This window comes from Drosophila elegans, unplaced genomic scaffold (assembly GCF_018152505.1).
Source record: "Drosophila elegans isolate 14027-0461.03 unplaced genomic scaffold, ASM1815250v1 contig_512, whole genome shotgun sequence".
Lineage (NCBI taxonomy): Eukaryota > Metazoa > Arthropoda > Insecta > Diptera > Drosophilidae > Drosophila > Drosophila elegans.
This window is the reverse complement of record NW_024545895.1, coordinates 530715-674893: the sequence shown is the minus strand read 5'-3', so window position 1 is coordinate 674893 and position 144179 is coordinate 530715. Positions and strand designations below refer to the sequence as shown.

At 39.8% G+C, this 144179-nt stretch overlaps 3 protein-coding genes across 4 annotated transcripts; 2 read left to right on the top strand and 1 right to left on the bottom strand.

Moving 5' to 3' along the window:
• Nucleotides 1-38032: 38032 nt before the first annotated feature.
• On the bottom strand, nucleotides 38033-137850 carry LOC108138474 (eIF-2-alpha kinase activator GCN1). Of its 2 annotated transcripts, none has more exons than XM_041709785.1 (4): nucleotides 137755-137850; nucleotides 137587-137689; nucleotides 85973-86937; nucleotides 38033-44941 (listed from the first exon to the last, which is right to left on the bottom strand). In XM_041709785.1, exons 1-4 carry the CDS (start codon nucleotides 137767-137769, stop codon nucleotides 38129-38131), a joined length of 7896 nt encoding a protein of 2631 aa, XP_041565719.1. In that variant the 5' UTR covers nucleotides 137770-137850; the 3' UTR covers nucleotides 38033-38128. The 2 variants fall into 2 exon arrangements, with proteins under 2 accessions (XP_041565719.1, XP_041565720.1); XM_041709786.1 differs by lacking the exon at nucleotides 38033-44941 and adding an exon at nucleotides 50212-50295.
• LOC121467682 (piggyBac transposable element-derived protein 3-like) lies at nucleotides 59839-64254 on the top strand. Its single transcript, XM_041709787.1, has 3 exons — nucleotides 59839-60984; nucleotides 61062-61884; nucleotides 61950-64254. Exons 2-3 carry the CDS (start codon nucleotides 61569-61571, stop codon nucleotides 62885-62887), a joined length of 1254 nt encoding a protein of 417 aa, XP_041565721.1. The 5' UTR covers nucleotides 59839-60984; nucleotides 61062-61568; the 3' UTR covers nucleotides 62888-64254.
• On the top strand, nucleotides 91809-94504 carry LOC108150403. The gene is made up of 2 exons (XM_017278561.2): nucleotides 91809-93944; nucleotides 94002-94504. The coding sequence occupies exons 1-2, from the start codon at nucleotides 93623-93625 to the stop codon at nucleotides 94139-94141; spliced, it is 462 nt and encodes a 153-aa protein (XP_017134050.1). The 5' UTR covers nucleotides 91809-93622; the 3' UTR covers nucleotides 94142-94504.
• Nucleotides 137851-144179: the final 6329 nt, after the last annotated feature.

The window sequence follows — 144179 nt, the reverse complement described above, 5'->3', positions numbered from 1 at the left end:
AACAGTCAGAGAGAGGTATAAATTGGATATAACTATACCAACAATTTTAAATACCCCTCTGACATTAGATCCAAGTGAAAAACTTGAATCAAATAACCCTGAACCAACTGAGTCAGACACACAAGAAAGCTCAGACTCTGAGGTAGAGGAAGAAAATAAGGTAGAAGAAACCGATCTACACGATCTAACAATCCCTGCGGTATTAACAATACCAAAAATACTGAAAATTCAGACCTGGGAATAATAGAATCCAAGCCTACCATAATGGCAGACGAAACCATTGCCCAGCGGGGCATACATAAAAGATATATCAAGCGCCATAGCCCGAATTCAATGGCCAAAAATTGAATCTACGAAGATTCATAACAGTGGCCAAGTTGGTTGACTTAAGAAAAGGACCATTTGAACACTTGGCTATCGAAGTAATTACGTCAAAAATAGTGGGCTCAACCTTATACAAGGTGCAAAATGAAAACACTATTACGGCAATAATTGCGAAGCTGGAAGCCGTCGGTGAAACATCCGATGTAGTAATGGCTAAAATGACTAAAGCAACGCAGAAAGGAAGAACTTCTGAAAAATTTACCACTGAAATAGACAATTTACGAAAGCTACCATCAACACAACGGTTAAAAACTGTGAGCATGGCAATTCTAGAAGCTGGTAACTTCACCACAATGAATGATGCAATCACAAAGTATATACAAAGTAGTACGGAAATGACGGACAACGCGAATTTCATATTATACGTACGTGGAGGACAAGCCTATCGAGGTACTATTCGTGGTAGAGGAGGCCGTGGTAACTACAACGGTCACTACCAATACCAAAACAATGGATATAAGCGATACAACGGTTATAATCAAAGTTATGATAACTGGACCAACAACTATAATAATAGCGATCCAGAAAATTACAGAGGTAACAACCGTGGCGGACCCAATAACGGTAACTACAACAATAATAACAATGCAAACAGAAATAATAATAATAATAATAATAATAATAATAATAATAATAAGAAATCCAAAACGGAGTATTCATTGGAAACTCCATTGCAGATTCAAAAAATACATTTGTCTGAATATTAAATAGTACAAATAAAAACGAAATTATCAATATAAAGGAACTAAATATTGAACCATTAGATGACTACGAAATAGTAAAAACCAAACGAAAATGACAACAATACAGATACTTTAAAGAAATTTAATAAAAATTTCCCTTCACAATTTAAATCAATACTTAATGAATTATGCACAAAATACATGGACATGATGAACCAGTTTATATTAAAAACTACAGAATTCATCACAGTTAAAAAGAAGAAGTAGATAAACAAATCGATAAATTAATCAAAGGTAAAATCATAGAACCTTCAGTTTCAGAATATAACAGTCCATTATTAATTGTACCCAAAAAGTCTCTACCCAATTCAACCGATAATAGATGGCGTTTAGTAATTGACTACCGCCAAATCAATAAGAAAATCTTTTTCAATAAAATTCCATTACCAAGAAAAGACGGCATTCTCGATCAACTAGGCAGAGCAAAATACTTTTCATGTTTAGATTTAATGTCAGGATTTCATCAAATAGAACTCGAAGAAAACTCTCGGAATATAACGTCATTTTCAACGAGCAATGGCTCCTATCGTTTCACGCGATTACCTTATGGCTTAAAAACAGCATCAAATTCTTTCCAAAGAATGATGACAATTGCATTTTCAGGTATCGAACCTTCAAAGGCTATGGATGACCTAATTGTCATCGGCTGTTCAGAAAATCATATGATTAAAAACCTCAAACGTTTTTGATTTATGCAGGAACCACAACCTTAAATTGTACCCAGAAAAGTGCACATTTTTCTGACACGAAGTGACCTTCCTTGAGCAAAAGTGTCCTGTCAACGGTATTCTACCAGACAACAAGAAATATGAGGTCATACACCGAGAAAAAAACCTTTCTCAACAGTCTCAATTTCAGTATTTCCGTGCTCAATGGTGAGCCAAGAACGGATTTACTGAAATCAAGAAGACATTTTCTTAGATCTTAAATCGTTCTCAAAATCAAAAATGATTTACTCTTGAAATCTTGGACTCAAGAACCTATTCGTTCTAAGAACCAAGAAGACGTTCAGTAAAAATGCCAAGCCCCAAAAATTAAAAAAAAAATTTTTTTGTTTTTATGTTTATCTTTCATTTGTTTTTCTATACATTTATATTCGAAATTATAAATCTAAATATATTGTAATCTTATATTTTTATACCCTTGCAGAGGGTATTATAATTTCAGGCAGAAGTTTGCAACGCAGTGAAGGAGACGTTTCCGACCCTATAAAGTATATATATTCTAGATCAGCATCACTAGTAGAGTCGATCTAGCCATGTCCGTCTGTCCGTCCGTCTGTCCGTCCGTCTGTCCGCCTGTCCGTCTGTCCGTCCGTTTATATGCAAACTAGTCTCTCAGTTTTAAAGCTATCTGCATGAAACTTTCCCAAAAGTTGTCTTTCTATTGCAGGTAGTATATAAGTCGGAACGAGCCGGATCGGACGACTATAGCATATAGCTCCCATAGGAACAATCGGAAAAATAATTGAAAAAAAATTTTAACTTTGCTGTTTTTTAATTTTTTGTTTAGTTCTTCGACATATAGCAATGGTTAAATATTTCAGAATTATGCTTTAAATTTCATCAAAATCGGACGACTATAGCATATAGCTCCCATAGGAATAATCGGAAAAATAATTGAAAAAAATTATAACTTTGCTGTTTTTTAATTTTTTGTTTTGTTCTTTGACATAAAGCAATGGTTAAATATTTCAGAATTATGGTTAAAATTTCATCCAAATCGGACGACTATAGCATATAGCTCCCATAGGAACAATCGGAAAAATAATTGAAAAAAAATTATAACTTTGCTGTTTTTTAATTTTTTGTCTAGTTCTTCTACATATAGCAATGGTTAAATATTTCAGAATTATGATTAAAATTTCATCAAAATCGGACGACTATAGCATATAGCTCCCATAGGAACAATCGGAACAATAATTGAAAAAAATTATAACTTTGCTGTTTTTTAATTTTTTTTTAGTTCTTCGACATATAGCAATGGTTAAATATTTCAGAATTATGGTTTAAATTTCATCAAAATCGGACGACTATATCATATAGCTCCCATACAAATAATAAAAATATATAAAAGAACAATCAAATAATTAAGCTGCAAATCGTCATAGCTTCAATGTTTTTAAACATATACGCAAGTAAATCATAATTTTAATGTTTTCAAAAATGTTTAATTCTTGCAATAGCTGCAAGGGTATATGAACTTCGGCTTGCCGAAGTTTGCTTTCTTTCTTGTTTTATCATTATTTAAGACATAAGTATGAAGAGGAGGTGAGAAAAAATTGAAGAGCTCGTCCAACAAATTTGGAAAGCTGCTTACTTGAAGGTTGATGTTATTGTTTTTCATTTCCTCAATAATAAGATTAATGAGAATGCTTCTTTGCTTTTCAGTCAGTATTTTACATGCTAGAAGTTCTTTTCCAGCAGCCGTTCGACTTAAAATTAAATTCAAGCTCTATGAAAAATTTGTAATATAATTAATATTAGACTCAGGTTATTATACTGAATAAATACATAATTATTACAACTTAAAGACTCATACCTTGTTAAGAATGTATTTGAATTTAGGCGCATTAAACGGCAACGGAGACAAAAGTGCTGGCGGTGCCTTTTGTGGCGATGTCTTTGGAGACGATGGTTGCGAAGATATTCCTTGAGTAAACTAAAAAATTAAAGAAAGAAAGTTACCAAGAAATTTGGAAAGAGAGATAATAATGTCTTACCTTAGTTTTCCTCCAAGCGAACAGTTTTTCACGGAAGAGTACTCTAATTCCGATTGGCGGAATTGCCTCCTTAATTTCCTCCGTCATCAGTTGAAATTTACACCGGCTAGAAAAACAAAATTAAACAGTGTAACAATTTTATACTCAAATTTCGAAACTAACTTGTCTTAAAAAAAGATTGTTAAAAAAATTTGAAGCGTGGCTCTGCTACTGCAAGTCTCGCTGCTGCAGTCCATTTATGTATTCGTTTTTTGTTTCCTTTCGATTCTTATTCTTTTACGTCTTGCAAATGCTCGCATACTTTCTCGTTTGTATGTATGGACTGCAGCAGCGTGAATTGCAGTAAATTGATATTTTAAAACTCGTGGTAAGTCATTCGTTTTATTAAACCACGTGTTAAATAGTGAATTTAAACATTCGAAACACGTTTATTTTGTTCACAAATAAATTAATACAATCACACTTGCTTAAATTAAATGAAAATTATTTTATAAAATATTTTATCTACATATATGTAAATAATAATAGTTATATACTTAGTTTTCCTTTAATAAAATATTAAATCAAAATATTATTAATTACTTACCGTGCAAGTATCGCTGGGCCTCCAACAAATCAAACGAGACCAATAAGTCGAACAACCGGTCATCTATTGTCTCCGTCTCCATGCTTCCACTTTTCAACACTCAATCAATCAAAGACAAAACTACCCCGTTCCGCGGACGATAATTTTGAAGGGAAATGACGAGGCCCGAAGTATACTTCGGTAACTTTCCGAACAATTTGAGAGAGAACTTTTCTCCCAATTTTTGTATTTAAGGCATTCTGCACTTATTATAGAAGATTCATTAAAAATTTTTCCGATTTTTCACGAAACATAACGCGATTATGCAAAAAGAATGTTAAATTCGAGTGGACAGATCAATGTCAAAAAGAATTCGAGTACCTAAAAATACAACTGATGAAATCAACTTTAATAAAGTGCATCACGTACATTCACAAAAGGAGAAAGTAATAAAAACAAGACAGAACAAGAATTAGCAGCTATACATTGGGCAATTAAACACTTTAGACCATATATATACGGAAAACACTTCACAGTTAAAACAGACCACAGACCACTAATATATCTATTTTCAATGACTAACAAAAGTTCAAAATTAACCAGAATGAAACTTGACTTAAAGGAATACGATTTTACGGTTGAATATCTTAAGGGAAAGGACAATCACATTGCAGACGCATTATCTCGAATAACCATAACGGACTTTAAAAATATTCAAACGAATAATAAAATTCTGAAAGTCACTACCAGAAACAAAAGTAAACAGAAAAATTCATGCGCAGGAACAGAACAAGAAAGAATAGATTTGCCTTGGCAAACTCTAAATGAAGCTTCTCAGCCCAACGTATACGAAGTCATTGTAAATGATGAGGTACGAAAAGTAGTGACCTTACGATTAACAAATTCACTTTGCTTACTAAAGCATGGGAAGAAAGTTATAGCAAGAATTTTTTTTTTTTTTTTACTTATGCATTTTATTTATTGAATCTTCTCTGAATTGAGACTAACAATAAGTATATAAAATCTTAAATTAAAAAGCTATATCTGACAGTCAAGTTGACTGACGCGGGATGTAAGGGCTCTAATAACTATTGCTGAGCTGGAAGGTCATTTCGTTGCAATCGGGTCCGGTTGGAAACCCTGGCTAGGCCCCTGGCGAGCTGGTTTGGATGAGAAGTTAGCTTGGTGTGGTAGGACGCCTTTGGTTTTGAAATTTCATCTTTTACGGGTAGAATGCCCAGATCTCTGTGGTTGTTGTCGTTCCGAACATACCAAGGTGCCCCAGTGATAGTTCTCAGGATTTTTGATTGTGCTCGCTGGATAATGTCGATGTTACTGCTGCTCGCGTTTCCCCACATTTGGGAGCCGTAAGTCCAGACTGGCTTAAGCGTTGAATTGTAGAGCAGAACCTTGAAGTCAAGGCAGAGGGGGGAGCGAGCGTTTATGAGCCAATGGAGGTTATTGGATTTTAGTTTTAGATGAATTTTCTTAGCTTTGATATGTCTCCGCCATGTAAGTCTTCTGTCAAGGTGGACGCCAAGGTACGTTACATCGTCAGCTTGTGGAAGTGGCGTGTTATTCAGAGTTAGCGGGGGACATGTTTGTCTGTTAAGAGTAAACGTTATGTGTTTACACTTTTGCGCATTTATTTTTATACGCCAGTCTGATAACCACCTCTCCACTACAACGAGATGATCAGCTAGTTGTGCTGTTGCCTGAATTGGGCATTTGGACCGACTTAAGATCGCGGTATCGTCTGCGAATGTAGAAGTAGTTAGCCGCTCGTTCGTGGGAATATCTGCGGTGTAAAGGAGAAATAGAGTTGGACCAAGGGCGCTACCTTGAGGAACTCCAGCCTCTATCGTGTAATCGTCGGATATTGTAGTGTTGCATCTCACGGCGAAGGCTCTGTTGTAAAGGTACGATTCAAGTATCCTGTGAGTGTTTTCCGGTAGTAACGTTCTGATTTTATGCATAAGGCCATCGAGCCAGACTCGGTCGAAGGCCTGCGCAACGTCAAGGAATACCGCACTGCAGTATTCCCGAGACTCGAATGCTGTTCGTATTTCTGTTGTTAATCTGTTAACTTGCTCTATTGTTCCATGGCTTTCTCGAAAGCCAAATTGATGCGCCGGAATAATGTTGTGCTCTTCCAGATATGGGATTATGCGTGTCAAAAGGCATTTTTCGAACAGTTTTGACAGACACGAGAGTAAACTTATCGGTCTATATGAGGCAGGTATTGTGTGATCTTTTCCTGGCTTTGGGATCATTATGATTACCGACTTTTTCCATTTTTTTGGGAAGTAGCCAAGTCGTGTAATCCCGTTAAATAGTTTACAAATTACCTCAACTGCACAGTTTGGGAGTTCAATTAGCATCTTAGGAGTTATTAGATCACCACCTGGGACCTTCTTTGTTTTTAATCGCTCGCTGATGACTTTTTCAACTTCGTTTGTTTGGAACAGAATAGGCGCCGTCTCAGTTCCACCTCGAATTGGCGGCGACGGTAGTGTGAATGAATTATTTGCAGGGTTTGGCTGAAAAACATTTCGAAGGTGTAAAGCAAATGTACAGGCTCTGTCTTTGTCGCTTCTGGCCCAGCTGCCTGAAGAGTCTCTTACGGGAATTACTGTTTCGGCCGGCGCATTTAGATTTGTTGGGCCCTCCACAGGGGATGCTTGGTGCTGGTGGGTGAAAGTTTCTCAATGTACTTGCGTTGTGCTTTTTCTTCTTCGTGCCTTAGAGCCCTGGTAAGTCTGCGACCAGCTTCCTTAAGACTATGTTTTGAGGATGGCGATCTGCTGGTTTGCCAAGCACGCCTCAAACGTCTTTTCTCCAAAACAAGCTGTTCGATTTCAAGGTTAGTTTTGTGTTGGTGTGTGTGCCCATCCCTCCCTTGCGGTGTAGAGACTTTGGCTGCTGCGACGAGTACAGACTCCAGTGCATTGGCATAGCAGTCGATGTCCTCCTTGAAGTTGAGCTGTGGAGTTAGTTCGATGTGGGAACTTACGTACTTTTTGAACTTCAGCCAGTTGGTTCGATGCGACGTCAGCCTGCAAGGGTGCTCGATTAATTCCGGGCTTTGAAGAAGAGTTATTAGCACTGGTGAGTGGTCCGATGATAGATCTGTTCTGGCGTGCCGTTGTCGCTCTTTGCATCCGACTTTTCATCTCCTTGTAGACTGGACAGCCTCTGTAGTTTGCTGTGTGGTTTCCTTGGCAGTTTACACACTTTCTAGTGAGAGAGTCTCCCTTGTTGGCAGGGCAGGGTTCGGAGCCGTGGCAGTTACCACAAGCTACACAAACTGACCTGAGGGTGCAGTAAGCCCTGGTGTGTCCGTATTCCTGGCAGTTTGTACATTGCACTGGCCCGTTCCGTTTGTGCGGCTCTTCAACTGTGATCCTACGGTGCAGAAGGTACTGCAACTTGTAGATCGGGTGCACTGCGTTTTTTTTCAAAGTTCTGCTGTCTGGCTCCAGCTCGACCTTGAAAAGGGGTTGCGGCTTCTTGTTTTTGTTCATAATGTTTATAACATTTTTGGCGCAAAAACCGTTTTCTTTAAAGCCTCTATAATTTCAGAGGGGGTCACATCGGGTTCTATTCCCTTGAGGACAACTTGTAAGCCCTTGCAACTTTTCAGCTGGTACGTGTAGTAATTCTTTTTGGCATTGTTAAGGTACCTCGACACTACTCGGAAATCATCTTCGGTTTTGGTTTGAAGTTTGGTTTCGCTTATGTTCCCTTTCATAAGCGGAATAACATGAAAGTTATCCTTCCCGACAAGCTCAACTATTTTATTTACTAGGACGTTAGAGATCTTCTCCCGAATAAAGATAGGTGGGGGCTTTAGTTTCTTTGGGGCTAATTCTTCGTACTCTGTTTCAGGCTCCGCCAGAATGGAAAATCTATTTTCATTTAATGGCCCGAGATTTTCAGTGCCTTTGTTGGTACGGTTTATTTTGGGCATATTGCCGTCAGATTTTTTTGGGGGGGTTAGCTTGCGCTTGGAAATATTAATAATCCATGCCTGTCTGCGTGGCCGAACCCGCTTGCGGAATTGTAATTTTTCCTACCGTAGCTTTGTTTTTGCCGTTTGACCCGATTTTTGCACTTGGTTGTGTTGTTGCTTTAACCGCTGCAGAAGAAGAGAGTGGAGTCGTTATTGCATTGTTGGCGACAGAGACCGTTGTAGTTGACGTAGTAGTTGCTGTTGTTGTTGCACTAGGTGGCAGAAGCTCGGTTGGAGTTTTGCATTGCTCACACCATGTTGTTTGTGCGGTGAAAAGCAGGGCGGGAGAGCAAGAACTAGCTCTCTGGTTTTCGGCGGTCAGTAAACTTGCACTTTCTTGCACTTTCGGTTCTAGAGTATTACTCGTGAACGAGAAATAAGCATTGTTTCGGGCCAAAGAGAGACGACGTTTGTCTTGCTCACTCTGAATTTTTTCACGGGCTTCGTCTTGCTGTTTTTGGCGTTGAGTGCGCTGATCCACGTTCTTACTCATTTATTGACAGAGCGTAATATTAATTAATTAATTAACTAAAACTTTAGTTTACGATATGCGATTTAGCATCGCGAATCGCAAAACCACGCGTTTATAAATTTTTCCGAACGTTTACAACTCAGTGACTTATTGTTTTTCCGGAGCGTTAAGAAAACACGTCTACACGCGACCGAATGCAATGATGCAAGAATTGACGTTAATCAATGGAATCTTTCAAAATAATGGGCAATAAAATATTACAATCTCTAAGAGTAGCTCTACTCAAGCCGGTGACCCTATAATCATAATAAAGAGAAAGAAGCAATACTGTTTACATTCCATGACAATCCAATACAAGGAGGTCATACAGGCATAGCTAGAACATTAACAAAAATAAAAAGTTATTATTATAGAAAAAACATGACCAGAGATATATCAAAGTATATAAGAAAATTCCTCAAATGCCAAAAATCAAAAACAACGAAACACACAAAGACCTCATTGACTATCGCTGAAACGCCACAAATGGCTTTCGACATACGATCGGTCCACTACCCAAATCTGAACAAGGAAATGAATATACAGTAACTCTAATCTGCGATTTAACAAAATATCTTGTACCAATACCAATACCGAGTACAAGTGCAAGTACAGTAGCAAAAGCTATATTTGAAGATTTTGTTTTGAAGTACGGTCCAATGAAAACGTTCATTACGGACATGGGAACAGAATATAAAAATTCAATAATAGAAGAATTATGCAAAAATATGAATATGAAAAACATAACTTCTACCGCACATCATCATCAGACTGTAGGTACCGTGGAGCAAAGCCACAGAACATTTAATGAGTTCATCCGATCATACATCTCAGTTGACAAAACAGATTGGGACGTGTGGCTCAAATACTTCCTATATTGTTTTCATACAACCCCACATGACTTTTGCCCATATGAGTTAGTTTTTGGTAAAACTTCAAATTTACCTACACATTTTAATAGTATAGACAAGATAAAACTCATATATAATATAAAGGACTATGTTAAAGAACCTAAGTTTAGACTAGAACAAGCATTTAAGAGAGCAAGATTAATGCTAGAAGCTCATAAGCAAAAACAAAAAATTATCTATGACAAAAATACTTTAGATTTTGATTTAAAAATAGGAAATCAGGATTTATTGAAAAATGAAACAGGGCATATGCTAGACTTTAAATATACTGGACCCTATAAGGTTGAAAGCATCGAAGAAAATTATAACGTAGTAATTTCAAAGAATAAAAATAAAAACCAAACAGTTCAAAGGGATAGGTTAAAGAATTTTCACTCATAGTTTTCAACTAAATAATAAGCAATGGTCTGATCAACCAAATAAGTTCTTATAATATATAAAAAACAAAACCAATTCCATTTCTTTCAGATACCATTTAAAAAAAATAGAAATAATAATATATATATATATATTTATATAGTAATTCAAAAAAGAAATCAAATAAATAAAAACCAACAACAAATACTAAATAATTAAAACATTTTTAAATTTTCCAAAATGCTATATTTTAAACAATTAAACATAATTACTAGAAAATAACTTCATTTTATTATGTTATTTTTCAAAAGGAGGGAGATGTAGTATGCACACATATTGAATACCCACTGTACCAAGAGTACTTAAAGGTTACACACAGTAACACTTTGTTGCAGCGATAAGGTCCTCTGCTTCGGCGGAAATCACATTTAGATTTGGATTCATGTTTCCTCTGTGTTACTTTTGGATTGCCTTCTTCCTTGTCTGCTTACTGCGAGAAAATCTATCGCATGTTTTCTACGGTGCCGGTTAGCTCGATGCCAAGTTTGGCAGCCACTGTACTCGTCCTTCTTGATGTTCTTTATCAACTCCTTTCCCACTTTAATTCTTGCCCTTTTCTGCCCTTTTCTGTATGCGAACTCGAAATCCTATTGCTTTAGTTCCAGTGCGATTTTCCGGACAGACTTTCGATGCCGTTTAGCTTCTTAGTGCCATGTGGTCCGTTGTCACCTTGAAATGGTTGCCCTTCAGGTAAGGTGAATGTCGTATATTTTCTGCTACCAGTAGGCGTCCCTCATATTTAAGCTACTTATGTTCTTTGCATCTAGTAGGTGGTCCAATGAGTATTTGATTATTGGCATAGGATATGCGTCCTTCCTCGCTTAATGGTTGCCTTGATCTTGCAGCATCCTATGATAGCAGTTGCCAGCTGCGTCTCCTCGGCCTTCAGGTCGCCCATTAGGTTCAGGGGGCAGCTCCTTGAGATCCCTGCTCGCCCCGAGGGGGCTGGAACTGTTTGGTGTTTGCCGCCATCCGGCAGCATTCCCGCAGATCCAACGGAATATTAGATAATATTATCGAAATTCCATGGTCCAGTGATTTCACCCTCCGCATTTGTGACAAGCCGGTCGCTAATGCCGCTCGGCCGCGGTTGTGTTGCATGCCGCCTTCATCTACATTCCCTTCGTCCTGGCAACTCCTGTATAACGCGCTTTGCTCCGCTCTGGGTGTGAGGTAACCCTGTGCCCTCGACCTCTTTTCTCTGCTGGTTCAGTTCTTCGAATTCCGCCAGTGATATAATTGTGTCCAAGTTTCTGCATTCAAATGGACGAATGAACATACGTAGTGCTTGCGTGCTGTTTTCTTGCCAATACCAGCTCCTGTGTCCTTCCTAGCGCCCGTATCATGGTTTGCATTTATACCATGTAGTTCTTAAATGACTCGTCTCATTTTGGTCCTCTTTCCCTGACATGGTCTGCCAATTTGTCTATGTAACCTCTGGGTAGGAAGAATTTTTGAAAATCACAAATGAAATCACCCCAACCTCTTCACTGCATGTTGTTGGCAATAAACCATTTTAAAGCCCTGCCGTGTAGCAGTACGGCATTGTCCTGGGGAGGTGATTGATATTTAGACCATACGTTATGGCCGACCACTACACCTGCTCCAGGAATTCTAAAGGCTTGTCGTCGCCGTCGTGGTCGCCGTCGTCTACACATCCTGGATGCTGTTGAAATCCATGCTCGCAATAAGGTTCTCTGCTTCGGCGGAAATCACTTTCAGATTTGGTTTCATTTTGCCTGTGTATATGGCTTCCAGTTCAGCCCTAACTTTTGGATTGCCTTCTTCCTTCTCTGCTAACTGCGAAAAAATATTCCGCCTGATTTCTAAGGTGCCGGTTAGCTCGATGCCTAGTTTGGCTAGTGTCCTGCCACGCGATCCTCTTTGTGAGATCGTTGGGATAAATGCGGTCATGGCTTAACGCCTGACTTACGCTTGGTTCGATGCCGGGCTTTACGCTTGGTTAACACCTGGTTCAAGGCCTGGTTAGACGTCGGGCTCAACAGCTGTTTTAACACCTGGATTCCTTACGTGCCCTTTCCAACAAGGATTCTTGGTGTCTTTACGCGTCCTGATATAGCCTGCCCCGGTCCCGTTATCCTTTGCTCTTTGTGAGCGGGTCCAAGGTCCATAATCGTATCGCTCATGATCGGTGCGTCCTCTTTGTGGCGGGTTGAAAGTCCACTTATTAACCGTTCGATCTTTGTGCCACCTTCGCTGTTTCTAAGCGCATCGGCTTTACTGCTTCTTGTGGGGAGTCTTATAACCCCTCACATCTCCCCCTTCCTTTGGAGATTCAACAAAGCCTGGTTCCTCGCTGTCCTTCTTTCATCTTTTTGAATTATATCGGCTTCCACCTTCCGATGTCTCCGCACACTCCGCAGTGTGGCCATCTTTCACGATCGTCTGGCAACCCCCTCGCAGACATTTGTCGATCGTGGTATGTGGTGGTCGCCATTAGGGAGACCGATATCGATATGAGCTGCACCCCTATTGATAACTCCCACCTCGGTTCCTCTGATGTTCATCGCGGATTTCCCATCCCTCTCTTTCCACGAAATGTCGGTGGTACCATGAGATTATAACGTGTTATTCGATATTGCTACGTCTTATCCTCTTCTTCCATTGCCTATCTCCGTTTTTCCACCTTTTTTCCTATGATGGCGTCGATATCCCAAAACATGGACGTGCGGTAAAATTTTTCAGCTTTTCAGACTTTCCTTTGCTGACCTTGCTCTCTTTTCAGATGACATGATGCATGCCTCTGGCGTCTGGACAGAGGTGTTTCCTACGCTTTTCCTACGTTATTTCCTACGCTACGCCATCTTGTTACGAAGTTGAACGATTCACCGTATCTTCTTCCCCCTTTCTTTACGGTACGGTGCAACGTCTGGAGATGGCGACGAGCTTTAAACTTGAATTCGTTTTGTGTTTATCTTATTTTCTTTTTGTGTTGCGCGCTATCAACATCAATTTATTAGTGCCCGGCTCACCAGAAACAAAACCTGAATTTAGAGTGGGCGTTTTTGCGAACCTCCGCTGGATTCAGTTGCCTTTTGGGTTTTTTTTACTACGGTGCATCCTTCGGGTAGTGGCAGGCACTCGTCGTACTCCTGTCGTACATGGCGTTCCACAGAATCGGGCTCAGGACTGAGCCTTGAGGTACTCCACCTGTCACCTGGTACTCATAATCTCCGACGTGAGAGGAGTATGTGAGCACTCTGTCCTTGAAGTAGTCCGCTACGAGGTCGGTAAGGTAGTCAGAGATTGCCATGAAACGAAGCGCTCGCAGGACAAGGTTCCAGTTGGCAGATCGCGTCAATGGTACTTCTTTTCTTCCAGAAACCAAACTGGTGGTCCGAGAAAGCTCCGAGTTCGTCGAGCTCCTTTTCGAGGTGGGTGCATATTATGCGCTCAAATATCTTACCCATCGTATTTAGCTTACGAAGGGGTCTGTATGAGGATGCGTCATCGTTCACCTTGCCCGGTTTTGGGATGAGCACTAATCTCTGCCGCTTCCATCCTGTGGGAAAGGTTCGTTGGATGAGACACTTGTTATACATTTCCGTGAATATACCCGGGTAAGCTGCCACTATTGTGTGCAGCGCAGCATTGGGAATACCATCGGGACCAAGGGCTTTTACAGCCTTGGTTTTTCTGCCAGTACTTCGGCTTCGCTAGTGAATACGGTATCGCCTTATCCGGTAGCTTGCCAGGTAAGGGGCGGCTGTGTGGGGAACAAAGTAGCCACTATGTTGCCAAGCTGCAAGTGGTCAGTAGGGGTCGGCTGCCTGTTGAGCTTACCCATGACCATCCTGTATTGAAGTAGAACCTTCCAGATCTCACATTTAAACATAAAGTTCTTTGAAATATTTATTTAATTCTTTATTTGCCGAAGCAGCAATGGTGCCGCACCAACGTTTAAATGTCTCTGGCCCTTACAATATTCTTTTAATTCTAAGTAAGGCTATGTCTCGTCGCTGCGCTGCCCACAGACGGCGGCAGAGTGACGGCTATGTATATGCTTAAGTATATGAGCTATGCTCTCTTAAGCGGGAGCGGGAGGTATATGCACATGAGGTCCGTTCGTGTTGCAATTATGCCTACGCTAGCACTTTCGGTGTGTAGTCCAAGGCATAGCGATCGATTCATATTTCGGACACTTGGGTTTATGACCGGGGCATGTTTGATTATGTAAACACTGCAACAAAGTGTTACTGTGTGTAACCTTTAAGTACTCTTGGTACAGTGGGTATTCAATATGTGTGCATACTACATCTCCCTCCTTTTGAAAAATAACGTAATAAAATGAAGTTATTTTCTAGTAATTATGTTTAATTGTTTAAAATATAGCATTTTGGAAAATTTAAAAATGTTTTAATTATTTAGTATTTGTTGTTGGTTTTTATTTATTTGATTTTTTTTTTGAATTACTACATAAATATATATATATATAGTATGCACACATATTGAATACCCACTGTACCAAGAGTACTTAAAGGTTACACACAGTAACACTTTGTTGCAGTGTTTACATAATCAAACATGCCCCGGTCATAAACCCAAGTGTCCGAAATATGAACCGATCGCTATGCCTTGGACTACACACCGAAAGTGCTAGCGTAGGCATAATTGCAACACGAACGGACCTCATGTGCATATACCTCCCGCTCCCGCTTAAGAGAGCATAGCTCATATACTTAAGCATATACATAGCCGTCACTCTGCCGCCGTCTGTGGGCAGCGCAGCGACGAGACATAGCCTTACTTAGAATTAAAAGAATATTGTAAGGGCCAGAGACATTTAAACGTTGGTGCGGCACCATTGCTGCTTCGGCAAATAAAGAATTAAATAAATATTTCAAAGAACTTTATGTTTAAATGTGAGATCTGGAAGGTTCTACTTCAATACAGGATGGTCATGGGTAAGCTCAACAGGCAGCCGACCCCTACTGACCACTTGCAGCTTGGCAACATAGTGGCTACTTTGTTCCCCACACAGCCGCCCCTTACCTGGCAAGCTACCGGATAAGGCGATACCGTATTCACTAGCGAAGCCGAAGTACTGGCAGAAAAACCAAGGCTGTAAAAGCCCTTGGTCCCGATGGTATTCCCAATGCTGCGCTGCACACAATAGTGGCAGCTTACCCGGGTATATTCACGGAAATGTATAACAAGTGTCTCATCCAACGAACCTTTCCCACAGGATGGAAGCGGCAGAGATTAGTGCTCATCCCAAAACCGGGCAAGGTGAACGATGACGCATCCTCATACAGACCCCTTCGTAAGCTAAATACGATGGGTAAGATATTTGAGCGCATAATATGCACCCACCTCGAAAAGGAGCTCGACGAACTCGGAGCTTTCTCGGACCACCAGTTTGGTTTCTGGAAGAAAAGAAGTACCATTGACGCGATCTGCCAACTGGAACCTTGTCCTGCGAGCGCTTCGTTTCATGGCAATCTCTGACTACCTTACCGACCTCGTAGCGGACTACTTCAAGGACAGAGTGCTCACATACTCCTCTCACGTCGGAGATTATGAGTACCAGGTGACAGGTGGAGTACCTCAAGGCTCAGTCCTGAGCCCGATTCTGTGGAACGCCATGTACGACAGGAGTACGACGAGTGCCTGCCACTACCCGAAGGATGCACCGTAGTAAAAAAACCCAAAAGGCAACTGAATCCAGCGGAGGTTCGCAAAAACGCCCACTCTAAATTCAGGTTTTGTTTCTGGTGAGCCGGGCACTAATAAATTGATGTTGATAGCGCGCAACACAAAAAGAAAATAAGATAAACACAAAACGAATTCAAGTTTAAAGCTCGTCGCCATCTCCAGACGTTGCACCGTACCGTAAAGAAAGGGGGAAGAAGATACGGTGAATCGTTCAACTTCGTAACAAGATGGCGTAGCGTAGGAAATAACGTAGGAAAAGCGTAGGAAACACCTCTGTCCAGACGCCAGAGGCATGCATCATGTCATCTGAAAAGAGAGCAAGGTCAGCAAAGGAAAGTCTGAAAAGCTGAAAAATTTTACCGCACGTCCATGTTTTGGGATATCGACGCCATCATAGGAAAAAAAGGTGGAAAAACGGAGATAGGCAATGGAAGAAGAGGATAAGACGTAGCAATATCGAATAACACGTTATAATCTCATGGTACCACCGCCATTTCGTGGAAAGAGAGGGATGGGAAATCCGCGATGAACATCAGAGGAACCGAGGTGGGAGTTATCAATAGGGGTGCAGCTCATATCGATATCGGTCTCCCTAATGGCGACCACCACATACCACGATCGACAAATGTCTGCGAGGGGGTTGCCAGACGATCGTGAAAGATGGCCACACTGCGGAGTGTGCGGAGACATCGGAAGGTGGAAGCCGATATAATTCAAAAAGATGAAAGAAGGACAGCGAGGAACCAGGCTTTGTTGAATCTCCAAAGGAAGGGGGAGATGTGAGGGGTTATAAGACTCCCCACAAGAAGCAGTAAAGCCGATGCGCTTAGAAACAGCGAAGGTGGCACAAAGATCGAACGGTTAATAAGTGGACTTTCAACCCGCCACAAAGAGGACGCACCGATCATGAGCGATACGATTATGGACCTTGGACCCGCTCACAAAGAGCAAAGGATAACGGGACCGGGGTAGGCTATATCAGGACGCGTAAAGACACCAAGAATCCTTGTTGGAAAGGGCACGTAAGGAATCCAGGTGTTAAAACAGCTGTTGAGCCCGACGTGTAACCAGGCCTTGAACCAGGTGTTAACCAAGCGTAAAGCCCGGCATCGAACCAAGCGTAAGTCAGGCGTTAAGCCATGACCGCATTTATCCCAACGATCTCACAAAGAGGATCGGGTGGCAGGACACTAGCCAAACTAGGCATCGAGCTAACCGGCACCTTAGAAATCAGGCGGAATATTTTTTCGCAGTTAGCAGAGAAGGAAGAAGGCAATCCAAAAGTTAGGGCTGAACTGGAAGCCATATACACAGGCAAAATGAAACCAAATCTGAAAGTGATTTCCGCCGAAGCAGAGAACCTTATTGCGAGCATGGATTTCAACAGCATCCAGGATGTGTAGACGACGGCGACCACGACGGCGACGACAAGCCTTTAGAATTCCTGGAGCAGGTGTAGTGGTCGGCCATAACGTATGGTCTAAATATCAATCACCTCCCCAGGACAATGCCGTACTGCTACACGGCAGGGCTTTAAAATGGTTTATTGCCAACAACATGCAGTGAAGAGGTTGGGGTGATTTCATTTGTGATTTTCAAAAATTCTTCCTACCCAGAGGTTACATAGACAAATTGGCAGACCATGTCAGGGAAAGAGGACCAAAATGAGACGAGTCATTTAAGAACTACATGGTATAAATGCAAACCATGATACGGGCGCTAGGAAGGACACAGGAGCTGGTATTGGCAAGAAAACAGCACGCAAGCACTACGTATGTTCATTCGTCCATTTGAATGCAGAAACTTGGACACAATTATATCACTGGCGGAATTCGAAGAACTGAACCAGCAGAGAAAAGAGGTCGAGGGCACAGGGTTACCTCACACCCAGAGCGGAGCAAAGCGCGTTATACAGGAGTTGCCAGGACGAAGGGAATGTAGATGAAGGCGGCATGCAACACAACCGCGGCCGAGCGGCATTAGCGACCGGCTTGTCACAAATGCGGAGGGTGAAATCACTGGACCATGGAATTTCGATAATATTATCTAATATTCCGTTGGATCTGCGGGAATGCTGCCGGATGGCGGCAAACACCAAACAGTTCCAGCCCCCTCGGGGCGAGCAGGGATCTCAAGGAGCTGCCCCCTGAACCTAATGGGCGACCTGAAGGCCGAGGAGACGCAGCTGGCAACTGCTATCATAGGATGCTGCAAGATCAAGGCAACCATTAAGCGAGGAAGGACGCATATCCTATGCCAATAATCAAATACTCATTGGACCACCTACTAGATGCAAAGAACATAAGTAGCTTAAATATGAGGGACGCCTACTGGTAGCAGAAAATATACGACATTCACCTTACCTGAAGGGCAACCATTTCAAGGTGACAACGGACCACATGGCACTAAGAAGCTAAACGGCATCGAAAGTCTGTCCGGAAAATCGCACTGGAACTAAAGCAATAGGATTTCGAGTTCGCATACAGAAAAGGGCAGAAAAGGGCAAGAATTAAAGTGGGAAAGGAGTTGATAAAGAACATCAAGAAGGACGAGTACAGTGGCTGCCAAACTTGGCATCGAGCTAACCGGCACCGTAGAAAACATGCGATAGATTTTCTCGCAGTAAGCAGACAAGGAAGAAGGCAATCCAAAAGTAACACAGAGGAAACATGAATCCAAATCTAAATGTGATTTCCGCCGAAGCAGAGGACCTTATCGCGAGCATGGATTTCAACAGCATCCAGGAAGTGTAGAGAAAAGGGGAGAGCACCAACCAACCCGACAGACAAATGTTGCAAAGCAAGTCCGCGAATGTAGTTTCCGACACGATGGCGACGACGAGCCTTTCGAATTCCTGGAGCAGGTGTAATGGTTGGCCCTGACGTGTATTCTAAATATCAATCACATCCCCAGGGCAATGCCGGACTGCTACACGGCAGGGCTTTAAAATGGTTTATTGTCAACAACAGGCAGTGAAGAGGTTGGGGTGGCTTCATTTGTGATTTTCAAATCCTACCCTGAGGTTACAGGCAAATTGGCAGACCAGTTCAGGGAAAGAAAACCAAAAAGCGACAAGCCGTTTAAGAATTACATGGTAGAGAGCAAACCAGCCGCTAAGAAGGACACAGGAGCTGGTGATGGCAAGAAAACAGCACGCAAGCACTACGTATGTTCATTCGTCCATATGAATGCAGGAACTGGGACTCAATTTTATCACTGGTGGAGTTCGAAGAACTGCACCAGCAGAGAAAAGAGTTCGAGGTCACAGGGTTAGCCGACACCCAGAGCGGAGCAAAGCGCGTTATGCAGGAGTTGCCAAGAAAACGGGAATGTCGATGAAAGCGGCATGCAACACAACCGCGGCCGAGCGGCATTAGCGACCGGTTCAATGAAAAATCCCGCACAGGTTTGTTACAAATGCGGAGGGCGAAATCACTGGGCCATGGAATGTCGATAATGTTATCTAATATTCCCTTGCATCTGCGGGAAATTAGGAACCAGCACAGTGGAATGGTGCCGGATAGCGGGAAACGCACATCGGTCCCAGCCTCCTCGGCGCGAGCAGGAATCGCAAGGAGCTGCTCCCTGGACCTAATGGGCGATCTGAAGACAGCCATTCAGCGAGGAGAACACTGAAGGGTTTCTGAAAACCGAGTTGGAAAAGGTACAGGGCACTTTGAACGTAGCATTGCATAGTTTCAAAATAAATACTGACCTGCCTATCAAGCAGCGGTATTACCCATGCCGTCTAAAATCCCGAATAGTCGTCATGGTGAAGAAAAAAACGGGTAAATGGAGGCTGTGGGTGGACTTCAGACAGACAAATGCAAGGTCCGTGAAGGGCGCATATCCTATTCAAATGAAAAAATACACATTGGACTAACTACGAGATGCGAAGTACATTAGCAGGTTGAATTTGAGGGACGCGTACTGGCAGCAGAAAATATAGTGTCTATTCCAATGGATAGTGATGCCGTTTGGGCTTCACTTGGCATCGGCAACATTTCAGACGGCTTTAGGAGTCGAATGAGGAGCGCCATCAAGCAATCGAGGCTGTGGAAGCTAAGACCTTACCTGGACCACATGGACCAAGTGGCTAAACAGCATCGAAAGTCCGTCCGGAAGAATCACAATGTCAGCTGAACATTGTGGCAGACACACTTTCAAGGCAGCCATTACCAGAAACATGCAGGAGGTTGGAAGAAGGTAGTGAACTACGAGGAACCGCAGAAACAGAGTGCAAACAGGCAACAGGCAGCCGTAAAACAATCGCGAGACTAGTGGCAAGGTACCACTGACCAGGTATGCACCAAATTGCGAGAGCTGTCTGAAATACAAGCTGAGCCAGTTGCAAGTAACAGGGAAAATGCCCATACAGATTCCGGATGAACCCTGGGCTACAATTTGTGAAGAAACACGGCAATGCGAAGTTGTTGGTGTTAGTAGACCGGTTTTCCAAATGGACCGAGTTAGCACCGATGCGAAGGGCAAGGACAGAAACACTGCAAAGCGATTCGATAGAGAAAAATCGCAAGGTATGAGGAGCCGAAATTGCCTACAGACAACGGGGTGCAATTTACATGCAGATCCTTCAGGAAGTAGTAGAGGAGTAGTGTGTCCGACACCAGTTCACGGCCCCATATACGCCACAAGAGAACCCGACAGAGATGGCGAACAGAACAGATCATTGATGGCCCAGTTCGAAGGTAGATAGCATATAGCAGTGAACACAAGTTTGTCAGAGTCCAAGTATACCACGACTACCGAAAGCAAACGATCGGAACAGAACGAGAAACGCTGTCGTCCGCAGACAACCCCGAAAAATTGAAAGAATTATTCGAGGTGGTTTAAAGGAATTTGGAAAGAAAAATAATAAGGTAAGCACAAAACGAATTCAAGCTTAAAGCTCGTCGCCATCTCCAGACGTTGCACCGTACCGTAGAGAAAGGGGGAAAACGATACGGTGCATCGTTCAACTACGTAACAAGATGGCGGTTCAACACGATCGCGGCACGACGTCAGACAACGACGGAAGGAGGAGGACATAGGAAAACCGAGGACAAACAGGACAATACTCGGAGGTGAAAAAGGACGGGCACCAGCGGCAACCGGTGGCGAAAAGAAGGCGCAGGGACATCGAACCAGCCGTTAAACTGCTGGCGTCTCCGTTGGTGAAGGGCAGGCAGTCGATACCGGGAGGCGAGTAAAGGCTTTGGGCAAAGAAACACCACTGTCCAGACCCAGTAGCCAGGGGCAACAGGTCCGGACTACCAGGGGCATGCATCATGTCATTTGAAAAGAGAGCAAGGTCACGATTCAGACACCAGCAAACAGTCAACGACGAGGAGCGACGCCGCTGAAAGAGCGACGACGCAGAGGACGACAACAAGTACCAGCAGTAGCGAAAGCGTCTTGTGTTATCTCTTGGTCGAAGGCAATCACCCAATAAAAATTTGATGAATCGATCCCACAACGTTTCTGAGCTAGCTGCACGCTTACGTAGCGAGCGAGATACATAAGTAAACAGGTCGTTACATCTGGCTCCTATGAGTGATTGTCCTGACCAACAGAACAAAAGATCCAGGAAGGAGAATTTAGCCGAGGTGAGCAAGGTTCTTGGAATAGAAATCGAGGGCTCAGTAGAGGATGAGTACGGGGAGCTGGAGGAGCAAAGAGTGATGTTCGAACTTGAGAACAATTACCAAAAACAGAGGATGTAGAGCGATCCAGTGCCAAGGCCAAGGGCAGAGCAGGGTGCGGTGTTTAGTCGGTGCCAGGAGGACACGGACGCGCCGCAGAAGCATACGCCGCAAGGGCATGGACCGCTGTGGATATGTACTGAATCCAGCCGACGCTTGCCACAGATAAGGGGTCGCTGACCATTGGACGAAAGAGTGCTGAAATCGGCGATTCACGTTCTGCTGGCGATGCGGAAAAATAGACGTCAGAACGGTGCAGTGCTGTTGGGGAAACGAGCAACGATCTCAGCCTCCGAGAGGCGGCCAGGGATCGTAAGGTGCTGCCTCTCGAAGATAATGGGCGACCTAAGGGCGGAAGAAATGCAACTGTTCGCCACAGTGCTCATAGGCGACCCAAATATTAAGGCCACTGTGAACACCGGAGCCACAGCAAGCTTCATCAGCGAAGAGCTGGCGGGCAGGCTGCAAGCGACAGGAAAAGTTGAACCCACAAAGAGGCAAGTACGGATGGCGGAAGGTAGATGCGGAAACATATATTCGCAGCTAGAGATTAAAATCGGATTTGGACCAAGAACAGTGTCAATGGAGCTGCTGATCCAACTAAGATTAATCGACGCACTGGTGCTAGGATGGAGCTTCCTCCCAAAATCGGAGCCTAGATGAAATGCGCAGGTCACAGCGTTGTGATACCAGCGATGTGGACCAGTTTTTAAAGACCGAGTTGGAAAATCTGCAAGGCACGTCAAGTGTGGCAGTACACAGGATCACCATGAAGGACCATCAGCCTTTGACCGGCTACTATCGGTACTATCCGCAAAATCAAAAAAGGCAGGACGAGATCAACGCCAAATTAGACGAGCTACTCGAAAAAGTCTGAATCGAGCCGTCAAGGAGTCCGTACATCTCACCAATAGTCATGGTGAGGAAGAAGACCGGGAAATGAAGGCTATGTGTAGATTTCAAGCAAATGAACGCAAAGTCCGTGAAGGATGCATACCCAATGCCGATGATCAGCTATGGACCAACTTCGAGAAGCTAAGTACATTAGCAGCCTCGACCTAAAAGACGGTTAATTGAAGAAAAAGTTGGAGGCACTCAGCAGGCAGTACACCGTATTTACAGTGCCAGAGAAAGGGCTGTTCCAATGGAAAGTTATCAGGGCAAGATCAAGGCATTGGGACGGATCCGGAGCAGGTATCGTCGATAGCGTTGCGAAAACCACCGACAACTGTCAAGGAGGTGCGGCAATATTTGGGAGTGGCGTCGTGGTGCAAGCGTTTTGTGCCTGACTTCACTATGCTGCATCCGCTGAACGCCCTTCTCCGAAAGAGTGTCAAATGGGGATGGACCGACGATCACCAGCAGGCCTTTTGAAGCTGTCAAGGCGAGATTGGTTGCCGACCCAATTTTGGCATGTCGGATTTCACATAGCCGTTTGTGCTGCAGACCGATGCCAGCAATTATGGGCTTGGTGCCATTCTCACTCAAAATTCCGACCAGGGCAAACTATCTCCTTTTTCAGCCGGACCTTGAATGGGTCGGAGAAGAATTTCCCGACCACTGAAAATTAACATTTAGCAATTGTGTGGGGAATAAGAAATTTAAAGCATCACCTGAAGGGATACCACTTCAAAGTGATAACAGATCACATGGCCCTGAAGTGTTTGAATTGCTTCCAGAGCCCGACCGTAAGAATCGGAACAGAATTAGTGCCGATTCGTAGGGCTACTACAGACACGCTGGAAAAGGATCAACTCGAGGTACTGCGAGATTTGGGAGTGCGGCCAAACGCCCAGTTCACCGGACAAGACCAGCGGACGTGGGATGAGAAGTGGCAAGAATTGCAGCTGACCATAAACACGTGTGTGGCAGAATCCACAGGGTACTCCCCGGCCTTCGTCACGCAGGGTAGAAAAGCACAGGAAGGGAAACTCAGAACCCGTCGGAGAACGCGAAAAAACTAAACGAAATTTTCGAGCTGGTCATCGGAACATGGAGAAGGCACCCTTGAAGACCGCAGATCGGAGTCACGGTCTGGGCCAAAGAGCACCATCGTTCCAAGGCAGCGGAAGGATACGCGGCGAAACTGGCCCCGTTTAAGATAATTCATTTCGACTCTCCGCTAATTTGCAACCTGCGGCACAAAAACTCGGCAAGGAGAGAAAAACGCACATAAGCCAGCCAAAACCCCAAAGTAAGGAGGGTCAGCCACAACAAGTCCGTCGTATCGGAGGAGAACTGTACCCAACCGAAGAAAGGGGGAAGACGATAAGCGGTATCGAAATTAACGGTTGGCACACACACACAGACATACACACTCAGGAGCGCGATCCACAAAGCGTCTGACCCATAATGGGCGGCTAAGTGGGCTGCGGACAACAAAGCCTCGAAGATCAGGAAGACCCCACCTCCCCAGCTTGCTACACCACAAATAAGTTTTCCGAGCGAACTTAGCGCCAACGGCCAGTTCGACGCGTAAACTGACACCCCAAAGAGAACCCGAGACGAAATCAGCCTTTGTTGAAACAACACAGCAGAAGGAGCAAAAAAAAGCTAAGGGAACCTCCGAAACATAGACGAGATCGGGTAAATGAGAAGATGCCAGCCCAGCGGACGATCAACGCGTCTATCAAGGAGATGATGGCCCGCAAGAAGAAGCTACAGCAGCTTGTCTGCAGGCAGATAACCGAATGCCCCAGCAGCAGAACGCTCTGTCGCTGCCACCTTGAGCCAACAGTAGAAGGCCACCCGAAACAAGAGAAGGAGTCTCAGACGACCTCTGCAAAGAATGATAATGGCGGTTATCCCAAACTGCCTGAGCCAACAGTGGCGACCAAGAAAAATCCAGTATCCATTTAATGGGAAACGGCTGGAAAACGGCGAGTCACCGAAACCCAGTAGACCGCTACCATCGGATTCCAAAAGGGACTGGACGGAGACTAAGAGTCGAAGAAAGAAACCATAGGAGTAAATGTGAAAACGGGCACTACGAAACGCAATCCTGATAAAGTGATCAGAAAAGGCGACTTACTCTGAAGTGCTGAAGAATATCAAGACCGCACCCAGGGAATGAAGGACAAGGTACATGGCATTAGGAAGACAGCAAAGGGGAACTTTTGCTAGCCATTCAAATCAATGGGTCCTCCGATCCGGCAAATCAATGGGTCCAAGAAACCATGAGGGCAGCGCTCTCAGGTCAAGCGGAGGTCAGGGCGATGCAAGACACCATTGCGATCGATATAACGGACATCGACGAGTCGACAACAGGCGATTAAGCCCTGGATGAGGACATCCAAGTAGAGGCTTAACCAACGATGAAAAGCGCAATGCGAATAAAGCAAGCCGCGGTGATAAACCCAGCCTCGCGAGCACTTTCTCAAAATTGGGAAAATACGCTTCGGATGGGTAGTCTGTAGAATCAGACGAAAAATGGAAGTAAGAATGCTTCAAGTGCATGGAGTAAGGACACACCGCCAAGCAAGCGGAAGTGCTTCCAGGTGCTGTGTGACGCAGCAGACGTCCAACCCTTTGGTGCCGCTTATAAGTGCTCGAAACAGCACGGGACAGCTTTAGGGCCCGACTGAGTACCGAACTCAGCGCTTAAGCATGGGGTATGGACACACCGCCAAACAAGCGGAAGTGCTTCCAGGTGCTGTGTGACGCAGCAGGCGCTTCAAACTCAGCGCTAAAGCTCATAATTGCCACACATCCGATGTCTTCGCGCAGATGTACAACTGTCGCATCACAGACCGAGTGGTATCGAAGGCCTGGAAACTCCGAAAACTGGTTCTCATTCCAAAACCAGGAAAGGACCCCAGTGACCCATCGGCTTACAGCCCACTTTGCATGCTAGACTCAATAGATCTTTGAGAGGATAGTTTGCAATCGGGTGGAAAGCGAACTGACGGCTAAACGAAGGATTTCTGAACTGCAGTACGGATTCAGGAAGAAACGCTGCACCGTAGATGCAATCAGCACGGTGGTAAGACTCGCCTCTGATCTCAAGTACGAGATGGTCAGGAGGGGAGAGGCACTATTACCTGGTGTGCGTCAAAAATGCGATCAACCCGGCCAACTGGAGTAGTAGCCTGGAGTTCCTTACAATATTCCTGGATATCACAATATTCTACGCAAGTACTTATCTGATCTACGAGACTGAAGAAAACAATGCCGACACAGAGTGACTGGAGGGGTCCCCCAAGGCTCAGTCCTCGGTACGACGCTGTGGAACGCGAGGTAAGACGACATCCTGAGGCTCCCACTTCGTGAGGGCTGGGCGACATTGCCCTGGTAACGGTGAGGAAAGAGATCGATGAGCTAAAAGCTTCCTGCAACGCCGCTGTAAGCAAGGTTTGTCAATGGCTACGACATAACGGGCTCCAACTGGCAGAGCTCAATACGGAGGCAGTTCTGATGAGCAAGAAGAAAAAGTAGAGCAGGCTAGTATCACAGTTGGATCCACAGAATTAACATCTGGGAGGTCCAAAAAATATCTCAACATCATGCTCGATGATGATTAATGGTTCACATTAAAAGCCCACCTTTAATAAGTCGGAGAAAGAGCTGAAAAGCCACAGATCCATCAGCAAAATATAGTATAGTTAGTGCGATATCGTCAGCGATACTTTACGGATCGAGCAAATGGGCAAAAGCCATGAAGTTCCCGTCATAGAGCAGAGAGTGTAGACGCAGATATAGGCGATTCGCCCTCAGAGTCTCCAGCTGCACAGTTGCAGAGGTTGCGTTCAGTCGACTCAGTCCCACGGAAACAGCGACACATAACCATCGAGAGCTGGCAACAAAGATGGGGTAACACCAGCACGGGCCACTGGGCTCGGCGTCTTATGCCAAGCATCAAAGCATGAACTCGCAGGAAGCATTGCCACGAATAAAAAAAAAACACTCAGGAGGGCGAGAGCGGGACAAGGAGGGTTTTAAAAGCCGTATTCACCGATACCGTCTAACGCACACATGCACAGGTTTCGTAGGAGGCGGAGGGGGAGTCCCGTTACCGGTAAACGTCACCGCGGATAACGAAACCGAGTATGCGCGGAAACCGAGGATTCGTCATCGACGAAGCTGCATGGATCAGGTCTTTTCAAAAAAAGATCGTAGTCATGAGGACACGCGGCAGTAACAACGAGCAGGTGTAACGCGAGGTGAGGGAGGAGCGCGCCAAAGAACAGGAAACCAACGCAGTCGCTGAAGCAGCAACAGACACTGCAGCAGCAGCAACCGCCGCAGCAGCAGGAGCAGCGACAGCAACAGCAGTCGCAGTCGCCGTAGGCATCGCTTCCACCAAAAAAAAGGTCGTCATCCGCAGCAGCCTATCGCGTAGAGCGCATGGGCGGATCGCGAGGCTGCCGCAGCCGCGGGGCGATGGGGTCACTTGCTGTTGCAAGGGTCTCCCGGGGCACGCGGTTCAGGGTCAGCAGCCCGAGACATGGCTAGGGCATCATGGGCATAGTGTAGCTGAAAAGAGAAAGAGGCGTTTGACAAGGAAAAGTCTCAAAAACCTGTCTGGGCGGAATATTCAAAGTTCACGCAGGGAACTGTCTGGGGAACGATAAAAAGTCTTTCAGGGAACCGTCTGGGGAACGAGATGCAGTTTAGGGAAAATTTCGGGGAAGTGAACTCAGCCCCAAATAATAGAGCGAGAATAAAAGCGAGTGAGTGTACGCGAGATCAAGATTTCAAAGTCGAGACGCCGAACGACTATAAGTCTACAACGCTGAGGCTACAACGCTGAGATCCAACGGGTGCTAGGTCTTAAGTAGTCGAGCTGGGCGAAAGGCAGAACCTAGTTCTGCCTGCTAGGCGAAACACCTTGCCGACACAATCCAGACCGATCTAAGGGAGTCTGCCATAAAGGTGGCTGGGCGAAGAGGCAGAACCTAGTTCTACCTATTAGGCGAAACACCTTGCCGATCCCGACAGTGAGGTTCGCAGTCAACGACGAGGAGCGACGCCACCGAAGGAGCGACGACACAAAGGACGACAACAAGTAGCAGCAGTATCCGAAGCACCGCGAGGTTATATGTAAGGAGACAAATAAAACCTTTACGATCCCAACACAACCCTTGCGTTGCCTCTAGGTCTAAATCAATCAACCCATATATATTTGGTGGAACTATCCCACAACCTCTCTGAGCTAGCCGCACGTTTACGTAGGGAGCGAGATACTTAAGAAATCAGGTCGTTTCAATATAAAAGATCAAACAAACCTTAGACGAGCAAATTCAAAAAATCTATACTAAGTATTCTTTCCATGGAGCTGCAAATGCACTTAACAATCTACTTAACCGTTGTTGTTGGTTTTAGCGACCTAGTCTTTTTTGTATACATAAATCGAAGTTAAAAACTCGAGGTCATAGTTGGTTATAAATCTTTATAACACAACTTTTAAAAACTTTCATCACACGAGTACCCCCTAGGCAGTGAACCCCGGGGCCCAGATAGGGCTAGCGCTAGTTTCTTCTGCGCGTCACCGCAGCTATCTACCTAACCCAGACAACGTAGTTGGAAAATGTACTGAACAGTTTACTTGTACCACGGATTTTAGAATAGGGTACCCAAAATATAAACCAAGGGGAGGGAAAAACCTCCTTGGTGTAGCCAAAACCTCTCAGAACTCAGGTCCAGCTGCAGAACCCACTTTAATAAGGCAAAGCCAGGATATGAACATGCGAAATGGGAACAATACAAACTCATATAAGAAGGCAATGGCATGGCCATGGCATCTTCTGCTCGAATATAGGGGAAGCACCTGAGGCCGCCAGGCTTAGGAAAATACTCCCCAAAACATCTCCATCCGGGATATCTACAAAAGACAGACGGCTCGAGGACTGACTCAAGCGAAAAGACCTAGCCATACTCCTATACACCCACTTCCCGGGAACTCTACGGGTGGAACGTCTGGTCTAATAACCTGCGCTGAACAAGCAGATAACCACAGCAAACCTAAGCATAAGCGATGCCCTTCGCAGTAACCCAAACGATGCCTTCCTAGACTGGACTTAGCCGGCATGGAACGGACCAAAATAGCGGTGGTGCGCTTGAGAGACACTTGACAATGGAAACCACAAAACATTTGGTCATACCAGAATTCTCCAGCAACAAAAATCAGTCCAAACCAGAACGGATCTATGCAAACAAATAGAATATGATCACACCACCTCATCCCTTTCCTTCCGGATATGGAGAATATTGGTATGCCTGTAAGCTTAGTATAAAAATCCAATACAAAAGACTAGCGAATCTAGCCTGGCACACTGCAGAGAGTAGAATAATAATATGGGTACTTACAGGACGTTGGCTAGTAAGTACAAATGCCAGCAGACTGGGCACACCCCAAAATGATTTCTACAGACGCTGCAGAGACGAGGAGGAAGAGGAAAAGGTGAAACACCTGTTCCGTTACTGTCCGGCTCTATGCAGACTAGGATTGATTCACCTGGACTATCCCTTCATGATAAATCTCTTAGAACTTTCTAGTACAAACCTTACAAGAATATTATGGTTCATGATGGCAACCGAATGGGAGCTATGCCAAATCGGCTGCAACAGAGCAGCACGTCTGGCAGCTGCCCTAACCTTACCTACGCCTAACATTCCTTCGCTGTTACCACACTTTTTTATTTCAGAGTCTTCTTTATTGGCACAGCAACACAGCATGTGGTCACAAGGCATCACTGGTCCGTTATTCTTTCAAATCGAATATGGAGCCGCCGTTACCGTCATTGGTGACCGCTATAGCGGTATGTAAGATGATTTTTTCTTCCCCCGAATGGAAGATGAAAACATCGTTGAAATATGGTTGCAGCAGTCATGTTAAACTTGAACCACTTCGCAATACGTTCGAGAAACATATAAGCTGCCGAAAAGGCGATTTCGATTGGCCGTCTCGCACCTTCGATTTGATCCCGTTGGACAATTTTTTGTGGAGTGCCGTCAAGGACAATGGCTCCGCCAACCATCCAAAGACGATTAAAAACCGAAAGCGCGAGATTGAAGTCGCCACTGAAAAAATTGGGTCGATGGGATGACCTGCTGCAAGGCCTGCCGGTGCACAAATACACAATGTTTTTCTGCAGTTAAAATAAAAATATTTGAAAAATAACCAACCGGTTTTTTAAACCATTTTAAGATGCAACTTTTTTGAACTAATGGACCAGTATATTTGTTAAAAAAAAACTTCACCATTTCATGCAGCGATTATTATTTTGTCGCGTGTAGACGTGTATTCTTAACGCTCCGGAAAAACAATCAGTCACTCAGTCGAAAACGTTCGAGAAAATTTATAAAACTAAAGTTTGAATTAATTAATTAATTAATATTTACGCACTAACAATAAACAAGTGAGTAAGAACGTGGATCACCGCACTCGACGCCAAAAACAACAAGACGAAGCCCGTGAAAAAACTCAGAGAGAGCAAGACAAACGTAGTCTCTATTTGGCCCGTAACAATGCTAATTTCTCTCGAGTAATACTTTAGAACCGAAAGTGCAAGAAAATGCAAGTTTACTGACCGCCGAAAACCAGAGTGCTAGTTCTTGCTCTCCCGCTCTACTTTTCACCGCTCAAACGCCATGGAGTGAGCAATGCAAAACTCCAACCGAGCTTCTGCCACCTAGTGCAACAACAACAGCAACTACTACGTCAACTTCAACGGTCTCTGTCGCCAACAATGCAAAACCGACTCCACTCTATTATTCTGCAGCGTGTAAATCTACAACACAACCAAGTGCAAAAATCGGGTCAAACGACAAAAGCAAAGCTACGGTAGGAGAAATGACAATTCAGCAAGCGGGTTCGGCCATGCAGACAGGCATGGTCGCTAAATTAATATTTCCAAACGCAAGCTAACACCCCCAAAAATCCGACGGCAATATGCCGTTAAATGAAAATAGATTTTCCATTCTGGCGGAGCCTGCAAAAGAGTCTAAAGACTTAACCCCGAAGAAACTTAAGCCCCCACCAATCTTTATTCGGGAGAAGATGTCCAACGTCCTAGTCTCCAAAATAGTTGAGCTTGTCGGAAAAGATAACTTTCATGTTATTCCGCTTATGAAAGGGAATATAAGCGAAACCAAACTTCAAACCAAAACCGAAAATGATTTCCGAGCAGTGTCGAAGTACTTAAACGATGTCAAAAAGAATTACTACACGTACCAGCTGAAAAGTTGCAAGGCTTACAAGTTGTGCTTAAGGGAATAGAACCCGATGTGACCCCCCTCTGAAAATATAAAGGCTTTAAAAGAAAACGGTTTTTGCGCAAAATATGTTATAAATATTATAAGCCACTGCTCTAAGATCAGGCACAGATCACATAGAGCCGAAAATTGATAACATACAGCAGGCCATGGGACAGCCACAAAGTTACACGGAAACTATGATGATAACATTGCAACAAAATATGATGGAATTGATGTCCTTCATGAAAACCACCATGCAAACTTTAATGCAAAACCAAAATATCTTGTTACAAACGCTTGCAGCTCAGCAGTCCAAATAAATTATGCCCAGCATTCGAATACCTCTGTGTAACGCCAACGGTGTTTCACGGCATAAACTTTAAATAAGTCAATTTCTGATCGAAAACCACATCGACGTTATGTTGCTGGCAGAAAAGCAATATAACTTTCAAATACGGGGATACACGTTCTACGGCACCGATCATCCAGATGGTAAAGCACATGGCGGAACCGGCATCCTAATAAGAGACCGCATCAAACACCACTTTCACCAACGTTTTGCAAAAAATTATCTGCAAGCTACATCGATAAAATTACAATTGGGACACTGCAACCTTTCCATTGCCGCTGTCTACGGCCCACCCCTCATTATAGTCTCCGAAGACCAATTCATGGACTTCTACAATTCACTTTGAGAGCGATGACTAGCAGCAGGTGATTACAACGCCAATCACACACACTGGGGATCCCGCCTTGTGACCCCAAAGGAAGGCAAATATATAATGCACTCATCAAAACATGCAAAAAACGTTTCACCAGGCAGTCCTACATTCTGGCCTACAAATCCTAAAAAAACTACCTGATTTAATTGATTTTGCTGTGGCAAAAAATATTTCTCGCAATCTAATATCTGCAAAATCGCTTTTGGATCTGTTATCGGACCACTCACCAGTGCTAATAACTTTTCTTTAAACCCTGGAATTGATTGAACACCCTTGCAGGCCGACGTCGCATCGAACTAACTGGCTGAAGTTGAAAAAGTACGTAAGTTCCCACATCGAACTAACTCTACAGCTCAACTCCAAGGAGGACATCGACTGCTATGCCAATGCACTGGCGTCTCTACACCGCAAGGGAGGGATGGGCACACACACCAACACAAAACTAACCTTGAAATCGAACAGCTTGTTTTGGAGAAAAGACGTTTGAGGCGTGCTTGGCAAACCAGCAGATCGCCATCCTCAAAACATAGTCTTAAGGAAGCTGGTCGCAGACTTACCAGGGCTCTAAGGCACGAAGAAGAAAAAGCACAACGCCAGTACATTGAGAAACTTTCACCCACCAGCATCCGTTGTGAGGGCCCACCCAAATCTAAGTGCGCCGGCCGAAACAGTAACTCCCATAAGAGACTCTTCAGGCAGCTGGGCCAGAAGCGACAAAGACAGAGCTTGTACATTTGCTTTACACCTTCGAAATTTTTTCGGCCAAATCCTACAAATAATTCATTCACACTACGGTCGCCGTCAATTCGAATTGGAACTGAGACGGCGCCAATTCTGTTTCAACCAAACGAAGTTTCAAAAGTCATCAGCGAGCAATTAAAAAAAAAAGCCCCAGGCGGTGATCTAATAACTCCTAAGATGCTAATTGATCTCCCAAACTGTGCAGTTAAGGTAATTTGTAAACTCTTTAACGGGATTACACGACTTGGCTACTTCCCAAAAAAATGGAAAAAGTCGGTAATCATAATGATCCCAAAGCCAGGAAAAGATCACACAATACCAGCTTCATACCGACCGATAAGTTTACTCTCGTGTCTGTCAAAACTGCTCGAAAAATTCCTTTTGACGCGCATAATCCCATATCTGAAAGAACACAACGTTATTCCGGCACATCAATTTGGCTTTCGAGAAAGCCATGGAACAATAAAGCAAGTCAACAGATTAACAACAGAATTACGAACTGCATTCGAGTTTCGGGAATACTGCAGTGCGGTATTCCTTGACGTTGTGCAGGCTTTCGACAGAGTCTGGCTCGATAACCTTATGCATAAAATAAGAATGTTACTACCGGAAAACACTCACAGGATACTTGAATCGTATCTTTACAACAGAGCCTTCGCCGTGAGATGCAACACTACAATTTCCGACGATTACACGACAGAGGCTAGAGTTTCTCAAGGTAGCACCCTTGGTCCAACTCTATTTCTCCTTTACAACGCAGATATTCCCACGAACGAGCGGCTAACTACTTCTACATTCGCAGACGATACCGCGATCTTAAGTCGGTCCAAATGCCCAATTCAGGCAACAGCACTACTAGCTGATCATCTCGTGGTAGTGGAGAGGTGGTTATCAGACTGGCGTATAAAAATAAGTGCGCAAAAGTGTAAACACATAACGTTTTCTTTAACAGACAAACGTGTCCCCCGCTAACTCGGAATAACACGCCACTTCTACAAGCTGACGATGTAACGAACCTTGGCGTCCATCTAGACAGGAGACTTACATGGCGAAGACATATCGAAGCTAAGAAAATTCATCTAAAACTAAAATTTAATAGCCTCCATTGGCTTAAAACGCTCGCTCCCCTCTCTGCCTGGACTTCAAGGTCCACCTCTACAATTCAACGCTTAAGCCAGTCTGGACTTACGGCTCCCAATTGTGGGGAAACGCGAGCAGCAGTAACATCGATATTATCCAGCGAGCACAATCAAAAATCCTGTGAACTGTAACTGGGGCACCTTGGTATGTTCGGAACGACAACATAAAGGGTCCTACCACACCAAACTAACTTCTCATCCAAACCAGCTCGCCAGGGGCCTAGCCAGGGTTTCCAGCCGGACCCGATTACAACGAAATGACCTTCCAGCTAACCAATAGTTTATAGAGCCCTTACATCTCGCGTCAGTCATATTGACTGTCAGATATAGATTTTAATTTAAGATTTTATATACTTATTGTTAGTCTCAATTTAGAGAAGATTCAATAAAAACAATGCATATGTATACATTCAGAACTGCTGGACTGTGCACAAACGTTAGAACAATTTCTTTAAAGGTAGAGCCCATTATATCAGATAATCTAATGCACTCTCCTAGGCGTCAGGATCAACACAGTTAAATTTGATTTCTGGTAAAACCCCTGATTCCCTAACTAAATCAACTAAATTTCGAGCAGCCACATGTATTTTATCATAGCTTGTGCTAGCTAAGCACTCTAGAAATAAACCAAATAGTGTAGGAAGAATTTCTGGCAGAGTCCTCAGGGTATTTGTCACTACTAAAGAATGATTTTTTAAGAGCTTTCCTACTTTAAAAAGACAAAAAACACATAAAAATCACAAAAAATAATGAAACCTTTGTTTGAATCGATAGTATGGTCAATATATATAATAATATATAATATATAATTTAATGTATAAAAATAATTTCATTTAAATGTTGGCCGCGACATCGAACTGAATGCTCCATCCGCTTAGTCCAATTTTGGCGTACACTTTCCAACATTTCTGCCGGTACCTCGCTCATGAAAGCTTCAACGTAGGCTTCCAATGCTTGTGCATGTATGTATTTTGATGTATTTTGAAAGGCTTCAACAGAGACCCAATTGCTGTGAACGGCGCCGAATATATAATTCACGGTCTTCTTGGACACTGGCCGCTACAGCTGCGGTGTTTTCTTCATTTCGCACATTACATGAACGTATTGATGGCTTAATGTCCAATAAGGTAAATTAGGTGCGAAATTTCATCACAACACCCCGAATAGACGACAGATTAACTTTCTTAACCAAGCACTCATTTTGATACTAAAATTCAATAATTTGCAACCTTTGTTCGTTTGATAAACGAGTCATGGTTAAAGTATAAGCCTATCTGAAAACATTAACCAGGGTTACAAGACAAAAAACTAGCGTTAACTGTAAAAACAAGGGCTGCCAAAAAGAAAGTTGCTAAAAAATCACCCTTTACTTTCCAGACATGCAGTGCAGCTTGAAAGACCATCAACGATAAGTCCCTTCGTCTCGTCGAAAGTTCCGTTTTACAGCCGTCTAACAGCCCCAAATTTTCAAAAAGTTTGTGTTTGTCGAGCTCTTGCAGACTTATCCAACCCAATTACTCAGTATGACAATGTTAAAGATTGATCTATTGGCAGTAAAATTTTGTAAAATGCACCAAGATCGGTTAGCCACAACTCGAGATATAAAATAAAACTTGAAAAGACAGCTGACAAAAACTTTAAAAAAAATGTCCCAATGAAAAAATTTTTAGTGGCATACACGTAATCCAGAAGTCGTACTCTACCAGAAATTTGTTTTTTGGCTTGGGGGTTTTTGGCTGTAAACTAGTGTTCGCATAAAGGGCATAATTAGACTTGCACAGAGGAACACACAAAGGCCGAAAAGAACGAACTTTCCTGAATGGTAGATTCCACTTTAGGGAACTAACGAGAAAGTAGGAGTTAACATAAGCATTAAATATTTTGAGCAAGAACAGAACACCATGACAACTTTTACGATTGATCAGGGAGGGCAAATCGGGCTAACGTAATCCATCTCTATGGTAACTGACGGCCCAGTTTAAACCTCTTAGACCTAATAACAAATACTGCGTTTAAACAGACTCTAAGATATTTTGGAACGTAACAGTCCTTAAACCAAAATGTTGTATTGAGCATAGTTAGGACATAAATTATTGAGTTTATACCAAGTTTCAAAGTGATCAAGATCAATTTGAAGTAGATGTTAGAATAAGGAAATGATAAGAGCACAAACAGTTTATCATCATCTGCAAACATTACGACAATAGCGGACTTAATAACTTATGGTAGATCTATTATTTAAAAAATCGATATCTGTTCTTTCGATATCTAAGCTGTCTAGTAAACCACGGAGAGCTACAAGTAGAAGCCTTAGAAAAAAGAACACATTTGTCAAATAAAGTGTAGAGGAAATAATAAAGTATATAGCTCCAGCAACAGGAATATCAATTAGATAATACTAATATAATATAGATTAAAAATGAAATATCTTCGAATAATTGGTTCCTCTTAAAAAACAATTTAAGCTGTGGCGTTATTGAAGGTTTCAAAGAGTGCAAAAGGCAATTTAAAGAAAGCTGTAGGATAGGATTGTAATAATCTTCAGGAAGAAATAAAGGAGGAGTCTAAAGGTTGACAATCATGATTGTAAGTCCAGTTGATCTATTCATTGCTATCGAGTCATAACATTAATACCAGGAGACATTTGGTTAGTTAAAGACACCAAGGGAAATCATTTGATCGTTATCTGTAGCCAATGATTATTTATAACGCATAGCAGAATATTATATTCAGACTCTGCAGGTAAATATGAGCAAGTAACCAGTATGCTGCTCTTGGGAAGTACAAGTTTGACCGAAATAAATACAATATTCAAGGTGTCAGGAGTATTAACAAGCTCATAAATAAAATTTGATTTAACCGCAATTGAAACGCCATTACTACAACGTGACGGACGATCAACTGTGTAAATAAAATAATTATTAGACAAAATTTCACTATCATTTACTGCTGAGAACGCAATAACATCAACATCAAAAGTAGCACTAGCTTGAAATAGATTTATAGATTTTGAAAGCAGCCAAGTTGTAAGCTGCCTGTCGGTATCATTGATCCTGCATTTTCCCTCACATCGGCCCGAACAGTTTCAGCAACACATTGATCCACATCACAAAACTCTCCGGCAAGGAGGACGAAAAGGAACTGCATTGGAATCAAGCAAATTTTCATCTGCGGCGAAGGGGGAAGAAGCTCCATTTGTTTCCATCGGTGAACTGCATAAGGGCAGCAGCGTCTGAAACATCTAAATTGTTATTGGGTAAAGGGCAACTAATTATTTTTGGATTTGAAATGATACTTAACACTTTTATGTTTTGAAGTGGGAACCGGCAGAATAAGATTGGGTGTGAAGTTCACGAAATCCAGATGATATGGCTTGGAACTCTAAATAGGTTTGCCGCATAAACGATTTCATATCAACTTCATTGTGGGTGCAGCTCGGACACGTCTTGTTTAGGTCAACCCGTTGTTTTAACTTGTCAACAATTTGGCCACTAGTGCGGCAAAGCTAGACGGAGCAAGGATGCACTAAATAATCACAAATCCAACAAAAAACCAAAGGATAATTTTGTTGTTGAATGCGCAGGAAACAGCACAACATAAACTCATCACGGATAAGTTTATTTGATTATAATGAAAAACAGAACAAAAAAAAATTAAGACAATAATAAAAAACCAGTGTAGCACCTAATTTATTAACATCCTATATTAAGGCGATAAAACCGAAAGTACCAACAGAAACAAATATGAAGAGACCAAGGGCTCGTTTTCAACGTATACGTACGTCTAAAAACCATAGAATAATAGCTGTATGATAATGTTCGGTACCAAAATTATCTGCAGTCATCTTTCCAGATACTCCAGATATACGATATAATAAGTCTCCTAGTAATTGAACTGAACTTTACCAATCCTTTCTCAAGTTCTGAAAGTAAAAGCGCTAAAGCAGTTTCTGCATATAAATTAACAATTCGCTGAGCTGCCTTCAGGGCTGTTCGCGGTTTTATAATTTGCCCTATATATGGTTTAAATTCTTCTGTAAGTGCTCCAAGCATGTATATAAACATCATAATGTATCTCCGGCATAAGTTTATGCGTTTTTCGACACCAAGTCGTCCAGCTACCTCGGAGAGTCGTTTTGCTGCTCAGCTGCGATCAACACTGCTAGACTCGGAATTTAAAGTTTCTGTTAGCCATGGGAATCAATTTTCAAATGCACTTTTACCCATACACTTTACTATTAAACCAAGTGATCAAACTGATACAGCTCGCACTTAAAGACTGGATTTAATAGAATGACGGGTGCATATTTTTCAAATGTTTCGTTTTTTTAAAAAGTCTTAATACGGTTTATTTGTGGAAGAAACTTATTCAAGGCCACCCTGTACTTAGTAGGCACGGTGTTAAATTTTTTGATCCGATTGTAAAAGGCGTTTTGAACCATTGGCATAATAAACACTGGTGGAAAAGCATCAATAAAATAAAAAAAATTTTTTAAGAAGCTTAGCAGACAAGTAGAAGTACTACAACTTTTCTTTACTAAGAATAGACTATTTACTTACCCGATCCATATATAACTTTAAACGGATAATAATAAATTTATTTAAAAAAATTCTTTAATTACAAAACATATTAAATACAGCAACATGTTTATAAAGCATATTATTTTCAATATAGTTTTTAAAAAGTAGCGATTATGTTTGCAATGTGTCATCTAATTCTTCTTCCTTTATAATGGGCTGGGGTACTGAACGTTTTAAAACTTTTGTTACTACGTCGTTTAAAGAGTCCCTAGCTCCATATTCCAAAAGGTCTGAAATTTTGGAAAAAGTCGAGTCGTCAGATCTTAGCTTTAAAATGGATATCAATGCTAGCTCTGAATTTGATTTCACATATCCATTTTTTTCCTTAGTGCCATTTACTAACATGGGGACCAAATATTTAAAAACATCAAGATTATTTTGATCAATTGTCAAACTTTTGGATAGGTGGGTGCAACTTTTTGCGACTAACTGTTTAACATCATTGCTAGAATGATTCATAGCTCTAGCAAGTGCACTAAGAACATTTAATGGAAGTTTATCACTATTGACAAGATAGTGCTCCAAAAGATAAGTGGCAGCTCTTATTGCATTGCAGGCAACTGGCACTTTTTCTGATAAAATATTGACCAACACGTAAGCTGTAATTTTTTCATTCAAATTTGATGTCAGCACTTCATTGGGACATTCTTTTAAGGCAACGAATAAAACAATTGTGTGTCCATGCTTTACTATTAGATCATCTGTATTATCCGAAAGTATTAAATTATTAAAAAGGTCATCAACTTGTCCAGGTGATATGTACTTTACCATGGCCCCCAGGCAACCGCCAACGGCATTGCGAGTTACATCTTCTTGATGGCTCAGCATACTCAAAAGAGTGATATAAATTTGTTTTTTTATGGGTTCAGACATTTTATCTCCAGATCGACTCAGTATGCTACGAAGAGCATGGAGCATCGTTTCTCTAACTGAAGAATCATCCGAATTTTTTATTCCATTATGAATTTCATTAAATAATGGATCTGCTCTAGAGTGAATTGCTACTAACTCAGAAAGAGCTCTACCGGCTTTCATCCTTACGTTTCTGTTTTGATCATGCAACGCTTTAAGAAACGTGGTCTGAAGTTGTGGTAAGAACTGTTTCAAAAGAACACCAACTTTATGAAGTAAAATTGACAATGTTTCTAGTACAGCAGCTTTAACCGCTGCATTAAATCGGTCTCCTAGTATTCGAATTAACGGACCAGTTATATGTACTACGGAAGGCTGTAACGATTGTGCGTTAGTTAGAAAAATAGCTTCCCCGAGACCTTGAGCTGCATTTTCTTTTTCCTCTGGTAATCCGTTTAAAATAGCTTCTCTAAAAACGGGTAATAGTGGAGATATTCCTTTCGGCAAACAAAATCCAGGAAGCTCCGGACCTTTTAGTTCGCTTGCTGCAAACTTAACTGCTTGACGAACATCAGAGACATGCGAGATTTGCTGGGCGGCATTCAGGCCTTTAATTACAGCATTGAGAGCTTCCCATGATTTCTGTAAAATATCTTTATCATTATCAACCAATAATTTAAGTAAGCATCTTAACAGCTGGGGAATGTATTGCGAGTAATTTCCCGGGGAATGAATACAAAATGCAGATAGCAAACTGGCTGAGGACTTTCGTGTGCATAGATTAGAAGAATTTGCTGAAATTAGCAGTGTATCCATTACTGTTCTAATTCCAGTTTCATCTGTTACTGACAATATAACAGTTTGGCAATAATCAATCTCTTGAAGTTCATGCGGAGATCCATAGGCTCCTGATAGAGCCTCTAATAATGCAGATAATATTTTCGGCAAATATTTGGTCAATGCTTCACCAGCCACAGATACAAGAATAGATAATGCTTTTGTATTAACAGGTGGAGATGTTAATTGGGGCACAAGATATGGCAACACTACTCTTGATTTTATAGACATTACCTGTCTAAGTCCATCCAAAGTATTCTCAGCAATAGAGGGGTCAGGATCTGAGAGACCCTCTAGCATAAACGGAAGAATATCATCTAACGCCCGAGCGCCTACTGTGCTATGTAAAGATTCAAATGTCTTTGCTGCTGCTTCTCGAACTTCAGGTAAGGGATCGCACAAAGCCTTCCGGACTGTAGGAATGAGGCTGTGCACAAACGTAAGAACCATTTCTTTTGATGTAGAGCCCATTATTTCAGATAGTCCTATGCAGACTCCTTGACGTTGATCAGGTTGATCAGAGTTTAGTCCATTTTCAAGGATAGGAATGATTTCTGGTAAAACTCGTTCTCCTAGTTTTCTTACCAAATCCCCTAAAGTTCGGGCAGCCACTTGTCTTTTATCATAGCTTGTGCTAGCCAAGCATCCTAGAAGTAAACCAAACAGTGTCGGCAGAATTTCTCGCAGAGTCCTCGGAGTATTTGTCACAACAACTTTCCAGACATGCAATGCAGCTTGTCGGACCATCAACGATACGTCACTTCTTCCCATGTAAAGTCCAGATAATACTCTATTTCTTCGTTCATCGCCCAAAAAGCGAATTATTGCTGTATGTGAATGTTCGGTACCAAAATTATCATCTTCACTAGCTGTTTCTGTTGTCATCTTTCCAGATACTCCTGATATACGATATAATAAGTCTCCTAGTAATTGAACTGAACTATACCTTATTCGCCAATTATCATCAAAAAGTCCTTTTTCAAGTTCTGGAAGTAAAAGCGCTACAGCAGTTTCTGCATATAAATTAACAATTCGCTGACCTGCCTTCAGAGCTGTATCACGGACATATTCGCTTTCATCTGCCAAAGCTTTTAAGATCGGATTTATAATTTGCCCTATATATGGTGTAAATTCTTCTGGAAATACCCCAGGCATGTATATAAACATCATAATGTATCCATCTTTCACGTGTGGAGCAATATCTACTCTTTCTGCAGTCAAAATTATTTCGGGCATAAGTTTATGCATTTTTTCAACACCAAGTCCTCCAACTACCTCAGAGAGTCCTTGTGCTGCTCCACTGCGGTCAACACTGCTAGACTCGGAAGTTAAGGTTTCCATTAGCCATGGTAATAAATTTTCAAATGAACTTTCACCCATACCCTTCACCATTGCACCAAGTGCTCGAGCTGATACAGCTCGCACTTCAGGGACTGGGTCTAATAAGGATGATTTTAATCCAGGAATTATACTTGGTAAATACGGTGCTAAATCTTTCTGGTCCGTTAGTGAATACATATTTCCTATTATTTGTGCAGCCATTTTTCTTGTTTCTGTAGATCGGTCCATAAAGGCACGTTGAACCACTGGCATAATTAACGCTAATGAGGGAGCATCAATAAAATGAACAAATTTTGTTTTTAGTAAGCTTTGCAGACAAGTTGATGTATTATTGGAGGGATCTTCCAATGCATCCAAAAGTACGGGAACAATAGCTTGAATTTCAGGATTTTTAATAACGGACCCTATTACTTTAAGAGCTTCCGCACCAGATTCTTGTACTTTAGTGTGAGAATCTCCCAAGACTTCAATTAGTTTTGGAACTATACTAGGAAGACAGGATGAAAGTTGTTTTGGTGCACAAAACGCCATTGCACCCAATAATTCTACTGATGCCGTTTTCGTTCTCCAGGAATCTTCGTCAAGAGCTTCCAAAAGAGACGGAAGTACTAGTTTTACTCCATGAGCGGAAAGTTTTCCCATAACTACTTTTGCTGTGTCATCGGCTGCTTGTCTTACATATTGGGAAGGATCACCAAAGCATTGTAACAAATGCGGCAATACATGAACTATATACGGTTCAAATAAACGACCAAGTGTTGTACATAGCACTTCAAAAGCAAACAATGCTCCCTCTCTGGATCTATAATTTTTTTTTTCTTGAATATAAACTGTAAGTTTTGACATTATGTCCAATTGTTTTAAGGATAAAATACCAAGACCTTTAACTATGCCAGCGATACCATAAGCAGCTCCACGTCTCTCGCCATATTTATCAGATTTTGCTAGCGAATGTAAAAGTTTTTTTATCATAGCAGGGGCTTCATCTTTTACGGATGGCATAAGATAAGGTAAACAGTTCGACACCGCTTCCTGGACTTGTTGGGACGGAGTCGACAATGCTGTTAATAGCCTTTTAACAATTGGATCAATTCGCTTGTCATCCTTTTCCAAATGTCTTGCTAAGGAACCCATCAGAATGACAACAGCCTGGCGAATATTGTCGTAACTTTGCGATTTTGGTGCTTTATCAAGAAAGTCTTCAAACACAGGTAACAAATTTACTATTGTTTGATTACCATGTAAGTCGACTATCTTTAATGCTGCTGCTAACATTTCTTTGTGTACAATATCTTCTCGATCACCAAGTCCTTGTGATACCATAAAATTCATAATAATATTAATATCTTCAATAGATAGTAAGGGAGCGATAGTGGAAAATGCAATAGCAACACCTCTTCGTGGTTTCCATTGATCGGTAGCGGGCTCAACTTCACGGTCGAATTGATCAAGTACTGGGGGTATTAGTGACAATTTTTCATTGTAAATAGAAAACAATTTCCTTATTACGCATTTTATTAAAGTTTTATTATCAGCTATTAGTGGCATTAGGGATTCTGAAGCAGATTTTTGAATACATAGTTCGGGATGTGTGATATCATCAATTATATCGTCAAATTCGGGTAACGGCAAGTTAGCCTTTTTCCAAAAAAGCTTGGCCAGTTCTCTATTTTCGCCTTCTGTATCATATTTTGCTATCCAAAGTCGGTTTAGAATAAGTCTTTTAACATTATTATCAGTTTCAGTTAGATCTAGAATTCCATCTGCCATTATATTTAATGATTGTAAAGCAACTTTTCTTACAGTGTCAGTATTGCATTGCAAAGCTTGTAAATGTAGATCTATAATCTGGTTATCTGGGTTGGCACTGAAAACTACACCATTTGAAGATTTTGCAACTTCTAAAATGGCTGCTGAAGCTGGAACTGCCAGATTGTTGTTGTTTTTATAAAGATAAAACAAAATGTCAAACATACCAAATCTAGGCATAAATTTTGGCTTGCAATTTATCGCAGCAGTTGTATGCATAGATATAATTTGAATGCCTTTTAACATGAGTTCAACATTCGAATCTTTATTTATCAATAATAATGCTCGTTTAAGAAACTCAAAAGCAAAAGAAAATGATGGCGAATCAAGTAAGTTCGATTTAACAATTTTGTCAAGATCAAATATGATATTGTCAATAGCTTTGTTTATATCTAAAATATCATATTCTTCCTTTAAAATGCATGAGGGGTTTTGAAGCTTAATTGTCGCTACTGCAATTTCGCGACCAAGTTTTGGATGAAAAGTAAAACACAGATTATGTAAAAATAAGTAAAGATTGGTAAGAACCTCTGCACTTAAAGGGCTTTTGGAAGCTTTTAAAATGTCGTCTAATATAGTGTAAAAATATTGTGCAATTTCTTCTCCATTCCCAGAACACGATGCTTTTAGTAAGGAAATTTTACTTATTAGTTTTTCATAAAGCTGATGAATCCGCAACTTTACCCGCATTTCTTTTTCCATTTGATTTTTAATTTGTTCCTCCTGTTTTTGTGTATACTTTATAGTTTTTAATTTTCCTTCTTTTTCTCTTTTTTCATCGATTTCACGTCGAAGTTGAATCTCTTCCAATTGTTCCTTGTAGCTGTAAACTTTATTTTCTCTTTTGACACGAACTGTTTCATACTGTGAGTCTATATGAGGTATTACACTTTTATCATACAATTCCCCTTCTGGAGTCAAAAATGTCAAATACTCCTCGTTGGAAGCATAATAATTCGAAGATTTAGAAAGATAACTTTTTAGGTGAATCACAACTAATGAGACCATTGGATGGGGACATATTCGAACCAGTGCTGATATGGTATTTTCGTATTGCGCAGTAGCTTTAAAATTATCGATGTATTCGGTAACTATCTCATTTTTTTTAGTTAGTATAAAATGTTCAGGATCCAAATTAAACTGTTTCTGGATGGTTATTTCCCATAAATATGCCTCATTTAATACAATTGCTGGATGATGTGATATAAGTAATAAGTCCATAGCAACATCCAGAGAATGGTCATATGAAATATTTTTTAAACTGGTCAAGGCTACTACTGCGTCTACATACGCTTGTGTCGGAGTTCCAAATTGATCAACACAAGTATCTCCATCATTTTGAAAGCTTACTATATTAATACGTTTACCAAATTCGCGTAAAGCTAATTGTACGAATTCTATTCCTTTCGAAGCACTTATTATTTTATTGACCTCACCAGTAGTATATTTTCGAACTTTCTCTGAACTGCAACATAAGTTATAAACTAACGTTTGAACTATAGGTTCAAGCTCTCCTTTAATTTTGTCAGGATATGTATTTAGCAATATTTTTATCATTAACGATATATTGCATAATGTCTCGGTCGGAGCAATTGCCGTATACTTTTCATTAAAAAAATATTTTTTTTTCATATCAAAAACTGTCGCCCAAAAGAAGTTATAGTTTTCCGATGGCTTTTCTAAAGTAAGCATTATACAGGCAATACAGGTTGCTTCAGAAAAATTACATAATTGCGAAGAGTTTTGCAATGCTTTAGAATAAAAAGAAATAAGATCTGGTATTATAGCACAATGATTACTAATCTCAGTATTTTGTATTGATAAAAGAAGCCATTCAAGATAGCTTTGCCGAATTATTTGATTCGTGTTTTTCAGTCGGATACCAGTTTTAAATATATTAATAATAACACTTGGTAGCTCATTTCTAAATTTTTGAGTCCACAAGGAAAACATTTCCAAGGTGCAACATATTACTTTTTCCTGCGTCTCACACTCCAGTGCTTTCCAAAATAAGGTAACAGCTTCATTTAAAATGTTGGGCAAATGGTCTTGATTTATGTTGTTAAAGCTTAAAAAGCCAGCTCCCTGGAAAAAAAGGAAAATTATCAATTATTATTATAAATTACATTTAAGCTATGTGCACTAGGAAGATTCTGTGTTTTTGTAAGGTAGTAACTAATATAATACCAAAAGCAACCACTTTTTGATTGCTTTTGGGCGGGCGATGGCGGCTAGTTCAGAAAACTACTTTTGAATTCATGCTCAAAAGTTTTAAAGGCGAAAAAAAAAATGTGTTAATTTTTTTGCGGCGACATATATATGTTTAAACCCTTGCAGAGGGTATTATAATTTCAGTCAGAAGTTTGCAACGCAGTGAAGGAGACATCTCCGACCCTATGAAGTAGATATATTCTTGATCACCATCACTAGGAGAGTCGATCTAGCCATGTCCGTCTGTCCGTCCGTTTCTACGCAAACTAGTCTCTCAGTTTTAAAGCTATCTGAATGAAACTTTTCCCTTGTCTTGTCTTTTTATTGCAGGTAGTATATAAGTTGGAACGAGCCGGATCGGCCGACTATAGCATATAGCTCCCATAGGAACAATCATAAAAATAATTTTAAAAAAATTATAACTTTGGTGTTTATTAATTTTTTTTTATTTCTTCGAGATATAGATAGATATATAAAAAAAATAAAAACGCTTTTGAACTCACGCTCTCTCTCTCTCTCTCTCTCTCTCTCTTAAAAGTTCCTTAAACTGCTCGCTTACAAATACAAATTTAATAAAATATGAATAACAATTTTCTGTGTTTCTGCAAGAAATGCAGTCTGATCAGTTAAACATGACATGTAGGTACCAAAAGCAACCACTTTTTGATTGCTTTTGGGCGGGCGGTGGCGGCTAGTTCAGACAAATACTTTTGTTTTCATGCTCAAAAGTTTTAAAGGTGAAAAAAAGAGTGAAATAATATTTTTGCGGCGACATCTATATGTTTTTTTTAATTAAATACACATTATTATACAACACTTAATATTCTCAACATATTGTTGATTAAAAAAAAAATATTGAAACCCTTTTGAACTCTCTCTCTCTCTTTCTTAAAAGTTCCTTAAACTGCTCGCTTACAAATACAAATTTAATAAAATATGAATAAACAATTTTCTGTGTTTCTGCAAGAAATGCAGTCTGATGGTCAGAGCTGATCAGTTAAACATGACATGCAGGTACCAAAAGCAACCACTTTTTTAAAGCTTTTGGTCGGGCGATGGCGGCTAGTTCAGACAAATACTTTTGATTTCATGCTCAAAATTTTTAAAGGCGAAAAAAAATGTGTAATAATTTTTTTGCGGCGACATCTATATGTTTTTTTTTTATTTTTAATTAAATACACATTATTATACAACTTTTAATATTCTCAACATATTGTGGATTAAAAAAAAATTAATAAAAAAAAAAATTAAAACCCTTTTTTACTCACGCTCTCTCTCTCTCTCACTCTCTCTCTTAAAAGTTCCTTAAACTGCTCGCTTACAAATACAAATGTAATAAAATATGAATAAACAATTCTCTGTGTTTCTGCAAGAAATGCAGTCTGATGGTCAGAGCTGATCAGTTAAACATGACATTTAGGTACCAAAAGCAACCACTTTTTTAAAGCTTTTGGTCGGGCGATGGCGGCTAGTTCAGACAAATACTTTTGATTTCATGCTCAAAATTTTTAAAGGCGAAAAAAAATGTGTAATAATTTTTTTGCCGCGACATCTATATGTTTTTTTTATTTTTAATTAAATACACATTATTATACAACTTTTAATATTCTCAACATATTGTGGATTAAAAAAAAATAAATAAAAAAAAAAATTAAAACCCTTTTGTACTCACGCTCTCTCTCTCTCTCACTCTCTCTCTTAAAAGTTCCTTAAACTGCTCGCTTACAAATACAAATGTAATAAAATATGAATAAACAATTTTCTGTGTTTCTGCAAGAAATGCAGTCTGATGGTCAGAGCTGATCAGTTAAACATGACATGTAGGTACCAAAAGCAACCACTTTTTTAAAGCTTTTGGTCGGGCGATGGCGGCTAGTTCAGACAAATACTTTTGATTTTATGCTCAAAAGTTTTAAAGCGAAAAAAAAATTTGTGATAATTTTTCTGCGGCGACATCTATGTTTTTTTTTTTTTTAAATTAAATACACATATTATACAACTTTTAATATTCTCAACATATTTTTGATTCAAAAAAAAAAATACAAAAAAAAATTAAAACGCTTTTGAACTCACGCTCTCTCTCTCTCTTAAAAGTTCCTTAAACTGCTCGCTAACAAATACAAATTTAATAAAATATGAATAACAATTTTCTGTGTTTCTGCAAGAAATGCAGTCTGATGGTCAGAGCTGACCAGTTAAACATGACATGTTGGCTATCTGAAAATTTAGTGCACACTGAGTTTTACATTTCGAACAAGTGATGACCTATCGTAGAAGCCCAATCTGCGATTCTGATTTGACGTTTGTTTCGAGGTTGCGAACGAAATGTACATGCACCAAGATAAAGGCGGCCTTTTAGAGCTTGTTAGCCACAAGCTATTAACGGAGTCAACAAAGCGCAATAAGGCGCCAGAGGGTAGGCCCGCAGTCATCAGCACGCGAGCAGCAGAACGCTTCTGAGGATCAGCAGATTTGGGACCCGAACAATGCGTAGCGGATGGTGTGCAGCCAGGGACTTCCCAAATTTATTATTTGTCCGCTGTGGCTTCACAATCCGTGAACGCACAAAACCCAAGTAACTTAACTTTACCGCAGGCTGGTTCTGCAAAGACTTAGTCTGCAGATCCGAAATCACTTCCACTCAAGAAACAAATATTTGTTTCCCGGCTATCCCCTGCTCAGACATCTTCTTATGTGCTGTCATATATACAAAAAAGAACTAAAACCGATCATGTTTAGGTAAAAGTGAAAAAATTTAACTTTCCTTACGCTAGGGACAATTCCCAATCGAGCTTTATGCTGTGACGACTTTTAGCCGCAACACATGCCAAAAGAGTTCAAGGCTGAACCAAAAAGAAAAGGCCCGTTATGGTCAGTAGTCCGACTAGTGTGCCAACTTCTTCTTCAGCTCCCTTTGCTTCCTCTTCAAAAAACTAACATCCCGCCTCCTTCTTTCTTATCAAAAGGAGCTTACTTATTAAGTGGTATTATGATAGGTTTTTATTTTTATCCCATGTTAATACTCTATGTTTACAGAAACCTAATTAAAACCTAATATTTAGCTCCGGAGTTTTTCCGGGTAAGTACACAATTTATAGGCTTGATCGTCATACAGATGAGGAGGAGGCGTCTCGATTGCTGTTGACTCAAACCTCACGTCTGAATAACTACCTTTTAATGAAATGAATGACATTGAATTTCTAGTTAAAAGAATTATCGTTAACTGATAGTTTTATATGTATTGCTTGTTCATACATTCCGCCAGCATCTGAGTTCCCGTCCATTTTAAAAGAACCGTCAATAGTTTCAGGTGAATTTTATTCACCGAATGCGACTTGGTCCACAGATGAAAAACTAATATCTTACTTCTTTTGGCGCAGCAAAACTTACGCAACCTGAAAATCCTTATCAAACAACTTTAGAGCTGACTGTTGATGCAGGATCGGAGCTTAAGGAAAAATCTGAGAAGTCTGTTAAACGAAGCTAGACTAATTTTGACCGCCTAAATACCTGTATATCAGGCTTTAATTTGTCTAAACTTTCTTTATGCTTTAACATGGGTGAGGCTGTTAATATCTTTTGTAGTGCCTTAAAATCCTTCTTTCTGTGTGCCTCCAATAAGCCTCCACTCCATGGTTTAATAATAAATTATTTCGCCTAGAAAAAATGAAGTCCAGACTTTATAATAAATTTGTAGTTTTTCGAAAAAAAAATTACCTTTTCTAGATACATAAGTGATCGGTCTAATTTTACCGTGCTAACGTTCAATTTTATATATTTAATTGTAGTATCAAATTTTCAAAAGATCCAAAACAGTTTTATAATTTTGTTAACACTAAGCGCAGCCGCTTACCCAGCATTGCTATTATTTCCAAATCTGGAGCAAACTCTGAACAGGCTATTGCCGATCTTTTTGCGCAGTTTTTTCAAACTATTTTTCTTGGAGTCTAAGTGAAAGCTCTCTTCTTCTAGATCTGCAAAGGGTGAAGCCAGTCTACTTACCGGGTCCTGACGGTGTTCCTAGCTATGTGATAGAGACAGAGACCATATGCAGACCACTTAAAAAATTGATTACCCTATCCTTAGAAAGTATTGTCTATTTGGAAGGAATCATTTGCTCTTTCCCTTCATAAAAAGGAAAATAAATCAAATACTAGCAATTATAGAGGTATCCCAAAGGTCTATTTCCATGGATTTCGAGTTATCCTTTTTAATAGCTCTTTCAGTAAGCTGATCCAACCAAGGCTGATCCAAGGGCACCACACTTCTTTTTACATTACATATTAAAGATCTCCCTTTATCTTGACAAAATCGTCCTTATGTACGCAGGTAAGTTATAATGAACTTCTTGACCGAAAACGTACATTTTCTGACCATATTTAGTCCATGGTGAATAAACCCAGGGCTTGGATTTATAAAAATTTTATGATCCGTATGTCACAAAGACCTTATTTATTTCATTAGTTCGTCCAATCCTGGAGTATTGGTCACCACGTTGGAGTCCCGAATATGGTGTGCATAGAGACCAAACAGAATCTGTGCAAAAAACTTTTTAATACTTGCTCTACGGGGTCTTAAATGAGATGAAAACCTTACCTTACCATATTACTCTAGTTGACTTCTCCTAATAAAAAATTCCAACTTCAGAACGATGCTTGGTGTTACTTTTATTTCCGCCCACATTTTTCAGTGCCTAATCGTACTACTAGGAACTATATTCCTCATATTTTGAAACATTGTAGATCGAACTCTGACATACATGAGCCATTTAGAGTACTATGTAATGTCTTCAATATAATTTTTGCTACTGACAACCAATTTTGTAAGCATTCAGCTTATCTTACTTAAAACGTAATTAGTATTTTTAATTGGTTTTTTAGCTTGGTATAAATTTTGAATTAATTAGCCCATTCTTTTACTATCCCTTTTTCCCTTAGGGAAGAGGGCGCCGAGCGTAGCAAGCTTTGCTTGGTGACATAAGGCCACTTGTTTGTACTGATCATAGCGCATCAACGTGCGAAATAGCGCCCAGGCGTAGCTGACGTTCGGAGATGAGACAGTTCTTATCATAACTACGTGTTTTAAAGTTTCTTTTAGTTTCTATACGTCCAGATATAACACTTGCACAGAAAAGCAGCAAAACACTTTTTTAATTTATTTTAATGATTGTTCCATAGATGGTATATGATAAACTCGGCCGATCCCACTCCTTTCCGCTTATATACTACCTGCAAAAGAAAGATGACTTTTGAGAAACTCGGCTTTAGCGTTCTCATTATAAAACCATACAGGCCTGTTATAGTTTTTACTCGGAAATGAATTTAATAACATTTTCATTTTTCCTTTAAACATACAAAAATTTTATATTAATTGTTAGGCGGCTCGAGGTCAGGATGTTAAAAAAAACAAAATTATTTTAATTTTGGTTATTTGTCAATATATTTCGGATGCTCTTCGGCAACCGTCTTCAGGACAACTATAAAATAATTACAACGATTTTAATATTTTTAACAAACAGAAAACAATTTACATTTGACATACATTTAATTTACACGTCTGCGTCCGGTGACGTGGAGTTGTTAACTAATTTTTCTTTCCCTAGTAAGTGTCTACATAAATAAGCGCAATTGTCAGTGTCCGTTTTGTAGTTCATCCGTATGTCTGTAGGTGTTTTTATGATATGTAGCATTTCTATGGTGAATTGTTTGACATAGTGTTGTTATTTGTTGTTTTTTGCGCGTTCGTATGGTGTCTAGCTTTGAAGTCCGATTTATGTTGTGCTAGTCTAGTTTTTAGTTTCGATTTTGTTGTTCCTATATATATCATGTTGCATATTTCGTTGTTGTTGCCGTTGCACGGTATTTTATATATCACGTCTTTTTTGTCAATTTCATTTATCTTTGATTTTGTTCTGTTGTATATAGATTTTAATGTGTGGTCCGGTTTATGTGCGATACTTATGTTTTCTTTATCGTAGCATTCCGATTTCGCTACACGTTCGGATAATGCCGGGACTTATGTAATTGACATCTATTTTTTGTGTTTATTGTTGTTAACGCTATTTTGTTTTGTTGTTTTGTATTCCGATAATAATGTTTTTATTATGTGTTTTGGGAAATCATTGTCTGTCAACATTGATTTTATCTCCTGAGGCGTCTCTTCGTCGTAATTCGTGTCTGAAATTTTGAGCATTCTATGTATACAGCTTTTAGCTGTATTTATTATCATTTGTTTTGGGTGTTTGCAGTTAAAATTGATGATTCATCCGGACGCAATGTCCAGGAGAGTTTCCATTACAATATCTGCAATGACCGGCGAGGCTGGCGATCACATAGGCATTCCTTTTAATTATGTGTAAAAATTGTTTTCAAATTTGAAATATCTGATTTCTTGAATACAACATTTTATTATGTCCATAAATATTGTTTGAGCGGTATTTTACTGTGTTTTTGTATTATTGTCCATCTGTTTTTAATTATATCCAGGGGTAGATCTGTCGGTATACTTGGAAATAATGAAATTACGTCAAATGAAATTAATCTTTCATCGTCGCCAATATATGTGTTGTTGATTTTTTCTTTGAATTCTTCTGAATTTTTTATGTTATATTTGGAGTCTATTGTTATGTTTTTTAATATGTCAATTATGTATTTGCATAGTGTATAGGGTGGTGATCCGATGGAGGAGCAGATTGGTCGTAGAGGGGTTCCTTTATGAGTTTTGGGTAGTCCATATATTCGTGGTGGTAAAGCTGTGGTGGTTGTCAACTTATTTCTTTCGATCCTTGAGATAAGTTCCATTTTTATTAGTTTGTCCACTATTTCGTTAATTTTTCTTTGTAGTCTAGAGGTGGGGTATTTCCTTAATGCCCTGTATGTGTTCATATCCTTTAATATGTCCTTCATTTTTTGGTTGTAGTCAATTTTGTTCATAGCTACCGTCTTGTTAACTTTGTCTGAGGTCAATATTAAAATATCGTAATTTTCTTTAAGAAATCTCCTTGTTTGTCCCACTGTGTCTAGTATTGCACGGTCGAATGCTTTTTCTTTGTTTGATGTTTTGTGGTCTTTGATAAGCAAAGAGAATTGTGTTCGCGCCTCTTCTTGTTTCTCTTTGTCAATAATAGTTTTGAGGATTTCCTCTCCGTCCGCAATGTATTTTAAGAGAGGGAATTTTTTCTTCTCTATTGGGAGAGCGAACTTTGGACCCTTCGCCAAAAGTGATTTTATTGCTGGCGGGAATTCGGTGTCCGTTTTGTTTACAAACCAATCAGCTGTTTTTTTTTTTGTCTGTTAGAACTTTGCTCCGTTCCATCTGCAGTCTTTCTAGTTTCCATATTTGTCTCATCTTGGTTGTTTTTGTTAGTTTTTTTGCAATGTTTTGCTCGCTCTCCCTAAATGATGTGAAGTCGTTCGGGTCTAATTGTTTTTGTAACATCGTTCTCTTATCCTCTCTCTTTTTGATTAGTCTTGTAGTAATGTGTAGTAATGTGTGTGTTTGTCCAGTAATTTGTTTATGTCAAAATGTATGTCCTTATCGTCAGTAAACAATTTGTGGCTCCTAGTGCTGTCTTTTATGAATTTGGGTATTATTTTTGTCTTCCTACATTTTAAAAGAAATAATGTTCGTATTTAACTTAGTTAATTTAGTTGACGTCAGTTGAAATTGTTAATCGTTGGTCTTGCTTTGTAGTAGTTACGTTTAATTTCCGCATATCCCATTTTGAAGTGTTATGCTATCGGCGTGCCTTCCGTTATTTTATCTAGTTGGTTTTGGTGACCTTTCCAAAGTATATTAATTGTTAGCCGGCTCGAGGTCAGGATGTTGAAAAAGAGAAACAAGAAGAGGCGCGAACACAATTCTCTTTGGTTATCAAAGACCACAAAACATCAAACAAAGAAAGTGCATTCAACCGTGCAATACTAGACACAGTGGGACAAACAAGGAGATTTCTTAAAGAAAATTACGATATTTTAATATTGACCTCAGACAAAGTTAACAAGACGGTAGCTATGAACAAAGATGACTACAACCAAAAAATGAAGGACATATTAAAGGATATGAACACATACAGGTCATTAAGACAAGACCCCACCTCTAGACTACAAACAAAAAATAAAAAAAATAACGAAATAGTGAACAAACTAATAAAAATGGAACTTATCTCAAGGATCGAAAGAAATAAGTTGACAACCACCACAGCTTTACCACCACGAATATATGGACTACCCAAAATTCATAAAGAAGGAACCCCTCTTCGACCAATCTGCTCCTCCATCGGATCACCATCCTACAACAATAATACAAAAACACAGTAAAATACCGCAAACAATATTTATGGACATAATAAAATTTTCTATTCAAGAAAACAGAGATTTCAAATTTGAAAACAATTTTTACACACAATTAAAAGGAATGCCTATGGGATCGCCAGCCTCGCTGGTCATTGCAGATATTGTAATGGAAACTCTCCTGGACAACACGTTAGAAAAACTAAGACGACCTCCAATATTACTGACAAAATACGTAGATGACCTGTTCGCAATCATTCAAGTGGATGACATTAAAACTTCACTGACCATGCTCAACTCTTTCGCCAATAATATAAAATTTACAATGGAACTGGAAGAAAACGATTAATTAGCGTATTTGGACTCAGAAATAATTAAAAACCGATTAGTCTTAAAATGGTACAAGAAACCAATTGCATCCTACGAATCATCAATTTTAACTCCAAACACCCAAAACAAATTATAACATATACAGCTAGAAGCTGTATACATAGAATGCTCAAAATTTCAGACACAGATTACCACGAAGAGACGACTCAGGAGATAAAATCAATGTTAACAGACAATGATTTCCCAAAACATATAATAAAAACATTATTATCGGAACACAAAACAAAATAGCGTTAAAACAATAAAAACAAAAATATATGTCAATTACATATGTCCCGGCATTATCCGAACGTGTAGCGAAATCGGAATGCTACGGCAAAGAAAACATAAGTATCGCACATAAACCGGACCACACATTAAAATCTATATACAACAGAACAAAATCAAAGATAAATGAAATTGACAAAAAAGACGTGATATATAAAATACCGTGCAACGGCAACAACAACGAAATATGCAACATGATATATATAGGAACAACAAAATCGAAACTAAAAACTAGACTAGCACAACATAAATCGGACTTCAAAGCTAGACACCATACGAACGCGCAAAAAACAACAAATAACAACACTATGCCAAACAATTCACCATAAAAATGCTACATATCATAAAAACACATACAGACATACGGATGAACTACAAAACGGACACTGACAATTGCGCTCATTTATATAGACACTTACTAGGGAAAGAATAATTAGTTAACAACTCCACGTCACCGGACGCAGACGTGTAAATTAAATGTATGTCAAATGTAAATGGTTTTCTTTTTGTTAAAAATATTAAAATCGTTGTAATTATTTTATAGTTGTCCTGAAGACGGTTGCCGAAGAGCATCCGAAATATATTGACAAATAACCAAAATTAAAATAATTTTCTGTTTTTTTTTTTAACATCCTGACCTCGAGCCGGCTAACAATTAATATACTTTGGAGAGGTCGCCAAAACCAACTAGATAAATAAATTTCGCTTCTTTTGATTCCTTTTATTTTCAAACAAAATTAGGTGACTGTCACCTATCCCCTATTAACAAGGCGTTTGGTTTGCCAGAGTTTTGCTGCCTCGGGCTGATAAAATTTTGGCACGCTGATGTCCTTCAGGTAATGGAATTAATGGTATATTATTTTAAAGGATAATATACAACTAGAAGGCCCAAAAAAAACATAAACATAAAAAAACAAAAAGGAAACAAACTTCGGCAAGCCGAAGTTCATATACCCTGCAGCTATTGGAAAAACTAAATATTCTTGAAAACATTAAAATTATGATTTACTTGCGTATATGCTTAAAAACATTGAAGCTATGATGATTTGCAGCTTAAATATTCGATAGTTTCTGTGGCAGCAACGTTTTAATAACATTAAAAGCGAAATTCTAAACTATCAAGTCTAAAAGAATTAAAAAACAAAATTACAAAATAGAAGTTACATTTAAAAACAAATTTTTATATATTTTAACTATTTCTATGGGAGCTATAAATTAAACCATAATTCTGAAATATTTTACTATTACTATATAGCGAAGAACTAAAAAAAAATGTAAACACACCAAAGTTATAATTTTTTTTGTATTTTTTTCCGATTTTTCCTATGGAAGCTGTATGATATAGTCGTCCGATTTCGATGAAATTTAAACCGTAATTCTGAAATATTTACTATATGTCGAAGAAATTAAAATAAAATTAAAAAACAGGAAAGTTCTAATATTTTTTGTATTTTTTTTCGATTGTTACTATGGGAGCTATATGCTATAGTGGTCCGATCCGGCTCGTTCCGACTTATATACTACCTGCAATAGAAAGACAACATTTGGGAAAGTTTCATGCAGATAGCTTTAAAACTGAGAGACGGACATGGCTAGATCGACTCTGCAAGTGATGCTGATCAAGAATATATATACTTTATAGGGTCGGAAATGTCTCCTTCACTGCGTTGCAGTTCTGACTGAAATTATAAAACCCTCTGCAAGGGTATAAAAATGTATTCAATCAAACTGATTGCACGAGGTAAACAAATTTAAGTAAATACCGTTATATTCAAAATGCATTATTTTAATTTTTTGATTCGGAGCACTCCATTAAACGTTTACCCACTTTGAAGTGTAAGTTTGATTTAAAGATGTCTAACTAAGAGCATCTATTGCCCGAAAATGAAGCTGAATGTACGCTTTGTATTCTATTAGAAACCCGGCTTACCATGAAAAGGTTGTGACACAAAATTTGCTTACTACGTGAATCTTTTACTAAAAATAAGACACGGAGGTATATCACAGAATCAGGTAAAAACCTTGGAAAATATCACTGATATTTTAAAAACAATTTTAGATCCAAAGAAGACCTTAATCGCTTATTTGACGGAGGAAATTTTTCAAGTAATACAAGACGCCTTCTCGAAGTATTTCGCAGACTCTTAATTTTTTAAGATGCTTGACTTTTCTACACAATCTCAGTGACCCTGACGAATCTTTTTTTAATAGAGCTTAAATCTATAAATTTAGTTAGTACCCATTAATAGGGCTATTTGGTTGATGAGTCATTTTGTGTTCTAGTTTTGCAGAGAGCGCGTGCTAGCTGGTTTGTGAAGCCAGTAATGATGATGCCTTAAGTGGAAGTTTTGAGCGACTTGAGATAGCTGTATGATCGGCGAACGGGGATGTCATCAGTCGCTGGGTCGTGGGTATATCCGCCGTATGTATGAGGTAAAGACTGGGTCGTAGGACGCATCCTTGTGGTACGACTTCTGCGATTTCAACCTCTTTAGTTAAGCAACTTTTGTGTCGTACCACCAAGAAGACTCGGTTTAAAAGCACCTTGTGAACATTTTGAGGAAGTAGGAGTTTAATTTTATAGATAAGACCTTCCAGCCCTACTCTGTCAGAAGCCTGAGAGACGTCCTTCCTGTGTTTTCAAAGGCAGTTCGAATTTCCGAGGTGATTCTATTGACTTGTTCAATGGTACGATGCTTATCTCTAAATCCAAGTTTTTCCAAGAGCTTGGACAGGCATGAAAGGAGACTTATCGGTCTGTATGACGAGGGAAGAGTTTTATCTTTTATCTTTTCCTGGCTTTGGAATCATAAATTTTTACCACGGTTGCGGATTTCGTTATGGCATTAAAAAAGTTTTCCGATGTAATCTATGATGACCTTAGAGATATGTGGTGTGTTCGCCTTGGCTCAGTGCAGGTTTTTTGAACGTGCCTGCAGCTCCATTTAGTTTAAAAACGTAAAAATGCTTTGTGAAAACGTTTGCATTTTCTGGATTGTTGTTAGCACAAGAGCCAACTTGGTCTCGCAACGGTGTTTCGGCTGGAATTAGTGGGCTTATATTAGGGTGAGCTTTCCAGAGCGGAAATCTTGTGTTCGTAGGTGAGCATTTTTGAGTAAAGGTTTCTTGGGCCTGCCTTTCTTCTTGCATCAGTATTTTAGAAAACTTGCGGATGGCAGCTACTAGTTTTTCGTGTGCAGATGGGGATTGGAACCGTACCTGGATACCGAAGAGCGTTAGCGAATGACACTACGGATGTTGGGTGAACGGAGTTTTTCTTGATTTGCTTCGTTTCTTGACTAAGGTCAATACTTAACATAGGCTGCGGAACTTTATTGCTGTTAATTATGTTTATGGCTTTTACCGACAATAGAAACGTTAAGTTCAATTCCTTTTATTACCACTTGCAGCCCTTTACTGCTTTTTAGCTGGTACGTATAAAAGCTTTTAGTTTTGTCTTGTAACGCTTTGATTAGTAGTAATTTAGAATTGCGAGTTTTGTTTCTTTAAGGTTGCTTTTGGTCAGTGACATTACGTAAAAGTATTTTTTGTTTACCAGCTCATTGCTTATTGTTTCACGTAAGTAAATGAGAAGCGGTTTGGCCTTGGGGACTTGTTTGGACTCTACTTCATCATCGTCGTCTTTGTCCAGCAGTGAGAACTTATTTTCGTAAAGAGGGTTTTTGATCTTGGCCAATTTGCGGGCTAAGCTTACGCTTTACATTTACCTATCCATACCAGTTTGTAGCATAGGGTGGTTTGATGCATTTTCGATTTATAATGACGGTACCAAGCATTTGTAGGTCGGCTACAATCTGAAACCGACGCTCTTGCCGAGCTTGTTGTTGTAGTTGTTGTTGTGAGGGCAACAGTGTAACAGTGCTGGTTAATGATGACCCAACTGACGTATTTATGCTTACTTGCCTTGTTTTGGCGATATTTTGCAGAGTATTTGGCGACTAAGAGTGCCAAGGAATGTTTTGCAAGCTAAGGGGTGCCGGAGATACCCATTTGTCGTACTCTTCGGTGCTTTTCGGAGAGTAGAAAGAGAAATATGCGTTTCGTCGATCGGTTGGAAGCCTACGTTCAGCTTCTGAGACTTCTGGGTTCGGCGCATCCAATTTGGTGCACTTTACGATTGTTTTTTCGGGAATGACGAGGCGCACGGGTGCCGCTTGTATTTTATTGCATGTTGGCACTTCCAATTGATTTTTCCACGTTGACTTTTTGGTCAATTTTAATATATATATAAGACATAACAAAGCAAAAGTGCTAATGAGAGAGTGAGTCTTTTTGCGTTACTAATTATTTGTGATTATTTTTTATTTTGACTGGCCTTTTTGCTAATTTTGGCGGAGCGAATAAAGCACACGACCGCTCTGCTCGACTGCATAATGACCAAATTGACAATATAATAAGGACTCATCACAGGTGAGTAGAGGAAATGTGTCAGCGTTTGAAATAGGAAATCTTTGTACCCCAATTTCTCAAGTAACCAGGGGTTGCCAAATTTGTCTTACCAACAGAAGCACCCTTTCATTTTTCCCAAAACCCCGAACGGACATAATTGGTCATACTTCAAATACAATTGATAATAGCTACAATTTGACAATTATAGACACTTATAACCGATGGACAATTGGACTCTGTACTCGCCACCAAAACTTTCAAATTTTTCTTCAGTCAATTCCGGATACCAAATAAATATAGTTTTTGATCAGAGAGCCAAGTTCTCTAGTGCTGTCTTTATAGACTATTTGTCACAGTGCAACATAGAATTACATGTTACATATATTCTACATACAATCGAGTTGTAACTCGACGTTTGAATGTTTAAACTCCACCCTGACAGAGATTTACAGAAAAGTATTGAGTAAAAGGAAAGAACTACGACTAGCCCTAGACCACGACGAGTTACTTTCTGAAGATTTTATAATATATAGTAAGAATATACATTCAAGCACAAATCTAACAATTTTCTAGCTTTTTAGTGGCCGAACCCAACTATTTGAAAAAATAATTTGGTTTCATAGCGAATATGACTAATAATCAAATTGAACGAATTTCAAACTACACTTTTCCCTACTATCAAAAAGGTTATGGAACATACGACTATAATACGAACAGAGCTACTGAACAAACATCAATAACTTTATATATCAGAATAATATCGACATACTTTACAACCATTTGAAAAACATAACTCAAAGCCTCTTATTTGCAAAATTAAAAACAATTCCAAAATATACACGTAATGACAACGAAATTAAAATAAACAAAATTTTCTTACAGAGCAAAAAATTTGAATTAAATTAGAACACGAATTTTATCATTAGAATCTAGCACAACAAATAAAACACTCATGTTCAAAATTAAAATTCCGATTTTATCACAAAACCAATACAATATATACCGTCTCACACCTTTGCCGTTAAATGAACACCATTGAGATAAATCTCCCATACATCCGTAACTTGACACTTTGTAGCCTATTAACCTCCAGGGACTTACACCTTGGAAATTTGGATAATGGTTTAGCAGTCACTAACATGGAGGAAGGTACCACATCAACCTATTTATAATATATATACTAGTCGCATTGTCTATTTCAATTACAACCGTCGCCTGGATCTCCACAAGAAGGAAGATAATTTTTTCACCTACTTTTGCAGATCCTGTTGTCACTCCCACCATACCGAGCTAGCGTAAACAACTTGGCCCAGGTTTCCGGTCCAATATGCTGAACAAGGGGGTTTCGCCACAAAGCATTATATGAACACCACTTCAAAGCCTTCTTATGAATCTTAAAGAAAAATAAAAATCATTCTTTGAACGACACTCAAAGCAGTCACATTTTTTTCGGAACTAAAACTATAATTTAATAGCTCACATCAGCCAATTTCGGACCATAGACAAAACTTTTAGAGCTAGACCTTGGGGATAAGAAGCCCTCTCAGCTCTAGCGTCAAGTGACGACGAGTGAGCCTCAGCGTAATCTGGAAGTTTTGCGCTCAGTCTCTATCAAAGAGCAAACTGCACTCGCCAACGATCTCCTTGAGGATAAAACCAGCTCTTTCGTAATGGCTACTGGACATTCCGGTCGCGGCAAGTTTCGAAGGACAGCGTGGTCGAGTTAAAGTCCGAAACTACTGCGATTAAAACTTCTATGGATATTCTTTAAAGTAACTTGCGGTTCAGCAATTCCAGCAAAGCCGGTCATCAAAGCAAGGTGCAAGCATCCAGTTTTACGTTTCTACCACGCCAAGTTCGGCAATATTACCCAAAAGTGCTCGCAGCCCTGTTCGTTGGTTCAGCTACAGGGAAATTAAAAGAGCTGTCTTCCGTACAGGACGATGACAGCAAAATCCAGAATGCTCTGCCCTCCAAGTAATTCGACTGCATATTTACGACCATTGCATCAAATTTCTCATTGATTCCGGATCAGTCATGTCACTCATAACGCTTTCGCTATTAAAAAAAGGCAACGCTGTACAGACACACATTAACGCAATGTCGCTAACTCATCAGTGATTGATACCAATGGCACTCTGAGTCTAACGTTTGGCCGCAATCTACAGCGCAAATTCAACTGGCTTTTCGTCGTTAATGACGTTTAATCAGAAATCATTGCAGTTCCGTCAAATTAAACAGCCAATATTCCGAGCTGCTTAGTCGTTTTATCGAAACCTCTTTAACCCATTCGACCCCGAAGTTGCCTGTGAGCAATTTCAAAAGTTTAACGGCTATCGGTAGTCGGTGCTTTTGTTTTTGTCTGCTTATTCTTCGAGATAACGGTGCTTTGATGTGTATACTTAGAATGTAAGCAAAAAAATTCTAGTTTGCGCATCATTTGACGAAATTATTTGGAATGTGCTGGACGTGCCTCGCGTAAAAAGTGATTGTTGTATTGTGAGGTATATTGAAAAGAAAGTGATTTACTTTTTAATTACGCATTAAAAGTTGAAGAATGTGAGTGAAATTTGTTAATAAATGAATTCTTTAATGCATGTTGTAGTTCAATCTAATTGATTTCTATTAAAAAACAGCTGAGGAATTTTCAAAGTAATAAAGTTGCTTGTGAGCAACCTTGGGCCATTGCACCACCAAAATATGAGACCAAAAGAAAAAGGTTTATCAAATGATGATATTGAGAGAATTGTCAACTTCGATTGGGATGTCTCCAGTGACGAAGAAAGTGGTGATGAAATGGAAGACATCTCTGGAATGTTGGAGAATAATTTAAAAAGTATATTGGAAAGGGGAGAATCAATAGAATTTGAGCATATTGAAAATTTGATTGATGAAAAAAGCATTCAAGAAAATAGTGTTGTGGCTGATAATTGCTTTGAAAAAGTTGATCCCAAAACACTTAAGTGGAGAAATAGGCCATTTCAAGCTCCAGGGTGTATTTGGGAAGAAGATAGTAATCGCCAAATCGATGAAGTGAAGACCCCTGTAGAGTATTTCTGCAGCTTTTTTGACAATAATGTTATTGATTTAATTACAAATCAAACTAATTTGTATGGGTTGCAAGAGCACGGCATAGAGCTGCAATGTACTGGAGATCAAATAAAAGGTATATCGGAATTTTATTGTACTTGGGTGTCATAAAAGTACCTCAATTTAAAATGGCTTGGTCAAAAGAATACAAGCTTTCTGCTATATCGGATGCAATGCCACGAGGAAAGTTTGAAAAAATCAAACAATGTTTACATTTCAACGATAATACAAAACAACTAAAAAAAGGTGATTTGAACTATGATAAACTGTACAAAATACGCCCTTTACTTGACATTCTCAAAAAAAGTTTTGGTAAACTACCCCAAGAAGAACATCAAAGCGTTGATGAGCAAATCATTGCGTACAAAGGTATTCAGATTTAAATTTTATTAAAATTTAATTTTAATTTTAATTCAATTTTAATTTTTTGTCAGGCCAATCGTCTTATAAGCAATACAACCCAGCTAAGCCTCACAAATGGGGTTTAAAAATGTTTACGCGCGCTGGAACATCTGGATTAGTTTATGACTTCACACTGTATGTTGGCGAAGGCACTTGCCCAAACTTTGGATTGGGAATATCTTCAGATGTGGTATTATACTTATCAAAAGGTCTTCCCAAAGGCAAACCTTTCAAGCTGTATTTTGACAATTGGTTTACGTCAGTTAGTCTCTTGGTTGCATTGAAGGAAAATGGCATATTTGCAACCGGAACTATCCGCAAAAACCGCATAAGCAGCTGTAGACTTCTTTCAGATGCAGAATTGAAAAAACGTGGAAGAGGATCATTTGATACAAAATATGAAGTAAACAATAATCTGATATGCGTCAAATGGTTTGATAATAAGTCGGTTCAACTACTATCTTCGTATGAAGACCATCAGCCAGTTGGAATGTGCAAACGATGGAGTCCTAAAGAAAAAGTTTACATTGATGTTGTAAGGCCTGCTATCGTAGGCTCTTATAACAAGGGTATGGGAGGAGTAGACTTAGCGGACATGCTTATGGAGCTATATAAAATAAACCACCGTTCAAGAAAGTGGTACATTAGAATTTTTTATTGGTGCTTGGGAACATCAATGACAAATGCATGGCTGCTGTATAGAAAAAATTTTCATTTTCTAAACCCAAATCAAAAGTATATACCGCTCATCAAATTTCAAATGGAAGTTGCTCATGAGCTGCTACAATGTACTTACTCTACTTCATTTGAAAAAAAGAGGGGTCGGCCATCAAATATGCAAAGAGAAAACTCAATAATATCTTTGGGTTCTCCAACTAGCAGTGTGTCTTCCAATCAATCCAAAAAATCAGCCAAATCCTACAAATTCTATGCGTTACGATTGCATGGAACATTGGGTGGTATTTACTGAAAAAGGGCGTTGCAGACTGTGTAAGACAGGAACCCCAATGTCAAAATGTATTAAATGTAAAGTACACCTATGCTGTAACAACAATAAAAACTGTTTTATGTCTTACCATACTTAAAAATTGAAAATAAACAAAAATAACCATCAACTAAAAATGTATTCTTTAATATACACTATGGCCCAACGTTGCCCACAAGCAACATCCGGTAGCGCCCAAACTAGTGGGGGTGGGGAGTTCAAACTTTACTCAAATACTGCTTGGCCCAATACAAACAGAATACAAAAAAAAAAATATTTTTTTTTCGACAGGGAAAAAGTTGGGGTCGAAAGGGTTAAACATGCGTCAATAATGACGTAGCGCATTTTATCGAGACAATTGACCCCGTTTTCGATAAGCCAAGACGGGGACTTCGACGATTTAACAAGGAGTATTTCGTCCTTCAAGTAGCCAATGGGCGAACCCGATTCACAACGAGTGTCGTACTAATAGTGATTATCGCAAACTTAATGCTTACACCATTGGAGTCGCCCTGGCGCAGCAGGATGGCGATGTCTGGCTACCAGTAAGTTTCTTCTCTCGGAAACAGCCCTCAACAAAGCGAGGGCACAACACATACGATCTCAAACTACCGGCCATATTTTCCGGCATTATAGCTTCTAAACACATTTTGGAGGGACGTTCTTCTTTTGTTATAAAAACTGATCATAACCCATTGCAATAACCTTTAAATCAAAAATCCGCCAAAGCATATCCGCGTCAATTGGATTTCATTTCTCAGTTTTTTACGGAAATCGGTTACCACCCGTGGAGAACAATGCAGTCGCAGAAGCACTGTCACTCATAAATGCATAAATGCATAAAAGCATGCCGACTAACGTCATCGCCTAAGCGATATTTGACGCACAGCAAGCTGACAAGGAAATTGCCGAACTGTCTGACCAATTGACCAACTTGATACATTGAGTGATATTCCATATCTTTACTCCTCTTTCAAACATGTCTGCGGAAACGGTTGCGAAGGCGTTGTACATCCACTGGACTTACAAGCAATGCAGTTGAAAAACCTTTGGAGCAACCCCATACTGGACCACACCAAGTAGTTCACCGCGTGGATGAGAAAGTCTACATTATAAACATGGATGGTCCCGAGAAAGCTTTACCAGTTGATCTGTTTTCTCGACTGTGTGGATTTCAGCCAGTCACCAGAACAGAAAGCTTTGCAACCGCCTTTGTCACAATTTCCCGAAACAATGCTTTAGCAGTTTTTTTTTACCTCGCCAGTCGACGAAGTCACTGGAGGGGGCATAGATGTGGCGACCAGGGCTCAGACCTATTTCGCAACGCGAAGCAATCAGCTGTTTTTATAGGAACCCTGGCAAAATGGTAATTGATATTGATAACTCTCTCTTCTACTGGCTTCGCAGCTGAGCTAAATTTGTAATCCTAAATTAAACACGTCATAAAGTGAATTTAAAATATTCCACATTGCATTGCATCATTGCATTCGGTCGCGTGTAGACGTGTTTTCTTAACGCTCCGGAAAAACAATAAGTCACTGAGTTGTAAACGTTCGGAAAAATTTATAAACGCGTGGTTTTGCGATTCGCGATGCTAATTCGCATATCGTAAACTAAAGTTTTAATAATTAATTAATTAATATTACGCTCTATCAATAAATGAGTAAGAACGTGGATCAGCGCACTCAACGCCAAAAACAGCAAGACGAAGCCCGTGAAAAAATTCAGAGTGAGCAAGACAAACGTCGTCTCTCTTTGGCCCGAAACAATGCTTATTTCTCGTTCACGAGTAATACTGTAGAACCGAAAGTGCAAGAAAGTGCAAGTTTACTGACCGCCGAAAACCAGAGAGCTAGTTCTTGCTCTCCCGCCCTGCTTTTCACCGCACAAACAACATGGTGTGAGCTGCGAAAACTCCAACCGAGCTTCTGCCACCTAGTGCAACAACAACAGCAACTACTACGTCAACTACAACGGTCTCTGTCGCCAACAATGCAATAACGACTCCACTCTCTTCTTCTGCAGCGGTTAAAGCAACAACACAACCAAGTGCAAAAATCGAGTCAAACGGCAAAAAAAAAGCTACGGTAGGAAAAATTACAATTCCGCAAGCGGGTTCGGCCAAGCACAGACATGCATGGATCGCTATATTAATATTTCCAAGCGCAAGCTAACCCCCCCAAACAAATCTGACGGCAATATGCCCAAAATAAACCGTACCAACAAAGGCACTGAAAATCTCGGGCCATTAAATGAAAATAGATTTTCCATTCTGGCGGAGCCTGAAACAGAGTACGAAGAATTAGCCCCAAAGAAACTAAAGCCCCCACCTATCTTTATTCGGGAGAAGATCTCTAACGTTCTAGTAAATAAAATAGTTGAGCTTGTCGGGAAGGATAACTTTCATGTTATTCCGCTTATGAAAGGGAACATAAGCGAAACCAAACTTCAAACCAAAACCGAAGATGATTTCCGAGTAGTGTCGAGGTACCTAAACAATGCCAAAAAGAATTACTACACGTACCAGCTGAAAAGTTGCAAGGGCTTACAAGTTGTCCTCAAGGGAATAGAACCCGATGTGACCGCCAAAAATGTTATAAACATTATGAACAAAAACAAGAAGCCGCAACCCCTTTTCAAGGTCGAGCTGGAGCCAGACAGCAGAACTTTGAAAAAAAAGGCAGTGCACCCGATCTACAAGTTGCAGTACCTTCTGCACCGTAGGATCACAGTTGAAGAGCCGCACAAACGGAACGGGCCAGTGCAATGTACAAACTGCCAGGAATACGGACACACCAGGGCTTACTGCACCCTCAGGTCAGTTTGTGTAGCTTGTGGTAACTGCCACGGCTCCGAACCCTGCCCTGCCAACAAGGGAGACTCTCTCACTAGAAAGTGTGTAAACTGCCAAGGAAACCACACAGCAAACTACAGAGGCTGTCCAGTCTACAAGGAGATGAAAAGTCGGATGCAAAGAGCGACAACGGCACGCCAGAACATTTACATGAAATCACAAACGACACCCGAAGTTTTCTTCGCAAAAGCAGCCAGGTCATCATTTGGCCCTTCAATTACCACCAACAGCATTTCCTACGCCAGTGCTCTAAGATCAGGCACAGCTCACATAGAGCCGAAAACTGATAACATACAGCAGGGCATGGGACAGCCACAAAGTAACATGGAAACTATGATGATAACTTTGCAACAAACTCTAATGCAAAACCAAAATATCTTGTTACAAATGCTTGCAGCTCAGCAGTCCAAATAAATTATGCCTAGCCTCCGAATAACTCTGTGGAACGCCAATGGTGTTTCACGGTATATACCTGAAATAACTAAATTTCTGAACGAAAATCACATCGACGTTATGTTGCTGGCAGAAACGCATCTCACCAGCAAATATAACTTTCAAATACGAGGATACACGTTCTACGGCACCGATCATCCAGATGGTAAAGCACATGGCGGAGCCGGCATCTTAATAAGAGACCGTATCAAACACCACTTTTACCAACGGTTTGCAAAAAATTATCTGCAAGCTACATCGATAAAATTACAGTTGGGCACCAGCAACCTTGCCATTGCCGCTGTCTACTGCCCACCCCGCTTTACAGTCTCAGAAGACCAATTCATGGACTTCTACAATTCACTTGGAGAGCGATTCATAGCAGCAGGTGATTACAACGCCAAGCACACACACTGGGGATCCCGCCTTGTTACCCCCAAAGGAAGGCAACTATATAATGCACTCATCAAAACATGCAACAAACTGGACTACGTTTCACCAGGCAGTCCTACATACTGGCCAACAGATCCTAGAAAACTACCTGATTTAATTGATTTTGCTGTGAAAAAAAATATTTCCCGCAATCTAATATCTGCAAAATCGCTTTTGGATCTATCATCGGACCACTCACCAGTGCTCAACTTCAAGGAGGACATCGACTGCTATGCCAATGCACTGGAGTCTGTACTCGTCGCAGCAGCCAAAGTCTCTACACCGCAAGGGAGGGATGGGCACACACACCAACACAAAACTAACCTTGAAATCGAACAGCTTGTTTTGGAGAAAAGACGTTTGAGGCGTGCTTGGCAAACCAGCAGATCGCCATCCTCAAAACATAGTCTTAAGGAAGCTGGTCGCAGACTTACCAGGGCTCTAAGGCACGAAGAAGAAAAAGCACAACGCAAGTACATTGAGAAACTTTCACACACCAGCACCAAGCATCCCCTGTGGAGGGCCCACCCAAATCTAAATGCGCCGGCCGAAACAGTAATTCCCGTAAGAGACTCTTCAGGCAGCTGGGCCAGAAGCGACAAAGACGGAGCCTGTACATTTGCTTTACACCTTCGAAATGTTTTTCAGCCAAACCCTGCAAATAATTCATTCACACTACCGTCGCCGCCAATTCGAGGTGGAACTGAGACGGCGCCTATTCTGTTCCAAACAAACGAAGTTGCAAAAGTCATCAGCGAGCGATTAAAAACAAAAAAGGCCCCAGGTGGTGATCTAATAACTCCTAAGATGCTAATTGAACTCCCAAACTGTGCAGTTAAGGTAATTTGTAAACTATTTAACGGGATTACACGACTTGGCTACTTCCCAAAAAAATGGAAAAAGTCGGTAATCATAATGATCCCAAAGCCAGGAAAAGATCACACAATACCTGCCTCATATAGACCGATAAGTTTACTCTCGTGTCTGTCAAAACTGTTCGAAAAATGCCTTTTGACACGCATAATCCCATATCTGGAAGAGCACAACATTATTCCGGCGCATCAATTTGGCTTTCGAGAAAGCCATGGAACAATAGAGCAAGTTAACAGATTTGAACAGCATTCAAGTCTCGGGAATACTGCAGTGCGGTATTCCTTGACGTTGCGCAGGCTTTCGACCGAGTCTGGCTCGATGGCCTCATGCATAAAATCAGAACGTTACTACCGGAAAACACTCACAGGATACTTGAATCGTACCTTTACAACAGAGCCTTCGCCGTGAGATGCAACACTACAATATCCGATGATTACACGATAGAGGCTGGAGTTCCTCAAGGTAGCGCCCTTGGTCCAACTCTATTTCTCCTTTACACCGCAGATATTCCCACGAACGAGCGGCTAACTACTTCTACATTCGCAGACGATACCGCGATCTTAAGTCGGTCCAAATGCCCAATTCAGGCAACAGCACAACTAGCTGATCATCTCGTTGTAGTGGAGAGGTGGTTATCAGACTGGCGTATAAAAATAAATGCGCAAAAGTGTAAACACATAACGTTTACTCTTAACAGACAAACGTGTCCCCCGCTAACTCTGAATAACACGCCACTTCCACAAGCTGGCGATTTAACGTACCTTGGCGTCCACCTTGACAGAAGACTTACATGGCGGAGACATATCGAAGCTAAGAAAATTCATCTAAAACTAAAATCCAATAACCTCCATTGGCTCATAAACGCTCGCTCCCCCCTCTGCCTGGACTTCAAGGTTCTGCTCTACAATTCCACGCTTAAGCCAGTCTGGACTTACGGCTCCCAATTGTGGGGAAACGCGAGCAGCAGTAACATCGACATTATCCAGCGAGCACAATCAAAAATCCTGAGAACTATCACTGGGGCACCTTGGTATGTTCGGAACGACAACATCCACAGAGATCTGGGCATTCTACCACACCAAGCTAACTTCTCATCCAAACCAGCTCGGCGGACCCGATTGCAACGAAATGACCTTCCAGCTCAGCAATAGTTATTAGAGCCCTTACATCCCGCGTCAGTCAACTTGACTGTCAGATATAGCTTTTTAATTTAAGATTTTATATACTTATTGTTAGTCTCAATTCAGAGAAGATTCAATAAATAAAATGCATAAGTAAAAAAAAAAAAAAAAAAAAAATTATTCCACATGTCACTTATTTTATTACAAACTGAAAAAATAATAGTCAATAAAGGCCTATCCCTTTCCAACAGTTTTTCAATTGACAACGTCATTCCACAAGGCTTCCCAAACTAAGTTATCCTTTCATACAATGCCCTTACTAACATTATCGCGCTCACAAGGCAACTTAAATTTTTAGTAAACTAACGAAATTCTCTTTTAGGATATATAAAAATTTCCCATTAACATAGCCGCCTTGCTTGCCAGTCAAAAATTACCTTAATAAAATATACAAAATGTAATTAATAATTAAAGCTACATTTAACTTCTCAATTACAAAAATTCAACACCACACCAACTACCTTCAAACCTACCTTCCTTAAAGAACAACCTTCCTTGTCATAAATTGCTGTACACCTCAAGCTGTAGCGTTACAGATAAAAAGATCACAATTAAAACTTTACTATTCCTCAGTTCTCTCGAGTGAATTAATAATTTAAAAGGCCAATCTTAAAAATTATGGATGATATGGCAAGTGACAGTTGTTGACGCTATGTCGGCCGAGCGCACCAAGCAAACTTTAATCGGCGTTTTCTCAAAACCAATTTTTTCATCTATCTTTTTTTTAAAAGCATAAAAAACTACTGTCGGTACTCTTCGGACATGAAAATTAATCAAAAACCAAAATATTTTTTTCAAGCCTATTTTTCCTGGATAATGTTAAAATTTTTCAAAAATCGTAGAATACCGACTATCAAAAACTCTCTTGAGTGGAATAACGTTTGATTTTATGATTTCAGATGAAAATTGCAGTCAGGATCTCCTACGCCTACCGTTATATGACAATCAATTTTCCATTTTTTATAATTTTATGTTTTCATTTTCTTCAAACAGTGCCCTATTTATATATGACGTTAATTTTATGTGCACTGTTTTCATTTAAAAAAAAATCGAAAAAGCACTCGGCCTCTACGGGTACTTCCCCCCTCTGCAAGCCCCAGGAAAACACGTAATTTGCATGTCTCTACTATCCTGCCTTAAATCCCAGACTTACTTTAACAACTACTGCTACTACCAGTAATAACCATTTCCAAAACACAAAACTTATTATTATGGATTCCTATCCACATCGGCATAAAGGGCAACACAAGCGCATATAAAACAGCAAAAGAAACACATATATACACACAAAATAACAACGCTAACGACATTTCTCATTATCGAAAAAATAATATAAAATCAAAACAATCAGACCTATACAACGACACTACTTCTTGGTTTAAAAAAATCAATACAAATTTTCATCCAAACCTTATTGGAACATTAAACACAACAAAAAAACTGAGATAAACCGACACATGGACAAATCGAACCCCCCAGATCACTAGACTTTAAGGTGTTGCTTTACAATATCACTTTTAGACCAATATGGATATTAGGATCCCAGCTTTGGTGAGCAAAAAATCTCTGAGCCTATATCGAATGTTCGATATAAAAACGTCCTCGGGGACGTTGCACTCAAATTATTTTGCAAGAGGTTTAACTCGGGTTTTCAGCTGAAGCCGTCTACTACGACATAAACTTCCAGCCAGCAACAACTATAAAGGCCTTTTAAGCCTGTTTCAGTTTAAATAAGTTTCATTTGAATAATAATAATTTTTATTCTAAGATTTGATTAAATTAATGTTAGTCTCCGTAAAGAGAAGATCCAATAAACCAAAGCATACACCAAAACTGAAACCATGTTTCAGAGTGAAATAAGATAAACAGATACAACTATTTATCCAACAAAACAATTTAATGTCTGCCATACCACACAAGCGGAAAACCACCGATCAATGCACAAACTGTTGAAAATTCGGTTACAACAAGACCTATTGGACCATGCGCTTAGTATGCGTTACATTTGAAGACACTCAAAAGAGTTATGCAAAGCCAACAAGGACGATGCAACTACCCCAGCGTTAGTTCTTCAGTACCATCCAATAAGAGCACCCAGACACCCAAACGCAGAAACGCCATTATACAATACACAATGCCGTTCGCTAACGCTTTTCGCTATCCAGGTATGGTTCCAATCTCAACAACAGGGCCAGTACCAGAATCAAACATCAAATCAACAAATCCAAGAAGAAACACTTCAAATACTTCAAAAATGGCAAAGAATATTGATCGCCTTTCTGCAAAAAAACCTCATGAACTTCATGACATTCCTGCAGACAACAAAGTCGGAGCTAATAAAGAATAAAAATAACCTGATCCAAATACTTACCAACCAGAATGATAAACAATGTCCTCTCTAAGTATTGGCTTCTGTAATCGAATTTCCCAGCACAAGCTAAGAACCGCATCAAACAAGCAAGCCCATGGTAAGAACGGCAATAAAAACGTATAAAATTTTTCTTCCAGCGTATGAAACAACATACCTGCAGCCTAAATACAAACGATCACATAAAGAAAGCAGTACGAAAAACTTTAAGACGACATTATTAGTTTCAAGACTTATCAGACTCCATCTCTACTGCATTGCATAGAAGTTTTTGGAAGCTGCTATTTATTTATTTATTTATTTATTCGCCAATGGATAAATCCTTATCTGGCTATCAGCTAACTTAACTTAAAACTAAGTATTATTTAAAAAATATTCCCTAAGTATTTGCCTAAGCACATTCTTCTTGGATCCCAAAAGCAATCGAATACTTAGTGGCAAAGATTTAAAAAGTCTTAAAGTTCTTAAGATTGACTCATTCCGCGCATAGTTAGTCCTCGCAGCACTTTTAAAAAATGGGATGACGGTACGGAGACTCCTGGCAGGGATATTGAACTTAATTGAGCTTAATATGAATGGTCTATCTATATTACCAATTATAACATCATTGATAAAGAGCAAGCTCGCTATCGAACGCCGATCTACTAGACTGCAGATATGCCACATTGGCTAGAATAAGCTGGCAAAGGTTCCGAAAAGTTTAACGGCTGAAGTGCAAATTTTAGGTACTTTTTCTGCAGCCTCTCAATTCTATTGATATGAACAACACTTGACGGGTTCCAAATAAAGGAAGCATATTCCACTCTTAAACGCACAGAAGCTGAGAACACGGTCAGCTGTGAGTATGGGTCCTTAAAAAGTATAGTGTTTCTTTTGACAAATCCGAACATTGCATATGCCTTCGGCAGAACATGGTTTATATGGTTAATAACCAAAAATTACTGTCGAAGAGGACCCCAAGATCATAATCTCAGTAAGTGCAGAGAGTGAATGGTTATTGATAACATATGTAGAAAGAATATTTAAGATACATTTACACAACAACATAACATTTATTTAGGTTGAGAGGAAAATTGTTCTGAATACACCATAAACTGATTTTGTTCAAGTCCGATTGTAGCAAATAACTGTCATTTAAGGAATTCACTGGTATGTATATTTTAAGGTCATCCGCATAAAGAAGATACTTGGCAGATTCAATGCAGAAACAAATATCATTAATGAAAATAATGAAAAGCAAAGGACCAAGAGATTCGAGGTAGTAGAACGACCAGGCATGAACCCGTGCTGATTAGGGTCAATATAAGTACGTATCAGGAAGGATAATTTTATAACTACAATTCTATCGAATAGCTTTCCAATATTGCTTATTTTAGCAACAGGCCTGTAATTAGAAACCTCAGACTTGCTTCCGCCTTTATGAACCAGTAAAATTTTGGCAATTTTCCATCTAGAAATAAATTTACCCTGAAGTAGCGAAGACGAGAAGATCATCTTAAGAGGTTGAAGAAGACTGTGATAAAATTTTTTAAGAAAAAATGAAGAATCTCCATATATGTCAGGCTTAATGGAGTCGTCAAATTGCTAGATAGCTTCAGAACTGTCCTCATCATTTTTTTCAAGGGAACCAATATTAAAAATTTCTGAAATGTTATTTAGAATTTGCTCGTCATTCCAGTCACAAGCAGGCTCAAAATTGGCCGAAAAAAAGGAAGCAAATAAGTTTGCAATATTTGTCCCAGAATTAGCGGTAGTGTTGTTATATGACACAGTTGACGGTATGGAAGAATAAGATTTCTTTGAATTAATAAAACGCCAGAACACATTTGGATTTGACTTTAAGCTATTTTCAATGTCGGATATAAATTGATTATATAGAAATTTATTAAGAAAATTAAATTTCCGCTTATGCTGTCTATATCTATCACGATCCAATGATTTACCAGATCTAATCAACCGTTTGTAAAACTTATTTCTTAGATTTTTATATTTCTGGAGACCTTTTGCATACCAAGGAAGCCTATAGGAACCCCGTACCTTGGTTGAACAAGTGCTGTCAAGATTATTTTTTAATGCGACAAGAAAGTTAGTGTAGTTGGTCTCAATACAAGCATTTGATAGCAAGGAAACGCAATCCATAGACGTGAGGCAATCACTTACGGCAACCAAGGCATGGTCAATGGCATGATCAAAATTATACATAGGAATAAAGTTAACAACTGGTAAGAAATTATAAAATTCAATATTAAAGTATAAGGGCTTATGATGAGCATCACAACTAGAAATACTAAATTCAGCAAGGCTTACCGAGGAATGAACAATAGAATTGATGAATATTAAATATAGTAGCCTATGCAAATCATTAAAACAATCATCGATAACAATAATTTCATGTGGCTGGTGTACAGGCACCATAGCATGGAATTGCGGATCGCATGACCATACAACAGATCCCAAATTAAAATCTCCTGTCACAACGAGACCAACAGAGTTATCTTTAATGTTATTCATATGCGCCTGATAAAGCGTAAAGTCACTTCCAGGGGGAATATAAGAAGCAACTAGTCTTTCCAGACAATCCAGATACCTCAACAGCCAACCGGTCCAGAAGGGAGTCCTCGTTTGAGAGTACAGCTGCGCAGCAGGAGAAGGTACGGCGGACAGCCACGATGACGCCTCCACCTCTCTCGCACTTCAATCTGCTGAGGTCTCTATCCTTGCGATAGACATGGAATAAATTAGTATCGAAGAACTCATTGGAGTTGAAGTTGGGGTTGAGCCAGGTTTCAACCAATATTATTATATCATAATCACTGTTGGAAGTGCTCATTAAGACAGTCTGAGTTTTAGTTCTCATTCCAGATATGTTTTGAAAATAAATTTTAAGGCAATTAGTTCCAATTCGTTTGACTGATGAATTCTCTGAAACTGTCGCCATGGTTAACGAAAGTCATGAAATGGTATTGTAAAATCCACATGCGGCCTTTGCCTTGCAAGTCTAAAAAAGCCATTCAGAGCCGTACGCAATATTCCAGTCCGGATACGTATTGGCAGTGGAAGATTATCATTACGTAGGTTATATATGCAATCCATTCGCACAGTCGTAGAAGACTAAATTGCAGATACTTCCAGAGTCGGTGAGTGCCCTTGGGAGCGCAGGGAGGTGAAGGGAGCGCAACTCGGAAGAGAGCGCTGTATAGAAGCGGACTCTTTTCAAGCAAGGAGATGCATAATGAAAAGGGCAAAGTCATCCGATTTTGTTGTTGTTGCAAATATAGGTGCGAAGAGAGTGATAATTCAACGCAATCGCTCAACCTTCCACGAGTAAAGCAAAGCAGCGAGGCTTCGAAGAGAGCGCCGTATTGTTGTTGATGCGAAAACAGCTGCGGCTGCGCGCCTTGATTCGAAAGCACGATATAGAGGGCGAGCGGCCTAAGCACCAGCTTATGCATTTGTTGTTGGTCATGAAGTTGAGAACTGCAGTTATAAATGATGCACGAAAGTGAACCAATAATGACGTCAGAGCCAGTGACGTCGATTACTGAGGGTTTTTTGATGGAAGCTTGGCAGGGGTAGATGTACGCAATGGTTCTCCACCCAATGTATCCATCACGGTAGATTCCAAGTGCTCTCTCCCTGTGGATGAATCGGCTCACCTTAACAGATTGTGGCCAGAAATCACCGCTGAAGACAGTCTGATAATACTGCTGCGGGACTCCAAGCTTAAAGTTAATGAACCTTCAGTGTGCTAAGATCTACCTCTCTTTTTTTAATATGAATAGCTTGATATGCTGTCAGAATTTACTTTTAACTTGTCAGAAACAAACTTGCACAGCGCCTCTGACTTTGTGTTTACAGCGAATTTGCCAATATGCAAAAATCTTTTGCTGGACAATACTGCAAGTTGATCACAAACGAGAGCCGAACTAATAATATGCTTCTTGTTGTAACGATTCTTTTTATTTTTCTTGGAGACAACCGTAAAGCCCTCTGTGGGAGGGTTATGGTCTGACACAACGGGATTGGTATGATGGGAAGTAGATAAAGCCGGAGGTTTATTCGCAACGTTTTCCTTCTTCCGCTTGTTGGTGTAAACATTAGCCGGGGCATCCACAGATTTGCGATTTGAAACTTTGTATTTAAGTGCAAGTATAGGCTTTTAAATTCACGAAGTTCTTCAATGATTTCGTCTGTTTTTGAGTGTGAATCATTGCTCACTACGCAGCTATCACAATGTCATAACAGATTCGGCATAATGGTTAGCAATTCTATTGCCTCTTCAGGCAAATTAACATAAGAACTGTGGAAGGTGCGATGACAAAGCGATGAACATCGAACCGCCACAAAACAGCGAAGTGCGTAACGTAACGTAAGTGCGAAAACAGCGCATGCGTAACGGCAACATTGCACTCAGAGCACGTAAATGGGGTCATAACGAAATGAAAAAACGCGTCTGCTCGCAACGAAGGCTGATCAGAGACCTGTTATGCTGATAGTTTTGTAAAAATGAGTGTAGCATTCAATAAAATTACACGACATATCTTTAAGGTGAGACCCCGTAACCATATATCTGAAAAAGCAAAACATTAAACAAAAAAATAAGAATAGTTGGGATCTAAAATGTAATCGATCGAATAACTTTGACAACGCTGCAAAAATTATCCGCACAGGGGAACCGTCGTACCTATTTTCTGACCAAGTTATATTCTGTTCTGCGAATTACTGGAATCAACTCCCGCACTTCATAAAATCAATTAATAGCTCAAAAAAATAAAATTTAGATGAATGTTAAATATTTAAAATATTTTAAGCAAATTTTAATTTAGAATAATAATATTGTAATTTCTTGTCTTAACATAACGTGACTAGAATGCTAGGATGCATAATTAATAAATAATATTGGATATATAAATAAGTTCGTGACTTTTTTTTTACGAAAGTTGAAGCTTTATTTTGAAAAGTTGGTTACACTTTTACGCTTCAAAGTATTGTCAATCGATAGCCACTTCATTTCGACAACTTTCTGGCAAATCACGGATTCCGCGTCGAAAAATTCTCAGTTCTTTTTCTAATATCCATTAATCCATACATTCTTTGACTTCATCATAGTTGGATAAGTGCTGGTCTTCCAGGCTATGATCCATCGATCGGAACAGATGGTAATCGGAAAAAACTATGTATGGGCTATACATCGGGTGTGGTAGAAATTATTATCGAGGGTTTTCCAAGTACCTTTTAACGACCCGACCGACATGTGATCAAAAAAACAACGTTCAAGACGTCGCACAATGTGGGAGTTATACAATTTAGCTCTACAAAAGTACATCATTCCACTTTCACCAATTTTTTTCCAAATTTTTTTTAATAATTGATTAAATGTATATAATTATTATGCAAATTTATTTTTTTGTCGTTGCACAGGATATAAAATATAAAATCAAAAGAAGTTACTAAGTGAAATCTGTTTACAACAGAGAAATTTAATTTTATTCAAGTACCGATATTCTGTTCAAAATTAAATAATTTTTTTTTGTTTCTTTTGTTCATAATTTCATTAAGGTATGATAAACAAAATAAGAGTTTTATTTGAGCGCTACTTTAAGCACAATCCTTATTTAAGCAACACATTTTTTTGTTTGTTTTTTTTCAATTGACTTGTGTGTTTAAGGGGTTACGCCACCTTGGAAGCCAGGCATCGATGACCAAATTACATTTTTTTTTTGCAATCATTTGACGTTTTAATGTTCATGCATTGAACTTCCTTAGTTATTTTTTTCAGGACCTTCCATCGATAAATATAGTTGAGATGGAATTGCGAATATTGCATCCATTCGACTGCAAAAATCAAGTTTTTGTATTTAAAAAAAGGTACTGGCTATGATCTATCGTAGGGATTTGCTATTATATGGACTTGTTACAAAATTACAATTATATGAAAGAAAAATCGTTATTTTACCAATGCAATTATAATAATTGTTATAAAAAACAGAAAGTTTGTATTGGAAAAATCCTACGATAGATCCAAGGTGGTCGTATTGTGAGTATTTGCATATAAGAATCTTAGGAATCGGTTGAAATGTGTAGGAGATTTGTGGTGTACGTTTCTAAAACTCGTGTTTTAAGAAAAACGCGTTTACTGCTTTTTACCATTAATCCGCAATTCCGGGCACATAAACCTGATATTATATCCCAAGATGGAATACCCTTTAAAGGAGAAATAATTTATATTCTTAAAATAAAGAATTCCGGGCCCATAAACCTGATATTCAAAGGTGGAATACCCTTTAAAGGAGAAAAAATGTATATTGAGTTTGAGCTCGAAACTTTTACATTCCGTTGAAATATAGTGCGAATTTTTGCAGCACCGATACCTTTTTTCGCAATGTCTTCCGAATAATAGAAAAAAGTTTTTATGATATTATACAAATACGAAAACAAAATGGAATCAATTTTATTGTTATGGAGAACGCTTTAAAAAAATATTAAATCTGGTTGAATGGTTATTTGAATTTACCATACACGGTATTGCAAAAAATATCTTCTTCATCTCATATGCTGAAATCGCTCCAAAACAAGAAAGGTACAAAATCTTATTGATTCTACCAGCACCGAAGAAATTGCAGTTGCAAACCAAGTTAGCATATTTAAGGAAGGTAAACGCAACTCTGCTGGAATTGTTAAGGAATTTCCAAGATATAAATTTTACTGAATTATTTTTACCTACTGATAAAGCGATGTATGAATCAAGATGCTTATTTATATATATATATTTATAATATGACACAATAACTCAAAGGATTAATAAAATCATTAAAAATCGTTTACCTTCCTATGATAAACCAAAAGAGAACGCTTTCGTCGAGTGTCCGACCATTAGATACCCGTTACTCAGCTTCAATCTCCAAAATAAGTATTTTCCCTGCAAAACAATCGATGTTTAGGTGGCGCCATCTGTCGAAATGCATAGCCAACACTTGAAGCTAAGAGCGTGCAGCACAACTACTACAACGCTAACAGTTCTGTCATTCTCTCTCTCTTTCTCATCTGCTAGCAGACGTAGAACAGAGGGGCGGTATAACTTCTAAAATAATAGCTCGATTTTACAAAAAATGTTGTGTCTACCGATAGATATGACCGAAACGCACACACAGAACCAACCCTTACGTTTTAACATGTCTCAGAGGGACAGTTCATACTTTCACGATTTGTGGGCGTAAAAGTGGACGTAACTCCATATTGAAATAAACCTGCTTAGTAACTACTAGAATCTGCTTTCCAAGTCCCAAATCTCTAGCTTTTATAGTTTCCGAGATCTCCACGTTCAAACAGACGGACATGGCTAGTTTGACTCGGCTATTGACCCTGAGCAAGAATGTATATACTTTATATGGTCGGAAACGCTTCCTTCTACCAGTTACATACTTTTCAACGAATACAATAATGGATACCTGAGTTTGACTTCTCTCACCCTCTAAGTAGTAAGTTGTTGGCTAGTTTTAACCGCTTCTTTGAGCCAGGTGATCTATGAGCTTGCCACTCTCTCCTGCGGAGCAGATCTTTAATAAATCTAGAAGCACTACTGCTGTTGAAAGGTTTTCTAGGTGGTATTATTGAAGTAATACCATAATAAACACTAATGCTTCTACTGAGCTGTCGATGTCTTCAGCCAATCTGTTTTACTAGAAGTTAGAAAGTGTGGGCGTTCTGAAAGCTTTGGTCATAAAGGTGAAGTAAGATTGTAGAGTGATCCGATGATAGATCGGACTCTCAGCCTTATTTTTAAGATCTGTTGGCCAGTTTGTAGGCTTGCCCGGAGAGATAAAGTCAAACTTGTTTCGTGGTGTTATTATAGCGTTGTACAGTTGTCTTCCTTTGGGGTTGGTGAGTCGTGATCCACAGCAGCTATAAAGCGGTCACCCAGCAAAATATTTTACAAATTCTGCTTCGGAAACGGAAACAATATACGGCGGCTATGTTTAAGTGTCTTTGTGTATTGATGTTGCTTGTATTTAAGTTGTTGCAAATGATAGCAGTTGGTAATGTCTAATGCGATTCTTGATCAGAATGCCAGTACCTTCATGTCCTTTACCAACGGGATAATTTGTCGCACACAATGTATATCCATTAAAATGAAAATAATTTTTGTTCGTTGAGTCTCTGATATAAGCATTCCGTCAATGTCATATTGATCTAAGAGCTAGTTTTAGTGCTGCGAAATGCCATTTGCATTTCAGAAAGATAATATTAGTAAAATCATCTTAACAGATTTTTTTTTAATTAAGAGCTCAAAAAGGAGATTTTGTGTACGCATAAGATCCTATAGCGTTTTTTGCATTGCTACCATTATGTTTGTTATAGTTACCAACATTGGTTCTAGCCCATTCGTCAATTTAATAATTTCAGGACCCTGTTTCGATGTCTGTTGCTGCGTTATTCCTGCAGTGGCTTGGGAAGGTGTCGGCCTAGCCCCTGAGGCATATGACCCGTTCTTATAGCTTAGCGCCTGAGCGAAATAAACTCCCGGTTGATGGTATTACTGTATGTTTTGTCGGCTGACTGGTTTACGAGCTACAGGTTTTTTTTGGGTTAGTCGTGATTTTATCTCTTTATAGACAGGGCAACCTCTGTAGGTGGCAGTGTGGTTTCCCCCACAGTTGCTAAATTTTTTGGCAGAATGGTCCACCTTATTTACAGAGCATGCCTTAGTTGGATGTGCATCACCACAGGCTACGCAGACGGCGGGCAGGGTCCACTTCGTTCTCGTATGCTTATATTCCTGACAATTTCTTAATGGTGATTCTGCGGTGCAGTAGGTATTGAAGTTTATAAATTGGTTGAACTTCATTATTTTTAAGTGCATATTTTCAGGTTGCAATTTGGGGAATTTTATTTATATTTTTTTATATTCATGGCCATTTTGACGTCAAAGCCCTTTTCTTTAGGTGCCGCTTTTATCTCATCAATCGGAACTGTCGATTCGGTTCCTTTAATTACCACTTGCAGTCCTTTGCTACTTTTCAGTTGGTAGGTGTAGTAATTTTTTTTGGTTTTATTTATATTGCCCCTTTTAATGGATGTGAGGTAAAATTTGTTTACGCCATTTTGATAAGAAAACCAGTTCTGCACAATTTGTCTGGCGAAAATATAGGGGTTGCGTCATCATCATTGTTTTGGTCACTAAGAATCGAGAACATATTTTTTGTCAGCTTATTACTTGGAGTTCTTATTTCAGTAGTTTTGTTTACTTTCGATGCACATAGCGATCGATTTGAAATAACACTCCGTTTGAATTTTTGCCACCTTTTGTTTATCCGCTTGCAGTTTGCAGATTTTGGTGCTGATAACTAATCCGCGTCATTTTTTAAACTTTGTTTTTAGAGCTTGCGTTCTTATACGTCACCTCTTTTTTTTTTTACTATATCCTTTAAATAGTTTTTTATTGAAAAATTTGAAAATTATCATGGGCACGAGCACACATACTCATGCCTACCCTAAGCGTCTTTTCGCGAGTTAAATTTCGGATATTTTCACTATATTTTAAATCGCACGGCGGACCGAAACACAATACGTCCGTTGTTTTTTTGGAAATTAATTTGTAATTAAAAGTACAACATCTCATAGATGTCCTGTGAAAATTTCGTGACGATCGGACTAAAACTCTCTGAGATACTGATTATCTCTTAATCGTGCTCAAGGAAGGTATGTGGTATGTTAAATCTTTAGATGCGTTTTTCTCAAAACTAAATCGGAGTGTAACGTAACTCAAGAGGTAATGGTCCGGATCTAAATGAAATTTTGCACACATCTTTAGTACATTAAATACTTGCGGATGAAGAAGTTTTTTTTTTAATTTTTGTTATATTTTTACAGACAATTAAAACAGCTGGAAAATTAAAAGTCGCATATTTTTCGTTCATCCGGAAAATAAACTTACATATTAAAAAAAATCAATTTTTTTAAATATCACTGTGAGTCTAGGCTTTACGCACCGTAAGCCGCTCCGTTTTATACCTTTGTAGAGGGTATTATAATTATATATCCCAAGGTGGAATACCCTTTAAAGGAGATATAATGTATGTTCTTAAAATAAAGAATTCCGGGCCCATAAACCTGATATTCAAAGGTGGAATACCCTTTAAAGGAGACAAAATTTATATTGAGTTTGAGCTCGAAACTTTTACATTCCGTTGAAATATAGTGTGAATTTTTGCAGCACCGATACCTTTTTTTCGCAATGTCTTCCGAATAATAGAAAAAAGTTTTAATGATATTTTACAAATACGAAAACAAAATGGAATCAATTTTATTGTTATGGAGAACGCTTTAAAAAAAAATTAAATCTGGTTGAATGGTTATTTGAATTTACCATACACGGTATTGCAAAAAATGTCTTCTTCATCTCATCTGCTGAAATCGTTCCAAAACAGGAAAGGTACAAAATCTTATTGATTCTACCAGCCGCAAAGAAATTGCAGTTGCAAACCAAGTTAGCATATTTAAGGAAGGTAAACGCAACTCTGCTGGAATTGTTAAGGAATTTCCAAGATATAAATTTTACTGAATTATTTTTACCTACTGATAAAGCGATGTATGAATCAAGATGCTTATTTATATATATATATATTTATAATATGACACAATAACTCAAAGGATTAATAAAATCATTAAAAATCGTTTACCTTCCTATGATAAACCAAAAGAGAACGCTTTCGTCGAGTGTCCGACCATTAGATATCCGTTACTCAGCTTCAATCTCCAAAATAAGTATTTTCCCTGCAAAACAATCGATGTTTAGGTGGCGCCATCTGTCGAAATGCATAGCCAACACTTGAAGCTAAGAGCGTGCAGCACAACTACTACAACGCTAACAGTTCTGTCATTCTCTCTCTCTTTCTCATCTGCTAGCAGACGTAGAACAGAGGGGCGGTATAACTTCTAAAATAATAGCTCGATTTTACAAAAAATGTTGTGTCTACCGATAGATATGACCGAAACGCACACACAGAACCTACCCTTACGTTTTAATATGTCTCAGAGGGACAGTTCATACTTTCACGATTTGTGGGCGTAAAAGTGGACGTAACTCCATATTGAAATAAACCTGCTTAGTAACTACTAGAATCTGCTTTCCAAGTCCCAAATCTCTAGCTTTTATAGTTTCCGAGATCTCCACGTTCAAACAGACGGACATGGCTAGTTTGACTCGGCTATTGACCCTGAGCAAGAATGTATATACTTTATATGGTCGGAAACGCTTCCTTCTACCAGTTACATACTTTTCAACGAATACAATAATGGATACCTGAGTTTGACTTCTCTCACCCTCTAAGTAGTAAGTTGTTGGCTAGTTTTAACCGCTTCTTTGAGCCAGGTGATCTATGAGCTTGCCACTCTCTCCTGCGGAGCAGATCTTTAATAAATCTAGAAGCACTACTGCTGTTGAAAGGTTTTCTAGGTGGTATTATTGAAGTAATACCATAATAAACACTAATGCTTCTACTGAGCTGTCGATGTCTTCAGCCAATCTGTTTTACTAGAAGTTAGAAAGTGTGGGCGTTCTGAAAGCTTTGGTCATAAAGGTGAAGTAAGATTGTAGAGTGATCCGATGATAGATCGGACTCTCAGCCTTATTTTTAAGATCTGTTGGCCAGTTTGTAGGCTTGCCCGGAGAGATAAAGTCAAACTTGTTTCGTGGTGTTATTATAGCGTTGTACAGTTGTCTTCCTTTGGGGTTGGTGAGTCGTGATCCACAGCAGCTATAAAGCGGTCACCCAGCAAAATATTTTACAAATTCTGCTTCGGAAACGGAAACAATATACGGCGGCTATGTTTAAGTGTCTTTGTGTATTGATGTTGCTTGTATTTAAGTTGTTGCAAATGATAGCAGTTGGTAATGTCTAATGCGATTCTTGATCAGAATGCCAGTACCTTCATGTCCTTTACCAACGGGATAATTTGTCGCACACAATGTATATCCATTAAAATGAAAATAATTTTTGTTCGTTGAGTCTCTGATATAAGCATTCCGTCAATGTCATATTGATCTAAGAGCTAGTTTTAGTGCTGCGAAATGCCATTTGCATTTCAGAAAGATAATATTAGTAAAATCATCTTAACAGATTTTTTTTTAATTAAGAGCTCAAAAAGGAGATTTTGTGTACGCATAAGATCCTATAGCGTTTTTTGCATTGCTACCATTATGTTTGTTATAGTTACCAACATTGGTTCTAGCCCATTCGTCAATTTAATAATTTCAGGACCCTGTTTCGATGTCTGTTGCTGCGTTATTCCTGCAGTGGCTTGGGAAGGTGTCGGCCTAGCCCCTGAGGCATATGACCCGTTCTTATAGCTTAGCGCCTGAGCGAAATAAACTCCCGGTTGATGGTATTACTGTATGTTTTGTCGGCTGACTGGTTTACGAGCTACAGGTTTTTTTTTGGGTTAGTCGTGATTTTATCTCTTTATAGACAGGGCAACCTCTGTAGGTGGCAGTGTGGTTTCCCCCACAGTTGCTAAATTTTTTGGCAGAATGGTCCACCTTATTTACAGAGCATGCCTTAGTTGGATGTGCATCACCACAGGCTACGCAGACGGCGGGCAGGGTCCACTTCGTTCTCGTATGCTTATATTCCTGACAATTTCTAAATGGTGATTCTGCGGTGCAGTAGGTATTGAAGTTTATAAATTGGTTGAACTTCATTATTTTTAAGTGCATATTTTCAGGTTGCAATTTGGGGAATTTTATTTATATTTTTTTATATTCATGGCCATTTTGACGTCAAAGCCCTTTTCTTTAGGTGCCGCTTTTATCTCATCAATCGGAACTGTCGATTCGATTCCTTTAATTACCACTTGCAGTCCTTTGCTACTTTTCAGTTGGTAGGTGTAGTAATTTTTTTTGGTTTTATTTATATTGCCCCTTTTAATGGATGTGAGGTAAAATTTGTTTACGCCATTTTGATAAGTAAACCAGTTCTGCACAATTTGTCTGGCGAAAATATAGGGGTTGCGTCATCATCGTTGTTTTGGTCACTAAGAATCGAGAACATATTTTTTGTCAGCTTATTACTTGGAGTTGTTATTTCAGTAGTTTTGTTTACTTTCGATGCACATAGCGATCGATTTGAAATAACACTCCGTTTGAATTTTTGCCACCTTTTGTTTATCCGCTTGCAGTTTGCAGATTTTGGTGCTGATAACTAATCCGCGTCATTTTTTAAACTTTGTTTTTAGAGCTTGCGTTCTTATACGTCACCTCTTTTTTTTTTACTATATCCTTTAAATAGTTTTTTATTGAAAAATTTGAAAATTATCATGGGCACGAGCACACATACTCACGCCTACCCTAAGCGTCTTTTCGCGAGTTAAATTTCGGATATTTTCACTATATTTTAAATCGCACGGCGGACCGAAACACAATACGTCCGTTGTTTTTTTGGAAATTAATTTGTAATTAAAAGTACAACATCTCATAGATGTCCTGTGAAAATTTCGTGACGATCGGACTAAAACTCTCTGAGATACTGATTATCTCTTAATCGTGCTCAAGGAAGGTATGTGGTATGTTAAATCTTTAGATGCGTTTTTCTCAAAACTAAATCGGAGTGTAACGAAACTCAAGAGGTAATGGTCCGGATCTAAATGAAATTTTGCACACATCTTAAGTACATTAAATACTTGCGGATGAAGAAGTTTTTTTTTTAATTTTTGTTATATTTTTACAGACAATTAAAACAGCTGGAAAATTAAAAGTCGCATATTTTTCGTTCATCCGGAAAATAAACTTACATATTAAAAAAAATCAATTTTTTTAAATATCACTGTGAGTCTAGGCTTTACGCACCGTAAGCCGCTCCGTTTTATACCTTTGTAGAGGGTATTATAATTTCAGTCAGAAGTTTGCAACGCAGTAAAAGAGAAACTTTCGACCTTATATAGTATTTATATTCTTGTCTGTCCTTCTGTCCGTCGAACTGTCCGTCCGTTTCCACACAAACTAATCCCTAAGTTTTAAAGCTACCTGCAAGAAACAAGTTTTCAAAAGTTGTCTTTTCATTACTGGTCGTTCGAGCGCTCCGGCTCGTTCTTTGTCGTGCAAATGGAAACTTCCTCTTTTGAACCGGCAAACCATTTTTAACACGTTTGCATTTGTACCATAAACTTCAGCTTAAATACGGAGAGTTTTGGCAGCCTTTTTCTTCGTATTGCAGTAGCGAAGTAAAACCAAACCAAAGCAGACATTTTTGAACCGCAATAAAAAGTAGCGACACCTGTAACAGAAACCGAACGAACTTATTTGTTCACCCAATTCTAATATTAATATTGTGAAATCGCAAATACCTGAAATGAATAGTTTCCAGCATTTTTAGTTTTTCAGATCACGTGCATACTGACGGACATATCTAAATCGACAATTTAATGTCACGGCAAGCAATAAATTGCGGCGACATTATTAAGCTGGGTACATTTTATATGTATATAAATCTTTGGATATTTACCACAAAAAATCCAAAATTTTTGATATTAACTGTGCTCTTAAAATTAAAAGAATCCGCATTTTTAATCTTTTGACTAATTTACGGACTAACAGACAAACGAACTTGTATACTCTATAAGTTACGGGTATGCAATGATCCAATTTGGTTTCGATTTATCAATGAAATTAATTTCCAAGTCTATTTTCAAAAAAATGTTATGGTCAACTGGATCCCAATCATATTATGACAGCTAAATAATATCACTGAAATCTTATAAAATTACCATATTTCTAGTCATATGCAATTATAACGAAACTATGCTAAAAAGTACAATTTAAGGATGGATTCGTGTAAACGGATCGTCTTTAAAACTTGATGTGTGTAAAGATATAAAAAGTTTTGAAAGTACAAATGTTAGAAACATATTTTTTTAAAACTATATGTGTAGATTACCTGTAAAATATTGAGCCTATATTCAATTACGTTTATTTTGCCATCGGATCCATTTAGCACAGAAAAAATATGGGACAGTAAATCTTTAACGATAACCCAATCAGAACATTTAGTGGATATTAGCTTTAAAGATTCTAGTGACTCTCTTCGTGCGATGTCCCCTTTGCTGTACAAATTTTTTATAAGAACTTTTCCAATTTTTTGAGCATAGCGACTACAATCAAAATTCAACATATTAAAAGTTAGCCCAATACTTTCAAGTGTATTTTCCGGGCTTCGTAATATTGCCCTCTGTAAAGCTGGGTATATATAGGAATCAAATTCCTTTTCGGTGAGTGACTCCAGTAATGGACGGCAGGCTGCTATGAACGACCTGTCAGGTTTGTATTTGCATGAGACCATACTCTTTACAAAGTATTCCGATATTTTTTCCGTATATTTTTGTAGTATAAATGTCTTATTGCTTTTAGATTCAAATTGAATCATGACCATGATCATAATAGTAACGTTGCTAGTTGCTTCAATTTGAAATATGATGTCCAAAGTTTCATAAAAAATTGAAGTGTTATCCCATAACTCATACATTATTTTTGTTCTTGCGTCTGTAATTCTTTGGTTTGAAGATAATAAAGTTATTTGATAGAATAACGATTGATATTCAATTAATTTTTTTTTTTCGGTTTTGAAGATGTTGGAATCACGGTCTGCTATCTTCTGTATTAGAGAAATCCATCCCAGTGCTATAACGGCCGATTTAGAAGATTTTTGTGGGGAAACACCAGCGAATTCTTTGAACAAGAGAGTTTTAAAGACGTTTAACATATGTTCAATTGTTAAATCATGATGAATTGTGGTGAGATCAACAATAAGATCTCTAACCACTCGTTGAGATGCAAGATCCTTATACTTGGTTATCGTAGTTCCAATGACTTTACAAATTCCTCGAATTATTGTTGAATTTATACCTATAAAAGACGAATACAAATTGAATTAATTAACAAAATTAATGTAAACATTAAATTTATATTGAATAGAAACAATTTGTCGCTTTATGTATATATTTAACATATTTTACGGTGTCTCTTAGACTAACGACAAGTGAGCAAATTTTAATCCAATAATCGTGAAGACTATTGTTCCTAACTAAGAACCGCGCCAGCCTATTAGGATGGGCCTGAAGATTGACCTTATACTTAGCTTTCACCTCGTCACCTTTCACCTTTGTGAATATTATCATTCCGTTTGTACAACGGTGCCCCAATATAGTTCTCAGAATTTAAGATTGAGCTCTTTTACTATGAGCCCATAGTTCAGAGCCAAATGTCTAAATTGGTTTAAGGACTGCATTGTACAAAAATACTTTGTACTCCAGTTTTAGTGGTGAATGGACGTTTATTAGCCAGTGTAGACCAGCTTTAAATTTCAGGAAATTTCTTTTAGCTTCAATATGCTTACGCCAAGTAATCCGTCTATCCAGATGGACTCCAAGGTATGTTACTTCAGTTGCTTGTGGAATGTTGATCATATTTAATGATAGTGAAGGGCAAGTTTGTATGTTTAGCGTAAAAGTGACATGTTTGCACTTTTGGCCGTTTACATGTACGCGCCAATCTGCAAGCCATTTTTCCAAAAGCGCGAGATGAACTCCTATGTTTTGCTTTGCTCTTGCAGGGCATTTAGATCAGTATTATCAGCAGTATTATAAGCAAATGTTGATTTGTTGTAAGAGTGGTTGTTGGTTGTTCTGGTGTGTAACTGATATATATATATATATATATATATATATATATATATTCTCAGAGAAAATCTTTGCATCGTACTGCACAACTTCTTTCCTGCTGGTATGACGCCAATATTTTATGTTTTGTGGAAGTATAACATACATTTAATGAACAAGGCCGTCGTTCAAATGCATTTCGTATCACAGAGGTTACCCGGTTTACTTGTTCTATGGTTCGGTGTTTTTTTCGAAAGCAAAATTGGTGCATTGGGATGGCATTATGGGCGTGAAGGTGTTGCTTGATGCGATTCTGTCGCAGCGTTTCAAACATCTTCGATGGGCGCAGCAGGAGGATGATTGGCCTATATGACGATGGTTGGGACTTCTCCTTTCCAGCTTTATGGATCATTGCAATGACAGACTTTCTGCATTGCTGAATTCAATAGCCCCAATTCGTCAAGCTATTAAATATTATTGAGGGAAATATACTGCACAGCTCGGAAATCATAGGGAGATGAAATCGTGACCCGGCGCTTTTTTGATCTTTTGAGACTTTATGACTTTTGTTACTTCATCCGATTGAAATGAGATAGGCAAAATTGCTTCAGGATTGTTGATTATTGGAAGCTCAAAGCTGTTTATTGCTGGAAGTGGTTTGAAAACGTTTTCTAGATGGAAAGCAGTATCTGTTTTCCCTCTCTTCGTTGCTACGAGCCCAACTCCTGTTGGTGTGTGTAATGATGATTCACTTTCGATTGTTGAACATATGGTTGATTTTGGTTGCCACAGTGATCATTGTTTGCTTTTTGGAGAGAGTAGCTCCATAGCTCGAGTTCTCTCATCTTCTAGGGCTTTTCGTAGTAGGTTATTGCGTAGCAGTTCTTCAATATGCCTAGAATCACGACTGCTGTTGGAAGGCTTATTAGCAGTTGTAATTGGAGTGAAGTGTTGTACAGCTAGTGACATAACAGAGACTAACGCATCTACTGAGCTGTCAATGTCTTCTTTAAGACATGGGTACTAACATACTTTCTGGATTCAAACCAATCTATTATGTTTTCTGCTGTTTTACTATAAGTTAAAAAGTTTGGGCGTTCTGACAGCTGCGGATGGTCATAAAGGTGAGGTAAAATCGGCGAGTGATCCGACGATAGATCTAATAAGTGTTTCGAGCGTATGAGATAGCCATTCTTCTTGTAATAGCAAAATCAATCAAGTAAGGCTTCTTGGATCTGTGGGCTAGTATGTTGGCTTGCCTGGAGAGATAAAGTCTAGCTTGTTTCGGTGGTATGTACTGGACGTTTTGTCGTTATTTGTTTGAACTTCGTTTTTTTTTAAAGGCGTACGTTCAGGTGTCAACTCTACCTTGAACGTTGGTTGGGGAATTTTATTTCTATTTATTATACTTATAGCCATTTTAACGTTGAAACTCTTTTCTCATTAAGTCCATCGTCGATAGGGACTGTTGACTCGATTCTTTTAATTACCACTTGAAGTCCTTTGCTAGTTTTAAGTTGGCAGGTTTAGTAATTTATTTTTCCGGTGTCAAGATGCTTGGACACTGATCGTTTACCTTGTTTGTCACTTACGAATGGCACTGATATGCACGGCAGAGAGCGTACTGTCTCCGTATCGACTTTCTCTCTTTCGCTCGTATAGTATAAAGAGCGTTGTTTCTGATTGACGAGAGCCGACGTTCGTCTTGTTATTGTTGCCGATTTTTTCTCATTTTTTTAAATGTTTTTGGAGCTTGCTCTCTTACACGTTGGCGTTCTTTGTGTAATTGTATTGTTCAGATTATTATTTATAACAATATTTAATAACTATCATGGGCAACACGAGCACACGTACCCATTTTTCGCAAATCGCGGAGCGAAATAAAAGACGTCTGATGGTTCAGGGCATTTGTCGTGTTAATTTTATCTTAGCAATGAAGCATACACATTTTCACGTCGGTTACCCCAGACCGCATTCCTTAAAACCGCATCCACTTAAAAAACATTACTAGAAAGTTAACGGTATTCCAATGCAAGCAGATAGTTTGCCTACTATACCTTATGTTCAAGGGAAAACGACTATTAACATTAATACCGTAAGGTAATACATACATAAACACACATTTCGTAAAGGATTAATAGAACATTTACACATTTAATATCACAATCGTTGTCATGCATTTTACATTAGTGATTTCTTATTGAACACTGTAAAAAACATTTGTTATTCACATGTTAAATGAAAATAAAACAAGTCAACAAAAAACTATTGACACCGATTTCAAATCGAGCAGTCGAGGGTGTTTTTAAATCGCTCAGCCAAATTTTCTCTGAGTCAAAATAAATCTCAGTCAAAATAAAAAAAAATTAGAATAAACACAAAGAATTATTTACGCGGAAAGACGCATAGGCACTCATAAACGCCTAATATATATTATTGATTATGATTATGATTTTTATATAAAGATAAATCAAACTTTTCTTTATTGAGTTGGATTAAGAACTAATTAACTTAGGTTGAACAATTGTTTTTTATAGCTACGCGTCGCTCCATCGCTGCCGCTGTCTCTGCCGCTGTTGATGTTTCGGCTGACTGAATGCGATTCAAGTCAAATATGCTGCGTTTTGTTCGATGACGCGTTCTCAACGAGATGCCAACTTTATAATGCCCCTCTCATAGAAGCTCGCTTCTCTATTGGCAAAAAACTCGGAATGCCAATTTGCACAGGACTCTCTTGCGGCCAACTTCAGACTACCAAGCGCGTTCGCCATGGACTGAATCAGGTGGTAATCACTTGGTCATTTCCTACAAACTCACTTGCTTGCACGTCGATGTTAAGGTAAACTACTTGATTTCCGAATACAACTGGACAAACTTATACAATTGCATGGATATGGAATGTGCCACTGAAGCTATAGATTTTTCCAAATATCTGAGTATCGGTGTAAAAGCGAATTTTCAAATAATCCGAAGCAATTTTATAACTTTATGAATGTCAATCGAAAAAACTCCGCATGGCATTCATAAGATCGGTTAAACTCACCTGAGGTGTCTACTGACTCTGAAATTGCTGATTTGTTTGGCAAGTTTTTCCAGACTACCTATAGTGCGAATTCTTGTCTAAATTAAGTTAACCTTTGCAATTTAAACAGGTCAAAATGTATTTTTTCCCCGGTAATAACAAAAATTTATCTTCTAAAGAATTTGTAGGTCACAGCACCAACATACTCTTAAACCTACTTGAATTGACATCTATATAGTTAAAGTATATAGTATATAGTTAAAGTATTTAACAATAAAATGCAGACTGATTTAATATATATAGATTTAAGTAAGGCTTTTAATTCTGTAAACCATTCTCTTCTTCTATTTAAATTAAATCAGCTCGGATTTTTGAATAATCTTTTAACTTAGATTTCAAGTTATTTGAATGAAAGAACTCAGAGGGTTATTTTTAAAAACGCAGTTTCTAACATGATTAACGTAACATCTGGAGTGCCTCAGGGTAGTCTTTTGAGCCCATTGCTATTTACTTTATTCATCAATGATCTTCCTTCTGTCATAATACATTCTCAAGTATTATTGTATTCTGATGATATTAAACTTTCTTTGTCCTATAATAATTTGCAATCGGTTTTCAGTTTACAGTATGATGTTGATTGTTTTCAGAGATGGTGGCAATCTAATCAATACAAAAAAAAATCTCCTTTTCACCCTTCGTGGTATGAACTGGGATCAAAACGTAAGGTTGCCTTCTTACTCTAGAGATTACTATAGCTTAATTTACCTACCCTGATAAATCGTAGAATCATGGTTGGAACTATTTTTAAGCACAATCTTATCAAAGGAATTATTGACTCCATAGAATTGGTAAATGTGCTAAAAAAAAAATGACCTGCAACGAAGTGGTCTCCCGAAAATTAACCGGAATTTTGGGGCCATTCAATAAAACCAAGCGACATTCTGTCAGTGTGGGCATAACATCTTCTTTTAAGGGAGGGATAGGGTTTTAAAGGCGAAAAAAGGCATATTTTTATGATGTTTTTGCGACGACATCTATAATATTTTTTTTTTTAATTTAATTACATATCGAATTTTTTTGTTTTTTTTTTTCAAAAACAACTTTTAAAATCCTAAAGCTTGGTTTTGGCAGTTGTTCTTTTGGAAAGAGGACATGTAACGTTTAATGATTTAACAATTATTTCATTACAAAGATTATTGCATAATTTTCTTACAATTCCACCCAAACTGAATCACACTCGTCACACAAAAAGTTTTAGAAAAAAAAACGAGCGCAAAAGTGCACTATTTTTATTAATTGACTAAAATAAGTACTATTATCTACCAGTATTTTGTATTTTGGGGTTAGAGCTTACCCATGATTATAAGGAACATTACAATGAATATTTGTGATTCACAAACATATATTATAAGACAATTGTTCATTTCTAAAAAAATTATCTTTTTACTAGTTAGATTTCAGATGTAAGCCTTAAAAGCTAGCTTTTTTTCAAATAAATAAAAGTTTTGGAACTATTATCGAGTAAGGCGTTGAGAGGAGTTGCTTCGGTGTATATTGATGGTATGGACGGACTCGAGCTTTCGCTAGTAGAATGCTTCTTTTTCTTGCACGTGAAGAAGTCGTTATTTCGGAATGCGGAAAAGTCTGGTAAATTCTGATTGTGAGTGTGGATCATTCAGGAATTGTACAGCAGTAGAAAAGAATAAACTGCGATGTTGCCGCCAACACTTCGGACCCGGACAAAGATCACGGACCGAAAATTAACGGTATGACAGTAGACCTTGGACCTAATCCGTAAGATGGAGGAGAAGTTTAACGGTCAGCCCGAAGTAATAGTGCAAGAATTAAATCGCACAGCCATTAGTTAAAATTAAACAACAGCCTGAGACAAAACACTCCAAAAAATATTTAGTTCACCCAATATACAAGCTTCAGTATCTTTTTCACCGCAAAATTACCGGGGAGGAGCCTCACAAAAGAAACAGACCTGCTCAGTGCGCAAATTGACAGGAATATAGACACACACAAATTTACTGCGCTTTACTCCCAGTAAATTCCTAAATTCATAGAAAATAAAAAAGATTAAGCAGTGCCAATTACAGGGGATGCCCAGTCTAAAATAAATTAAAAGTCGTCTAAGCCAATGGCCCAATCAACCAGCTACTGCGCAGTATGCTACCAAACCCATTTTTTTTCTACCTTCTACCTTTAAAATGGGGGCAAAGTTGCGGCGATACACTTCCTGATCTGGCTTCGCAAGGAAAGTACAAACCCTTTTGTCGTACCGCAGTCGACTCCGATCATATGCATTTTCGAGGTTCTTCTGCACCTTGTCATGGATCACTTGGAGTTTATCAGCCGTTCCCATCCCCGCCATTTCATGATCACACAGCGACTTCAACTTCCTTGCCAACTTGTAGCTGGCTCCGTTCAGGAACATGTGTCGTCCGAACACGGTGAAGAACGGAGCTTCTCCAGTTGCTGAATGAACCGCGTTGCGGATGGCCACCTCAATCTCTGGAAGATACGCGTGCCATTCTCGATGATCTTCTTCTAAGTACCTTCGGATCGCCGCCAACACGCTTTGGCTTACCCTTTCCGCAGCGTTGCTTTGCGGAGAGTGGACTGGCGTCTTGATGTGCGTAATGCCAAAGCTTTACATCGCCTCCTCGAAAATCTTGGACGTAAACTGGCGGCCGTAGTCCGAATGCACTATTTCTGGAACCCCAAACTTGTAGAAAACCTCGTGAATGAGGAAATCCACTACATTCCACTACATTTGAGGCCGATGCCTCTTGCATGGCTTTCAGAAAAGTGTATTTGGAGAAGTGATCCACCACAATGAAGATTTAGGCCTGTCCCTTCTTCGACCTCGGATATTTCCCCAGGAAATCGATATACAGCTTCTGAAATGGCTGCTCAGTCTGGACTCTCTCACCGATACCAACTTGCATCCGGAAATTTGGGGATTTCGTCTCCTTACAGACTTCACACCTGCTTATGGACTCCCGGACTTCCAGTGCCATGCCAGACCAGTGAAACTGCCGCCGTAGGATTTCCAGAGTTTTTCCCATTCCGCCATGAGCTGCTGTTGGATCCGAATGTGCACGCTCAATTATGCTGTGGGTCAGACTCTGGGGAATCCATAACTTCCATTCGAAGCCTTCCACCTCGAATTCTAGATTTGAAGAAGAGACTCTTGAAGATGAGACCATCCACTATCCTCAAGTCAGGTAGGTTGGCCAAGTTTCTTTCCACTTCTTGTAACAACTCCGTGTACTCTTCCCCAGCAAACTCAGTGGGCTCGAAGCCGAGTAACTCTGACGGATCCAGTGTTAGCTCTTCAACACAACGTGAAAGTATCTGCCACGACGTTCTTGCTTCCTTTCCTGTGTTCGATGTTGAAGTTATATCCCTGGAGTTGCAATGACCACCGAGCCAGCCGACCCGAAAGGTCTTTCATGGACATAAGCCACTTCAAGCTGGCATGATCCTTCCTTCCTTCCTTCCACATACGGCCGGAACTTTCGAATGGCCAGCAGGGCATTCTTTTTCGGTGACGGTGTAGTGGACTTGGTGACAACTCATCTTGGTTGAGAAAAACGCTATTGGTTGCATCGCACTGGATGAAAAAGTGCCGCTTGAAGTCCGCATGTACCAGCACTGGTGCAGTAGCGGGTAAGCATCTGGGCAGCGGGTAAGCATCTATTATGGTCACCTCATTAAGCTTGCGTGCGTCTAAGCAGAACCGGTGTTTTCCAGATCTTGATACTACGGTGGTGCGGTTGCTCTAGGGGCTTTTGCGCTCCTCGATGACTCCTAGCGCTAGCATCTTGTCGACCTCGTCCTCGACCACCTTCTGCTTCGCGGGAGACATCGGATAGGGTCGATCCTTGAACACTTTGGCTCCGTCCATCAGCTCAATAGTGTGCTTCTCCAGACTGGTACCTAAGCCATCCCTCTCGAAAGTCAAGAACTGCTGCTTGATCTCCTCTAGCCTTTGTTCCTCGGCTTTGGAAAGCGTCCAGGACTCGGGATCGGTTTTCTTCTCATCGTCATCCTCGACCTCAGCGTAGTGCTTCATCTCCCTGGCGTGTAATTCTTCGGCCTTCTTCACGCCTTCCTATAATTGACCGAACCACTCCAGACGCCGTTCGGACGGCGTACTTCTGGACGGGCACTTCCAATGCCTCTACCAGCTCTCTGCCACCTTTTCCAAACAGACTAACACTCGGACTCGGACTGCGGCGAATGGTCTGGGATCTCGCGACAAACTCCGTCGGCAGGTCCGACGTTTGCGAAATCGATCCCTGGCCTTCTGCATCCCGCCTAACTGGTGCTCTGAGAAGATCCTGTTCCTGGTCTCTAGGTACCCCCGCATCCTCGCCGCATAAGGTAAGTATTGTAATGCAAACTTATTACTATTCTTAGAAGGGAAACATTTATCTAACACTACCAACTCTTCTTCTCTGCGGGACTCCTGTCTGGACGCATCCTCTCCGCCCTCGGATCGCCCAGCCGACCGTTTTCCGCACAATCCGGACATTTGGGACGGTGTCTGGCTTCCCACATCGGTAGCAGAAAAGTCTGCGTTCTGTTGCTGCGCAGTCACGGAACCCGTGATCCACGGCTCCGCAATTCCAGCAGCCGGCTCGGAACGGATTCTTGAGCTTCGCCCGCACTTCGTCCACCTCGTGCCACGGAGGATCCTCACCAGGATCTGGGCCAATAGCCTCGCTAGCCTTGGCCTTCTTCGCCGGAGGATACCGCATCGGCTGCGTGTACGTGGTCCGTCCACGTCGTCCAAAACTGCGTTCCAGCTCGCAGCACTCTTCCCGCAGTTCATCCACCGTGAGCACATCCATTGCGTAGACAAACCTTGCGATGCTCTCCCTCAAGCCCTTTTTAATAATCTTTACCAGCTGTCGCTCTGACAGTGGCCTTTTCAGTCGAGCCGCCAACTGATGCCTCGCGTGGATGTAATCGCCAACTCCTTCTCCGGGCTGCTGCTCCCTCTGCAGAAGTTGGTGCATCCGATCGTGCTCCGTCTGATGGCATCGGAACCTATCCATCAGCGAGGCTCGAAGCTCGGACCACCTGTCCACCCTGCAGTGACGCACGTGCACCCAGTATCACTCCCGAGTAAGCAGCAGGTGGAAGTTTAGGAGCACCTCTTGCCACGGGCATTGGCACTGCCGCTGCAGGGCTTGCGGGGCTTGGCCAGGGATTCCTGCGGTGATCCTTGAATCTGGACGCCTTCGCTCATCCGGTATGCTCTCCAGGGGAAGCTGAGACCGCTTCTTGGGCCTTCCGATGGGTCTTCGCCGCCTGTGGCAAAGGCACATTGACGGCCGACCTTGCAGCGGAATCCACAAAAGGATCGTGGAGTCTTGCGTCCTTATCGTCCAGCTGCAAGAACTCATCCGCCGCGGAACCAATTCCCTCCAGGATCTGCTGATGCCTTAGGTCCTGCTGCAGCTCGGTGTCCTGTGGTCCTTGTTGCCCTCGTTGCAGTCCCTGGCGCAAACGGGCAAGCGGAGTCCTGGCAAACCATTGCACGGACGACCTGGGGATGCGAATCCTTCGATTTCCTTCGAAAAGGACACGCCTTCCTTTCTCCCTACAAAATTTAAATTTCCTCCCCAGTCCGCATCCACGGTGCAATTGCATGTGGGTCATGTAAGCCACCGTTCGTGGGCTGGCTGGAGATATAAATATGCGAGACGCCGTCGACTAGGCTATCACATATTTTATTTGTTAATTTGGGCGCCATATTTTTTTTTAAATCAAAAACTAAGACAATTGGACGAAATTGGTGGTTTCAGTGTCCTCGCCACGAAGCACCCACCCTTCCTTGGGTGCCCCAAGAATGATATTGGAGGCACATCCCATCTCCGGCAGACCGGAGTCTATTCCTGGTGGATCAGGATCGGCTTATCTCCCCGCCCAAAGTAACTCACACAACCATCTCGGTAGCTTGTTTACATTTAATTTTGGGCAAGATTATTTATAGAATAAATTCAAATTTAATTCCTACTCATGATCTACTCTTTTCATTAGCAACACTTAAGGCCGAACTCAGACCGTCGCCTAAATAAGAAGTGGTCAAAGCGATAATGGAAGGGAAATTTTTGGACGCTTAAAATTACAAGTGTTTGGGCAAAAATTACACGGCACCTGGAGCTGATCACTGATGCTGGTGGACGACGTGGTCTTCACAACCAGGTTAGGTCCGCCTGGTAAGTGTTCACCTTCTCGAATCTTTTAAATTTCCGGGGCCCTTTAGATAGGGTCCCCGGCGGCTTCAATATTTTTAAAAAATACATCGTCATTTACAAGTTAAGGACGAATAAATATCTACTCACTTTGAATTATCTAAACACTAATTACGAATTTTCGTCTCAATTTTTTTCCCGACCGTTCTCCTACGACACCCGGACCTACACCAAAGTCGCTCGCCATTTTCCCTCCCACTCTCCCATAATGGGTCAGTGAACGCATCCAAGGCTATTTAGCTATTTAGCCCAGTTAACGAGCGAACCGGGCTAAATTTAAATAGCTAGATCCTCTCCCGCTATCGACAGTCGGTGTCACCACCGAATCTTATCGATAGCGGGACCTGCTGATGTATCGGTTGTTTGTTATTTTCCCGACGGCTTCAACTAAAAATGCAACATTGAACCTACTGGAAGATCGTCGACTCTGCACCGAATGGCAGGCCCATCGGTCTACAGCAACCAAAACAAGACTACAGGCAGCTGTCAAAAACTTTATTAAAAAAAACAAGAACGCTATAGTCGAATTAGATAGTAGGCTACTAAGACTATTCGATACCCGTTACTCAGCTAGTAAATTCCAAACGAAATATACCCCACAAATCAATCGGAGTTTAGGTGGCGCCATCTGTCGAACTGCATATTTCCAAATTATCTGCAATACCTGAAGCATTTGAGCGCATTATTACTTCTCATTTAGAACAATTGTGTTCCTCGCTAATATCACCATATCAACATGGTTTTGTTATGCAAAGGTCAACTAACATGAACCTACTTAATACTAAAATGCAGACTGATGTTATATATACAGATTTTAGTAAGGTGACCGCCGCTCTCGGAGATAAACACAAGCTAAAACATAAGGCGGTTGCGCCGATGCCGGCTTGACCAACAGCGCCGACTTCGATTTCAAGTTATTTGAATAGAACTCTGAGGGTTATTTTTAAAAACTCAGTTTTCGATATGATTAACGAAACATCTGGAGTGCCTCAGGGTACTCTTTTGAGCCCATTGCTATTTACTTTATTCAGCAATGATCTTCCTTCTGTCATAATACATTCTCGAGTATTAATGTATGCTGATGATGTTACACTTTCTTTGTTCTATAATAATTTGCAATCGGGATTCGGTTTACAGTCTGATATTGATTGTTTTCAGAGATGGTGGCAATCTTACCTCTTAAATCTAAATTGCCTTAAATGTTACGTAATTACCTTCGATAGTGCTACGCCCTCTTTTATAAGCTATTTTCTTCATAATACGTAAATTTATTCGGTCAACGATTTAGAAGTTCTTCTTGACCCAAAATTAAAATTCGACTGTAACATAAAGTCGACTGGTAACAAGTTGTTTAGCGATGGACGAAAGAATTTGACAAGCCTTATACAATTATTTTTATCGCCACCACAACCAATTAGCTAGAGTTTGTTTCACCGGGTAGACCTTATACCTGGCCTACAGATCCAAAAAAAAAACACCCAGTTATTAATGACTAAATAAGTATTTACTTCCAATGACCGACAAGCCAATCAAACAGAGATACTGACCGAAGAACCCAAAGGTGCAAGGGGAAATCAATGCGAAAATTGACAGGTTGCTCGAGAAATCCGGACAGCTCCCCAATTGTCATAGTGAACAAGAATACAGGTCAGTGGAGACTTTGTGTCGGCTTTAGACATGTCAATGCCAAGGCTAAACTACATTTTGAATTAACTGAGGGAGGCGAGATACATAAGTATTCTAGACTTGAAAGATGGCTACTGGCAGATTCCCTTAGAAGAAAGTATCAGGCAATTCTCGGCGTTCACGGTGCCAGGAAAAGTACTATTCCGTGTCGGCAACCTTTTAGAGAGCACAGGATCCGGCTATTGGGCCAGAGATGTCGCCTCACGCATTCCAAGACAATGTCATCGTGATCGGGCGTACACTGGAGGAACTCAGACGGAACATGAAAGAAATTTTCCGACGCCTAAAGCAGGCAAACCTCAGGATAAATGAGGATAAGTGAAACCATTAAATGATCTATTGCGAAAAGGCCCGAAATGGACATGGAGTACAGATCACCAGCAGGCATTCGAAGAGGTAAAGGCAAGACAAGTGGCCGATCCTGTGCTGGCATGTCCAGATTTTGTGATACTATTCGTGCTACAGACAGACGTCAGCGATAGGGTCAATCCTAACGCAGGAAACAGAAAACGGAGAGAAGGTTATTTCCTATTCAAGTCGGACCCTGAATGGCGCCGAAAAAAACTATGGAGTAGAAAAAGAATGTCTGGCAATCCTGTGGGCGAACAGCATGGAAAGCCCCTCATGAAGGATAGCGTGATGGGAATTGCAGTTATACGTATGTACATGAAGGGGCATCCCAACGTTGTGGCTGATGCACTGATGCAAAATCAAGACACAGCCTTAGAAGTTTCCGAACTACCTCACGGAGGGAGGAGCTTTATATAGGCATATCCAACGCAGAGCAGGAAGCGAAGATGTGGCAGCATGGAACCTCTGTTCCTGAGCCAGATGGAATTTAGACAACGATTCACAGCGCCGTTTACCCCACAGGAAAATCCGCGCAATTCGCAGGGCAACCAACGTAACTTGGACGTCGGAATCCACTCGTCAGCGAGCTAGAGCAATAAACACAACAACACGGTACAGACAAGCGAGGACAACACGAGCATGCAACAACAAGCGGAGCGGACCATAGCATCGCGCTTACGTCAGATTCTTAATAGAAACCAATTAATGCACAGGGACCCAGAACACAAGGCAGACAGATTCAGCGTCGGGCGTAAGCCATAGTCATTCAACGATACGCCGTGTGGTCTAAGGTGATGCTCAGGGCAAGGAACGGATAAGGCCACAAGCCAACATCAATCCGTAGCGTCGGCGGACTCTGTCCGAAATGCGCAAGCCCACGACCAAATCTCTGTCTCTGAGGAAATTGCGGAGAATGTACAGCTCGAGAGCTTAACCGTAGCATGCCGAGGCGGAAAAACCCAAAAATAATGCCCGCACACACAAGCGGACACAATAAAAAAGAAAACACAAAAGGCACTACAGCTGACCCGGCAATCTGAAATAAGAGATATAAACGAATAACGGGTTCGCAAGAAATACAAACAAACAAAAAGAGTGATGTACCTCGCGCGTCATTGACCCCGGTTCCAAGAGCAAGAAAGGGTATACGTGGAGTCCTGGCCCAAGCTATGACGCGAAAGAGATAAAAGGTAAAATCGATCGATGGGCAGAAAATACTGGAAAATCAACATATGAAGACTAACAGAATATCGCTACCATCGGATGGCGATTCCACGCTAGGCCAAAGGAATCAATATACATACTGGACACCGATCGGGACTAAATAGTTTGACCAGACGACGAAATATAGGGAAGATCAAGAACGCGAAAAGTCTATGGGGAAACATCTTGGGCGGAAATTCAGAACATGGAAGGAGGATCGGCGCAGTGGAACTCCATCAGGAGCTATAAGCGTCGAGGGAAGGATGAACACGAGTATGAGGAGCACAAGAATAGCAAGGCATAGAGAAGAAGAGTCTTTTTTTCGTTCCCAAAGTAAGAATGAGAGGAGTTGTATAACTCCCCACAAATAAAAGCAAGCAAGGTGCGACTAGCGTGGAAGGACGCGCGTTCGTTGGGCTGGTGTCTCGAAAGGCGTATGCGTTAAGAGCACAGCAGTTCGTCGCTAGAGTTAAAAAACGGCAGCTGACCGAATCCCGAGAGTCACAGAGGACTGCAAGTCTACAAGTCCACGGAAAAAAGGCTACAGTGGAACATTTGTTTAGAACCCACCGTTTGTCTCAGGGACTACATTGGCGGCTTCCGGAGAATGCCTGAACCGTCAGGTAAGAACTAAGCAGACGTTCGGTGCGACCGGTCGGCCTTGAGAGAAAAGCGCCTGTTCACCCTAGCCTTTGGAGCCAACGGAAGTAGAAGGAACCACGAGCCCCCCGAGCGGAACTTGCCGCAGCGGAATCAACCCGGGGCGAGTTAATGAGCGCCGGAGCCACCCGGAACATTATCGTGGGAACGAGAGTGCTTAGACGTCACCGACGAAGAAGGCGGTAGAGTTACCCAGTTGTCATTATCAGCCCAGGCCAAGGATCAAGTCGGCAAACAAAGTTCCTTTTGAATACCCAAACATTCAATGAGACGGTCACGTTTATATAAAATACAATATTTCTTAGCGAACGAAAACTAAAAAAAATCAGCAAAGTTATAATTTTTTTTGTTTTTTTGTTCCTATGGGAGTTATATGCTATAAACGTCCGATCCAGTTCGTCACGACTTTTATACTACCTACAACGAGAAGACAACTTTTGGAAAAGTTTTATGTAGATAGCTTTAAACTAAAAGACTAGTTTGCGTAGAAACGGACGGACGGACAGAAGGACAAGAATATATACTGTATAGGGTCGGAGAAATCTCCTTCACTGCGTTGAAAACTTCTGACTTAAATTATTGCACCCTCTGCAAGGGTAAAAGCAATAATAAAAAAAGAAAAAAAAAATATTAAGACATACAAAAACATAAAAATAAAAACCAACCAAAGAAAGAACAGATATTAACGAAATAAAAATTACAACAATTTTAAAAACAAACCAAGAACCATTAAGGCAAAACAAAATTCCAAAAAAAAAAAAACAGTAAATATAAGAAAAATCATTTAAAAAAAAACTTGTCACTAGCCGTTCTGCCGCATAGATGTGTACCTTGATGAGGACTCCTCATTGAGGAGGCAGCCGACAAAATATGATATGTAGACTTTGATTTGCAGGAACGTGTTAAAAAAAACACTATCATATTTGAAGTATTAAACATTGAAAATCCACGCTGAAAATTTTGCTTGCCATTCTGTCTGTCTCTTTTTTTGCCTGCCGCATGAAAGTCGAGACCTCGGAAACTATAAAAGAGAGATTTGGGATTTGAAATTCAGATTCTAGTAATTTGCGCAGCGAAAGTTTGTTTCAAAACGAGGCCACATTTTAGACCTTAGCTATTGGACTCTGTCATATCCACCGGCAAACAAAAATTGTATATTATTTATTATTTTGGAAGTTATGACGGCTCCTGGTTCGAAAAACGACCAATAATGTTGCCTGGTCACATACCGCACTAAACACTCACTCGTTATGGATAAATTGTCTTCTCTAAGATGACGTGTGGGTATTCGGAGCCCCAAATACGGCAATTCAGGTTATTTACGTTACCACCTAGGTCGAAATAAGCTTCATTTGAAAATATATGATTTTTAGATAAAAATGCTCGTCTTCCACCAAGCGCTCTTCGGACTATTGCGCGAATTAAAAACGCATATGAAGAAGCCTGCAACAAAGAAAGGCAATTTAGACTATTCAATAACAAACAAGAAAGGAAGCAAACTTTGGCAAGCCGAAATATTTAATATTTTTATTGTTCCCATAGAAGCTTTATGTTATAGTCGTCCGTTTTTGATAAAATTTAAACCACAATTCTGAAATATTTAACCATTACTAAATGTCGAAGAACTAAAAAAAAAATTAAAAAAAAAGCAAAGTTATAATTTTATTTTTCCGATTGTTCCTATGGGAGCTATATGCTATAGTCGTCTGATTTTAATGAAATGTAAAAAGTAATTTTGAAATATCTAACCATTACTAAATGTCGAAGAACTAAACATAAAATTAAAAAACAGCAACGTTATAATTTTTTTCATTTATTTTTCCGATTGTTCCTATGGGACCTATATGCTGCAGTCGTCTGATCTTGATGAAATTTAAAACGTAATTCTGAAATATTTAACTAATACTATATATCGAAGAACTAAAAAAAAAAAATAAAAACCACCAAAGTTATAATATTTTTTATATTTTTTTTTTATTGTTCCTATGGGAGCTATATGCTATAGTTGTCCGATCCGGCTCGGAAGTTTTAATACTCTTGCCGAAAAGTGTCACAATAATCCTTGAAAGCTATAAGATATAGAAGTCCGATCGGCACGTGCTTTTACCCTGATCGAGGTATGCATAAAAAAATACGATTTGGAAAGATGCATATCAATAGCTTCTACACTGCGCGAAATATCTTCAATTATTGCAAGTAATATCCGATTGTTCATATGGAAGCTATAGGATATAGACGTCTGATCGGGGCTCTTTTAAAACTTGATGCGTACACATGTTTTAGGACGACTGTTAAAGATCGCTAGCTTTTAAACTGAGCTCGCAAACCGTATTGAAACAGACAGACGGACAATGGCTATATCGACTCCCCTATTTATCCTGTTCAAGAATATATATACTTTATGGGGTCGGAAACATCTCCTTCACTGCGTTGCAAACTTCTATAAAAAAATGGTATAAGTAGGGCGAGAAACACCACACAGAAATAAACACACAAGAGAAATACACAAACCACAAAACTGCATTAATTGCAAAAAATACCAAATTACAGACCCACACAACTCTACTAACAGAAGATTCCCGGTAAACTGAGCTCGTGGCTATCAGAACTAAAAAAGCGACAATAAAACTGCCCTAACAATTTTTAAGTCCCTTAACTGTAACAGCTCCCCACATTCTTACTCATCTATCACCAAAACCACAACTCAAACACACCTCCAAATAAATCAGGAACTAAACAACTCAAAGGAACCAACCTCACAAACCAAGTGCCCACAGGAAACAGGCAACATCATATGCAGACCTCACATCATTTTGAGACTCTTCAGTTCAATTCAATCGACCCCTAAACAAATTCCTAACCATGCTCAAATCCTACCACTTTCTACCTCCAAACGCATGCTCGCAACTCAAATCTACAAACAAAAACAATAAGATCAAATCAAACACAACCGAGGCTGGGGCCCTCCGAGCTCTTGAACTAAGATAATGCCTTAAATAATGCAATGGACCATTAAGGGTTACAGAAATAACTTTTGAAAACTGAAATTTTTATTAACTAAATAAACTCACATATTATTGCCCTACAAGAAAGAAATTTATCACATAAAATTCCCATAAACTTTTAACGGCTCTGCAGATACAACATTAATGTATTCAGAGGTTCAGCTTATCTAGCAGCTGGAATTACTTTAGATTCAAACAAAAATGTACGCCTAACTCCACTTATATTTCCTCCAATAAAAACATTACCTTTAACAACTTGCAAAACGTTCTTTGCCATTAAATCTACCCACACTAGTCCTAGGTGACTTTAACAGCTGGCACCCATCCTGGGGTTCCACCAGAGCCTATTTGAGGCGTAACAACGTTGCAAAGCTTATTGATCGCTTAGACTATATTCTATCTATATAAACCTTAAAAAAACATAAACAAAGAAGCTGACATAATCAGAAAATTAATGACACAAAAATCCCATTTTTCGAATTCTTATAACACTACCTTTCCCCTCAATCGTACTGTACCCTGGCGGAACAATGAAGAGAAACTGCTTTAAACTTCTTAAAACACAAACATAGAAAATATAATTGAAGTCAAAACAAGAGTGTTTAGAGAAGCCAAAAAAAACTTTCAATAACAACATCACCTCCCAAATCCATGCCAACTTGAATTCATCGAAAATGTAGGCAAGCATCCAATTAGCTTACAAATTAATAGCCTGATTCCATTGCCGCATTAGTGGAATTTTCAAATGTGCCTGATTCCCTTGACGCATTTAGCATTTAACTAATGCTATTTTAGTGGTGGCACTAACAAAATATAGTTAAATGTCGGTACTTTTCGGAATTTTTTCCAAATACTTTCAAAGCGAATGTTTCGCATTTATTTTAAACGCAGCTTTTAGCCTTATGTTATTCCCTGTGTAAATAAATGCGCATTAGGCTTAATTCGTTTTTTTATATAGTCCGTCCCAGTGTTTAAAAAGCTGAAGTCGAAGTAGCAAAAGTCGCAAAATGTTTCACTGCTTTGACCGGATGGTACTTTTTAAAATGAGCTGATGCTTCTACTTCTGCTCCTGAAAAAAAGCAGAAGTTGCAGTCGAAGCAAAAAAACCACAAAATACCGCTGACGCGGCATTTGGCCGAATGCTCGTGCATAGCCGGCAAGCACTGCATATTTGCGTGGCCGCTATGAATTTCATTTTTTGTTAGCTTTAAGTTCAGTTCTGATTTAAATTCAATAAAGAGCACATCCCTCATAAAACAAACTCCGGCAACCGCCATTAAAGAATTTATCATTTGAACACTGACTGAGTCTCTAGGCCAGCAGTGAACGGAGGGCAGTTACCCTCCCAACGTAATCTTCCTAAATCATAATTTAGGAAGTCTTAGGCCAAAAGCCAACAACCAAAAACCAGCAGCCTGCAGCCAGCAGTCAGAAGCCAACAACCAACAACCAGCAGCCTGCAGTCAGCAGCCAACAGCCAACAACCAGCATCCTGCAGCCAGCAACCAGCAACCTACAAGCAACAGTAGACCTGACGTCTACCCACACCGAGAGGACAGAAGAAGCTACCGTTCATCTCACTAATATTTTAATTCGCGCTCAACAACAAAAACCCAACGGTTTTGCGGAAATTTTTTTTTACATTCTTGGATGAAAAATTATAACTTTGAGGAAGAAACCACAATAAATAAAATGTAAGTGCACCCCTCCCTTAATAAAGAATACAACGAAAGTAAAACGGCCCCGAGCCCGTTTGACAATATGACAATATGACAAAAAAATATATTACGTTAAATTCATTCACTTTTCTAATCTGAACTGTTTTTACTATGAGCCGAGGCTGTGTGTCAGTTTTATTTACCCTATATCTCATATAATTTACAATATTATTATTTTTATATATTTACCACTACACTAATTTTTATGCAAGGGTACAGGTATTTACTACTACTACTAATTAACTAGGTGAACTATAACATATAGTGATAAAATACGAGCCCTCATTTTGGCAGCTCTGTGTCCCCGTTTCTTAATTCTTGTGTGTGCGTATATGAACTCACCATTTTCTAAGTATAGAAGCGTTAAGCAGTACGCTAGCGATGCAGGGTCAGATAGTGAAGAGCTCCTTCAAGCTTACACTCCAAAAAACACGCGAGGAAACCCCCCAACGGGCGAAATCGTAGACCTCATGGATCCTGAACAACTTAAGGTAGTAGTACAGGCGGCTATTGACAACGCCCTGGCCGGACAGGCCGACGCGAATTTACACAAAGAACGGGAGTTTAAACTAATAATCGATTCATGGACCAGCCAAGTGGCAAAATTGCGCGCTGCGCCCACCGCGTCCCGAGATTCGGCTCCGACGCCAGAAATAAAGGTTTATGCAGCAACAGAAATTAGGGATACAGTTCAATGCAGCGAGGCCCTAGACGCCGTCAAATGCCTACCCGAATATGCGGGGGCACAAGAGTCATAGGTTTCATGGAGGCAAGCCGCCACCGCTGCCTACCACATATTCAGACGATACAATGGTAGTTCACGCCATTACCGTGCTGTCCTCGTTTGGCACAGTGATAAGCGACCAATGCACGTCATCGAGCAGGAGTTAGGCACTCTTAGACAGGGTGGCCTAACCTTGTTACAGTACTACGACGAGGTAGAAAAAAGCTGACACTGCTCACAAACAAAGTGAGTATGTCATATGATAGAAATATGGCAGCGGTGTTATGTGATAAGTTTCGAGATGACGCTTTGAGGGTATTCATATCAGGCCTGAAGCGAAATCTCACGGATGTACTTTTCTCGGCCCTAGCCCTGGCGCAAGAGGTGAAATCTAACCACGAGAGTTACCTTTGCGCAACCACTTTTGCGAGAAGTCAGGAAGATAGGGACCGTAAAATGAGTTCAAAGGCGCAAAGGCGCCAGCAAGATAAAAATTCTTCCCAAACAGACCCCCAGTTAGGTATTAATAGAAATCCTTATTGTGCCAAACAAGTTAAAGCGCAGGTACATCCTGACCCGCGCATTAACAGATTGCAGAGCATATCGGAGCCGATGGAAGTCGACCCCTCTGCAAAGGTTTGCCCTCCTGCCCAAGCTCCCACTTATCAGAATAGGAGAACGGCAACGTCCGAGCGCACAGGAGCCCCTATAAAACAGTAAAGGGTAAGCCACGTCACCCAAGGTTCAGATCAGGCAGGGAAATCTTACGCCAACACTGCGTCCAGCGCAATAGGAGAGATCAACGATGATGCTATTTGCGAATACGATTCAGATGTAGTGAATTTTTTAGGGGAAAATCCCTGCTACCTGTCATCGGACGAAGAGTATCAAGGGTACACATGAAGTTCTTAATTGACACGGGCGCATCTAAAATTTTTATTTGACCTCATAAAAGTTTTAAAGGTGTCCGCCCAGTTAATTCCCCCTTCACAATCTATTTCATTCACGGTGTGACTACTTTAAAAAAAAAAAGTCTCATATTTTATATTATATTTAACATTAAGGCGACCTTTTTTATATTACCAGACTTATTTATGTTTGGTGGGACAATAGGCTTCGACTTGTTAACACAGGCAGGAGCATCTCTCTGTTTAGCTTCCAGTCAGCTCGAATGGGGTACGGAATCGGAACAAATATCATTCCATACGTGCACTGATGTAAATTTTACCAATTGCTCAGATGCACCGCTCTTGATAAAAGGCGGGTTTTTAAAATTGCTTAAGGATAGAAAAAAGGTTTTTGCTAATCCAGATGAAACACTACCCTATAACACGTCAGTGTTAGCTAAAATTAAGACAGAAAACGAAGACCCCATTTATGAAAATTATATTCTTACCCTATGGTGGCTGCCGACTTTGTCAACAAAGAAATACAAAATTTGTTGAGTAACGGCATAATACTAAAAACATCGTCTCCTTACAACAACACAATATGGGTAGTAGACAAAAAGGGAACTGATGAAGAGGGCAATAAGAACATGCGACTAGTAATTGACTTTCGCAAACTTAACGAAAAAACAATATCAGACAAGTACCCCATGCCAAATATCTCTATGATATTGGAGAACTTAGACAAGGCCAAATATTTCACAACTTTGGATCTTAAGTCGGGTTAACACCAGATCATGCTAACAGAACACGACCGCGAGAAAACTTCTTTTTTAGGTAAACGGGGGAAAATATGAATTTCGAAGGCTCCGTTTTGGTCTGAAAAATGCGGCCAGCATATTTCAGAGGACAATCGACGACATTTTGCGAGAACAAATCGGAAAATTTTGCTACGTATGTGGATGATGTGATCATCTTTTCAGAAAATGAACAATCCCACGAGAAACATGTAGATTGGGTTCTAAAGAACCTTTGCGAAGCAAACATAAGGGTGTCAGTAGAAAAATCGCGAATCTTCAAAAAAGTGTGAGTTTTTTTAGGGTTTATAGTCCACCAGTGATGGCGCAACGACTGATCCAGAAAAAGTCAGGGCCATTAAAGACTTTCCGGAACCAAAATCTGTATTCGAAGTCAGGTCGTTCCTCGGCCTGGCGAGCTATTATAGATGTTTTATAAAGGATTTTGCAGCTATAGCGAGACCTATTTCTGATATCCTTAAGGGGAAAATGGAACTGTTAGCAGACACAGGTCACGGAACATTCTAGTTCAGTTCTCTGAAGCTACGAAATATCTTGGCATCTAAAGATGTGATGCTGAGATACCCTGATTATAAGAAGGCATATGATCTAACGACAGATGCCTCGGCATATGGAATTGGTGCACTGCTGTCCCCAGAAGGGCGCCCTATTACAATGGTATCAAGAACATTGAAAGACAGGGAGGTAAATAATGCCACCAATGAAAAAGAGTTGTTGGCCATAATTTGGGTCAAGGATATAAATATCTTTACCGACCACCAACCATTAACTTTTGCAGTTTCGGAATCCATTTCGAACGCACAAATCGAAACGTGGAAGCGCGCAATGACGAGTCTGGGGCGCGTTTTTTTTTTTAAGCCAGGTAAAGAAAATCTTGTTGCCGACGCACTTTTGCGAAACAACTCAATGTCATGGGGAAACAAGACGCTGAATGGTGTTTTGCTACTATACACAGCGAACTCTCCCTGACCCACACAATTGAGACAACGGATAAGACCTTGAATTGCCTTCAGAACCAGATAACTCTGGAGGAACCACGCTTTCCGTTAAAACGCAGCTTTGTCCTCTTTGGAAACAAGAGACGGCATGCGATCAGCTTTTCCTTCAAAGAATCATTAATTGATGAGCTCGCAGGGCGTAAACGCTATCCATTGCGATTTACACACACTCGCAATTATATAGGACGATCTGGTTCGCCAATTTCCAGCCACAAAAAACGCATAACCGACATTTTTGCAATTGCGGAGAGACGAGAAATCCTCTCCGCTGACCACAACAGGGCTCACAGGCCGGCCCAAGAAAACGTGAAGCAGGTACTCTCCGAGTACTACTTCCCAAAAATTGCCATATTAGTTGCCGTGATCGTAGGAGATTGCAAGACGTGCGCAAAAGCCAAATACGACAGGCACCCAAAGAAATGTGAGCTCGGCGAGACGCCGACCCACTCTCACGTAGGAGAAATGCTTCATATTGACATTTTTTCTACGGATTAAAAATACTTCCTCACCTGCATTGACAAATTTTCTAAATTCGCATGTCCACTCAAGGACAATTGATGACCTTAAACCGGCCATATTACAACTAATGAATTTTTTTCCTAGGGCTAAGGTAGTCTATTGCGATAATGAACCATCATTAAATTCGCACACAATATCAACTATGCTCGAGAACCATTTTGGTGTAAACACTGCAAACGCACCACCCCTCCATAGCGTCTCAAACGGACAAGTGGAGCGCTTCCACAGCACCCTGTCGGAACCCGCACGTTGTTTGAAAATCGACAAAGGTTTAACCGATACTGTGGAAGTAATTTGGTTGGCCGCCACAACAATACAATTCATTCGGTCATCAACAAACGACCAGTCGACGTGGTGGAGGTGCATCCGGACGATCCACAAACGGAAGTACAATATAGGATCATAAGGGCCCAGGACACACTTAGGGCCAGGGAAAATGTCTCCCGACAAAACAGGGTATTCGAGGTCGGCGAAAGTCTTGGTTAAGTCAAACCGAAGACTTGGCAATAAACTCACACCAGGAGAAAGCCGTAGAAGCGGACCTGGGGACCACGGTCCTCATCAAGGGGAGGGTGGTCCACAAAGACAACATCAAATAAAAAATGTTCTTTACCTTCTTTTTTCCTTTTTTGCCAGTTGGCACAAATTTTTACTAGCTGTAAGCATAGCTGTTAGAATACTTTTTTAAGGTTAAGTTAATTTCCGATGGTGGTGGGCAACCTTGTTGAAAATTTAATACTGGTTTGTATTAACAACGCGAAAACTTATGACTGCAGTAGTTCGACGATGTTAATTTGCGAATTTGTGAAAAACTATTTCGAAAGCACGACGAAAAGGAGTGGCTACGATGACGTTCGATTGATCACTGACTATTTTATTTCAATAATTTCTCTTAGAACCTAACTTATGCTACGATGGCGAGAGACGGGGCGAATTCGCAAGAACGAACGGACGAAAGCTTTATTGGCTCCCGTTCTCGCCTTACAACTAGAGATTTAAATACAAGCGCCAAGTGCGCAAACACCGCCCCCTCTGAAGGGACGACGTCCTTCAGCCCAGAACGGGCAACAGGACCAGTCGGTGGACAGCTCGCCGATATTCCCCGTCCTGCGTCCTGACGTCCGCCACGCGAACCTTGCTATCGGCGCCGGCGTGCACCGCTACCACTCGTCCAATCCTCCACTGCTGGGGCGGAAGGTTGTCTTCTGCGACGACGACGAGCGCTCCCACGACGAGGTTGGGCTCCCCCTGGTGCCACTTGGACCGCTGATGGAGGCTCGAGATGTACTCCCGGGACCATCGCTGCCAAAACCTGTGCCTGAGAGACGAGACACCTCGCCATCGTCGCAAGCAGGTCAGGCTGATCTGGTCCAGGAGCGCCATTGATAGTGGGGCCAAAGAGGACCGCCGATGAGCAGATGCCCGGGGGTCAGGGCCTCACCGTCGTTCGGGTCGCTGCTTAGAGCGCGGAGGGGCCTGGAGTTGAGCACGGACTCCACGCTGGTGAGCAGAGTTCCGAGCTCCTCCGCGGTCAAGAGGTCTTGGCCTACCGTCCGAAGGAACAGGTGCTTTGCAGACTTCACACCTGCATCCCATAGTCCGCCGAAATGCGGTGCTCTGGGCGGTATGAACGCAAACTCGCATCCTTTTTTTGATGCGAATGTTTCGATACCGCCCCCTGCTCCTCCAGACGGGCTCGGAACTCTCTCATGTGGCGATCTGCGCCGACGAAATTGGTGGCGTTGTCGCACCACACCTTCTCCGGAATCCCGCGACGACTTACGAACCTTTGAAATGCCAACAAGAACGCATCAGTGGTTAGGTCAGACTCTAATTCTAAGTGGACCGCTTTGGACGCAAAACAGACGAACAAGGCCACGTACGACTTGTACGGTGGCTTACCACGGATACGATACGGCGGAGAGCTCGAAGTCTATCTGCTGGCAAGTTCCCCATAATCTGCGGCAAGAGTTGCGGTTTGCAGCGAAAACAGCGCATGCACGTCCGAACTGTTCGTCGGCAGACTTCTTAAGCATTAACTAGACAGATTTTCTCACGCAGACGACTTAACTTTTGAATATTGACTTTAACTTTTGAATATTCGTTGCTACCGGTTTATTTTTCCGAATTTTTCTTATGTCGTCCCTGAATTCGTGAAATTGGATAGCTTCGACAATTTTCTCAAAAGCGAAATCCAGTTCTCTTGGCGAAATACTTTTTTCAAAGGGCTTCGATACCTGTCTGCACCTTTGAATAAAACGAAAAACCCACACGAACACTCTCAGAAGCTTCAGGTGCGACGAAAAGGACTCTATTTTCTGAAGCACATAATTTGGCTCTGGGCTCACTACGAGAGCTATTGCCGATTTGCGTAGCTCCATCGAGATTACATCAGCCGACAGTTCGAAATGTTTATTTACAGGTCAATTATTTTCTGAGTTTAGCAAGAACGAAGGCCCACCGAACCAAATGGTCGTTGTAAGCTCCTATACGTCACATCCTCGGGACACTATGTCTGCTGGGTTGACTTTCGTGGGAACGTGTCTCCAAATTGCTTTCTCCGGTCACTCCTGAATTTCTGCAACCCGGTTCGAAACAAAAACCGACAACGACGAGGGATGGGTTTTGATCCAGTGTAAAGTGATCTCGGAGTCTGTCCACAGAAAAACATTCTCAATGGGACAATTTAGCAATGGCCTGACACGATTATAAAGCTCTGCTAAAAGGTGAGCTGCACAAGAAGCAAAGTTTTCGGCTTGAGGGAAGCTACTTTCGATTTGGCGGTCAATAAAGAAACTTTCAAGCCTTCAGCAGTTTGAGTCCGAACGTAGATGCTCGCTCCATATGCTCGCATGGAAGCATCAGCGAAACCATGTATTTGAATCGGGACTTGTGGATCTGTGTTGACGAATCGCGATACCTTAATTTTAGGCAGCTGCAGAAGCGTCGCTTTAAACGTCTCCCACGACGTGAGCAAATGCATCGGTAGCGACTCGTTCCAATCTAATTTTCGAACCCAAAGTTCCTGCAACAACATCTAAGCCTTTGTGACCAGAGGACACAAGAGGCCAAGTGGGTCAAAAAGTCTAGCAGTCACCGACAAAATATTTCGTTTTGTCGCGTGAAGATCCAGGAAAGAGTCATCCAACCGAAAATAAAAGTAATCTTTAACCGGTAACCAAACCACGCCAAGGGTCTTGGTTACGTCTGAGTCTGCCATAAGTGGCATTACAGCGCTATCAGATGCGGATAACTCTGGGCAGTTTGAAAACCACTTTGCCAATTCAAAGCCTGCCTCTTGCAAGACCTGAGAAACTTCGTCTCGAAAGCTTTGCAGGTCCTCAACGCATCCGGCGCCAGTTAACAAATCGTCAACATAAAAATCATTCTGAATAACCTTTGCGGCTTTTGGATGAGTTGCTTGCGCCATCTCTCCTAGCCGCATTAAACACCGAATCGCCAAAAAAGGGGGCTGGCGAAGTTCCATATGTAACGGTGTTTAACTTAAAAATTTTCAGGAACTCAGAAGGATCTCGTCTCCATACTATGAGCTGGAAGTTTCGATCAGCTTCGTCCACCATCACTTGGCGATACATCTTTTTGACGTCGACCGAAAGGGCAAACTTATGTAATCTAAACCGAAGCAGAGTCGAGTACAGCTCCTCTTGAATAGTTGGGCCTACCATCAAGATGTCATTCAAGGCTACCTGCGTAGAAGTACGGCTCGATGCATCGAAAACTACTCTCAACTTAGTTGAAGTACTTTGTGGCCGCAAAACGCATTGGTGCGGAATGAAATAGTGCGGAGTATTCGGAATTTTGTCATTGGTGGAGGACATGTGACCCAGTGAAACATATTCCTCCATGAATTCAATATACATCTTCTTCAGCGAAGGGTCCTTTGACAATTTCCTTTCTAGCGACAAATATCTACGTTTCGCAACTTCGTACGACGAACCAAGAGTATTTCGGTCAGATTTATACGGCAAACGAAATCTACCGGACGACAATCTTTGAGTATTTTTCTCAAAGTGTTGTTGACAGAGTTGTTGCTCAGGAGTATTATGGACTTTAGCCTTGGACGGCAAGTCCTCCACAGACGCGGGAAAATTGGAAAAGCGCGGGAAAATTCTGAAAAGCGCGGGAAAATGTTCGACAAACTGCGGCGAAAGTTTTGCCGCAAATTTTTGAGAGCTACACTTTTCACAATTTGCACTTTTTTCCAGCTGTTTTATTTATACCCTAAATTGGTGATCACTACGACGAAAGTTGGGGGAATTAAGTTCGCACTAATTGGGTGGACAACGAGTATTTTATTTGCTTGTTTATGGGCCAAAGCGATTCACATATAATTCGAAATATATTATGTTTATTGCAGAATTTTGGTTGTTACTACAAATTTTAAAACCGTTAGGTATTTATTTTATATTTTTATTTATTTCCATACGCCCGTAAGAGCATAGGTATTTTATACAGAGTTAACACAGAAAGAATGTAGCAAGTAGGGCAAAGGAGTTGCTGAGGAAGAACCCCAGTGTAAGTGCTTCTCTGAGGGTCCCGATGTGGTGGAGATTGCTCAGACTCAGCTCGTGAAGAAATCGGAGACTCATACGGTTCTGGTGGGCCGTGATGTTGACTATGGCCATGGCCGACACAGCAGGTTTTCTCATTGAACTTCCCAATTGATTTACGAACCAAGTTCCGTTGAGGGCTACCTTGTCAGAATAGGTTTACCTCTCTCTCTCTCTCTCGCCCTTGGTTATCGGTTATGGTCACGTTGGCATCGTTCACGATGAGGGTGCCATGGTCCACAATGGTAACCAGGTGACCTGGGAGTGTGGAGCAGTGCGCAATAGCCCCAGAAACTATTTGCTGTGCGCAGGTGCCATTTTGCAGTTCCCTGCAGAAGGTGGCGCCGACCGTCGTTTTGCAATGACCGATGTTAAGGTTTCTCGCTGGGTATTCGGCGACAAGGTGCCCATCTTCAAAGTCCAGGATTTTTTTTTGGTGCTGAACTGGATAGACTGTTATCTTCTTACATATTAATTTAGGGCTAGGGAGTTTAATGAGAAAATGTAGAATTTCAGAATTTTGAAAAACACTAATACTAGATACCTCTAATAATTCTATCAAACTAACGTCAATAAGCTGCCTGTCCTTGAATTCGCCAATATCGGAACTATCCAAAATTGCTGGACTTACGATGTTTAATGTTGCCAGGGTTAAGCCCATTAAAATGTTTTCTAGATCCGTGATTACAATTCTATTTTTTGCTAGAATTAATTAATTTTCAAATGGTGGGTTTCTTTATCTGTTTCGAATTTATGCATTTGATTCATTGAGTTTGTGAGTGCATTTAAACGTTTCTGAAATTTGATATTTAATTCTGCTTGTCCTTCATTTGTTCTAATTAATTGTTCTTGATTGAATTTTATTTGCTCCCAATCGTTAAAGTCGGGTGTGCCGGCAATAAGTTTTAGTGCTGTCCCGATTAAGTTAATACTCCTAGCGGTTTTATGGTGGATTTTTAAGGTAGTCACCAACTTGCGAATATTTGTAAGGTCTGTCATTATGACTGGTGTCCTGTGATCGTCTGTAAATGTCTTCGTCATTGTTTCCGTCTGGTCGGCGTAGTCTTCATAAGTCGTCACGTTCGTTGAGTGCTGTAGGTATCCGTAGGACTCCCAGATGGCAATTTCGTTGTCTTCTATCGGGATGTAGTCTGCGTTCGTGTAGCCATTAAGTTTCACTGTCGCGTCCGTCTTGACAGCCGTAAGTACAAAAACTAAGACGAATTTTCCTAACCTAGACAAATATAAAAATGATAGAAAAAGGGGTTCAGTAATCTCGCGAAGAGGGGTAGCGTAGATTGTCCTTGTGCACCACCCTCCCCTCAATTTGGACCGTGGTCCCCAGGTCTGCTTCAATGATTTTTTTCGAACATAGTGGCGAGAGCTTGTTTCCTATGCGTTTGTTTGCCTTTAAGAAAACTTTTTCATCAGCTTGATAGCCCTTTTGGGTCCTATCTTTGTTTACCTGGTCAAGGGATTTTTCTAGAGCCTGTTGGATTCTCTTCCTAATTCTGCTTTCGAAATCCGTGGGTTTTTTGTTGGTTACCGAGTGGGTAGAATTCTTGTATTTGTTGGTTGCCAAAAGAATTAGTTCGGTCGTATCGCTTAAGTTGCCCTCTATTTTCAAGCATCTGGCTATTTCCGCCAGGGTGCTATGAAACCTTTCTACTTGACCGTTTGAGGTGCTATGTAGGAGCGGGGCGTTGGCGATGGTGATATTGAAATGATTCATGAGTATCGATTTAATTCTTTCGGAGTTGAACGACCTTTCGACCTTTCACAATAAATCGTTTTGATTTTTAGGAAGAAATTTATTATGTGCAGTATAGGGGATTTTAAGTCCACTATGGCCCTCGATGCGATAGTCTGCACAGTGGCGAATTTTGAAAATTTATCGATGCATGTTAGAAAAAGGGTTCCATCAGTTGAAAAAATGTCTATGTGGAGATTACCCCCACAAAAGAAGGTATCGGTGTTTTTGCTGCTACCACTTGCTTAGATGTTTGGCGTTTGTATTTTGCCATTGAACGGGTCTTGCAATTCAAAGTTGTTTCTGTTGCTAACCAAAGCATTTTAGGGAAAAAATAGTCCCTCAAGATTTGTTTTACATTTTCTTGTGCTGCTCGGTGAGCCCTGTTGTGTTCTGCTATGACAATTTCCCTTTGCTCTGTTGTATCCGTTATGTCCTGCACAAAGCTTTTAGAATATTTTAATGACGTGCTGGGGAACAATTCGACTAGTCGATGTTGAATAAATGCCAAGATCGGTAGGGAGCAATATATTGCGTTTACCACCTCAGCATTAACTAAATCTTGTAAAGTGCTTTTAAACAAGATGAATGTGTCAACAGAGGAGCTTTTTCCTTCCTCAAATACTATTTGGTTCCGGAAACAGTTTACTGGGTTGTCCGTCGTGTCTATGGTGTATGTCAGTGATTGTTCGCTGTGTATGGTTGCTACATCTGATTCTATTTCGTCTTCTAAGACGTTTATGTTCTGGCGAGATAGCGCGTCTGCCACAAGGTTTTCTTTGCCGGGTTTATAAACTAATTTCGCGCCGTGATCGTCGATAATCCCCTTCCAGCGTTTTAGTTTCGCGTTATGGTTTTTGTCCGAGACGGCAAAGGTAAGTGGCTGGTGGTCGGTAAAGATCTGCAAACCTTTCACTCCGTACAAGTAATTCCGGAGGTTTTTCAGTGCCCAAACTATAGCGAGGATCTCTCGCTCGTTGGTTGCATAATTTTTTTCATTGTCCCGCAGCGCTCGTGATATCATAGTGATGGGGCGGCCATCTTGTGATAGTACTGCTCCCAATCCAGAGCCTGACGCATCAGTCGTCAAGTCAAATGGTTTTTTGAAGTCCGGGTAGGATAGCAGAACGTCCTCTGATGCCAAGATCTCTCTTAGCCTGTCAAACGTTTCTATCTGTTCCTTGGTCATATCTATGTCGACTTTTCTCGACTGATATTTGCTAGTTTTACCATTTTCTCCCTTTAGGATATTCGTTAAGGGTCTTGCGATAGTCGCGAAGTTTTTTATGAAGCACCTATAATAGTCCCAGGAAAGATCTGAGTTCGTATAGCGTTCTAGGCGGGGGGAATTGTGTTTTTGCTTTGATCTTCTCAGGTGAAGTTCGTAGCCCTGTTTGAGACACTATGAATCCCAAGTATTCGACGCTTTTTTTGAAGAACTTTGACTTTTCTTGGGAAACTCTTATGCCCGCCTCTAAGAGTTTCGTTAAGGCCCAATCCACGTCCCTAACATGGTCCTCTTTTGTTTTGGAAAATATTATAACGTCATCGACATACACATAGCATACCTTTGAAATTCCTTCCCGGAGGACATCGTCGATGGCCCTCTGGAAAATGCTCGGGGCATTCTTAAGTCCAAATGGAAGTCTACAGAATTCGTATTTGCCGTTGTTGATTGAAAAGGCTGTCTTTTCCCTGTCCTTTTTTGCCAGCTCTATCTAATGAAAGCCTGACTTGAGGTCGAGTGTCTTAAAAAATTTCGACTCGCCCATATTCGACAGTATTGTCGAGATGGTAGGGATCGGGTATCTATCGTCTACGGTTTTTTGGTTGAGTTTCCTAAAGTCGATAACCAATCGCTTCTTTTTAACCCCATTTTGGTCAGCTCCTTTTTTATCCACAAACCAGGTAGGGTTATTATATGGGGACTTGGATGGCCTTATTACGCCGTCCGCAAGAAGTTGTTTAACCTTTGCATTGACGAATTCGGTTACACCCATGGGGTGCGGGTATGAATTAGAGTATACCGGTTCCCCATCCGTTTTAATCGTTGCTAATGTGTTTATGTTGAAAGGCAGCGCTTCGTCCGGATCGGCGAAGGCTTTATGATTTTTTACAATAATTTTATCGAATGTGACTTTAATTGCCAGAGGAACGTCCTCGTCATCGATTTCTATGAAGTTACCGTTTTCCGCATTAGAAAACTGGATCTTTTCAGTTCCTTTGCTAATGTGCAGAACATTTCTGGTAAAATCGAGCTTTGCATTCACTTGTTTAAGTAAGTCGAGTCCGAAAATGCCGTTAAAATCTTTAAGGTCGTTAAGAATGAAAGAGGGTGTTTTTACGTTGAACCTTGAAACTAGACATTTTTTATCTATTTTAGTTAAGCCATGGATCGACTTTACTGTGAAGGGTTTATCCGCTGCCACGATGCCTTTCAGCCCCGGGAGTGGAGTAATGTAATTTTTAGAGGTGCCTGTGTCGATTAATAGTTTTATTTCTTTTCCTGCTAACGTACGTGTAATGTAAGGAAGCAGGGATTTTATTCTAAAAAATGGCAGGAGTCTTCTCTAGCTAACTCGTCCTCTATCTCCGTGGTGCTTGCTTGCTCAACGAAGTCATATTCCTCATCGTCGGTTTTTTCTTCCGGCATGAAGTTTATTTTTTGTTGGGATCGTGTCGACCCCCTTTGCCACGCCGTGGGCTGCTTGAACCTGGAGGAGGTGTCGACCTCCATTGGTTCTGTCGCTGGTTGGCTTGGACCTGCGCTATTATATTATATTTATTATATATTTTTGTTTAAAAGAACCGCTCTGATTAGTTGCTCCCTTTTGGGTCCTGACAAAGTGAGGATTCTTTTTTATCGCCCAACTGGCATTGGTTCTGTTCATAGTTTTTCCACCCCGTTTGTAGCTGGTTGCTCGGCCTAAATATCTTTTCCTCGCTATGGCTGGCGAAGGTGGCTGCGAAAGCGCTTCTGTCATTACTTGCCTCAGCTTCTTGAGCTAATGCCAAGGCTAATGGTAACTCTCTTGGTTGCGCCGGACGGCTATTTTCAATGACTTTTATAAGCCAGATATGAACGCATGCGTCATCTCTGTGCTGTTCATTTAGGACTGCCGCCGCGGATGCGTCGTGAGTCATAATTGTTTTGTTTGTAAGAAGCGTTAGCTTCCGTTCGGTCTCGTCATAGTATTTAAGAAGGGGCAGTTCTCCCTGTCTTGATAGACTTAACTCTTGTTTAATTACGTGTGCTGGAGTTTTGTCCGCATACGTAAAATCCAACCTTGCCAGTATGGCATGAAAGTTAAACACTGTGTTAAATGAGGGTAATCCAGCAGCTGCCGTGCCCCGTACCTTATTTTTAATTATTATTACAGCCTGGTAATGTCGGCTGCTGCCTTTGTATGGCTCAAATACCCTATATGCTGCAGTAGCAGCCTGCCTCCAGAAAATATAGTTTTCGTGCTTCCCGTCGAACTCCGGGACAGATTTTACCATGTCCAGGGGTTCGTTACATTCTTTTCCCGGTTCTATTTCTATTTCCAGGAAAAGTCGGAATTTTCGGATTTTTATCCTGTAATGAGCATAACTCCCCCATAATTTTAGCTAATTTTTCATCGAATAACTCCTGTTACCTTTGGAGCGCGCAGGCTATGGCAGCTTCCATGCTCGCAATTTGTTCAGCATGCATTTTCTTCTGTGTTCTGGGTTCGTGCGTTTTTAGAGTCAAGAACACTGTCTCGGATGTGTGGTACCCTGCTGGTCGATGGGCGACAATCTCTTTCAAATTTTCTTCTCTTCAAAAGTTTTTTGTATTCTTCTAGAACTTCTTCGTCTGATGAGACGTTGTCGCTATTTCTATACATGAGTCAGTATAAAAAAATAAACGTGGGTGCCACAAAATTCAATCGAGGGTTTGTTAAAAAAAAATTTTTAGCACCTTTTATTTTTTGCAACAAAATTTAAATATCAAAATGAAAGTTTTATTAAAAAAATGTTTTGTATTTCTTGTGACGGAAATTAGGCATCAAAAATAAAATTTTTTTATTACTAAAAATTCTCAAAAAAATATAATTGGTTTATTTTATTATAGGAAAATTTGAAATTTAATCGTTTTTAAGTGTCAATGAAATTTATTTTTGAAATATTTGCATTAGCGAACACTTAGGACAAAAAGCCTACTCACATGTTCTTATATTTATTTCGTCTTCGAGTTCTATGTTTTGCCGACGGCTTTTGCCGCCACTGGTACTGCCGCAGCCGTTGTCGCTTCCGCTGCTGTTGTCGCTGCCGCCGTGGTCGCTGCTGTTGTCGCTGCTGCTGCCGTTATCGCTGCCGCTGCTGTTGTCTTCTTAGGGAGTAATTTTTTGCAATTCCCGTTGCAGACTTCGGGTATTTTCCACTTGTTAAGAGGAATATTTTAGATTTTGGATTGCAGATTTTGGGTTTCTTACACTTGTTAAGAGGAATATTTTTCAGTTTTCCTTCACTTTCTTAAAAGTTTTGGGAAACATTATGGTTTGATTTTCGTATTTATTTTTCTAGTGCCAGTTCTTGACTGCACTCTTAATTATATTTTCACTTGCACTTATTGCACTGGATCGCATGAGTCGTTGATTTTAATTTTACTTTTTACTTTCACTTGCAATTTCTTGCACTTGGATCGCGTGAGTGTCGTTGAATTGGGCGACAATTATAAAACCGTTAGGTATTTATTTTATATTTTTATTTATTTCTATACGCCCGTAAGGGCATAGGTATTTTATACAGAGTTAATTCTCTGGAGTACAATTTTTGACTAAACTAAAGAACCTATCCAACTGCAGCTTGAGGCCTTTGCCTGGCTGCAGCGCTGTCGCCAAGTTGCCGAGTCAGCGTTTTGTCCCTGCCCGTGGCGCCGTCAGGCCACCGGATATGGTCTGCAACTCGGCAGTTTCTTCTCTTGGGGACTGCCTGTGTTAACTTACATGCAAATTTTTATTTCTTGGTTAGAATGCTCACTATCTACCGATTTTAACACGAATGCAAAACAGTTGAAAGATGGGCCAAAGCACAATTGACAAAACGCCACTGATTAACTTTCAACTTTTGGCACTCTATACCTGGATGGCCGACTTGATAATTGCAACTTCCTTTTTTACTTCCATTTGGCGGCAGCAGCAAATTAAGCAATTAAATTTGCAGAAACGTCTGGGGCAACTCAAGGAACTGCAGAAAATTTCCAGCGACGAAATATTGTTGAATTTAATTTATTAGCCGAACCGACACGAATAAATTGGTTTTGGTTTTTTTAGTAATGTTTATAGTTTTTCACCGAAAAAAAATTAAAACTCGCGAACTCTTCTGCTAATCACGTCGGGGTCACCATGAAAATTTAATACTGTTTTGTATTAACAACGCGAAACTTGTGACTGCAGTAGTTCGACGATGTTAAATTGCGAATATGTGAAAAACTATTTCGAAAGCACGACGAAAAGGAGTGGTTACGATGACGTTCGATTGATCACTAACTATTATATTTCAATAATTTCTCTAAGAACCTAACTTATGCTACGGTGGCGAGAGACCGGGCGAATTCGCAAGAGCGAACGGACTAAAGCTTTATTGGCTCGCGCTCTCGCCCTACAACTAGTGATTTAAATACAAGCGCCAAGTGCGCAAACACTTGTCATGAACAAAAATATAGCTCCGAATTCATTCCACAGGTTCAAAATCGTCCCAATCCTCTTCTCCTTAACCATGGCGTCGACGCACATCACCGAATATTCACAAGTACATCCCCATTATTGACGGTCGAATATATTAGACATTCAGCGAACCTTACAGAGTACAGGCGCGTAGTAGAAGAAACAGAAAATATGAGCGATATGTTCCCACAGTCACACATGAGAAAGCTTTTGAATGTGGATACAGCTCACCTCCGCGACCTGCTCGACTCGTTAGGCGTGCACCACAGGGTAGCCAGGAGTTTAGACATTTTAGGATCAATGTTAAAAGTCGTAGCAGGCACTCCGGACGCCGGGGATTTAGAAATAATTAAATTTACAGAAACACAATCAATTTAAACAAGAAAGGAAGCAAACTTCGGCAAGCCGAAGTTCATATACCCTTGCAGCTATTGCAAAAATTAAATATTTTTTAAAACATTAAAATTATGATTTACTTGCGTACATGTCTAAAAACATTGAAGCTATGATGATTTGCAGCTCAATTATTATATAGTTATTTTATATATTTTTATTATTTCTATGGGAGCTATATGATATGCTCGTCCGATTTTAATGAAATTTAAACCGTTATTCTGAAATATTTAACCATTAATATATGTCGAAGAACTAAAAGAAAAATTTAAAAACAGCAGTTATAATTTTTTTTGTATTTGTTTTGCGATTGTTCCTATGGGAGCTTTATGATATAGTCGTCCGATTTTGATGAAATTTGAACCGTAATTCTGAAATATTTAACCATTACTATATGTCGAAGAACTAAAAAAAAAAATTAAAAAACAGCAAACAGCAACATGGTGTGAGCAATGCAAAACTCCAACCGAGCTTCTGCCACCTAGTGCAACAACAACAGCAACTACTACGTCAACTACAACGGTCTCTGTCGCCAACAATGCAATAACGACTCCACTCTCTTCTTCTGCAGCGGTTAAAGCAACAACACAACCAAGTGCAAAAATCGGGTCAAACGGCAAAAACAAAGCTACGGTAGGAAAAATTACAATTCCGCAAGCGGGTTCGGCCACGCAGACAGGCATGGATCGCTATATTAATATTTCCAAGCGCAAGCTAACCCCCCCAAAAAAATCTGACGGCAATATGCCCAAATAAACCGTACCAACAAAGGCACTGAAAATTTCGGGCCATTAAATGAAAATAGATATTCCATTCTGACGGAGCCTGAAACAGAGTATGAAAAATAAGCCCCAAAGAAACTTAAGCCCCCTATCTTTATTCGGGAGAAGATCTCTAACGTCCTAGTAAATAAAATAGTTGAGCTTGTCGGGAAGGATAACTTTCATGTTATTCCGCTTATGAAAGGGAACATAAGCGAAACCAAACTTCAAACCAAAACCGAAGATGATTTCCGAGTAGTGTCGAGGTACCTAAACAATGCCAAAAAGAATTACTACACGTACCAGCTGAAAAGTTGCAAGGGCTTACAAGTTGTCCTCAAGGGAATAGAACCCGATGTGACCGCCAAAAATGTTATAAACATTATGAACAAAAACAAGAAGCCGCAACCCCTTTTCAAGGTCGAGCTGGAGCCAGACAGCAGAACTTTGAAAAAAAAGGCAGTGCACCCGATCTACAAGTTGCAGTACCTTCTGCACCGTAGGATCACAGTTGAAGAGCCGCACAAACGGAACGGGCCAGTGCAATGTACAAACTGCCAGGAATACGGACACACCAGGGCTTACTGCACCCTCAGGTCAGTTTGTGTAGCTTGTGGTAACTGCCACGGCTCCGAACCCTGCCCTGCCAACAAGGGAGACTCTCTCACTAGAAAGTGTGTAAACTGCCAAGGAAACCACACAGCAAACTACAGAGGCTGTCCAGTCTACAAGGAGATGAAAAGTCGGATGCAAAGAGCCACAACGGCACGCCAGAACATTTACATGAAATCACAAACGACACCCGAAGTTTTCTTCGCAAAAGCAGCCAGGTCATCATTTGGCCCTTCAATTACCACCAACAGCATTTCCTACGCCAGTGCTCTAAGATCAGGCACAGCTCACATAGAGCCGAAAACTGATAACATACAGCAGGCCATGGGACAGCCACAAAGTAACATGGAAACTATGATGATAACTTTGCAACAAAATATGATGGAATTTATGTCCTTCATGAAAACCACCATGCAAACTCTAATGCAAAACCAAAATATCTTGTTACAAATGCTTGCAGCTCAGCAGTCCAAATAAATTATGCCTAGCCTCCGAATAACTCTGTGGAACGCCAATGGTGTTTCACGGCATATACCTGAAATAACTAAATTTCTGAACGAAAATCACATCGACGTTATGTTGCTGGCAGAAACGCATCTCACCAGCAAATATAACTTTCAAATACGAGGATACACGTTCTACGGCACCGATCATCCAGATGGTAAAGCACATGGCGGAGCCGGCATCTTAATAAGAGACCGTATCAAACACCACTTTTACCAACGGTTTGCAAAAAATTATCTGCAAGCTACATCGATAAAATTACAGTTGGGCACCAGCAACCTTGCCATTGCCGCTGTCTACTGCCCACCCCGCTTTACAGTCTCAGAAGACCAATTCATGGACTTCTACAATTCACTTGGAGAGCGATTCATAGCAGCAGGTGATTACAACGCCAAGCACACACACTGGGGATCCCGCCTTGTTACCCCCAAAGGAAGGCAACTATATAATGCACTCATCAAAACATGCAACAAACTGGACTACGTTTCACCAGGCAGTCCTACATACTGGCCAACAGATCCTAGAAAACTGATTTAATTGATTTTGCTGTGACAAAAAATATTTCCCGCAATCTAATATCTGCAAAATCGCTTTTGGATCTATCATCGGACCACTCACCAGTGCTAATAACTCTTCTTCAAAGCCCGGAATTAATTGAGCACCCTTGCAGGCTGACGTCGCATCGAACCAACTGGCTGAAGTTCAAAAAGTACGTAAGTTCCCACATCGAACTAAATCCACAGCTCAACTCCAAGGAGGACATCGACTGCTATGCCAATGCACTGGAGTCTGTACTCGTCGCAGCAGCCAAAGTCTCTACACCGCAAGGGAGGGATGGGCACACACACCAACACAAAACTAACCTTGAAATCGAACAGCTTGTTTTGGAGAAAAGACGTTTGAGGCGTGCTTGGCAAACCAGCAGATCGCCATCCTCAAAGCATAGTCTTAAGGAAGCTGGTCGCAGACTTACCAGGGCTCTAAGGCACGAAGAAGAAAAAGCACAACGCCAGTACATTGAGAAACTTTCACCCACCAGCACCAAGCATCCCCTGTGGAGGGCCCACCCAAATCTAAATGCGCCGGCCGAAACAGTAATTCCCGTAAGAGACTCTTCAGGCAGCTGGGCCAGAAGCGACAAAGCCAAACCCTGCAATTAATTCATTCACACTACCGTCGCCGCCAATTCGAGGTGGAACTGAGACGGCGCCTATTCTGTTCCAATCAAACGAAGTTGCAAAAGTCATCAGCGAGCGATTAAAAACAAAAAAGGCCCCAGGTGGTGATCTAATAACTCCTAAGATGCTAATTGAACTCCCAAACTGTGCAGTTGAGGTAATTTGTAAACTATATAACGGGATTACACGACTTGGCTACTTCCCAAAAAAATGGAAAAAGTCGGTAATCATAATGATCCCAAAGCCAGGAAAAGATCACACAATACCTGCCTCATATAGACCGATAAGTTTACTCTCGTGTCTGTCAAAACTGTTCGAAAAATGCCTTTTGACACGCATAATCCCATATCTGGAAGAGCACAACATTATTCCGGCGCATCAATTTGGCTTTCGAGAAAGCCATGGAACAATAGAGCAAGTTAACAGATTAACAACAGAAATACGAACAGCATTCGAGTCTCGGGAATACTGCAGTGCGGTATTCCTTGACGTTGCGCAGGCTTTCGACCGAGTCTGGCTCGATGGCCTTATGCATAAAATCAGAACGTTACTACCGGAAAACACTCACAGGATACTTGAATCGTTCCTTTACAACAGAGCCTTCGCCGTGAGATGCAACACTACAATATCCGACGATTACACGATAGAGGCTGGAGTTCCTCAAGGTAGCGCCCTTGGTCCAACTCTATTTCTCCTTTACACCGCAGATATTCCCACGAACGAGCGGCTAACTACTTCTACATTCGCAGACGATACCGCGATCTTAAGTCGGTCCAAATGCCCAATTCAGGCAACAGCACAACTAGCTGATCATCTCGTTGTAGTGGAGAGGTGGTTATCAGACTGGCGTATAAAAATAAATGACAAAAGTGTAAACACATAACGTTTACTCTTAACAGACAAACATGTCCCCCGCTAACTCTGAATAACACGCCACTTCCACAAGCTGACGATGTAACGTACCTTGGCGTCCACCTTGACAGAAGAATTACATGGCGGAGACATATCAAAGCTAAGAAAATTCATCTAAAACTAAAATCCAATAACCTCCATTGGCTCATAAACGCTCGCTCCCCCCTCTGCCTTGACTTCAAGGTTCTGCTCTACAATTCAACGCTTAAGCCAGTCTGGACTTACGGCTCCCAATTGTGGGGAAACGCGAGCAGCAGTAACATCGACATTATCCAGCGAGCACAATCAAAAATCCTGAGAACTATCACTGGGGCACCTTGGTATGTTCGGAACGACAACATCCACAGAGATCTGGGCATTCTACCCGTAAAAGATTAAATTTCAAAACAAAAGGCGTCCTACCACACCAAGCTAACTTCTCATCCAAACCAGCTCGCCAGGGGCCTAGCCAGGGTTTCCAACCGGACCCGATTGCAACGAAATGAACTTCCAGCTCAGCAATAGTTATTAGAGCCCTTACATCCCGCGTCAGTCAACTTGACTGTCAGATATAGCTTTTTAATTTAAGATTTTATATACTTATTGTTAGTCTCAATTCAGAGAAGATTCAATAAATAAAATGCATAAGTAAAAATAAAAAAAAAAAAAAATAATAATAATTTTTTTTAAATTATTTTTTCGATTGTTCTTATGGGAGCTATATGCTATAGTCGTCCGATCCGGCTCGTTCCGACTTATATACTACCTGCAATAGAAAGACAACTTTTGGGAAAGTTTCATGCAGATAGCTTTAATGGCTAGATCGGCTAGCCTAGTGATGCTGACAAAGAATATATATACTTTATAGGGTCGGAGATGTCTCCTTCACTGCGTTGCAAACTACTGACTGAAATTACAATACCCTCTGCAAGGGTATAAAAATATACAAATAGAAATAAATACCAGAATACAAAGTCAAATTAATGAATTAACGTCAACCATAAATCAAATCCTGAAAGTGGGAAAGGGTTCACAAGTGGACACTGGCCATTTATATGAAACATTGCTCTCCAGAAATCGAATGTTAACAATGGAACTTAAAAATCTAATGATTTAATGTGATGCTAAGACTAGTGGACAATATAATAGCAGAATGCAATGGGGAAATGTATGCGATCCAGAATTGCTCCACAGCACCAGGAGTCACTTTCTGCCGACTATCATCGGAGAACACATGCGCCCCAGAGCTCCACGTAGGTGGAGTTGCGCACTGCGAGTCACTGCGATGAGGGAATTATCATAATCAATGATCAATCAGCTCAAGTACGAGTAGACAACGGAACAAGCGTTTGTATACACGGGACGCATCTCGTCACGTTTAATGAGCGCGTCATTGAGCCAAAACTCCGCCCAGAAGAGGACTCCAGGGGTGGCAAGCTTACCTTCACAGAACATCATCATCAATCAAAATGCTCTGAGCCTCCCCTACATTCACCGCTTTAGTGAACGTAACCTGGAATACATTCAGAAGTTCGGAAATAAAATCAACACCAATCAGACACACATGGTAGCGCTAATTACAGGAGTAATATTCTGCGCGTTGATTTGTGTCGGCCTAACCTACATGCGACTCACCGGTGCCAGAAGATCTGCGGTCCAACTAAGAAGGGTGATTGCTGAAATAGAGTCAGCCGAGGGCGGCCTCAATCTTGAGGGGGGAGTAGTTAACTAAGTAGCTAACCGGACGGAGGCAATGACCGAATGTCCAAAGTCCAGCAGCGGTCAACAACGCTGACGCGGCATTTGGCCGGATGCTCGTGCATAGTCGGCAAGCACTGCATATTTGCGTTGGCGCTATGAATTTCATTTTTTGTTAGCTTTAAGTTCAGTTCTGATTTAAATTCAATAAAGAGCACATCCCTCATAAAACAAACTCCGGCAACCGCCATTAAAGAATTTATCATTTGAACACTGACTGAGTCTCTAGGCCAGCAGCGAACGGAGGTCAGTTACGCTCCCAACGTAATCTTTCTAAATCATCATTTGGGCCAGAAGCCAACAATCAGCATCCTGCAGCCAGCAACCTACAGGGAGCAGTAGACCTGACGACTACCCACACTCAGAGGACAGGAGAAACTATCGTTCATCTATTGAATAGCCCTATTCTATTGTCAAAAATAACATAACACAACACTGAATTTAGTATTTTGATCAGACCTATAATCTGGTCACATTCGGATTTGTCTCCTTCCTTTTTCACGATTCCTGTGCTTTCGTGTGTTATTAAAATCTTATAAAATAATAAATATAATATAAAACCAATCTCACTGTGTTATTTGTCTTGGTGCTAAAGGATTACAATAGGTTATGGGTCCAGTCTACGTTCGTTTAGAGAATTTAAAGTGAACAAAAATTTTCAGTTTATACACACGCGAGTGAATACATATATGTACATGATGGACAAATCAAAGCGAAACATAAAACCGTTTGACGGTGAGAAATATTCAGTTTGGAAGTTTAAAATAAGAGCACTTCTTGCTGAACAAGACATAATTGATAGTGAGACTCCTGATGAAATAGATGAAAGTTGGGTTAAGGCAGAGAGAAGCGCTAAAAACACATTTACACATTTGAGTTACTCCTTCTTGAATTTCGCAACGAGTGACAACACAGGACGCGAAATTGTCAGAAGTCTAGATTCCGTGTATGAACAAAAAAGTATTGCGTCGCAAACGGTTGTTGGTGCTTAAAGTCAAGAGTGAAATGACACTAGTGATCCACTTTATTATTTTTGAGCAACTAGTTGGCGAACTTTTAGCGTCGGGGGCTAAAATGGACGAAATGGATAGAATCTTGCATTTGCTGCTCACATTGCCAGGATCATATGACGGGGCAATTACAGCAATAGAGACACTTTCAGAGGAAAATATAACGCTAGCGTTTGTAAAGAACCGTTTACTAGACCACGAAGTAAAAATTAAAAACGCAATAACGACACTAGTAGAAAGGTTATGCAGGCTGAGGCTAAAACTAAATTTAACAATAACTATAAAAACAATTATATAAACAATAATAACTATAAATTTAAACAGACAAATTATAACACAAACTATAACACACGCAAACCGTATAATATAAAACAAAAACTAAAAAAACATAAAATACCATCATTGTGGAAAGCTAGGACACATAAAAAAGATTTTGTGGCTATAATAAACAAATAAATCTGAAAATAGCAAAGAGAATAACAAACGAGCGCACACTGCTACCACAAAGTCAGGCTTCGCGTTCATGCTGAAAAATGTAAATAAAAATGTTAATATTTCAAAAGTGAACGTGAATTTTATTCTTGACTCGGGTGCTACTGACCACCTCATAAACGATGAGACTTTATTTAAGGACCATGCTGATCTGGAAACACCAATAAAAATTGGCGTTGCTAAGCATGGGGAGAATATCTTCGCAACAAAGCGAGGAGTCGTCCGTCTGGAAAATAAATATCAGATACCGCTGGACGACGTTCTGTACTGCGGAGAAGTTGCAGAAAATCTGGTATCGGTCAAAAGGCTACAAGAGGCTGGTGTAACAGTAGTATACAACGAAAATTAAGTTAAATTGAACAAAAACGGTGTCACGATTGCGGAAAACACAGGTGCGTACAATATGCCAGTTATTGAATTTAAACCATATAAAGTTAATTCGAAAAATACAAATTTATATAAATTATGGCACGAGAAATTGGGTCGTATAAGTAAAGGGAAAATGTTAGAAACAAAAAGAAAGAATTTATTTAATGATAATCGTCTACTTGATAATGTAAATCCTTCTGAGGGTATATGCGAAGCTTATTTGAATGGAAAGCAAGACAGATTACGATTTTATAAATATAAAATTAAAGAGCATATAAATAGACCTTTTTATGTTATTCATTCTAATGTTTGTGGTCCGATAGCACCAACAGCTATTGATGATAAAAATTACTATGTCATTTTTGTGGATCAATTTACTCATATCGGATGTGTATAATATGTTTAATGATTTTGTGGCAAAAAGTGAAACACACTTTTATCTTAAAGTTGTTAATCTATACATTGACAATGGTAGGGAGTATTTATCTAATGATATGCGTGAGTTCTGCGTTCAGAAAGGAATAAGTTACCATTTGACTGTACCATATACTCCACAATTAAATGGTGTTTCAGAACGACTGATCAGAACAATTACTGAAAAGGCTCGTGCCATGGTAAATGGTGCCAGACTAGATAAATTTATTTGGGGTGAAGCGGTGTTGACGCCAACGTATTTAATAAATAGGATTCCAAGCAGAACACTTGGAGATCGCGAAACAACGCCGTATGAAATGTGGCATAATAGAAAGCCGATTTTGAAATATTTAAAAATATTTGGTTCGACTGTTTATGTGCATAACAAGATTAGGAAATGGAAATTTGACGATAAATCGTTTATAACTATATTTGTCGGGTACGATCCAAATTGCTTAAAGGTATGGGATATTGAAAATGAGAAATTTATGGTTGCCAGAGACGTAGTTGTAGATGAGACAAATATGGTTAACTCTAGAGCTACTAAAAGTGAAATTCTGAATGATAGTAAGGATAATAATAAGAAAATTAAATTCCTGAATGAGAGTAAGGAAAGTATGCTCCTGAATGAAAGTAAAGGTGTTGAATATAATTTCCAGAATGAGAGTATGGAATATTTTGAACAAGGTTTCCTGAATGAGAGTAAGGATAAAGTAAATGAAAATTTCCAGAATGAGAGTATGGAATATTTTGAACAAGATTTCCAGAATGAGAGTAAGGATAATGTAAATGAAAATTTCCAGAATGAGAGTATGGAACATTTTAAACTAAAATCCTGAATGAGAGTAAGATTACGAAAATAAAAATGTACAAAATAAGAGTTTCGAACAAAAGATCCTGAACGAAAGTAAGGATAGCGATAACAACAGTGTCCTGAATGAGAGTAAGGAAGAAAAGCACCCTAGAAAAATTTCAACAAATGAAATTGGTAATAAAGCTAACGATATAAGAAGAAGAAGCAAAAGATTGAAAAATAGACCACACATATCTTATAGTGAAGATGATCTAAGTCTAAATAATTTTTTAATGAATGCTCACACTGTTTTTAATGAAGTTCCTTATTCATTTGATGAAGTACAAAGTAGAAAAGATAAGTCTTTATGGGTCGAAGCTATCAAGGTCGAGCTCTCTGCTCATGAATTAAATAAGACATGGACTATTGTTAAAAGGCCTGAAAATAAGAACATTGTAGATTGTAAGTGGGTATTTACTTTGAAGCATGATGAAACGAGAAATCCAATTATATATAAAGCAAGACTAGTTGCACACGGTTTTACACAAAAATATCAAATAGACTACGACGAAACGTTCGCGAGAATTTCTAGTTTCCGTTTTATTTTATCGATTGCAAATCAATATAATCTTAGAGTACATCACAAACTGCTTTTCTCAATGGTACGCTGAAGGAGTAAATATATGTATATGAAAGTTCCTCAAGGAATTATTTGTAATTTGAAAACGTATGCAAATTGAACAAAGCCATTTATGGGCTCAAACAAGCAGCTAGATGCTGGTGTGAAGTTTTTGAGCAGGCATTAAAAGAATGTATATTTAAAAATTTACCCGATGATCGTTGCATATATGTTCAAGATAGAGGCGATATCAAGAAAAATATTTATGTCTTACTATATGTGGATGACTTAGTAATAGCAACATCAGATATAAAATATTAAACAATTTTAAGCAATACCTAATGACAAAATTTAGAATGACTGACTTGGGTGAAATACGTTACTTTATTGGAATGAAAATAGAAATTGGCCAAGATCAGATATCTTTAAGCCAATCTGCGTATATTAAAAAGGTTTTAAATAAGTTTAATATGGAAGACTGCAAGTCTGTAAATACTCCGCTTCCGTCTAAACTAGATTATGAAATGTTAAATGCAGTTTAATGTACATAATGCTTTGTACACGTCCTGATATAGCTACTGCTGTGAATATCCGAAGTAGATATACTAATAAAAATAATATAGAGCTATGGCAATGTTTAAAAAGAGTCTTAAGGTATCTTAAAGGAAACATTGATTTGAAATTAATTTTCAAGAAAAATATAAATTACGAACACATATTTGTTGGCTATGTCGACTCAGATTGGGGTGGAAATGAAAATGACAGAACAAGTACATCTGGTTACCTTTTTAAAATGTTTAATTCAAATTTAATTTGTTGGAATACAAAGAGACAGAATTCTGTGGCAGCTTCGTTCACTGAAGCAGAATGCATGACATTGTTTGAAGCTGTAAGAGAAGCCTTATGGCTTAAGTCCCTTTTAGAAAGCATTTACATTAAATTTGATAAGCCAATAAAGTTGTTTGAAGATAAGCAGGGATGTATAAGCATAGCTAGCAATCCGTCTTGCCATAAGAGGTCGAACTATATAGATATTAAGTATCATTTTTCCAGAGATCAAATAGAGAATAATATTATTTCTATTGAGTATATTCCTACAGAGAATCAGCTGGCAGACATCTTCACGAAACCATTACCTCTCAGCGCCTATTTTGGTTGCCTCAAGTGCTATCAACGCGGTGAGAACTTTGAAAGAAGAATAATATACAAACTCCAAGAACAGACGATCAATTTAGAAATAGAGCACAGGTCGAGCATCACAATATTCTTTCTCAAATTAAAAAGGAAGAGCTTCCATTAGATATAGTGCGTTAATTCTCATTTGATTATATGCATACAATTTGCTTAGGAGTTATGAAAAGTATGCTGAAAGGATGGATTAAAATAAGAGGAAAGGATTACTCCCAACAAGTTTATGTCTTTAAAGGCAGATATTTGTAAGGAGTTTGCCAGAAAACCGAGGAGTATTTTTGATATGGATAGGTGGAAAGCCGTTGAATTTAGGCAATTCCAACTGTATACAGGACCAGGATTTTTGAGAGGAGTTAAAACAGAAAGCAGATATGAACACTTCATTCAACTTAGCGTTGCAATTAGAATTCTCATAAGTAACAAATATTGCTTGACTAAAAATGTATGTGCTAAAGAACATTTCTAATATATAATTTTCATTGGCTGTCGCATTTAGCAGAAGAATGTATATTTTACCAAGATAAACTACATTCCATTAGTGCTTTTAAATATGAAAGTTATTTATACAAAGTAAAGCAACTGGTAAGAAAAGGATCTCAAGTTGCTAAGCAAATATATAATCGCCTCTTGAGCAATGCATCAATACAATATTAATTGGAGAGAGCACTACAAAAAAGTAAAAAGATGTCAAAGAGGAAACATCCTGTCAATAAGAAATAAATACATATGTATGTCCATAAATGCTCCAGACCATATTTACATTGTGGATTGTTTATAAAATGGATCGATTTTTTGAAGAAAGCAATGAAGTGATTGTGAAATCAAATGAAATTTTATTTAACGAAGATCTGTTCACTTTGCCTTTAAAATTAAGCCTTTTAGGCATAAAATATTCGCAAGCCCTCTTCTTAACGACATACCGACAGTTCATAAAGTAACAGACATTACCCATTATTTTTAATATTTCGTCTCCAGCTTGTATAGTTGTCTTTCCCATTATACACAATGAATAACTTTACCGAGCAATTTTTAAACGGAAACGAAACGGAATCAGAGGAAACGACAACTTTGACAAATACAGTCGATATGTCCAACGCTGCCTACACCAACGTTTCCTTAACTTCTAACTTTGAATATCCTTCTACCTCAAGTAAGTAATTATAAAAAGTTATTTTCAAAGACTATAAAGTAAATTTGTTTTTTTTGCAGCAATGTTGCAATTAATTTTCAACCAGATGCAAACATTGAATAAAAATGTAGAAGGTAGATAATAATTACTTTGCAATTTACGAACAACACCAAGTTATATTTTTATAGATCTTAAGGAACGCTTAATTAAATTGGAAACTGAAAACACAAAGATTCAAACTCGCCTAATAACGGAAGTGAAAGCACAACGAAAGGTTGTACAAGGAAATCAGATTCGAATGCTGCTACCACCTAAGCCCTTTGATAAATTGGAAGACCTTAAAAAATTTGAAGAGGACCTTAACACCTTAACAGCTGAATTGTGTGAACAACTGGTAAGACTAATTAAAATTGTGGTTAAATTTTCAATAAAATAATGCAATCTATTTTTATTTTGTAGGAAACAGAAATAACATTAAGGATCCTGCTAAATTTCTGCGCATAATGTGGAAAAAAATGGTTACGAATGAAATTGCTACTAAGTATTCGTGAAAGGGGACCAACACCAAAATCTGTGTCCTAAGCTTAGCAATTACAACAGCAGTTGGAAGTAAATTTTAAAATTTTTACTTTAATTTTAATTTTAATATTTGTTATTGAATTCTTTATTTTATTACTCTTTTTTAGGTGCTTTCAATCAAAAAATGTTCTGTCGACGAGAAGCAATTCTCATTAATATGCAGCAAATGGTTCCAAACTGCCAATCACAGATTTAAATATTATAAGAAAACAGACAAAAAAGTAAAACAAAATATATAGAAATATAAGAATTAATGTTTAAGTTTCTACTATTTCATAATTTAAATTTAAAAATTAATGTTTAAGTTACCTATATTTCATAATTCGAAACATGTCACTGTGAGTTCGACATTTAATCTTATTTTATCATCTTGAACATGTTTTTTTTTTTTTAAATTTGTATTCCTAAGTATCTTGTTAATTTTTGAGTAAAATAAATATTAATTATAAAATGTGTAAAAGTTTATATTTTTCAATTATTGTTCAAACGAAAAAGAGTCTGAAAAGAAAAAAATGTAAGTGCCTAAAAATGATTATTTTTTGTGCCTCAGAGGATTTTCTATGCTTCCATCGGGGAGTGAAAGCACTTATTTATGTGTCAGAAAGGAGTAAAATCGGACTCAGAAATCTGCCTCTTAAAGTGCGGCCGCTTTCAAAGAAATAAACTCTTTCCGGACACCTTTTTGCACACTTTAGGACTGTAAATGCTCAGAAAAAAGCATCAGAAAACCGTCAGAAAATGTTCAAATTGCTTGCTGGGAAAATCATTTTCGTGATTTTGAGGTTCTTTTTTACTGTTACTGTGTTTTGGAGCTTTGCAGTAAAAAGACTGTAGTCTAAAACAAAAACTTTTGATATCAAACATTAGCACAAGGTAAAATTAACGTGACGATCGAACCTTCAACTCCAAAACTTTCTGATATCAGATTTTGGATTTTGTGACAATTTTAATTTTAACTAAAAAAATTACTTAATATTTATTCAATTTGTTTCGTAATCGGCAGAGAGCTGCACAATTAAATTACTGAACAATTTTAAAGCAGCGTTCGAATTACAAAACTAATTGAATAATAAAGTAATTTTTTTACGTGGCATAAAAAATAGTCGTTACAAAATATAATATACATACTAAGTTTTTGGAGTTAAGAGTGCGATCGTCACGTAATATTACCTCGTGAAGACGTTTTTTTTTTATTTATTATAAAAACGGCATATTTTATATTAAGCAACAAGAAACTGATGTCACCAATGATTTAAGAGTCCCATTTATAAAAAAATGTGTTCTATTTAAATTTTAGTAATTACAAGTTGTGAAACCTTGTAGATGTAAAATTAACCGCATACATACATTTTTTTCTCCTTTTTGCATTATGACTTTGGTTAAATCGAAAATTTAAATTTATTGCTCAAATTTAAAATAAATCTTTCCTCTTGGGTAAGAACTTATATTAGTTTCTAGACCGAAGAGCCAATTCAAGTTTTTCAGGAACAGCAGTCAACATACAGCCCAAAATCATTACCCTAAAATCAATTAAAAAAATATTAAAAGTTCTATAGGCTGTTATAGTTTTGACTGGTGTTTGGTGTAAATAAGATGTGAGGCCACTGTATTACAAAACTTTAAATCAGTATTGCGGCTAAACCAATGAAGATAAAAAAAAATGTAAACGCAATATTTTAACTAGAAACAGTAGCATATTTAAAAAACTAAAAACGATCTCCTTAAAAATAAGAACAAAATATGACAAAAACAAAATGTACATGCTTTATTCATGCCGCAGCTTATTTCGTTGATTTGGATAAACTTATTATTCTTTAAAAAAATTAGAATATTTTGCGTGCTATCCTTTCTACTTCTGGACAGCATTCAGACGATTTTCCATCAACGTGTCTAATTTTTTGGTCGTTTCTACTGCTATTTTTAGCCATTCTTCTATTAGAGCATTCTTCAAATCGTTTTTATTCGAAATTTGTCGTTTTCGAATTGCCATGTCCAATAATTCCCATACATTTTCGAAGACATTCAAGTCTGGATACTGTGCCAGTGTTATTACGACATGAGATCAGTTCCAGACGAGGCAGGACTTCACAATGCCTACTAAATGCTTCGGATCGTTGTCTTGGTATAATCGAAAACGATCGCGTATGCCGAATTTTTCAGCACTTTGAATCTGATTTTTTTTTAAAAGTTCGATATATATTTTGGCATCATGATCCCGTCAAAAAAAATCAGGTTGCCCACGGCAGAGGCTGCCATAAGGACCAAAACATAACATGACCCGCACTATGCTTGACTGTAGCTTTTGGGTGTTTGTTTTCGAGCCCCGTATTAGGTCGCCGCCAAACATATTGTCTTCCATCTGAACCAAAAAGGTTAAATTTTGATTCGCCTGCAAATAATAAGTCATTCCAAATCGAAATCGGACAAAGTATATGCTCAATTGTAAATTTAAGGCGAGCAGCAATATTTTTGTTGCTGATAAATGACTCTTTCCGTGCAACTTGGCCATTTAAGTTGTGATCATGCAACACACGGCGCACTACATCAGCACAACATTTTTGGCCCACATCTTCCTCGACCTGATCAACGATTTTTGGGGCCGATAGCTTTGGGTTTTCCTTAATTTTGCGAACAATACGACCGTCATCATGTTCGGTGAAAATTTTATTTGGAGTATTTCGGCCTTTATCTTCAATCCTGTTTTCTAGAACTAACCGTTAGATGATGTATTGTACGTTACTGGGGCTGAGGGATACCATTTCAGCAAGGACACGCTGACTTTTTCCACTTTTAAAGTGTTTAAGGACGAGTTCTCGCTGTTCAATACTTGTTCGTGGTGCCATATCGGTGATTCCCCTGTATCGCTTAAATTAAGTCCGGAAACTCACAAGATATAAATTTATAAGTAATTAAAATATCACTACCATGCTAAAAGTCAATTTTTTTCAATATAATTTAATTAATTAATTAATTTTAGTTTATTAAATATGCTACTGTTTCTTGTTAAAATATTGCGTTTACATTTTTGTTTTATCTTCATTGGTTTAGCCGCAATACCGATTTAAAGTTTTGTAATACAGCTGCACGAAATAAGCTGCGAGCCACTGTACAAAAGTGCATACATGAGCATTTTTTAACATTATATGTATTGCAACGACTATAGTTATGTATATGTATACGGCATAAAAGTATACATGAGTATCGGTTATCAAGAGAAATACACATATATGTTCGCAAGACTCGTTTTAAATTATAAATATGATCAATTAATTTGATACAATTTTGTGTACACGCTATGTAAAGCCAGCTTTAAACTTCATCGCTCACCGGGATTTCTTAAAACTGACGAGACATTTCGGAATACAAGTTCCCTTTCCTCAACAGGCACGTTTAGAACTCTGCCGGGTAAATCTCTCAATGCGCCAGATAACTATGTGTAACAGAAGTAATGCAGTTGTTAAAATTAGTTGAGTTTAAAATAGTATAAAATACAACCTGTTCGTCCACCATATTTTATAAAACGTGTACAACTTCTTTGCCGTGTGACCGCGGATTTTCTCATGAAAAATGGTTGCAGTTCTTAAACCGGTATTTCACACAGTGTGACCATTAAACAGTAAAATATATTGTTTGTGTCGAAACAGGAACCTTGAACAAGGAACATTAGACTAGTTTTTGTACTCTAATAGCCTATTTCCACAGAGATCCTTCCACCTTTCACATTCGTTGAAGGGACGGTACATAAGGTCTTGCAGTTCCAAAAACTTCCCAGTTAGTCGCCGTTAAAATTTTACGGACATTGTCGGACTAATTTAAGCGATAGTTAGCTGATGTTTTCGCGGTGAGGCCCTGTTTCGACGCAGTCCATCCCTGAAAAACCGTTGAGATGTTTGAAAAAGGTGAAACTCCGATTTGCACAGAACACATCAACTTTCCACCATCCGATTTCAGCTGATCTGAACAGCTGTGGCTCATGAAAAGATGGTTGATCTGTTGACTTTGCTTACGTTTTGACGAGCCGCAGAACAATACAATTAAATTAAATTTGTAACTCCTAATGGCCTACTCCCACAAAGCACCCTCCACATTCTTTTCAAAGATGGTACGTAAGGGTTTGCCGTGCTAAAAATTACCCCGTTATTCCTTGACGGTGGAACTTACGTTCCTAACCGCACGTTTTTGACGATATTTGGCCGATGTTATTTCAATGCAACTCTAAAGTCTTGGCGCGAAAGAATTTGAAATGACATGGAGGCCAACTGTGCTTCTGTGAACCAGAAAGGGCCTTGGAAGATAACCGCTCCCAGGGCGCCCATATAATAACAGTGTTGCATATTTCAAATCTTCATATTTGAAACATAAGAAATCTGACCGGCATACACATTTACACAGATTCACACAAGTGTCTCCCCAGCCAAGCTCTGCGAGCAAAAGACTCAGTTAAGTAGTGTAGTGAAACTTATTTAAATAAAGATTCATTGACAGTTGCTTGGCCATACGGACAACATCAACAAAACTGGATCATTCCTTATAAAAAGTCTGACAGACTTATTCTACAAATGCACATCACTTTACATGGCGTTATCATTTAACAACTAATCCATAGCATCAAAATTAAATAAAAGTCGGAAATGGTAATTTTTTAAAGAGTTAAGAACCCCCCTCAAAAAATTCTGCACTGTGACTTTTGATCGGAGGCGGAGGGTAGATGATGGTTCTGTGGGAATTCCAGTCGTCCGTCCATCAAGAATCCCAACCGTTTCGCTTCGGTATGCTCTGGGGACTAGGAAATAATGTCCTTTTTCCACACAGTCCATCCGTTGGAAACAGTTGGGATTTTTGTCAAATGTGTAACATCGAATTCCACGAATCACATCCACCATCCAACTTTCGATAGCAGTTGATCTGAACAGCTGTGGCTTGTCAAATCATAAGCAAAGTCAAAGGGTCAACCGTCTTTGCTTATGTTTCACAAATAATGCTCAGTCGGCTTTATTAACATTCGACAGGCCTTTGACAGGGTTTTGCGATTCTTTAATATGAAAAGGATATAATTTAATTTCGTTGAGCTTAAAAACATATAAAAACAAAACTTTTGATATAAGACCAAAACACCCAAGAAATACACGTGCTGGAAAGAGACGGCTGCGATTTAATGGGTGCTTTTGTACTGTTTTTTACACTGGTTGTATTCAGCGAACAAATATCAGAGAGCATGCTATCTATAAAGTCCGTCATATACACCCTGTTCGGGTTTTCTCTCGGAAGTGAATTTGATAACATTTTCAAATTTCCCTTTAACAATTAATAATTTTGGTCCTTTTCATCCCCGAAAAAAAATCAGATGACTGGCAGCTATTAAAAAAGGCGTTTGGTTTGTCAGAGTTTTGCTGCCTCAGGGCTGTTTAAATTTTTGCTCGCTGGTGTCCCTCAGCTAATGGCATCAATGGCATACTAGTGTAACGCATTAAATCGAAGGAACTGGAAATTGCGGCCACAAATACAAATTTTTCAATTGTTGTATGCCGCTTTTTAGCCAGTGCTAGAAATTTTGGTGTAAGTGATGTAAACTTTTCACAAGTAGTGTTGAGAACCAGAGTTTTCGCACAAGCGATATATACAAGCGAACACAAAAAAGCATGCCTAAAATAAGCAAAATAGTTTTGTTAAAGTCAAACATGTTATCATCAACCAATTTTATTATGCAGCATCGTTCATAAAACATCAAACAATGAGTTAAAATACACGTATCGCAAAGTATTTTAGAATATTTATTTATTTTCTGTGTAGGCAGACTTCTTGAGCATAACCTAGCCATATGTTATCGCGCAGACGACATACAAGAGCTCGTGGGCCAGCGTAACAATTCGTAACGTGCAGGTATGACACATAGGATCTGACGAACTGTGAGCTTTTAGAAAGCTACAACGGGAATTTGCCTCCTTTCGGAATTGGAGAATTCAATAACCGACCCCCAACTCGTAGCAATGTCGAAGAACACTAATCTAATTTGTTTTCCTGAATAAAATGGTTAGCTTTGAAATAATCGTTGTTAGCTGTTTGTTTTTTGGAATTTAACTTATTTGTAAAATTGGATAACTTCAACAATTTTCTAAAAACCGAAAACCAGTTCTCTTGGCAAAATACTTTTTTCAAAGGGCTTCGACACCTTTCTGCACCTTTGAATAAAACGAAAACCTACTCGAACACTCTGAGTAGCTTCAGGTACGACGAAAAGGACTATATTTTCTGAAGCATGTAATTCGGCTCTGGGCTGACTACAAGAGCTAGTGATCTCGGAATCTGTCTACAGGAAAACATTCTCAATGGGACAATTTAGCAATGGCCTGACACGATTATAGAGATCTGCTAGAAGGTGAGCTGCACACAGCTCAAGGCGAGACAAAGTTTTCGTTTGGAGGGGACACTAATGACAATAATGACACTTTCAAACCTTTAGCAGTTGGAGTACGAACGTAGATGCACGTTCCATACGCTCGCATGGAAGCGTCAGCAAAACCATGTATTTGAATCGGGACAGTGGATCTGTGTTGACGAATCACGATATCTTGATTTTCGGCAGCTGCAGAAGCGTCGCTTTAAACGTCTCCCACGATTTAAGCAACTTAATCGTCCCAATCTAATTTTCGAAGCCACAGTTCCTGCAACAGCATCCTTGCCTTTGTGACCAAAGGACACACCAAGGGGGTCGAAAAGTCGAGCAGTCACCGAAAAAATATTTCGCTTTGTCGCGCGAAGATCCAGGAAAGAGTCATCCAACCGAAATTGAAAGTAAGCTTTAACAGGTAACCAAACATCTTTTTGACGTCAGCCGCAGGGACAAACGTATGCATTCTATACCGAAGAAGAGTCGTGTAAAGCTCCTCTTGGATAGTAGGGCCTACCATCAGGATAGGTACGGCACGATGGATCCAAACCTACTCAATTGACTCCAACGCTACCTCCTGGCAACTGAGATGTACCACTTTTTCAGCGCTTTCATTATTTTCAGAGGCACATCTCCCTGACACTGTCTAGCCGAGAACTGTATTTTGTAAGATGGGGAAGTTCAGGCTCCTGCATTTTCTGGCCAATAGATAAAAGTTCAAGGAACGTATCTGTACCGATAGGCATATCTAGTTTTTGGGGCTTGAAGAAGAATGGATCTGCCATCTGAATATTTTCAGGCACCATCCACCCGCTGGTGTTTTCCGTTTTGGGAATATATGTGTAGCAACGTGTGATGTGAGCGATTGCACACTGCATCTGTTCGATTTGCATTTTTTTACCGTGTGACCCTTTCTTAAGCAGGTAATGCATAAGGGTACTATTTTATCGTAATCAAATCTTTGCTGAACTGTTAGGGCTGCGAGAAAGCGCTGTTTCCAATCGGGTCGTTCCTAGCAGCGACAAACAAAAAAACTTCTACTTCCATTCTTCTTAGGGTTAGATTGGGTCTGCTGAACAGTCTTAGAGATCTATTCCGCTACCATATATTGGTATCGCCTGTTGAGGGCCGACTCACATTCGCTCCAAAGTGGAAGCGAAGTATAATCTAAATGTTCTTAACATTTTCGTTTAGTTTCAGCATCGACCTTACCAGAGGTATTAAAATAGCATTAGTAATGCGTCCATCATCCCCAAAGACTGCAATAAGTCATACAAATGTCGATATGTTGTCAAAAAAAATTAGACAATCATCGTACACCCGCTTCAGGCTAGCAAGGGCTTTGGCATAATTTTCCTCAGTGACTTGAAAGGCCCTAATTGTTCCTAAAGCGTCTTTTAAATTCGGAGTGTTTGCCGCTTAACGTTGGAAGAGCGACGCTCGGCAGGCGGCACTGAGGCGGGCGATTTGCCGGCGAAATAGATATCTCGATATTATTTTGTTTGGATTTATTTAAAATCGAAATCAGCAATGACTTTCAATACGGCCTTCTCTTCAAACTTTTGCGTTATACATCTTTTGTATCTTTCCCTTCTATTTGGTTTTGAAAAAGTGCAGCATTTTCAAAATGCGTATTTAGAATCTCGAATCGACACTTAAGCTCAATCGGATTCACAAATAATTTAGCATCATCTCTTTGGTGTTTAAGCTCTTCGATATCCTTGGTTGCCATTGCGTTTATTTGTATTTATTTTGTTGGTATCGAAGGTGTTATATATTTATTTTTATTAAATTATTTATTTGTTAAATAATCTAATAAAAAAATCAACGAGTAAAATATAGATCGCACACAGTGTAGGGGTGCTAAGTGCCGAGAGAAGTACAGCGAAAATATCTTAATAGGGTTTTGATATTTTTTATATAAACACTGCGACAGTAATATATTGCACAGACGCACTGTAGGGGAACTAACGCTAAAACTCAAGAGGACCAACAAACGTTCAAACAGGCCGACCAAAGATAACTCGAAATAGCGGCAGCGGTGTTATATTCTTCCTTGTGTAAATTGTGATTTTTTTTGTAGTTTCTTAAATATCTTAAATATCTTAAGAGATTTAGAGCGATGGATGGAGAGAAAATACAACGTTCTTCGGATGTGTCAACTTAGAGATTGAATTCTATAATTTTCAGCGGTGACCATGAGACCGCCGCTGCCAAAAGTACATAGTTCATAAGAACTACATACTAATACAATGTGCAAAAACAACTGTTTGTGTAGTTCAAGTGTCGCTGCTTTAAGTGGCGATCCACTGAGTCGGTGTCCCATTTCCTGGTTTGAGAGGAGTAGGGGTTTCACCTCAAGTGCTGCGTTGACAAAAATGGGTCTAAATTGGTCGGTTGTTGTTCTCGTTGTCAATAAAAGTCAAAGTTGCAACAATTTACTTTATGTGTGTCGAAACTAGGGTAGCTCTGGGAGGCTTTGTTGGGAGCTCAACGTGCCGTGCCTATACGGTAACTCCTCCCCCCTGGTTTGAAACTTGTCTCGGGCAATGTCAAAGTGTTGATGATTTTTCACTTCCGGGCAATCACTATAAGGATGATAATTACTCCCATGATTAACAGTAAGTATAATGTTCCGAAATTAGTCGTTGTAATCTTCTTTAAATAAATGATTGAGTTTTGATCTTCGATTGTTTTCAGATTTAGTTTGTAGACTTAGGTCCCCGACGTTGTCTGTGATATTTATCTTAAGTTTGTTGGTCATCTAAATTTCCATTTTGTTTTGTAATGTTGGTAGTAATTTATCATATGGGACAATTTAGCAATGGCCTGACACGATTATAGAGATCTGCTAGAAGGTGAGCTGCACACAGCTCAAGGCGAGACAAAGTTTTCGTTTGGAGGGGACACTAATGACAATAATGACACTTTCAAACCTTTAGCAGTTGGAGTACGAACGTAGATGCACGTTCCATACGCTCGCATGGAAGCGTCAGCAAAACCATGTATTTGAATCGGGACAGTGGATCTGTGTTGACGAATCACGATATCTTGATTTTCGGCAGCTGCAGAAGCGTCGCTTTAAACGTCTCCCACGATTTAAGCAACTTAATCGTCCCAATCTAATTTTCGAAGCCACAGTTCCTGCAACAGCATCCTTGCCTTTGTGACCAAAGGACACACCAAAAGTCGAGAAGTCACCGAAAAAATATTTCGCTTTGTCGCGCGAAGATCCAGGAAAGAGTCATCCAACCGAAATTGAAAGTAAGCTTTAACAGGTAACCAAACATCTTTTTGACGTCAGCCGCAGGGACAAACGTATGCATTCTATACCGAAGAAGAGTCGTGTAAAGCTCCTCTTGGATAGTAGGGCCTTCCATCAGGATAGGTACGGCACGATGGATCCAAACCTACCCAATTGACTCCAACGCTACCTCCTGGCAACTGAGATGTACCACTTTTTCAGCGCTTTCATTATTTTCAGAGGCACATCTCCCTGACACTGTCTAGCCGAGAACTGTATTTTGTAAGA

Bases quoted from the DNA above. Each gene is read 5' to 3' on its own strand.
- LOC121467682 (XM_041709787.1), top strand. From the start codon at position 61,569: ATGTACTGGAGATCAAATAAAAGGTATATCGGAATTTTATTGTACTTG. The intron at 61,885-61,949 runs GTATTCAGATTT...ATTTTTTGTCAG, and splicing joins GCAAATCATTGCGTACAAAG to GCCAATCGTCTTATAAGCAA.
- LOC108150403 (XM_017278561.2), top strand. From the start codon at position 93,623: ATGGCTGCTCAGTCTGGACTCTCTCACCGATACCAACTTGCATCCGGA. The intron at 93,945-94,001 runs GTAGGTTGGCCA...ACTCTTCCCCAG, and splicing joins ATCCACTATCCTCAAGTCAG to CAAACTCAGTGGGCTCGAAG.
- LOC108138474 (XM_041709785.1), bottom strand. The intron at 86,938-137,586 runs GTGAGCGATGAA...CGTCTTTTATAG, and splicing joins GTCAGTTTTAAGAAATCCCG to GTATAAATTCAACAATAATT. The intron at 44,942-85,972 runs GTAATCTACACA...CTTTTTTTCCAG, and splicing joins ATAGGCTCAATATTTTACAG to GGAGCTGGCTTTTTAAGCTT.